The 144,179-nt window shown below is 43.6% G+C and overlaps 4 protein-coding genes across 4 annotated transcripts in view; all 4 read right to left on the bottom strand.

Annotated features, from left to right (window-relative positions):
* BRF1 (BRF1 general transcription factor IIIB subunit) overlaps window positions 1-10,833 on the bottom strand; it is a gene marked incomplete at its 3' end in the record, with an annotated part of 127,133 nt that extends 116,300 nt beyond the window's left edge. The window contains exon 1 of the mRNA XM_082000668.1: window positions 10,660-10,833. Within this exon, the coding sequence (XP_081856794.1) occupies window positions 10,660-10,753 (94 nt within the window). The 5' untranslated portion in view covers window positions 10,754-10,833. The remainder of the gene's footprint in view (window positions 1-10,659) is intronic.
* Window positions 10,834-65,788: 54,955 nt separating this feature from the next.
* PPP1R36 (protein phosphatase 1 regulatory subunit 36) lies at window positions 65,789-101,657 on the bottom strand (the record flags this gene model as incomplete). The annotated part of the gene is made up of 13 exons (XM_082000970.1): window positions 65,789-65,839; window positions 70,779-70,968; window positions 83,801-83,860; window positions 85,111-85,299; window positions 85,387-85,583; window positions 86,944-86,983; window positions 92,846-92,986; window positions 96,619-96,717; window positions 97,636-97,702; window positions 97,825-97,946; window positions 98,644-98,724; window positions 99,924-99,988; window positions 101,514-101,657. The coding sequence occupies 13 exons, from the start codon at window positions 101,655-101,657 to the stop codon at window positions 65,789-65,791; spliced, it is 1,446 nt and encodes a 481-aa protein (XP_081857096.1).
* Window positions 101,658-110,537: 8,880 nt separating this feature from the next.
* HSPA2 (heat shock protein family A (Hsp70) member 2) lies at window positions 110,538-112,908 on the bottom strand (the record flags this gene model as incomplete). Its single annotated transcript, XM_082000262.1, has 1 exon — window positions 110,538-112,908. One exon carries the CDS (start codon window positions 112,906-112,908, stop codon window positions 111,004-111,006), a length of 1,905 nt encoding a protein of 634 aa, XP_081856388.1. The 3' UTR covers window positions 110,538-111,003.
* Window positions 112,909-120,710: 7,802 nt separating this feature from the next.
* ZBTB1 (zinc finger and BTB domain containing 1) lies at window positions 120,711-133,555 on the bottom strand (the record flags this gene model as incomplete). The annotated part of the gene is made up of 2 exons (XM_082001056.1): window positions 120,711-120,747; window positions 131,664-133,555. 2 exons carry the CDS (start codon window positions 133,553-133,555, stop codon window positions 120,711-120,713), a joined length of 1,929 nt encoding a protein of 642 aa, XP_081857182.1.
* Window positions 133,556-144,179: the final 10,624 nt, after the last annotated feature.

The raw sequence follows: 144,179 nt of genomic DNA, 5'->3' as shown, positions 1-144,179 counted from the left end.
CCTCTCGAATTTTCTGCAGTCTAACTTGAAACACCAGCTCTTTGTTTGTCCTAGAATTGTGCCACACATTGCAGTACCTGAACTGACAATAACAACTTTGTTTCTCCTTGGAAACTGCAAGGCCAAAAGGCTCTCTACAAGCACACTAAAAAGTTAAAAGGACCAATTATATAAGGAAAAATACTGTAAAGCAGATAAGACGAGAAATTCTCCTGACAGTAAGGCAGAGGCAATGTTTAGAGTTCTGGTTTTTATGTAATAAAGACTTTCACATTTCATTTAGTACATGTAATGTTGCCAAATGCGTATTTTTAATGCACAGTTTTCTCTTCATATTAAAAAGATTATAGCATATTGTAAGTTGGACACAATTTTTTGTCCACACTAAAAGGATTTTTTTTCAGGCTATATATTTCCCCTCTTCCAAAATTTGCTTTCCATCACGAGCAGTTTATATATGATAACATAAAATATATTGTTCACCATTCCTCCCTGCTTAGCAATACAAAAGGAATCTGAAGAGCACTCCGATTTCTACTCCCTGTCGAGGCATAAGCTAAGACTTTATTTTTGGCAGACAAGCTGCTCCTTCATTGAAGAAACAGTTATATATCTCCATTTAAAAATACTGATTAGCCAGTCTCATAGCACTTTACCATCACATGCAGTCAAAACATCACTGAGACTACTGTGTTTCTTCCAAACTGGAAAGATGTTGAAAACTTAAATGATTCACTTACAGCTCATCTAAAGATGAGAGCTCTGCAATTTATGTTTTATTGTCAAACGTTTAAAGGATTAAATCTAAATAAAATACACAATACACAAGCTTCAAAGCACACGTTATCTTCAACATCTTATTTCCAATTAGCAAGTCAAAATAAAGAAGGCATAGGGAACATTTGATTTCAAAAGCAGAGCTCTGGAAGAAATCAAGATTTTGGTTGTTTTGGGTCTCATTTAAGGCTGCTATTTTCCCAAACTGCTGAAACGGGACAAGATGGAAAGATTATTCTCTCTCTCAAAGGGGGGAAAATAGCAGACATACCACCATGTGATTGAGTATTACGTCATTCATATTTACAACAATACTGAGCCAGTCGGGCCGTTAAACTTAAAAGCCGCCTTCTTTTGCCTTCGAGGAAGGACATGGACTTGCCATAAAGGCAGGCTAACAATGAAAAGGTTAGAAAAGGCTCAGCTCACAATTTTACTTGGCATGAGAGTACAAAATGCTAAAAATTTTTCATTGAGAAGCATTTCCAGTATGAAGTTTGTGTATGAAGACTATGTCATGCAAACAAAATCCTAGTGACAAACACCTGAAGAAATAAGACAGCTCTTGACAAGTACTTTTACCAATTTTTAAAAGGCTTATACTTTATTAGGATGGAAGAAATCATTATCAAGACCACTTTCAAGATACGAGGACAGATCAGGTCTGAGAAGGAATCCTGTTTCTTCAAAACAAATTTGAAAGGTAATATTGTTTCTCTGATATACCTTCACTTTGTTCTTATAACATCAAAAAATGCAAGACAAAAAGCTGCATAAGACATAAGACTATGATGAAAGTGGACACAGTTTTAGAAGACCTCAAGCTAAAATAGTATTTGCAGATAGCAAGCACAGAAGTGCTTATAGGTCTTAACGCACTGGCTTTTGAATTCACCCCGTTTTGAATTACTGATCTTAATGAAACTATTTAATAATATGAATTTGTCTTCTAAGGCATCATTCTTAAGGCATTAAAATGCAAATACACAATCTTCAAAATTATTTTAATGAAGGAGAGCATTTAATTTTCTAATTGACTTCTAAAGTATTAAGATGCAGAAAACATTTGTGATGGCTACAACCAGGAATATTTTTCAGTGACCAGATCAAAAACATCGATCGTAATTGATCATGTTTGCTACCAGGATTTTTTTCCCCCCTTCTTTTTCTTTTTTTTTTTTTCTTTTCTTAAGGGGGTGGATATGCAGGGAAGGAAGGGGAAGAGTCTCCTCCACATCCCACACCACATCCAGCACATCCTCTGACAAAAGCAAGAATGTGCTATACAATGACCAGCTGTACCACACTGTTTTTTATTTAGCTGGTGTTTGCAACATATTAGCTCCCATCAGGTCAAAACACCACCCAGTTAAAATGCTGGTTTTGCTGACATAAGCACAAAATTCAGATGTAGAGATAAACTTCTGAATTAAGCAGAGAGCCAAGCTAATCATTTCCTCTTTTGAACAAGCTTTAAGAAGATTGTTAAATATTTATTTTCACAAGCATGCAAGGATCGCTGAAGGTCAAAGACATCAGAGGTGTGATCCCCTTCCTTATCGTCCCTCCTTTGTATTTACTTCACTGAAAGGAGGCCTCTCTGCCATCATATTTCCCTCCCCTCATCCATCACCCAGAACTCGTCCTGCCTTCGTTCCTCTCATTAGTTCCCATGTCTCAAAGCATCACCCCATCTCAGTGCTGCTGGTATGGCAGGGCTGCCCCTCCTGTTTTTATCCTGGTATTACTGATGCCTTTGCAACTTTCCTGTTCCTTGCTTCTGTTTCATTCCTTGTTTCACCTTTACCACTGTCTCACCAGTTCAGAAACCCCAAACTGGAACCTAATTACAAAGAGGGCAGACCATGCAATTAATTTCATTAATTATTATTTTTAAGCATGCAGTAACAGACCACTATTACATGCATTAAAAATCTGGCTCAGGCGCTTCTGCTGTAAGTATTTCTGCGTTACACAAGGCCCGACACGAGCACAGAGCTGCCAAACAATAACCACTTCTTCTACCTGCCCATAATGGAATTCAAGCCCACAGCGACAGGGGCTTCAGTGGACCCAAAACAGAAGCCTACAGAGTAAATCCTGTCCCTTCCTTTCAAAGGGGGACTGTGATAACTGGTTTTGTCCCGGCACAGAAAGGTATGATGGGCAAGGGCAAAGGATCTCCAAGATTAAAACAATCTAGGTGTAACAACTCTATTGAGCGCAAACCCCAGCAGTCGTACCCATCGATGTGCTTTGAGAAAGAGCTGCCTAGAGAGTGACTTGAAACACTCTGGTCGGTAAAGCAATAGAGTATTTTTGCACTGAAATTTCAGAAGAGGATTATTTTGACCTTTACTGTTCAAAATTTCCCTTAAATGAGGAAAACAAACAACAAAGCTATCAAAACCAGCCAAAATCTGTAATCTTGATAGGCCATCTTGTGGCCCTGTCCCCCCTCTCTCTCTCTCTGCAGATACTTTATTTAATGCTGCATTATGGAAAAGTTGACAATTTGAGCCACCTGCTGGGTACCAGCATCGTGAAGGGAAAAAGGCTGGTCACTCCTCTACACAATAGCTGGTGAGAATTTCATCAGTGAATTCACTGGGGCAGGATCAAGTCCCCCCTTGCTAGCACCAGAGGTCAAATACCGTTTTATCCTGAGTTAGTAACAAGTTAATGGAAAAGCAGATTTTCAGAGTGTGCAATTCTTAAACAAAACGTTAGCCTGAACACACACACACAAAATTACAGTCCTCCTGCTTCTTTTGGATGATATATTTAGAAATCCTATTAGCTGGAGAGATCAACATTCTTATCTGAATTTCCAAGATGCTGTAACACGCAAAATTAGAGCAGCTCTCTTAAGTGGGTCAATTATCACTACTGCACTTACACAGCTGCTTTTCCCCTCCCTCCTGCAGCATCCATAATAGGCATTTAGCACAAGGATTTAAACAGTAAGACATTGAGACCCACCACAATATAAAGTTCCCATCCCCTTTTAGATTTTCAGAATCTTAAAGGAACAAAGAAAAATCACCCAAGTACAGAACCTCCCCATTAAAATTATGGTCTCCCTGCAGAAAGCTTCGATGACTTTCAGCAACATGGCACCCTGCAGGATAAGGCCAGTCAGTCGCACTCGCTATTCTCCTGCCACATCTGAGTCACGCACAAGTAAGGTTTATGACTTTCCCCCACAAGGGACAAGAGGAGAACCTGAGGGCCACTAACCATCCCCCCAGCCCTGTCCCCCAGGTGCAGGGCCATACAACCAGTTTGAAAGGCTTCAGGCTTTTTCTTCTTAAGAGGGAATTCTCTTTAAAGACACTGCACATCACCAGATACAAGTTGAATTCAAGTACCTAGCATCACTTCAAGATACTAGACAGACAGGCAGACATCTACGGGGGACTGACAGATATGACACAGGGCCTATGGAAACACAGGCTCTCCTGCAAGACAGCTGGAGGTGAGCCAAGATACCCAAGAGTGACATAGCCCCGAGTCCTCCTGCCTCGCTGCCCGTCCATGAGCACGGAAAGAGAACAGAGCCACACGACATCGACGAGCACATGAAGAGGAAAATCTGACTTTCCCACCAACGGGAAACATGAAACACCTCATTCTCTCAGTAACGTACTTGCTTTATACATCTCTCTTTATACAGCAAAAATGTGTGAGGCAGTACTGCCAGTGAAAAATCATGATTCTCCATCACTCCATGGAAAAGGAGACCGGATACGTTGGCTTCAGGTCATAAGCCCTGCTGTTGAAATTCAGCAGTCTCAATCCTGGCTGGAGGAGAGTGGGAGGGGGAGAAATTAAGGCGCAGAAATTAATTTTCTATTGCTGCCCCTGGCTGCCCCCTTCCCTACATCTCCAGCATTTTCTCCTGTGGTACCAAACAGGAGTGATCACACAAGCCAAGCGTTACCAAACAGATGAACAATTTGGAAATAGATGCAAATAACATGGGGTAACATTAGCCACACCCTATTTAAGGTGGCAATTTTTCATTAATAGATTGAAACTCTCCCAGCTAAAATCCACCCACTCAAAAGCATGCCAATTTTAAAACTTCATTTTGAAATGAAGTGGACAAGGCCTTTCCAAGACTTCAAGTCCAAGCAAATGCTTCATTAGGAAGAATTCCCTTACCAAGAGTGTGTCAGACACCAGAACAGGCTTCCTAGAGAGATGGTCGATGTCCCAAGCCTGTCAGTATCTAAGAGGCAATTGGCCAATGCCCTTAATAACATGCTTTAACTTTTGGTCAGCCCTGAAGTGGTCAGGCAGTTGGACTTGATGATTGTTGTAGGTCCCTTCCAACTGAAAATATTCTATTCTATTCTACTCTCTATGAAGTAAGATCTTGGTGTCCTTTACCACACATACCAAAAAAAAAAAAAAAACCAAACCCCCAAAAAACACACTAGTGAAATGAAGTAATTTGCTTTTGTAAATATTAGATGTATTTTTAACTGTGCAATTTAAAATCCATTTTTAATCTCTTATGTCCTTGTCACACTCAACACTTGCACAAAACACATTTAGAATGCAACTGTATTTAATCAAAAGTAAAAGGTCAGTTACTAAGAAGAAAGTCCTTAACCAAAAAGAAACTGGTTTTATTAGCTTCCCTAACTAGAGCTCTAAAATTTTGTTGATTAAAGTCTAATTTCAAAAGTTAACTTTTTAATTGGGAACACTAGGGCCTGCTGGCTCCAGGAAGTTTTAGTAGAGGTCAAAAGATTGCTGGAGATCTAATTTTTCACTTCCAATAAAAAAGGAAGTCTTGCCCTTTTCCTTGCAAAGATAGACCTTGAAGTGTTAGGAGGGAAACAAAGAAGGTATCCATCAAAGTCTCTCATGGCAAGGTTATACAAAGCTTCCCAAGACAGTATGGAAGCCGACAGAGCCTGCTAACGTTCAGGAAGAAATTAGCTGAGCTTCTCTTGCAAAGACTGACAAGGCAGAAAGGCTCAGTAGCTGGTGCCTAATCTAGGGTTAGAGAGACCAGTTCCTCACTCCATCACAGATTTTCTGGGTAACTTTGAGTCTGTCACTTAGCCTCAGTTCTGCACCTGGAAATGAAGATAAATACTCTCAACTTCCCTTACTGTGACATGAAAATAAACACATTAAACCAGGAGGCATTCAAATAGCTTGGCAATAAAGCACAAGTACTGCAGACGAATAGGAAATAACAAAGTACTGCCCCATTCGGTGAGGAGATGCCCTTTTTTTTCTAAATCCTTCTTGCCTGCTGGGATCCTGCAATGCGTTCGTGATCTTCCTTCAAACAAAAGGGAGGTTCACAGGGCAGAGGAAGCATGGAGGAAAAGTGCCTTGTGCTTCCCCACCCAGCGCAAGTTTACATGTAAAAGGCACCAAAGCACCAAACTTTCTCCTGTCAGCCTTCTGTTCCCAACACTCAAATTTAAGAGGTTATTTTTCTTAGACATTTAGCAGAAAGGTTCTTCTGCAAACAACTCGGAATAGAGGCATCACTTGGCTGCCTTGGACTGACCCCCTTCCTCTGGCTACCCACAAAGCCACTGAAGACCACCTGAATAACCTGGGCAACCTCAGTCTCAGGAGGCTGCCCCAACCCTGGGTGGTGGGAAGGGCTCGGCGAGCCCCCATGCATCAAGATTGATCAGCTTTACTGGAGGGGGAAAAAACTGCCCTAAATTTACCTCCAAAGGCAAACAGAGGGATATTTACACAAGATAGCTGGTGAGGGAACTTTGTAAGGACTCTTCTCATGTGGAAAAGCTTTTATTTACTATGCCTTAACAAAACAGGATTTGGTTTACAACTAAGGGTGCGTTTTCCAGAGAGCTTCAAAGGAAAAGAATAAATAAATAAAGTGAAAAAGGTACATGTGTGTGGGATAAAAGCCATTTACCATGTAAAATGTTGCTGTAAAAAACCCAGGTGGTAGCATTGGAAAATATTAAAAACAAATGGGGACAGTCGTACAGTTTTTCTAACAGTTGCGTACAGTAAAAAGGATTACAAACAGAATGAAACGTTCCTTGATTAACACAAACTGATATCCCACCTGGAAAATCCTGGCCAGCCTCTCATTGTTCCCGAGTGACCCTAGGGCAGCCACGGGTTACAGCCGAGCCCGTAAGTCACTCAAACACCCTGCCCAGCTCTTCCCAAGTTCTCTCTCTCAGGAACGGCATGACCGGCGAAAAAGCCCTTTGTTTCCATTCAAACATATGTAGGGGTGGAAAAGCTGTTCAAAACATTAAAGAGAAACAACTGAGGACTGTTACTATTCCAAGAAACAAATTAAGAGCCAGAGTCTCAAATGCCCGGAGCGCTGGCAGTGCCAGCTGAAGTCAGATGTCACTGGAAACACTCAGCATCGCTCAGCCCCTGGGAGGGGGACAACCAGTTCCATCAGACCTAAGGATTTAAAAAATCACTGTCTCTTTCAGATGTATTTTTTTGCATTATACCTTTACTTCTGACACTGATAATATAGACACATTTTATAAAGAGAGTAATAAATTAAAGTTTTTATAGGTAGCTCATCAAAAGGATGAAACACCTCCCAAATTCAGCTAATAGCTAGTAAGCCATCTTCCCTTTAAAACATTAAGACTGACAAGTAACATAAACAACTGAAATGAAAAGCTATGTCAAAACTGCTGCATTGTGGGGTTTTGTGTCAAACAAGCTAATAAAAACCATAAACTGATCTAAAATCAATTCAGACCACAAATACTACATTAAACTTTCTAAAGAACTATAAATAAAAGCTGCACTTTAGATAAATTACCTTTTATGTTCTCTTTAAGTTCTAGAATTATTTTTTCAGATTAAAAAAATTTGTGCTATTGGAATGTTTTGCATTTTTGCATTAAACAACGCATAAGAAGCGAGGACACTTAATGTTTTCCTATTTCAGGCTGAGGTTTATTCAGGCATAATTCAGACTACACCAGCAGACTTGGCTACAGTTTTCCTCACATTTTCGCAGAGGCTGGCTGGCGACATGTACATTATGAAAAAAGAAGAATAAGCAGATATCCATGTCAGATAAATACATTCCGCTCCCTCAAACTGAACCCAATGCAGGCACAATGAAATGCTGTTTTCCCTCTCCAAACACTTCCCACTCCTTTGGTTCTGCCACTGGAGAGGACACAACATTTCTTGCCACTTCAGCCCAACTACATCGTACTGTACCTCCCCGGGCCACGTACATACTTCATTCCTCCTACAAGAGTATTTTTAAAGAAATATGCTGTCTTCTATTTCAGACTCATCTGTTGCCAGCTAATCTCTCTTGCCTCTATGACTCCTGAGTCAATCCACTGATTCATCTGGGCCACCCAAAAACCAGGGTCCTCTCTCTGAGCTCTGACGATGCTGCTGCCTGTCGCTACTTCTTCCACGTTATCTCTTTCCTCTAAAATACATTCACCAATCTTCGGTCTTTAACTTCCTTTTCTAAATTTCTCCCAAATTTCCCAATAAGAGTTCTATAACCAACACAATGATAAGTAACGCTTTAAACTCAGGAAATGTACTTAGCAGTGTTATATAAATCTTGACATGTTACAAATACTGTATGTCCTCTGCACGGCATAGTTCTCCTCTTTGCGTGCCATCCTCTGCTGGCTTCTCCAGAAGACCAAAACCAGCTGTGAGCTTATTGCCCTGAATGTTCACCTTCGTTCTTGCTAAAGCATCTTGTCACAGGGCCATCCTCTACACCTGCTCTTGGTCTCTCTGGACCAAAGGCCCTGGGAACATACCTGCCTCCTGTAGCATATTTCTATATTGCCAGATCTAGGCTGGAAACAAATATAACATGCTGATAATGATCAACATAATTAATCTATGAAGGCTTGAATGTATTTTCATTTCAAAGGTCAGCAATATGCACCTGTGACTCTTAGGTTTTCAAGTTTCTAATGAAATGATAAGATACCAGAAAAGGAACTTACACTGCAAAGTTCACAATCCATAATTTATTTGGGGTTTGTTTTTCAAATTATGTTGGATTTTAAACACTAAAAACCAAAACAAAAACCCAAACAGCAGAACACAGGCAGAAGCTGAACTCAATCTCTCAAAGTAACACAGTTAAATTCTTAATATCAACTACAAAATTAAATTTATGTAATGGATTTAAAAAAAAATAAATTAAAAAAATCAGCATTAACAAAATTGAGCTATAGAGTCATGCACTACCACTTCTTGATTCCCAGATGGCACAGTAACCGTGCAAATGAAGATAGGATACTTTGTGATACTGATATAAAAAGACAGAGCCCATCTTTGCAGTCTTATTCATATCCTGGTCCTAGTATTTTATGTGAACTATCACACAGGATATTATCTTAATTTAGTGAAAAAATTGTGAAAATTAATTTAGGTATTTATGAAGTGTCAGCAAGACCAGTACATCTTGCACATGCTGTAATATTTTAAAGAAGGATATGTCAAACAAGCAAAGGATTTTTTTTGTTGTTTTCTAGAAAAGTTAGCCACACTTGCTGCTACATTATAATCTACCCACTTGCCTATTACTGCTCATACTGCTTCAAATGCTTTTCTATCACTGCCAGTGGGGAAAAATGGATTTGCATATTACAGCTAGGCTATCATTCAGTAGTATCAAATAACGACTGTAAATAAATTACTTTAAAAATGTGACGTGGGCATAAAAAATACTGGCAATGCTTTTAAATCAACACTGTCTTTATTGTAATGATAGGGTTATACTGTTCAAAGTTCATACCGAGATTTTATGTTAGAAGAGAGTAGTGTAATAGGCAAGCCTTCCTTTTAATTCCATTTTTCCTGCAAAACCACGTTTTTTTTAAACATGCAAATGCAATGACCACAATGCTATCAGAATGAACTAATTTTAGAACACTGAATGTAGTTTCTGAAACAAAAAAATCATGTCAATCTTAAAAGGAAAGTTAAGCTGTTAGAACTGCTAAAATATAGAATGAAAACAGCCATCTAGAAAAAGCATCAAATCGAATAGAATACTGATGACATGCACATACTGCTTTTCTTCTTAAAAAAGAACTAAAATAACACAGAAGAAATTGTTTGATACTAAACTCTGAATTCCAGCAACAGAAACACAACATAAAATAAGTAAAAATATATAAAACAAATAAACGTGGATGGCCATCAGTATTTAAAGCTTACATGAACATGAATTTTAATGAAGTTCTACAAGACGAAAATAGGGATGGCCTAGAGGCAAGGAGTTCTCACTTGCAACTCTGGCCTATGTGCAGTCTCACCTCTAGCTACTGATTTCCTGTACTATCTTGGAGCGAATTTCAGAGTTTATCAAATGCCTTTTTCCCCAAAATTAAAACGGGAGTGATACTGTCCTTCCCACAAGCATTAAAAGGAGGAAATCCAAGTACCTTATGGAAAACCCACTGGAACCCCGATACGTGCTTTAATGCTGACATTACAGGAGGCTTGGGGTTAATTTTCTTTTGTTTTAAAAAATAAAAACAAAACAAAACAACAAAAAACACACCATAAACAAGTAATCCCTAGCAAAGCACAGGAAAGGTGCAATCTTACACTAGAAGAAAATGTTGAGAAAGAAGAAATTTAGAGTTATTGATGGGAGACAATGACATTTATAGCTCCTTGTAAATACTAAGTATTGTAGACATTTAGAGAGGGAAAATTTTTACTTGAACCACAGGAAATATTCCCATTCACTTCATTATATAAAACCAACAGTGACAAAGTTAGCTCCTAAACACTTACCTTTGCCAATTTTGAAACAAAGTCTAACTGGGATAGTTGACTTGCTAAAAGGATGTCTTATTTATTTTTATTTTTTTAAATGTGAAAGGATACGAGGAGTTCCTTCTGTCCTACACACCAGGTAGAGACATGCAGCAATTACGTGGGTCATCTTTCTCCCCCGAGTTAGGTGCTTGCTTACAGCCATCTTGAAAAAATTAAAGGCAGTATCCAGACAATGCTGATTGAGTTGAAGCTGGTTTCCCAAGTGGTGAATCTGACGTTTCCCTAGAAAAATTAACAGGGGGAAAAAAAAAAAGCTTAACAACTTTGTAGTTAGCGTGCTTTTGGGTTGGGGTTTTTTTGGTGGTTTTTTTTTATAGACAAAATCGAGGGGGCAGATTTCAGATTTCATCTCTGTGCGAAATACAATAACCTCTCCAGTTTCAGGAACTATATGTCCTCAGCTCCTCAGGACAAAAAAGAAGTGCCTCATTTTGGAGCACTAGGATTGAAATACATGCAATCAGTGAGCCCTGGAAAATAAAACCGCAAACAGCAGCCCCAGAGAGGCTCCAAAACATAGCCAAGAATTCTCCGGCAAAAGATTATGCCCCCTGCTCCAAAGATCATTTAACAATTAGTACCCGGTTAAGCTGTAGTGATGAACTTCTGAAAACCAGAGGTCATGGTGTGTTTGACATTGACGTGCCAACAGAGGAGACGTTTTGCTGCAACTCTCCAGTAAGTGATGAAGTCTGCAGTTCCTCTGACCACAACTGAAGCCCACAAGGAAAGGAGCTCTGCTCCAGGCTTGCCCGTGATCGCCACCGATGGGAGGCACTTCCTTCCTCAGAACACTTTCGCACCCCAGCCTTCATTTAAGGCTTGGCTGCCAGACTGCCGAGATTAGTTTGTGGCTTCAGGAAAACAAATGTGCCTTCACCCTTAAATAAAACAATTTGAAAAAAAAGTGTGTTTCGGATGATTCATGGCAGGAAGTGGTACAGCTGCTGGGGCAGATGTGGGAAGCGAGGTCCGATCCATCCTCACAGCTCCAGCTTCGGAAGAATGTGCCAGAAAGACAGCTTAAGAAAAAGATGGGGGAAGTCATGAGGAAAACAGAGCACTGAGGTTCCTCAGCGTACAGGGTCGGACGGCACATCAAGAAAAATCCTCTAATTCAATGTGCTGGGCAGATGTTTCCAGTATGTGTTTTTACAGGAAACACTTGTCTGCTCCCTTCAGAGATGTCATGAGTAGCTTTGCTGAAGGGGGCACGATTCCTGCCATGTGCCTCAGCCACCACTGCTCACAGAAAGCGATGGTGACCACGTGGTACTTACCAGAACACCACCTGCACAACCACACATCTTAATTTTACGCAAATCCCTACACCATCATCACTAATAACACAGTAAGAATGCTTAACCTCCAAACAACCTTCTGCCAAAGACGCTGCTTCAATTCTGCTTTAATAAGAAGTGACTCCAGACACGCCGCCAGGGTCAGCAAGACTTAGGCCAAACAGGAGCTGCCGCAAAGTGACAGCTTCTCCTTCCTGCACAAGTGGCAATTAGTGCACTCACCAACAAGATGTCCTTTCAGGCACGTTGGTCAACCAGGTGTAACACATTTGGATGAAGAAGGAAAAACAGAGGAAGTTCATCACCTTCCACAGGAGGTGTGGGTACAATAAGCTACTCAAGAATAATCCAAAGCCTGTTAAGTGGATAGATTTTCCACTGCCATCAGCAGGCCCTGGACTGGTGCTCATCAGCCTCAGTCTCTCAAATACAAATGCTGCACCTTCCCAAAATTAAGATACTAACTAGCGGTCTTCCTCCCCTGAATTTTATTTCACACTCCAGAATCTGTATGCAGAAGCAGGCTCAAGGCTTTTAACGCCCCTAAGGAAGCATCAGTTTGTTCTCATCTGTTGGGGGAAATAAAAAACCAAATTTACCTACCCTTGAGTATTAAAACTCATTTTCACAGTGGAAGCAAAGCAGCTTCCCTGATTGCTCCCCTCCCTGAGCAAGTCCACCATGGAGGCCAGAGTGGATCAGTGAGGCTATGGAAAGCCACCTCATCCTATCACCTGGGCTTCCTATTTTATCTGGTTGTATTTTGCTATGCATGGCTGCTGAGATAAAGACACAAATAACTGTCATCTGTAGAGATTTTAGGCACTACATGCAGATGTACAACCATTTAAAAATAGATAAATAGACATGCTCATGCCCATGTACCTCTCCCTCAGCTCAGGGAGATCCGGACCGGAATCACTGCAGCAGCAAGTACGCAGCATTCCCTTTAAGTAAGATGGTCCGATTCAATGTCCTCAAAGTCACAAAGGCAGCTGAAAACAAGAAACAATTTCAGCAGTTTTAAGTATTGTCTGAATTTTGCTTTTAAGTAAAGCTTTTGTAAAATCATAACGAGAAGAGTGGCTCCTAAGGAAGAGCCACATGCATGCCTGGATGCTTCGTGGGCTAATGGTGGAACCAGTATGCAGGGCCCACCTGGTCCACAAGGACCAGGATGGTGCAGGCCACCAAGCAAAAAGAGGTGATGAGGAAGCTTCCCATGCCACCGCCATGGCAGCAGCTGATGTGGTCCTGAGCACAACACCAGAGAACAGCCCAAATGAGCCGGAGATGCAGAGTAAGAACAGGACAAGCAACTGACAATCAGACTTCTCCCCCAGCACTGCCCTGGCCCGTCCCCATTACGGGGTAATCCTTCTCCCAGGAACAGTGCTCTCATACAGGGCTCCACACCTCAGAGGGAATTTCAGAAATAAAGAACATACCAGAAGAGGGGAACAAAATAACATTGAGGAAGATATTTGAAATTCATTTCTTTCATAAGCTGTTTTTCCCACTGAGCTGGTCCCACCCCAAAGCTACCATTAATATTTAACCTTTTCTTAATTTCACACATTGAAATATAATTCCTCATAATCCATCCTAGGTAAACAGTATGCTTTTTTGAGTAATATATACTTTTTTAGTTAAGCTCTTCATCCAGCATCAATATTTTAAAATGCAGTTACTTTAGAGGTGACCACTCATTGTCTACTGACAAATACCAAAGAGATCCAAGAGCACAGAAAGGTAGTTGTCCACTTAGGAAATGCTATTTCATTGAATGTTTTACTCAACCTTCAGCAGACCAGTGAAGGCTTTAATTCTGTGCGCTAGTAGTCCCTCAAGCTGCTTTGTAGTATTATGTCAGTCATATAGTTTGTGGGAAAATAAGACAACAGTTACACTGATGTTGATCCCCAAAATGAACAACACAAGACAAGAAGCATCTTAGAAGTTATATGCATCTTGATGACTAACTTGGTTTTGTCCTTATCTGTTATGGAGAGAGAAAGAAGTGTACTGCTTATAGCATCATCTAAGATAAATATTTACATTCTGTAACCAGACTCCTATTTACTAAAGAAAGATCAAAAGCTTTGTTGTTCTCCCACCACCACCCCCGCCCCTTGAATTTAACGTGACAACAAAAGTCTATTTTCTGGTATCTTATGTAACACTAACCAAAAAAACAAACAAAGCTGGAAAAGTTAGCATTAGCAATTGTGCCTCTAGATTTCTTCACAGGGAACACAAGATACCTTGTACTCCTGGTTCCTTCACAGATTCAAGAAGCATCTCCATTCAAAGGGTAACTGCAGGAAGAGGCAGGTATTGGCTAAATGGCTACTGCCCCAGTACTGCAGTACAGTACCAACCTGTTGTACAGTGCCCTCATCCCAGTCAGATGACAACCAGAAGTATGTAATTTTGTGACTTCCAACCTTTTCTGCCAGTCTCACCAATTTGACATTTCCAGAGCTAAAAAGTACATCTCTGTAATATTTTAGCTATAAATACAGCGATTTTATCTGTTGGTACCTGAAGAGCAGATGTTCATACTTACAGAAATTGAGCATAAGAAAATAACTGATCAAAATAAATTCGCAATCCAATGCTCCAGTTACTGTTGACAAAAACAAACATGAACTAAGAGCAAATACGTATCCACACTGCCAGTCCTCAACCTGAAAAGTCCTCATAACTGTGCCATGGTAGCCACAAACCTTACTAAGCATTCAGACACCTTCTTACATGAGTAACTGCTGCCCCAGCAATAGGGTCAGTGCAGGGAGGAGCTGCAGAGCAGCTGCAAGCTACAGGGCTGGGAAGATGAGCAATTCCCTCCAGCAAACCTACCATACTGCATTATGTCTATCAGCCCTTGAACATACTCCCACTCCCACTGCTCCTTACTAGCTGGGTGGCATTTTATAACCTTCCATTTGCTGTTTATCTCCTGATTGTCTCTATCGTTTGTTCTAGACTACCAGCGTGGCTTCAATCAGCCCTAACGGCTGGCTAATGCCCCTTGTGCCAGTTTGACCATATGGTCCCAGTGTGCAGTGAGCTGGTCCAGCTATCTGCACGAGTGCAACAAGCCTTATGATCTCAGCCAAAACAGTGGGAATATCCAACGTTACAAGGCAATTTATTAGCAATCTGCTCAACTCCGTATTCACCAGATTACATTGCAGTGTTACAAACTCAAATGAATTGAGCTGTTCTGCTGGATGGAAAAGAACTGCCACACCTTTAAACCCTGCCATGTTCTGGGTTATAACAAAACTCAAGACAACAGCTTCCTGACTTTCTTATCCATTTTATCCAGTAGAACAGTTTTTTAAAAAGTTTGAGTGGGACACTACTCTAAAAACTTACAACTACTATCTGAGTACTATAGAGGAATATCATGCGGAACAGTCAGAAATAAGTATTGCATTTTTTTCTAAGTTGCTAGGTAAGAGTACAACAGATAAGACAAAATATAAAGGGATAAAACAAGCCTCTTAGTAGGTCCATCTTTTATTAGTAACTTGGAAGAAGAGTTGCCTCTTTTGGGCCTTAAAGGTTTTTGACAGATCCTGGGATTCTTTTTCTAAACCAAAAGAAATAGAGCCTTTAAGGTCAAAGCTTACACTTCATGCTGCCCTTGCAATTTAGTGATGGCATTAAAGTGGTGTCTAAGCATCTTTGGGAAAAGGGCAAGGAACAGTGTCTTTTTAAAAAGGCAGGACAAGCTCATCAGCAAGGTTACAAAAATCCTCCCCCTTCCCTCACCAGTAAAACAGTAAAATTATTCTCCTTTAAAAGGCAAAAGAAAAAAAGTCTAGAAACTACAGAAACTTTGCAACATACAGGACACAAACTAGGCAGTTCCCATTTATTTCTCAAAGGCTCATCATACGACTGGGGTGGAGGGAGAAGCAGGGGGAAAAAAGAGCAAGCGCGAGAGAAAAGCTTGCACTTCTGTAAGCAACACAAAAAATAAGTTCCCAGGCTACCAAGTAGTAAAGTTTATCACGCTCCTGAATCTGCATCTAAAAACAAAAGGCCCTTTTCAGTTTTTAGTTCCAAGCCTACCAAATAAAAGTGTTTCTACCCATCTACTCCCAGCATGCTGAAAGAAACACCATCATCTTCTCAACCGATGCCAACCTCAATGCTTTGAACTGGCACATAAGACCTGAACTAACAAGTTCAGATAGGACTGCTGAACGCTACTATCCTTTTATTTCAGAAATGTTCTGTTCTTTTGATAGAGGAAACAGTGGTTATTACAAAACAAAACATGCAGGCTAGAAATCGCTGTCACAAAAATAGATTTGTAGAAAATCTTGGTAATATTAAATGCTTACCCAAGAGGCAGTTGATCGCAAAACTACAGCTTAAGTTATAATAGAAGCAAAATAGAAAAAGGGGGAAAAAAATCAGACCCATTCTTTACAAGCAATTTTCTTTCTTTTATGATCTCGTTACTACAGAAACATCTTGTTCTCTTCTCCTATTCAAGGGGAATCATACCTTTTTTTGGATCCCTTAAAAGTCAGCAATGTCAAGCAGCTACAGCTATATATTACTCTCATCTGGCTGTGCCTCCTCATCTGCAACCCTCCCCTCAGACTGACAGAAACTGTAACACTGCTATTTCCAAGTAGTACTTTTCAGTACAAAGCATAAATTTCTAGGGAAATAACAGGCAGCACACAGCCAGAGTTAAATGAATTGTTATTACAATACTAAACTGCATCACCAAAATCCAGGCATACAGATTTTTCCCCCTTTTCTGCAATTTGCTCGAGGGGCCCTGGAAACTAGCACCACCTGGATCAGGCAATGGAGTCATATTAACAGCACTAATCCTTTTTTTTTTTTTTTTTCTTTTTCAAAAAGGATTGTTATGGTAACAAACACTAAATTCTACTAAAGGAAACATTTTGGATGGTTTTTGCCTGGGTATTCATTTCCAAAATTTGAATTATTTTAATGACTGAATTCTATGTGCAGATTTTGTTCTGCATTTGGGTGTTCACTCCTTTTCTTTCTTTGAAAAGGCTCCCCAAAAGAAGTCCTGAAAAAGGGAAAAAAGAGCAGTTTTTATGTGTAGGCATCCCTGCATGCTTTGTCATATCTTTGGATTTCTGCAAGTCCCAGCTCAAAGCCTGAATGAATTTCCTGCTCTTTGCTCCATGCCAGGCTTCTATGTTATTTGTATTACAAATAAAGTAAAACAAACAAACAAAGCCACAACAGGGAAAGTCCGGGAATATCAGTAGGGCTACTCTTATGAAGGCTGGTCCCAGGAGCCTAATCAAGGGTAGAGTCCCATGATCAAAGACAAGAAAACATTTAAAGCCCAAACAATGGGGGGAGGCAGGGAGGAAGCCGACGCGATGGCTGCGGCGATCACACCGAGCATGTCCAGCAACACGCACAATACCGTGAGTCAGAAGCAGCTTTATCTCTGTGAGCCTGTAATGAAAAAGGCCAATGAACAGTAAAAGCAGCAGCACAGTAGGACATTACAGCAGTGCTGACCCAGCACAATAACAACTTTAGTAGTATTAAGGATAGCTCAGAGTTATTCCTAGTAACACCTAATTGCCTATGAGGAAGTGATGACCTCATTCCCACGCTCTGCCTAACTTCAGCCTAGCCCCAAATCCCTACTTCGCCACCATCTAATTGTGGGTGCACCCCACATCCCCAGACCCATGCTCTTCCACACAAGAACTCCCCAGTTCCTCCATGGGATGCGTCAGTCCCAGGACTGAGCAACCTGGAGTCTGTGTGCTTTCGGCCCCCCTCCGACTGATGCATCCCCGTGCCTGTGTCACCCCGGCTTTGGCGACTGCCCACGGGTAGGCTCCATTCCTGTGATCTCAGCTGAGTAAAACAGTTCCTGGCCCTTTCCCTGTGATACTCCACCAGCTGCACCAGCACAACTGTTTGTGGGGATGCACTGAAAACCAAAGCAGTAAACTGATCCTTGTTAAAAATAACCTTGTGAAATAAAAAAAAGATTTAATCCAGACCTGCTTACTGAAGGATTGATGCCTCCACTTTATCTTCTTAGGGCCAGAACCAGACTATCTCAGCACAGAGACCTGTATTCAATTTCTGTGCCAGCTGACAACAATCCAACCCATCTATTTTGCCTCCCATGAGAGCACCCCAACTACCAAGTGCAGCTCCCCACCTCTCCTGGTAAAGCCCTCCCATTGCATGTCAAATGTGCATTCATTTATTCATTCAGCTAAAGAGAACTAGCACGCATCTTTAAGATTAATGGCTTAAAAATCCAGATAGTGGACACTACTCCAACCACTTCTTAAATATTTGATACTAAGCTACTTTTCTTTCACTTAGAAAATCTGCTGTTAACATCTCTTCCCAGCACTTATCTCTACTACTTCTAAGTAGTCATTCCCTCAAAACTGGCCCTTGTATTCCATTAATGCCAAAGCAGGCCTGCAAAGCGCCCACGTAACTTCCCCCAACCCCCTCCTCAAGCACTTTTTCCATTCCCAGATTATATGATGCCGCTCCCTTATGGGCAGCCTCTTTGCATATACAGCAACTGGCCATTTGAATTCATTTGCCTTACCCACTCGGAAAACTTTGGCATCGCAAATGGTTCCTCTGACCTTTTGCATTCAATTCCTGGAATTCTGCTTCCCTCGCAGGTAGCACTTCTACTGCTGCCATTTCATTCCCATTATCCACCTAAGTGCTACCCCCGCTTCAACAACACCAGGCTAGAAGCCATACGGTTTATTCACGGGCTGCACCCAACCTATTGCTAATCTTGTCCCATTATCCTTAGACAGCGGCTTGCTTGCTTCTTATCCTTGCTTAAATTTTTTTGTTAAATGCAGCTAAAGAACTTTGTGCTAATGAAGTCCTTACTGAACTTCATTTCTGGTGTCAAGAGTTGGAAAACCACAGACAATGCTGACATTAACAAAAAAAAACAGCAAAAAACCCATTCTGTTGATTCACTAGCATCTGAAGTATTGGATCATGACTGTTTTAAGTCAAGCTAAAAAGCCCAAGCTGTTGCTGCAGACAACATTCCCACCTCCAGCATGACATTTACGTGGCCACATGCTGATACAGATGAGGGAACTTGCCCTGCTGAAAATCAGCCCAAACAACAAAAAGTCAAATTTTCATTTGGACCAGTTCCCTCATGTAACTCAACAAGCAGCCTCCCAAGCCCTAACGGTGGCAGAATGTGGCTGGGGTGAGCAGAAATGCTGTCAGCAGCAGCATACACGTGGATCGACTTGAAGCAAATGTGAGACTCCAGCCTAAATGGGTCAAAGAGAAAAGTACACACTATCCCTATGCTTCCTCCTGCTTCCCTGCCGCTGCTCCCAGCCCTCGCCACTCCTCTCATACAAGTGAGCTTACACAAAAGCCTGACTTATCACAGTTTAAACAAATGCTAACATGTTCATTACTTGTTTATATATTAGAATGCTTCAAGTCTTTTAAGAGTAATTTTGGAAGCAAGCGAATACTGACTTTTTTATATCCAAAAGTTTTGTCAACTGAATTTTTTTACTCACGTAAGATTTGCAGCTGTTTCAAAGTTGAAACAGCTGGAAGGCTGCACTACTGGCAAGAACTGTGAGCACATGTATGATTAATGTAGGACAACACTTACCTATCTGACATTAAGGGAATTAGAAAGAAAAATTTAAGATACAAAAAACTTTTAGGTAGTGGTAGCTTTTGAGCATGCAAGATTTCCTTCTGAAAGCACCACCAGTAAGGCTTTGCTTTAATCTTCCTCTGTTTTGTTTGGACAGTGATTTTTTTTTTTTTTAAAGTTACATTTTAAATGACAGTTATTCTTACAGATTCTTCTATATCTATATACATGTAAAGCTTTTTCCCCACACTTATCAATTACCAATTCTTACTCTTGTCACAATAAGAAATGAAATATTTCTGCTGTCACACAGCATTACTGCTGATCCAAGCACTACCTTCAACCATCCAAAATCATTTCTACATTATTGCAAGAAAAAAAATTTGCTCATGACATAATCTGACAGTTTGTAAAAGATTACTTTTCTAAAGTTTTAAAACCCCATAATTCTAGCATTACGAGAGGGATCAGAACTTGTTTCATACCTATAACGAAAAACATTTAGCTAACAAGCAACTGCCAATCTACACAGCTAGAAAAATTCACGAATACAGCACAATATGGGAAAAAAAAATATGTTGCTTATTGGTAAAAAAGTTATCAAAATCTTTAAAACAAAACAAAAATTAAGACTAAACACAAAAGGATCCATTGCTGCAATGAAAAACCTTAGACGTGAACAGCATATAAATCAGTGCAGTGTTATCTGCTCGCTGACAGCAAGTTCTGGTGCCCTCCCTGCAGATCAGGGCTTTTGCAAGGCAAAGCAGAGTGAAAACTGACAGGAGCCATTTTTCAGTCTTGCGGACACCATGGAAGCAGACAGGAGCCCCAGGAGTCGAGGTGCTTCGCATCAACGAGGAGCACGCAGGAGCTGAAGATCCCCTGGCCAGCACTGCTACTAAGGCCAAGGGGACAAGGACAAGAGCAGAAGTAACTGAGTTACTGCAGCTGAACAATTACCACTTCTCAGCTGCACTGCAGCAACTATTAGCTAAGGTCTCGCATACCAAGATTGTTTAAATTTTTTTTTAAAAAAAAAGAATCTTCTCGTTTAATCCACTTTCCCTGGTATAAAAGCCAGTCCAGCCTTTCCCTTTTCCAGCCAAGAGGCTCTGCATCTCCCTGTGAACCTTCCCTACTTCCCTTGGTATAAAAGGTAAGTATTAAAGGTGGACAAGTCTGAGAATTTACTTGTCCTCAGACATGTGCAGAACAATTTTCCTCCCTTAGAGTTCAGCCCTGCTCCTCTGCACGCCAGTTGTTCTGTCAAAATACAACTGTTAGTGTAAGTTATTTCCACTCTCCATTGCCTGACTATGTAGGCAGGAAGGACCTTACTGACGGAGACTAATACCCACTCTGTTCTCAACCTGTACTTGACATAAGGTTGCTGCTTCTTTTTCTGCTGAAAAAGGCCTGTGAGCCCAAAGTTACTCTCAGGTTCTGGTTCTGGGGTTTTTTCCTTTCCTCCGAATTCTGTGTGCAAATCTAGCAAAGGGCACTCTCTTCCCATGCAGACCTTTACCTGATTGACAGTCAAAGATGTATGACACATTAATTCCAAAAGGAAAAATTTCATAAATATCAACTAATTGGGAAATCTCTTAAATCAACTCAAAAAATGGAAATATGGTGAGAAGCCATCACGGGAAAAACAATGCAGAGAGAAGTAGTTGAGAGGGGGTGAAGAAAAAGAAGCAGTTATTAAAGATATCAAAGGGATAAGAGATAAAACATGATCTAAAAATGGAAACAGAAAGAGAAAAGAAATGAAATCAAGCTGGGAAAGGCACAGAGACGTTACAAAAGCAAGAAAGATTGTATTAGGTTAGTACTTATTTAAGGTATTTTTATACAAAGCTGACAAGAACGGTCAAATACTACTGCTTTTATAAAGAAGGGATAAGAAACCTGGGAGCTAGCTAAGAGAGCATCAATCTTTATCAGGCTGCAGCTAAAGAATGAAATTCTGCCCTTAGTTTGTCCCTGGCAGCTGAGTCCATCAGCTACAGGTAACAAGGAGTAGGAATCTAAGGGGGCTGCTCTCCTTTACTACTACAAAAGGCCTATTCAGATCAAAGCTACAATTGCCCCTGATAATTTCACCTGTGCACTACCCATAGATGATGGAAGAAGTTATGAACAGAGCTGCAGCCTCAACTTTTGCATTTCCTTCCTTTTTAAACTAACAAAAAGTGAAGGTTGCCACAAATCTCAGCTAAATAATGTGGTGAATCAGTGAAGCTATTTATCAAGCCAGTCTCTTGTGCTATCTATTTCAGCTTGGAGATGAAAGGAGATTTATGTTTAAAGAGAGAATGCACATTTTTCAAGAACAGCCTTATATTTCTTTAAACAATAACATTTATATAAGTCAGAAGTACACTGTTCCAGTAAAGAATTAAAATTACACTGCTATCTTTGTATTTCTACAGAGCCAACATGGTCCTCTTAGAAAATATTTGGCATATTTGAATAATATCTATCTGTATGTATGTGATCTCTTCCGTCTATATGAAGGTACTCTTTACATACAGGTTGTCATCAGCAGCCTCTCTGGAAGGAGGGAATTCTCACTAGACTTTGTTCTCCTCCTCACAAACCCTAATCACCCTAGAATTAAAGATGGAAAGTGCAGGAAGGGGTGAGGGGTGGGTGTTTAAAGACCCAGAGATTGAATTTACAGCCTTCACCAAATTATCAAACATAATTTGTTAAGAGAAGAGCAGAAGATCGCTAGGTTTCTGGAAGACAATAGATGTTTAAGCCATAAGTAGGTACAAGCATGAGTTTATGCCTAAGGACTAATAACATGAAAGGAAAATGTAAGCACCATGTTAACGGGAACTTACAACAAAACTCACTGGACGTCATAACAGTTTCCCAAGGGAGCTGGTGGAAACCCCCACTCCTTGGAACATATGAATCCAGGAAGGGCAAAACACAAGAAAAATGCGTGATGTGGAGTGATCCCAGATAAGAAAAATGGGCTAAGATGATTTACTAGGTTAAAGTAGGTTCTTATGCTTTTCCAAAACTGTAAGCTTAAGAGAGGCTGCTTTGCATGACGGAATCATTCTGTATTCTGAGTGTACAGAACAGGGGGAAAAAAAACCCCACCTTTTCCTCCCCAAATAGCAGTCTCTGCTGACTCGGTACAACAGTCTTCCAGCCTGCTCACAGTTTGGCAGCAGAACAATACAGACCCAATGTCAGACAGACCAACCTGGCCTGTACAGCAAAGATCCATCTACTCAAGTTCCCACCTCTTAATTTTTTTTTTTCATAGTCACCACTCCATTCTGGTTTTCCTAACTTAAACATTATACTAACAACACATCCCGCAAAAAAAACAACTCAGCACTTGTTCATCTGAAAGTCTGAGAAGTTTTGTCCATAACCAAATCTTTAGATACTTCCTTTGCTCTTCCAGATGATCCACTTGCCTCCAGTGTGCCAGTCCTTAGTAGTTAAAGAAAACTTTGGGTAAGCATAATTACATTTTTCTCTTCTTTATGTGCTAAACCTCAAAGATCAATTACAACAGGGTTTTTTTCTGTGCAGTATAACTCCAAGATAGGACGCGAGATCATCCATTAAACATACATACCCAAGACTAGATGCATTATTAATTCATTTTCCCCTAGGTAATATGGCACGGTGAAAAATAGCTACCAGAGAACATACTGACTAAAGACTTAAACAGAAATCAGTGGATTTGTGATGATCGCTATGCAGCAACCTAACGGATCTCATTAAAGGAGACATAGATTCTTCTCCCCTGATACTGTCACTGCTCCTACAGAGTAGACACTGATGTTCAACACAAGGAAGAATATTGATTGCAACATACCCCAGAAATAATTCTTACACCAGTTGTGAGAATGATCTATCTGAATTTAATATTGTCTGAGTCTGACTACAGACAGGTCTCAACTTCATAGCATTTTTCTGATTAGTGACAGTGTTTCAAAAATCTCTTTTTTAAAATAAGTTGGCTATAAAACACAACCTGCCTCAGAGTTTCAATTAGGCTGGTGCTGTAAGCGCCAAAATGAGTTTTTACTGTTCTCCTCTTTGACTTTGTGGAGTTGTAATCACGGAAGCTGCCCTAAGAACCGCTTAACATCAGCATCATCTTGCACCTAACTAACGTATTGCTGTGGTACAGTCCGTAGAGTGAATTCTGTTTAGTGATCTCTTTCAAGATCCACAAGAATAAACAAACACTTCAATCAACTGCCTGCCTCAGACCTGTTTATGCTACAAGCAGCTCCTCATTGAATGCCTCAGAAGCTCTACTGCTACCTTAATCAACCTCAAGGACCACGCTTTTCCTCTGCAAAACAATTATAATCTGGCCCTTCCGCCTTCCTACCTTTTGTATTTTACGCTAGAGTGTTAGGAAAAGTGGATAAGCAAATGAAATTCTGCCTAGCTTTGTGCAAGATGACTTTACATCCATGGCCCTGGCAGCTACAACAGCGAGAGGAGACACTGAAGTTAACACTTTCGCATGGTCAAACGCCATCCTGCTACATTATCATATAACAAGAAGCATAGGTGACACTTTGTTTAATCCAGCTTTAATTATCATAAGCATTCAACTCCTATTGAAAGCCATGCTCCTAGATGGGAAGCTGAACTTGGCACAACCAAACCTTTCTGAGGGCCCCAAATCAATTCTGGTTTTAGCTTCTGATAACTGTGCCTCTTACGGTTTTGAAATCACAGCACTCAAACTTCAACAACATTTTGTTCCAAGTGGCTATTACTGGGTTGTCTCCTTTTTATGCTTTCCACAGACTAACCAGGAATGGGTATCTGACATAAGGATCCTTCTTCTTAGCTTAATAGCAAGCAAGTGCATCTGGAGGAGATCGAACGCCACACGCGATTCTCCATGTGGAACCACAGAGCCAGGTGGCAAGTCCTTCACTTCTGCTGCGAGATGCAGAGGAGACAAACCACTCCAAATGTACTCTTTGAATAAGATTTTTGAATTTGATTTTTGTTTCCATGTTACTGCTTACACTCCCTTATGCTCATCTTAAAACTTCAGCAGAAGGTACTTAGGAGTCTATGTGGTATTTAATATTCAGTGTCACTGTAACCCCACAACTTAAGTTTCCTGGCATGACAAATCAATGTTTCTCAGAAATCCAAAACAACCTCAAAGCTTTTTTGTGTCAAAAGACCTTGATCAACGTCAAGTTTCCTTTTCTTCTTAAAGCTAGTATCAAACACCACAATGACGTTGGAATGAAACTTCTCGTATATGTCACATCAAACAGTAAAAGACCAGAGTTGGGCAGGGGAACAAAACTACCCACATGTACGGTAGGAAAACTGTCTAGTCAATGGCAAAAAGTATGCGAGCACCACTGCAATCCTTCAAACAGAACATTATTTCTACTCCCGGTTCTCCAGGATCTGAAATAGGGTGCAAACTACCCTTGAGGAGACCATCTTCCATCAATGCATGGTAGACTCACCATGGACCGAGAATGGAAAGAGACAGAAGTATGTTCATGATCAACAGGATGTCTAACAACTTTATTTTGACCAAATCTACGGATACCCATTTGCCCTCAAGAAAGAAGCTGGCAGCAAGCAAGAGTTAATTTTTAGTATAGGGCCAGCTGGAATAACACAGACCACTCAGACAACAAACGTCACCTCACAAGCACCCTGGATTTGTTCCAAAAATCACTTGAAAAGTGGTATTCTTTCTTGACACGCTCAAGGACTGATTCAGCTTGCACCAGAAGCAGTACTTTTTTTTTTTTTTCCTAGTGCATGTTAGGAACCATACTTTCTACATCTAATTTGAGATGATTTTGAATATTCTCAAGATACATGTTTCTCCACAATATCACTAAGCAAGCTTGTAAATTATTTTCCTTATATTTAAGCTTAAAAACAAAGATTTCATGCAGCTAAAATGTCAGATTCTTTCCCTACCTCCCACCTTCCAAAAAAAAGAAGCCTTCTGATATAGAAATATTTTTTTTTAAGGTGGAAAGGGACTGTATTTGCAAAGCTTTTTACCCACATTAGTACTGCTATGAAATCACTCACAAGATTTCAGCTGACATTCAATAATTTTATTTCTAACTTTTCCCTGAGCTCACAGAGCTTTCACGGCTAGGCAAGCAAGCAAACATAACACCTGCTTGGATTTGGCAAGCTGCATGGGGCTCAGAATAATAAGGCAACCCCTCTAAAATCTCCCTTATTTACAGATGCCAATTTGCTGACGATAGGAAGATAGCTGTGCTCACCTTCGGAAATGAGGATGAATTTGGATTAGCAAATACTGAGGATCCATCTCACATTTAAAATGGAGGCTGGTAGGTAGAGAGGAGTGAATGATAAACTCAAAGCTATTACTGATTTACTGCTTTTTCATATAAAATCTGTTTTCCTCTCTTCACTCCACAGTAAACCTAGGGTAAGAAGCAGGCGAGAACACACAAAAACCTCAGCCTGAAGACTAGGTACAACTGGTGCAGCTGGGGCTGTACTTTTCAACATTTTTATTTTGTAGGAGCATTTTCCTAATCTTTTAGTGAAGAAATCTACTTTCTTCTTTTATAACAAATCAGGTAAAATATCAGAGGATGAAGTTACCAGAGACAGTTGAAAGGGGAAATCCAGCATCCCACATCCACCCCACCACCACCCATTGCACCAGCTCCCAGTGCTCTTCAGAGTTTATGCTTAGCCACTAACCAAGGAAAAGATAAAAAGCAGTCAGTTTTCTACAGACATCAGCCAAAGCAAGGAAGAGAAGCGAGACAAGCACTGGCAAGAAGTACAGCAGCAAGCCTTGAGAGCAGTTCATCAGCAGTTCAATCACTCCTCTGATTTGTCTTAAGATGCTACACAGAGTTTGGAAGCAGAAGTTTACAGCTGTCCATGTACTCCCTCAAAACATGCAGCACACATATTCTACAAGCAAAGACATCAGTCTCCTAACCCGATTCAGAAAGTGTCTTTTCCCATGTAAAAAGATTTCTATGGATCTGTATAAGCTTACATATATATGCACACATACCCAAAGGAACCAGAAATGCCTTTCTGCATCAAGTGGCTCTGAAAAACCCTGAAGTACCAGGATGACAGCTATGGATGAGCACCCGTGCTAGCCCATGAGAGTGTGGCTGGAGACTCTGCAGTGTTTATATCTCCCTTTCAGGCAAGATAATGTGATGCTTTCTAAAAAGGAAGAACATGGAAGATGGCTGTGTCCTATACATCAATTTTGCAAGGACAGGAAACAAGCAACCTTCAAGTTCAGTATGTTTTATACTGCTATCAGAAAACATCCCTCAGACCGGACCTAATGACCAGTGTCTGGAGAGCAACACATTCTCAGAAATTCATCCTAAATGGACTACAAAGCAAAGTGCAACCTACTGAACCTTATACCGCTCTCTTTGTGGCAACACTAAGTTCATGACTTCTACTGTAAAAATGCATGGAATGCTCTCCCTAAATATTGATTTATAAAAGCAATCAAATAGCATATCTAAGGTACAATGTAAATACTATTCATACACATCTCTCTAATGCATGACAATTATATAGGAAAATATGTGTGTCTAATTCTTGTACATGAACTCAGCTCTATGTATACCCCCAGAAACCAGAACAATGATCCTAAGCTGCTTTCTTAATACTATGCATTTCATAATATACTACCCAAAAGCACTATTGAGCAACTGTGTGCTTTTAAAGCACATGAAGGAAGAATAGTCAGTTTTCTTCTAAAAATCTCATTCCTAGCTGATTTTAATAACAAGTCATTTATATGCTCATTAGCGTAATATAATTTATTAGGGAGTCACACATTTGAATATAGTTAGCCACTTGTTTTGTTGCATTCAGTGCTAATGACCTTTCTTTGAAGAAAGATCTATGTTTCATTTTTTAATTGTTCAAACTTAAGAGAAGCCTCTTTGGGTTGAAAATGCAGGATTCCTCTGAACCAGCTTTAAACAGCTAAGCAACCAATTACCTTTTCATGTAATTTATGCTGTGTATGTTTGAGACGGCTTTGTTACAACAGCATGAAGGTTTTAAATCTAGGTGATTAAAGCCAGACTTCTAGGTACATATTTGGGATCCCAAACAATAATGCCAAGCAAACACAGCTCCTGCTGACATCCAGAGGTCTAAACAGCATAGCTCAAAAACAGGTGTAAGCATGGTGAACCCAACTCCTTGCCACACTGCTGGCAGTCCTTAACCACACTGGAGCCTGAGTTCAAGGGGACCATGCTGTGCTTCTGTCTCTACTTTATCAATATCATTTGCTTACAACTTCTATTAGAAAACAAAAGTTTAAAAAAAATCACTATGTAAGAAACAACACCATTCCTTTTCCAGTTGTTACATTCTCAATGTAGGAAATTATGTCTAAAAAGATAGCAATAATAATGCCTTCAACAAAGGTATGCGTTTGACAGCTCTTCCCCACTTCCACAATTACTTAAACTTCCTTCATTTCTACCTACATGCCTGACAGTACTTAGGTTTAGTCTACGCAGACTAGTACTTAGTCGTCTTTATTGTCCACAATGATTCCATTATTTGAGCACAAGGAGCGGGGGGAATCTCATCTAAAGGAACAGTTTGCAACTTTAAACTCATTATTTCCCATTCAACAGTTTATCCATAAATAGCCAGTTCTGCAAAGCCTTAGGAAAAAAGCTACTTTCTTTACAACTCTAATTACTGTACAACTGTAGAGGGAGAAAATGACTTTATTTTATCTGTATGATATAGAGTTTTTTCCTAAATAAGAGGAAGAGCATTACATTTATTGAAAACATTAAAAAGAAGCTGTGTATTAGGAGCCTAGATTTTTTTTGTAAGGAGCCTCCCTCCAGAGCAGGCTGGGGTTCTTGCCCTTCAAAACTCACAAGGTTTTAATTAAATGTCATTCAGGAAACAGGTTATGTCCAGTTTATGAGGAGACATCACTCTTCAACCTTCCACCTGTGATAAAACATGCAGTACCTGTATGTGATCCTCCCTCATGACTTAATGAGAGCCTTCATGAGCTCATTGCCCAAGAAGGAATCATGTAGGCCACAGCCCAGATATGGTCCCACACACCCAGCATCCAACCTCCTAAATTATCCCATACGCCATTTTTACATCAGAGATGGTCATAAATGTGTGGGAAATTCCACTCCAAGCAGCTAGCAGAAAAGCAAACCCCAAATTTTTGGGAAAAGCTCTATTGTACAGACATGATTAAAGAAATTCCCTTTCTCACCACTCCTCCCATGAAATGACAGTTAAATAACTCTGACAATGGCAGAATTTAAACTGAGCTTCAAAAAGTGTTTTAAGCAGTGTGTAACAGCACCACCTGGTGATCTTAGCTGCACGGTATTTTTAAGACATCCACTAAGTCAAGGCATAGTAATCAGCATAAAAGACCAGATTTTATTCCTGGCTGTATACAGTTTGGAATTTTTTCCAGTTAAAAATCCATGCAATTTGTATCAGTAAATAGTAACATTTTGTGATTCTATTAAAAAACAAATCAAACTCCTCAGAGCTAGCATCAGCCAACTTCTACTGCTAAGTAGGGAAAGCTCTTGACGTAGCAACAGCCAGTTTAGTAAAATTCAGGAATTAGTTCAAATGTTTTAACATACTAGGTTAATGAACTATTTGCTGAAAGGTTTGGTTTATAGTTCATACAGATGAAAGGCCACCTCAGAATTAGAAACACTCAAGCCTAGGTTATTAAAATCACTTGAAAATTAAACTAGATGTCATGTATGCTGTATATTCTGAATTGATTAATATATAAACAGAATTAGCATTTTGGTCCTAACGCATTAAGAATTTTACTGCTGTTCCAGTGAAATATCGCAGAACATCTAATACACGCTGCTGGAAAAATCCTTAGGGATCCTGAAATGAAAAAGTACTCCCTAAAGATGTTGTGAGCAACAAGAATCCTATTAGAGTTGAGCATTTCTTCTTCATCACTCCTTTTTAAGTTGTGACTAAATTAGCACAGCCTGCGCACTCCGGGGTGTGTGCCGGGAGGAGGGAGCGGGAGAAAACGGAAGATAGGAAGGCCTGAGGCACTTCAAGCAGAGAGCATCCATCTGCTAGCAGCAGCCAATGAACAGAACATTTCTAAAAAGCTTCCCACTCATATCAACTCAAGCCAAAAGAACAGAAAACACCTTCCTTCACTCTGACTGTGCAGGACTGAACGTAACAGGACAGTGGGTTATAAATACATGTTTTAAAAAAAAAAAAACAGAAGCTCATAACGCGGTCCTGTGTTCAGCCTCTCCTGCAAAGCTGGTTTAAGAGGCTCCTGCTCATCTCTACGGCATCCATTCCCTCCTCCACTCTGTGCTGGCATGTGGAGGAGTGAAATGATCAAAGGGAAAGAGGAAAAGAAAAAAAAAGAGGAGGAGTGATTCTTTACTTTTTTATTTTGCTTGTAAAACCCAGTTCTTTTCACTGCCCCGGTAAATAGATCCATTGCCCAAGCTAAAGCCCATCATATTTGGATGAGGGGAATGGGGAAGAGCAGCTGGGGGATGGGAAAGCAAGGGATCAAACTAGCTTTGGTGTTGGAGATGCTTATTGTGGCACTGGACTCCAGAGCTGCAGCTCTACAAAACGAAGGCCTCTGATGGCAATACCGCTCAAAGGAGCCCCCGATCCTTTACATGACACCTCGTTCCCACCTGCACACCACAGCATGTCAGCTTTATGGGCTGGCACAACTACGTACTGGGAGCACAGTAAATCCCAACGCAGCAGTCATCCAGGTGAAAAATAACTTGCATGTGTGCACACAGTTGTTCTGGTTCAGGCTGGGTCCAGGTTCGTTTTTGTGAGTTTTTTGTTATTTCTTTTATTGACATAGGTCAGTCTGCAGATGCATATGCTGGTGTGGCTGTATTGGACATAGGACCCTCTCATGAAACACACATTTCATACCTGATACAGAACACTGTAGATGCTATTCATCTGTATCTAATACCTACATTTACACTTGGGTCTTCCACCAGTGCACCATATTTGCCCAAGAAAGGCTGCTGTGGCAATGGTGTTGAGCAGGAGCCAAAGTCTTTGCCTGAGTTACCCTTGAATACTGTATGCAACAGCAGTGCTTGTCCATCTGGGAGGACACATCACACAACTGGGAAGGCAACAGGGATGACCAAAGCTACACATGCATTTCTTCACAAGGAACGAGGTTGATAATGTGGAGAAGCATCACCGCGTGCACTGCTCTCATATTGTTCCCTCGACCACCGCTGGATGTCTGTGAGATACTGTGCCAGATGTGCTTGGGCAGGTGTTGCTACAGCCCTACACAGGAATACAACATGCCCGCACATCCTTTCACAGACACACTACAGCTGATGCCACCTGTGTCCAACACCAAGGGACACATGCTGATTTCTCCAAGACCATCAGCCATGACGAGACAAAAGCAGCTTGGGATCACAGCTAACTTGTGTCCAGCTGCAAAGTGCAGGTGAAATGAGTACCAGCCTGTCTGCAAGAATGCAAGGAAATAAATCATAGTCTTCCTTATAAAAACAGTGTATACAGGCACTGCATTTTTTTCTGTTATTCGTTAATCCTATAGAGGGTCCAGAAGTTCAATGCTGTGGCCATTATATAAGAAGAGCCATCTTCCAAGAGAACTGCAATAGCTCCACTGGCAAATTACACCTGCAGACCCTCAGGTTTAAAAAATGCTTCCCTGTACTGTCACATCACCAGCTCTCCAATTTATTTCATAGAGCAAAACAAGAAGGCACTTTTCAACACATGAAAAAGGAACTAGGTGCTGTCAGAGAACACAGCAATAAAAAGAAACAACAATTCTCTTCTCTTCTCAGATTTTGAACCATAGTGCCTGTAAAGTGACACAAACACTTCAAAACTCATGTTTGAACATTTAAAAGACAGTCCTACACCATATAAGTGGCATACATATTTTCCATTATCAAAAAAAGAGAGCAGCAGCTACATGGAACTTAAACTAAAGCTATGTTACCTGAAGTATATTTTAAGCTTGTCTAAGAACCTTCCAAAGCTAAAATGGTTTAATTCACAAGCTTGTTAGAAGAGGCAGATTACTAGCACAGAATTTTATAGACATTACTAGAGGGGGAAGAAGGAGGAGAGAGGTTGTTGCCTAATCTCTGCCACACTGTACACAAAGGAAGATAGACCTATTAATATCCAAGTTCATCTCCTTGTGAATGATACTGTAAAAAGTGAATGTTTTAAAAAACATTAGCCTGCTAGGTAAACTGTCTTTAAGTAAAGGATTGCTCTCAAGAGAAATGACAGGTTCCAATTACCTACACAAGGCTGTAGGGAGATAAATCTCTGTCAGTGAATTCCAGAAACGTGATATATATTGTCCTACTCTATGTCACATAGAAATTGTCAAAGTTATCAGGGAGAAATGTTAAGACACAAGAGGCCAAAACTTTAATATCCAAGTATGAAATCTCACAAGCGTATAGAATTTTAGAAGGCATTTCTTCTTTTGTTTGTCAAAATGAAGCAGAGATTTGTGCTTCCCTGGCACAATGGTTTTCTTGCCCACAGCCAACTAATAAATTCAGAGACAGAGCAGAGGTGGGAGAGGAGATAGAGCAAAGGAATCGTGATGCCTTTAACTCTAGTCACAAACAGGCCAATTCAGAACAGCTGAACATGCAAAAATTTTTTGTTATTTAGTAAGACAACAGAAGTTAACTCATTTGTTTAAGACATCAAATTTTTTTCTTTATTTTTTTCAACTCCAAAGACAATCTTCAAAATTAAAAGAAAAAGTAACAACAGAGATCATCCCGAGTCCTCATAGAGTCTGAACCAATACCTCTAAGGAATTTTAGAAGTTCCTTTTCTAATTTTTATTTTTTCTGGCTAAGCAAACACAGGAACAGCATAAGGAAGACCAGCAAAGCTTGACTCAACTATTTAAAGCAGGTGGGTTGCTGTGCTCAAAGTTTTAAGTTGTCCATCAGCCTCAGGCAAAATTCTAACATTACATTACCTCCAGCAGATCCTCTACTCTTTACTTAGAGGATCCCAGACCCTCTTCATTAGAAATGTAAATCTCATTAAAGGAGACACAGATTCTTCTCCCCTGATACTGTCACTGTAAGGACAAGCAGCACATCAAAAGCATCTCTGAGACAGGTACTTCAAAAGCATCTCTGAGACAGGTACTTCATTCATCATTCCCTATCAAAACACAAAGATGGCCAAGGCTTAAAACAATACATTTTTTCCAATCTGAACTCAAGTAGGAACTAAGTAATCAACACGTAACCAAAAGGTTGTCCCAGGTCAGCTGGTGAACCTGACTGGTCCTTTAAGAAAGCTAACTGGAAATCATGAAGCACAGGGTCTCATCAGCCATATGAGAAAGAAGAGATTCTCCACGTGCTGGTGGAGAAGCCGCAGTACCAGAAAGCAGCCGGCTTCTTCAGATGCTTCTGAATCAAACTCCATGGGTCCCCAAGAGTAGTAGGGGAACAGGCAGGGAAACACATTCTTCTGCTGCTTTTATGCAAATTATTGGAATAGCTTATGCTGGCTAAAGAGTGTGTTTTCTGCCTCAGAGGTTTTTTGGTTTGTTTTTCTTAAATAACTGGATCATCTGTCTCTTCAAGCCTTTGCTGATTAGTGAAGTTGCCTGCAAACCCTGAAAGCTGAAGTTCTGAGAAAGGTGTGTAAGCTATTAAGATGCCCTGAAAGTCAGCCATCAGGGACTCCAGCATCTGAGCTGTGGCTTATGCTTCTGTCACCTGCATCAAAGCAGGGGACCAGGAAAGCCCATACCTGCTGACACTCAAGCAAGCCTCAGAAGCACAGAGGTCCAGCAAGCTGGAACACAAACACGACAGCCTAGTAACACCAGAAGAGTTCCCTGTTGAACTGTTATGTGATAAGTAACAGTGATCACAAATGTGAAAGGGCAAACACGTTGGGAAAATAACGTCCCTTTTAAAATTCTTTGATGAAGATGTACCAGAAATTTTTACATACCAGGTCACAGCTTTTCTGCTTTCCTGGCTCTGGACCATGTTCTGATCAGAGAGGAAGAAGAACAATGAAAGTCAAGAGACACTTGTGCAAGAAATAAATATGTGAGTGTTACGGCTAGGACACATCCATGTTTTAGCAGACAATGGCAATGATGCATCTGCAAGGCAAGAGGAGGGAAAGTTGTGACTGGTCTCAAAGGGAGGAAACTTGATCTTGTTAACGTGCCAACAGGCAGAGCAGCAATTCGACAGTTCAGTTTTGTCCATATTAAGTCTGTGTCAACAAGGAGATACACAAACGAAGATCAGAAGCATCCCCCTTATCTTCAGAGATGAGCATCTGAGCCTAGTCAACCTAGACTTCCTTTCAGTGAGTAGAGAGAAACAGACACTTCCTGAGTCATTTGACTTCCTTTCAGGTTAAATTGGTCACACCCTAAGTCTGTCTGCCTCTATGCAGAGACCCTGAAAGGAGTTCAGGATGACGAGCTCACACAGATATCTAAACTTTGCCAGCTGAATCCCACCCTAGCTAAAGCCATGACATGGGACTAGATGGAAGAGCTATGTTGAGAATAAAGAAGTTTACCAAAGCAAAAGGTTGCACTTTTCCAACAACAACAACACCACCAAAACACCAACAAAACACACACACACACAAAAATCGTCCCAAATGAAAAGGGGAAGATGCCCCTTACCCTCCTTCAGGGAGAGATGGAGAAAGTTAACACACCAAATGGAAAGATAAAGGAAATTAATGAGACAAGAGTTGTCAAGGATAATAAAGGACTCATAAGGGATGAGGCAGTAGACAGATCAAATAGGTTAAAACTGAAGCAACAGTCTGGCTGTAAGAGGAAGGCTTTCAAAGCCTGAATAAAGAAATTTAGGAGGATACAGGACAGACCCAGTAAACGAGAACTTTGAGCAATGGTTACTTTTAAGAGACAAGAGAAAACCCGATGGGGAACTAACTGAAGGTGGAAATGGGATGGTTAGGATTAGCTTCTATCCCAACAGAAATGAAAGCAAGAAAGACAAGAAAATGGCAGAGAGACTAGACTAGAAGTGTCATTACTGAAATCAAAGCCAGAGGTAGGAGTTGACACAGGAGGAAGAGTCAAAGAAAAGACTGCATCCAGCAAAGGAAACAGTCTGGAAGAATTCAAAGTCTACACACTGCTGCAAAACTAGAAATTCACTGGGGGTGACAGATACATGGTGGAACAGCTCACATGACTTGAGTCATGAGATGGATGGTTACAGGCTCCACAAAAAGTACAGAGAAGGAAGGTGACCAGGGACTCATTTTACACAAAGAAACAGCTTGAAAGTGTGAAGGTCTGCTGAAAAACAAGTGAAAGGCCAGTAAAGAGTTAATCAGTCTGGATGAGATGCGAGGCCAAAGGAAACACTGTCGTAAGCACTTGCTATAAGACTATATGTTGAAGATCAAGTGTTCTTTAGATAACCAGATGATGTCCTCGTTCTCGTGGTGAGCTGTAACCACCGCAGCATATGCTGGAATGGAATCATAGTGGGGCATAAGCAATACAGGGTACTTCTAGAATGTGTCAGGAACAGGTCAAGCAGGAGAAGCAGTGATACACTTAACCATTCTCTACAAAGGAACAAGTGGTGGAGAATGTAAAGTTCAATGGCAGGCTTGGTTACAGCAACCCTGAGATGATAAAGTTTAAGGTCCTGACAGGTGCGAGGAAGATGGGTAGCATAATGAGAACCCTAGATTTCAGAGGGCAGGCTTCCGTTTGTTCAGAGAAGTGGTAAGCAGGACCCTTTGAAGTAGTGCTGTGAAGGCCAAAAGGGCCAGGAGGATTGGTCAATCTTCAGGTACAATCTCCCCAAAGCACAAAGGCACTCCATATTGATGTGCAGGAAGTTGAGCAGGCAGGGTGTGTGGCAGCTTGGCTTTACAGCAGCTTATGAGTCTCCTTGGTCTTCTGTTGCAATGTCTGTTTCCGGGTCTAACAGGTCTCTCCACATGAGTTTGGAGGAAAGGAAGCATTACCCATAGTTAAGAAAGACTGAACAAGGGCTCACTTAAGCAAAATCTACATACACAAGTCGATTGAGCTGGATGGGCTATGTCTGAGGATGCTAAGGGAGCTGGGAAAAAGAGGCAACCTTGCCATCTTTAAAAACTTGTAAGAATCAGAAGGTTCTCTATGACTACAAGTCAGCAAGCATCAGGCTTTTCTTCCAGAGGGGCAAGTAAGACACTAGAGGCGAGTCAGCCTCCCCTCAGCCTGCTGCAAGGCTATGGGACAAATCTACCTGGAAACCATTTCCAGACACACAAAAGGTAAAAAGGGAACTGGGAACTGCCAGCACAGATTTAGTGAGGGCAGATCGTCCCTGACTGCAATAAAAGCCACACTGCGGTGAAGGTAAACAGTAACCACTGCTCTTCCCTCATCCCCTTTCATTATTCTCCCTTGGTACCCTGGTGGCCAAATTGAGGAGATACAGACTAGACAGGTGAACTGCAAGTTGGGTGAAAAACTGGCCAGGTTCAAAGGGTAGCGGTCAGCACTTTAACCATCAGACTTACGAGTGGGATTGATACTGAGGTCAACACTGTGTAACACCTTCATTAACAACATGGACAATGGGACAGGAGGCTCTCTCACAGAGAGAGGCTCTCTCACATATAACGTCATGCCCAGTACATAAACTGGAGTTAGCCAGGGGTGGGAACCGTTGCTCAGGGATGGGCTATCGATCACCAGGTGGTGAGCAATTGCTGTATTGGACATCACTTGTTCTTGTACATTCCTTTGTCGGCATTATTATTATTGTTGTTATCATTGTTGTTTCCTTCCCTCTTGCTGTCCTATTAAACTGTTTTTATCTCAACCCATGAGTTTTTCCCCGATTCTCTCCCCTGTCCCACCGAGGAGCGGGGAGCAAGTGAGCGGCTGCATGGTGCTTAGTTGCCAGCTGGGGCTAAACCACAACACTCTGTCTTCCAGCCTGAAGACAACATCACATTGGGACAGCGGTCAATACACTGATGGGCAGAGCCACTATTCAGAGGAATCTTAAGATGCTGCAGAGACGAGCTGACAGAAACCTCATGAAGTTCAGCAAGGCAAATGCAATTTTTTTTTTTTTTGCACCTGGGACAGAAGAACTGCGGGTCAACAATACAGGCTGGGGACTGTTTGGCTAGGGAGTAGCTTTGCAGAAAAGGATCTAGATTCCTCATGGACAAAACGATGAACATAACTCGGCAGCACCCAGTTGCAGTGATGAAGGCTAACTGCATCCTGGAGCTATATTACTAAGACTGTAGCCAGCAGGTCAAGGGGATTGATTATTATCCCCTGTTCAGCACTTGTGAGACTATATTTAGAGTCCTTTGTCCAGTTCAGGACTCCTCTGCACAAGAAAAGGCATTGACATATTGGAGCAAACAAGTCCAGCAGAGAGCTGCTAAGATGATTAGGAAACTGAAGCACATGGCATGAGGCTGAGAGCTGAATTTGCTCAGTCTTAAGAAGAGAAGGCTAAGCATTGGTGAAGATGCATTGGTGTCTTCAGATATTCAGTGGGAGGTTATAAAGAAGATAGAGCCAGAATCATCAGAGATGCACAGCAAAAGGACAAGAGGCAAGAGTCACATTTCATCAAAATAAGTTCTGACTAGATACAATTAAAAAAAAAAAAATCTTCACAGTGAGGATGCTCAAGCATTAGAAAACAGGTTATCCACGGAGATTGTATTATATCCTCCCTTGGGGATACCCAAAGCTCAGCTGCACTAAGCCCTGAGCAGTTTAAATGCAACTTCCAAGCCACTACTTTCACTGTGGACCTCTGAAGATGCCCTCCAATATAAATTATTATAGGGTTCTACTATCCTCTCCTCCCTTGTTGTTTTAGTCTTGTTAAATAAAGATGCGTTGGCTCTTCCTCCTCTTTGGATACTTCTGTTCTTCACATGTACAATATATTGCCCTGGTCTAATTCACACTGTAGTTCTGGCAGGAAGTAGAGCCCTCCATAATCACTTGTAATAAACAAGCTATGAAATTAGTGATGACAAGAAAGGTTCAAGAATTAAGCAAATAGTTTAAATGTAAACTGCCAAAAATGCATTAGAGAACATTTTTAGAAATGCCTTCCCATTTAGAATTAAAACACTGTTTGCTATGTTTTGGTATTTAAGAGGACCAAGGGAAAACACACATTCACTTGAAGTGATTAAAAACCCAGCACAACAGTTCAGAAATTGGATTAAGCTAGACACAGCTGCAATTTTCAAACTTAGTTTAAACCAAATTTTAATATCTGCAACTGAAGCTTTCAAGTTATAATCATGCCGTTGACCTTCCTTCCCCTCTCCCTTTCAATAGTCTTCAGTGGCCAGAAAGAAAGCATCAGAGCTCCAAGTCAAGAACAACTCCCTTGTAACTATGACTCTGACATGGATACAGTGAGAGCAGATTGCCTGCAAGGCAACCAGAATAAACCAGCTATTTAGAGAGACTATGTAATGCAGCGCAGAGCTGTAAAATGAGAATTAAAGAGGCAGAACTCTGCATTTCAGCCCTGTAAGTAACCATAAAAGTTGGGCAATACTGTAGCAACTTGAAGAGGCTCAGACAACAGAGGAAGAAGTCTTGTCAAAAGGTCCCCTCTCTGACCTAGTATTTTATTCATAGCTCGCTCTCACACAAATAGTATCTGGCTACTTTGTCAACTCCTTTAAAACAAAGCTGAAACATCTCTTCACATCATCTCACAGATGTGCAGGTTTTTACTACAAAAATGAGCTCTATAAGAACAGATACGAGACATTTTGTGGTCCTGAGCTTGTTGAACTTGTGGAGCATAGGACGCTCAATTAGCATAGTACCACACACTGAAAATCAAACATTATGAACAAATACAACAGTATTAGGCCTTTTCTGCATAAATATTTTAACAAGCACAAAGACGACTCCAGTTTTCATAAGCAGCCGATTCCCAAACGAACACCCACAAACATCAGCTGGTTCAGCAGAGAAAGGCAGACTCGGAACTGCCATGCACCACCACGAGGCAACATCCAGCAAAGGCACGTGTGCCAAGGGAGATTAGTTCTGTGTATTAGAGATTCTTACACGAATCTAGAAACTATAAAACCTTCAGCATTTGCCCATGGCTTTGCTTAGAGCATGCATACGCATATATAAACACCAATGCACAAAATAACGATTCTGTAGAAGAGTCAGAACTGTTGAGCAGTTCTTGTTGGGAGATTTTGCTTCTGCATTTCTTCACTTTAGAATGAAGGGGGGGGGGATAATTAACATTATTACCTCAGGTATTCTAATGAAAAACTGTTTTTCATCTAATTCTAAACATCCTTTAATTAAGAGCCTCAAAAAATAGCAGCATCATACATTCAGCCAACCCCAGCTGCTTAGCTAGTGATTAAATAACAGACAGTGAGCCCCGCTCACCTCCCTTTCACCGCCCCTGAACAGACAGACATTACAGCAAGGAAGAATTTGGCCCAAACTAAATGGGGGAGGGAAGGGAAAGCAGGGGGAGGTTGTTGTTTTTTAAAAAACAGCAAGTCCTTGCTCTGTTGCTGGACTTTTCCCTGCATCATGTCAAGCCTGCAGGTTGCTGGCAAGCAGACCAGGCACAGTGTGAGACCTGCCAGCGCTCTCAGACCACACACACACGCTCTCAGCTGCTCTCAAACACACTGGGGTAGACCTCCCGAGCAATCTGGGCGCCGCTGCCCATCTCTGCTTTCCAGAGAATCTGGTTCTTCCCTTCAGCAATGGCCTGTACAGAGCACCACATAGAGAAAACCTTGTGCTTACACTGCTGAAGGCAGCACGCAGCCTTGACGCAAGCCATCAGCGCGTTGCAGGAATAGGCCTCCTGAAGCGTGCTCTGCTCACAAGCTATGCTGCAGCAGCATCCCAACGGGAGCTAATTTCAGCAGTTCATTTGCAACTCAGTTAATTTTGGAAACACAAACGTAGTAGTACCAGCAAATAAATAAGTAGCTCAGCATTTTTTCCCAACAGACAGCATAGTGCTCCAAGGATAACTGTTCATTTCCAACACAGTCAACTATCAGTGCATTTCAGTTTCACCCAATGAACAACCCCATAATCTTTCTTTAAAATTATATATACACTAAGTTCATTTACTTTGCTACACTTTCAAGTTTAAACACAATGCATATTAACATAATTTCACCCCAAAAAAATGTCATGATCATGGGCACACAGTGACAGGGTGAGATTTTGTAAGTTCGCTGCCATAGCTCAATTTGCAATTAAAAACTATGCAAAGCTAAAGGTGTGATTAAATGCAGCAGACAACTAGCTCATTATACAGCAGCAGAAAGAAAAGCCTTTCAAACACCAATTGCTCTACCTGAAATATCAGCTGCTGTTGTCATGCCTGGGACTGAGCAAGAACATCACTCAGCTCATTGGAAAAAACTTTCCCAGAGACAGATTGGCAGCATGACAAATGCAGGTTGGCTACAGAAATCAAAGACCAAATACTTTTTTCTCATGTAAGTGAAAAAGCCACCAAAAAATTATATATTTACAATATATATATAAAGCCACAAAAAAAGAGAAGAAAACCCATAAAGAGCCTCAGATGGGTATAGGTAAAAAGACAAGTTATTTTCCTCTTTCAAAACTGTTTGGGAGATAATTTCATTTAAAGCAACTATAATTTCTTGTATATGATGCTAATAGACTTTAGCCAAGTCAGAATCGTTGTGTGTGATCAGGGGGGCCCCACATGCAAAAGCTGTGGGGAAGGAAGATGCTCAGATATATTCCCCAGCAAACACTCATCCAAGAAAGCCATGTTTAGATTCCAGAAAAATGCCTACACTGTCTTTAATAGCGATTACCTTTCAGCATAACCAAAAGGGCTTTTGAAGGATTCAAACACTCCAAGAAGCAACAAGATAGCATTTTCTCCCCTCCGCATTTTACTTTTCCACAATTAAAAGACAAGGAACTGGGCAGTCTTTATTCACAACAAGCCAATTTATTTTTAAAATGCCTGTGCAAAAGTTCAGTTTTGATTAAAGTGCCTTCATCCAAAGACAAACTTCACTAACTGTAAAATGTATTCTAACAGTTTTATTCCACTGCTCATACAGGTTACACTTTATACAGGCATTTTTAAAACTCATAAGATAGTAACTTGTTCACATAAAGTGCAAACTTTACTCTGCCAAACAAGCAGAGCTTGATACTGTTCAGTACAAACAGCTGAATAAAACATTCTGTATATAAAAAAATCTATATATAAATCAGCTGAATAATGCTGAGTAAAGCAATCTGACTGTATTTCAATAACACAGATCAATCTTAGCTTTTCTATACATATGTAGATATAATATCAGATCAGTCCTATCCTTTGTATACCTATGCATAGTATCAGCCCAGATCTTCTATGTTTTTGTTGCAAGTTTAAGATTGAGTAAAATACCTTTATTTAATACATCCCCCAAAATAAGCACCATATCAGTAAAAGCCATCTACATCCCTTGGTTAATTACATGTCAGCTTCTAAGTCTTTGATATGACAGTCCATCAGCTGTCATCTCCAAGAGTCATGAGACAAGAGTATTAATTAGCCAAAAAATGACAACTCCTGTCCATTGATATGAGTAACAGCAACTGAAACTGGAAGACCATTCTAGTTCTGGAATAAACATTGGTTTTATTAATTCTCTTTAAAGAGTGTAGATTACATAGATCTCAATTAAAATGTATAGCATGCAATGAGTACATTTATTTACATATTATCTGGACTCCAAGATCTTTTTTCCATTTTTCTGCTCTCTGTTCAACAGTCACGTATTAAGCACGTGATTACTATGAAGTGTGCATAAATATATGCATTATCTCACACTTACACTGCATAAAAGCAAAAGCATTTGAGCAATTATACTTGAAAATAAACACACATAAGGCATTTCAAGAACCCTAAAATCTGATAAAGTAAAAAGTCACAACAGGTTAACACATAATAAAAAGGTGCAATAGGCATGCCAACCTTGAAAAAGCCCTTTTAAACTATGACGGTATTGTCAGGTGCCATTACCCTTTGTCAGCCAGCTACCTGACCTCATAAATCAGATGTAACAACCAAATGAGAGCACAATGTAAGATCAGCATAAGGCAGACTTGTCTACTGACTAATGAGTGGCCTGACACGGTTCTAAGGTCATACTCAAAACTAAAAATTAATTGTAATCAATGATATTAATATTTAAAAAGTCATTAACCAAAAGATTAAAGCTTGCAAGTACCATTCTGTAGAGTCTGTGCTCGTGACTCCTTTCCCAAGTTGGCATGGAATCCTCCTCCTAAAGTTGGTGTTTTGCCTGCACCTATTAGGAAGAAGAAAAAAAAAAAAAAAAAAAGAAAAAAAGAGAGACAGACAGGTCAAATGCAATAACTGAATTAAAACATTAAAAAACTTACCGTGCCACTATATTCAGTGACTACAAAATTTACAGTATGCCAAATTACAGTAAGAAAGGCAACAGAAATGCTTGAAGGCCTTAAGACATCAATTGCATAAACTCTGCAATTTATTTCTTCCTTGGGATACCATAACACATGGTATTATCCCCCCAATCTCAGCTCAAAGGAAGTATAAAAATGTCACAATCCCTATTTTAGGCAGAACATGAATATAAATATTGTAAAATATTTCTCAAAGTAAGTGATGAAACAATTGCTTAGCTAATATTTTTTGTCTGAAGAATACTCAATACAGAATTTTAATAGCTGGCACTACAGAATATAAAACATGTTTTGCATTCAATAATGACTGTGTTGGCTACTACAGACGTAACGCTTTAAAGTAACTTCAGTTTAACATTAGGCACACACAGTGATGCTTAGGCTACAAAAACTGCAAGTCTGGAACTGCTACGTTTACACCCTGGAAGGCTGGAGACTAAAGTAAGTCTGAGTTGTAAATTAGCATAAACTAGAAGCTGGTTTATGCATCCGTGCTAATGCTGAGAAGCCTGAATGCAGAGTCCTCTGGGAACCAATGGAACTACTCATGCAAACCAATCTTGCAGAACAGTGAATTAAACTACCAAGGACAGAAATAGTGTCCCACTAAAGCAGGAAGTTTTTTTAAAAACAATCAGGCTACCTCAAGCAGGATATTAGAATCTATCAGCTTAGCAGGATTGAAAACAAGTAATTTGTTCGTAATTGGACTTCTACTTAATTGAAGTAGTCTGCTTTCCAGAATAGGGGAAAAAAGTCATCTTGCTCCCTATGACGCCTACAGTTTTTCCTCAGGTTCTTGTAGCTATGTTTTCTCATCTTGCACCAGTTCTCCAGAACAAACTAGAATGGCTTTGGGATAGAAGCATACAGAGGAGTGAAGTGTCACCTGAAAGCAGTTCAGGACACTTCTACACACCTGAATAAGATACTTCCATAGCAGGTACAAGTGATGAGAAACTGTGACCTAAATTATTCACTCTTACTAGACTTTCTTAGCTAATCTCCTCTCATCTGTATTTAATGTATATCATGTTGGGGGGGGGGGGAAACAGAAGAACTAATATTCCTGCAAAATTATTGTCTATAAGCCTTTGAAGCTTACTTTTCCCTACAACCTTTAAATTAGGTTTCTGGTGCTATCCACAACAGGATCTGATTTCACCTTAACTTCATTAACAGATCCTTTCAACAAACAATAATCAGAAGCTCTCACTTAAATGCCCCACAGCTTTAGCACTTCAGTTCAACATCCTAATTAGAAATGAAAAATATTCAATAGTGACCTCCTCACTGGATATAGGGGTAACCCTCCCAACTCTGTATTTGCTCCACACTATTATATGATGTCTCCTTGCCATTTTTATAGGTACAGTCTCATATTCCCACAAATGCTCTAAAACAAACCAATGATGCAAAACAGAGAGAGGTTACCAAATCACCCTAGCACACAACGTTTTTGGTGTACGTTTAGTAAGAACGGTTTACCTGGCAAAAAAATATGTCAACAGTGGCAACAGTTTTATGTTCCTTTTCTTCAGTAGCAAATCTAACTTCAGAAATTCTGCCTCCTACCCTCCTTTTTTTTGTTGTTTTAAGGTTTGCTCTACCACAGGCTACCTCACTTGTCTGATTTGCAGCAGAAGAGCACATACTGCAGCACCAGCACAGCAGAGGAGGCCATAAACTGCAGGGCAAGAGCAGGAACAAAGAGCAGGGCAGGCTGGAGGTAGCAGGCTCATCCAGCCCTCGCATCAAAGCCACCAATGCCCCCTCCCTGTGCACAAAGGCTCCATTTTTCAGTCCCTTCTATCTCTGAATACACCAAAATACTGAACTCCATTGGACTATCATTGTCAAAACAGCTACATTACTCTTTTACAGGTTTCCCTGTTACTGCTAAAAAGCTTGTGCAAAAACAATCTTACAGTGGTGATAAACAATGCTATTAACAAAATAATTTAACTTACTGAGAAGCTAAAATCCAGAAAGAATGCAAACAAAATACAATTAAGTTGAGATTTTTGTAGTTTTGTTCTTCAAGATTCTTTTTCATTAGTCATCAAGATACAACATTGTACATAAAACACATTTCTTTCTAAGCTATAGAGTCTGCAGCAGATACTAGCAGAGCTATCTGAAAGACAAATTCTGCTATCAGAATTGATGTGCCCATTTCTCAGTGAGTTAACTGGAAATACGGCAAATGTCTAATTAGCATTTGGCTTTGAAAACTGACAGAAAACTAGTCTGTTGAGCACTTGCACTCTCAGAACTGCACACTAATGTTGCCATTGACTATGAAGTCTCACCATCAGCTTTAATCTTTACAAGCAGCATGCAAACCAAACTCATTAACGCAACTGTTCAGCTGGGTAATAAAAAGATAAACTCTTAAAAAAACCCCTGCAAAATCATCAAATTCATTTAAAGACAAAAATCCCTACAAAGCTAGTCATTTAAAGAATACAAAGGAAAGAACAGCAATCACTAGGCACAACCAAATTAACATCCCAGCTTAACTGAAATTTTTACATTTTTTGACCTTTTCCATTTTTCCCTCTACAACTTTACAAGTGAATTAAACAGGCTTTTGGTTTTTCACATTCAGCTTTCAAGATATACAAAAATATATCCGAGAAGTATGTGGTGTCTGCAAGTACTGCCTTCCAAATGTTCAACATTAGCACTAACATTTCCCTAAGCCAACCCAAATACCCTCCTTCATGAGGTGGCACCTCCCAAGGTACGTTGTCATCTACTGATCATTTTTAGAAACTAACTCAGATTCTCAGCTTTGCATAACTGAAGCCTCCTTTCCCCTTCAAGTTAGCTTTGGACATTTACATGAAGTTTTGGACAACAGAGGGTGTAGAGAGACATGTTCGGCAGTTCAAAAGTACAACTTCTCAATTTTTTGGGGTCCTCTCCATGGGCTACAGTGCCCTGAGACACCAAAAGAAGAGAACTGAAGATGCAAGCAATCATACACTTGGAAACTTGATGATACCAAGGATGAGGACAAGCTTGAGGTACTTAATGTCTTCTTTGCCTCAGTCTTTAATAGCCAGACCAGGCATCTGTAGGGTATTCAGCCCCCTGAGCTGGAAGACAGGGATGGAGAGCACAATAAACTCCTCATGATCCAGCAGGAAACAGTTAAGGACTTGTTAAGTCACCTGGATACCCACAAGTCCATCGGGCCTGATGGGATCCACCCGAGAGTACTGAGAGAGCTGGCGGAAGAGCTTGCCAAGCCACTCTCCATCATTTATCAGCAGTCCTGGTTAAGAGGGCAGGTCCCAGAAGACTGGAGGCTTGCCAATGTGACATCCATCTTCAAGAAAGGCCGGAACAAGGATCCCAGGAACTACAGGCCTGTCAGCCTGACCTCCATAGCGGGGAAGATCATGGAGCGGTTCATCTTGAGGGTGCTCGCAGGCCATGTGCAGGACAGCCAAAGGATCAGGCCCAGCCAGCATGCGTTCATGAAAGGCAGGTCCTGCTTGACCAACCTGATCTCCTTCTATGACCAGGTGACCCGCCTAGTGGATGAGGGAAAGGCTGTGGATGTTGTCTACCTGGACTTTAGTAAAGCCTTTGACAGCATCTCCCACGGCATTCTCCTAGAGAAACAGGTGGCTCATGGCTTAGACAGGTGCCCTCTTCACTGAGTAAAGAACTGGCTGGATGGCCGAGCTCAGAGAGTCGTGGTGAATGGCGTTAAATCCGGCTGGTGGCCGGTCACAAGCGGTGTTCCCCAGGGCTCGGTTCTGGGGCCAGTCTTGTTCAATATCTTTACCGATGACCTGGATGAGGGGATCAAGTGCTTCCTCAGCAAGTTTGCAGATGACACCAAGTTGGGTGGGAGTGTTGATCTGCTGGAGGATAGGAGGGCTCTGCAGAGGGATCTGGGCAGGCTGGATCAACGGGTGGAGGTCAACTGTATGAGATTGAATAAGGCCAAGTGCCCGATCCTGCACTTCAGTCACAACAGTCCCATGCAACGCTACAGGCTTGGGGAGGAGTGGCTGGAGAGCTGTCCGGCGGAAAGGGACCTGGGGGTGCTGGTTGACAGCTGGCTGAACATGAGCCAGCAGTGTGCCCAGGTGGCCAAGGCGGCCAACAGCATCCTGGCCTGTATCAGAAATAGTGTGGCCAGCAGGAGTAGGGAAGTGATCGTGCCCCTGTATTTGGCACTGGTGAGGCTGCACCTCGAATGCTGTGTTCAGTTTTGGGCCCCTCACTACAAGAAGGATGTTGAGGTGCTAAAGGGTGTCCAGAGAAGGGCAACAAAGCCAGTGAGGGTGTCCTGGTTTCAGCCAGGGTAGAGTTAATTTTCTTCATAGAAGCTAGCGTGAGGCTATGTTTTGGATTTGGGATGAGAAAATGTTGATAAGGTGCTGATGTTTTGAGTTGTTGCTAAGTAGTCAAGGACAGTCCTGCTTCTCGTGCTGGCCTGCAGCGAGCAGGCTGGGGGTGCACAGGAAGCTGGGAGGGGACACAGCTGGGACAGCTGACCCAGGCTGGCCAAAGAGATATTCCATACCATATAACGTCATGCTCAGTATATAAAGCTGGGACAAAGAAGAAGGAAGGTGTGGAGGGACGTTCGGAGTTATGGCGTCTGTCTTCCCAAGAAACCATTACGCGTGACGGAGCCCTGCTTCCCTGGAGATGGATGAACACCTGCCTGCCCATGGGGAGTGGTGAACAAATTCCTTGTTTTGCTTTGCTTGCGTGCACGGCTTTTGCTTTACTTATTAAACTGTCTTTATCTCAAACCATGAGTTTCCTCACTTTTACTCTTCCGATTCTGTCCCCCGTGCCACCGTGGGGGAGTGAGCGAGCGGCTGCGTGGTGCGTAGTTGCTGGCTGGGGCTAAACCACGACAGAGGGGTCTGGAGAACAAGTCTTATGAGGAGCGGCTGAGGGAACCGGGGTTCTTCAGTCTGGACAAGAGGAGGCTGAGGGGAGACCTTATCGCTCTCTACAACTACCTGAAAGGGGATGTGGCGACGAGGGTGTTGGTCTCTTCTCCCAACTAACTAGCGACAGACAAGAGGAAATGGCCTCAAGTTGCGCCACGGGAGGTTTAGATTAAATATTAGGAAAAATTTCTTCACCGAATGGTCAAGCATTGGAACAGGCTGCCCAGGGAGGTGGTGGAGTCCCCGTCACTGGAAGTGTTCAAAAAACATGTGGATGTGGCACTTCAGGACATGGTTTAGGGGGCATTGTGGTATTGGGTTAACGGTTGGCCTTCATGATCTTGAAGGTCTTTTCCAACCTTAATGATTCTGTGATACTCAGTCAAAGCTTACACAGGTCCAGACCCAGTCCATAACCCAGCATTACTCAAGCACTGAACTACAGTGACTGTCCCTCAAGCAGCCAAAAGCAGCCATCCCCATGTCTGCTCCTTGCAGCGCAGTCTGGAGCACAGCTGCCATATGCAGGGTCAGAACCAGGCACCTTGGCTGTCTCTTGCTCCACCGACTCACTTAACGAAGGAAGTCACATCAGTCACATCACTTTGTCTTCTCTACAAAAATGTTCCGCAAGCAGTAAAAGGAGCTTGAAGCCTGCCTGTGGTAACCTTGAACGGCAACAAAAAGACGACAGATAGCAGGAACAGCACTAAATACCTCCCTCCATACAGAGGAGCCAAAGAGCAGCCACTTGGGCATCTGCAGCTTAAAGGGCACTTTTCTGAGAGTTAGCAACATGCTACGTTTCAAATTCAGCAACTGGAGAAGAAACAGATTCAGTCCCAGCATTATGGATTTTGTTTCATCTACATAAATGAGCAAGTGAAGACAGGGAATGAAGCTGCTTGCAACTTGAACTGAAGTGTATCTGCTATTTGATAGGACCAGTCCTACCAAATCCTTCCCTGTGAAATTAAAACCAAAAAACACCAGGCCTTTCTTCAGGACAAGGTAGGAGAAAAACCTTCAGTTTAAAACCCATGTATTTACAGACCCAGCATAAAATCCGGGTTTGATAAAGAATGAAGTCTGCATCACACCATCTGTGTCATAATCAGGGTAGACTAGATAATCTAATATAAAAAGTTAATGAGCTTCCTACTTAAGTCAGACTATAAAAGTCAAAAAGAGAGTAAGTAAATGTCCCACTACAATTCATGCCTACATTAGCAAAATGATGTGATTAAAGTTTTCCGACCGCACAAAACTACTAAGTCTGCAACCAAAATAATTCTTTCCTCAGCCATTTTTACAGGGAATTTAACAGATCTGCACACACCACAGCCTGCTGAAATGCTACTGCTGAATAAACTTACATAGACAAAATTTTAATCTCCTCCATCATAGCTAGCTAGCTATGGGCTTATTTTCCTAACTACCAACCAACCAGTTAAATACACTGTTGTGTCCACCACGCCCAAGTTTAGGGCTGCACAAGTCTATGAAACCAGTCTGTGTCCAAGTTACGTGCACGATTCAGCGTTTTCACAACTGACAGCAGTATACGCTGCAGTGCTTCAAGCAAGCATTGTTGCCATCAAAAGGACAGCATATAAAAGACTCGATGCGAGGGGAAAAAAAAAAACCACACACCACTGTACACTAACTCTGATGCAAGATTGCCACCTGGAGGATTTCAGAAGAGAAGCAAAAATTGGTTCAGTTCATCTCACTAACATGTATAATGGATAATAATTTTTTTGCTTGAAATAGATGCAAGTTTCCCCTCTTCCTTCCCAGCACAACATGATTAGGAATTAGTTTTGTAATGAGAAAAGCTAGCACAAAGTAAAAGAGCTAAACACTCTTCAGGATTTCCCAAAAGGTCTGCAAACCCAGGATATCCATACAAAATACATCATAACCGCTCTACATAATTTAAAATTAACTGTGAATTAGTGTCGTGTCTAGAAATCTGGACCACAAATAAGAGAAATTTTGCTGACATTAACACAGAATCTGATATAAACACAGAGTTCATTCTCTTTACCAACTAACTAGCACTTACTGTGACATTAATAGTCCATCTTAGAAAGTTCTAGAGGAAAAAAAAAGGCATAGAAGATGAATGGCTAGTAAGCTTAGCTTAAATTTTATGAAAGCTTTTTCTTCCCTGTGTCTAGTCCCTCTCTTTCCAGTTTGCTGACCATAACTTTCCATTTCCACAGATCCCAAAGGACTGAAATACTTTAACCAATGCAATGGTCAATGTAAAATAGTACACATACAAAACCTTCCAGTAAGCTTCACAGGCACACCTGAGAAATTGAACATACCATAGCTTTACCAAAGGGTAAGCTACATTAAATTTGTCAAGGGACGCTGCAGAGTAGGGTAGACATTCAGTGTTTATGGCAGTGCAAATGGGTTACTGTAGTAAGTTGCTTGTAATTTGCTTGCAACAAAAACTGTATTAGCAGGAAGAAACCTTTCCTTGATATTTTATTTGAAATAGCCTACTTACAAATGTTGTGGGGCCTCCTACACTAGAAGTTGTTGTGTGTTAACACATGTTGGTGTGTTAAGGACTACTAGTTCACAACTTTCCTTTCTCCCTATGAGCAAAAGGAAGCAGATAACCTTCCACAAGCAACATGCTTCCCACCAGCCTCAAATTAGTATCTTGCAAACTCATGTAAATTTGGAGAGAGAGAGTCATAATATATGTATGCTGTGCAAGTGCCATGAGCGCTACATGATCCTGACTCGGTGCTGAAGTTGGACTAATGCTGTCAATGCCCCTTGCAGCCTCCCATTTCTATAAATATGTCTTTATAGTCGTCACCATCCTAAAACCTCCTGGCCTAGCCTACTTGTAAGAGTAAGTTAGAAGACTTTAATTCACACCAGTTACTGTAAATCTCAAATAACAAATGTGAACCTAGCATTTAAAGAAGAGAATATGCATTAGTAATTTAGTTTATTATGTATTGTTAATGAAAAGCCACCAAAACAAATAGAAATTCCAACCAATCAACCATATCAACCAATAGTACAGCTGATTCAAGACAGTCACGCGGTTCAATCTCACAGACACACCAGTGATGTACATTCACCCGAGTTCCCAAAGGCAGGGTAAGTCCTGTGGGGCAAGAATTCCACACGGTGGCCAGCCTACGATCACTCCATAACCCTCCTCCTGAAGTAGTATCCTGTAGGTCTTATATGGAGTTCAGAAATGCCCCAAGCTCCACCAGCTTGTCTTCTCCATCCCACAGTTCTGTCGCCTCAGACTATGGAGGCTGCATTTCATCATGCTAAACTCCATTTTTTTATCCTGTTTTCCCCTGGGAAAATGGTGCACACAGCAGTGCTGTCCACCCCTCTCGTCTCTCTGCCCAGTTTCAAACAAACCTGAGAGGGGGACAGAGGTCTCAAAACTACAAAGTTTCTGTCAGTTTTGTAAAAAACAGGCAGCTGGTTGAGGAAGACATGTGCTAAGTAAGAGCTAGCTAAAAGCTTCTGAAAAATAATGCTGATCTAAATTTTTACTAGAGATGTGACCCTGAACTCTCTAACAGGCCAGGGACAGCCACAGCCCAGGGCATCAGACACCTCTGTGGATCCAGGGATGGGCGAGGCCAGGCGGGACGTCAGCCTGCACGTGGGGCTCAGGATCAGGCCCAGCAAGAGGAACCACGGTCAGACACATCCCCAGGATGGCCGGGCAGGGCCACAGGGACAGGCTGAGGCCAGGTGGGACACGGGCCTGGCTCAGCAGGGCCCATAGCTGGGCAGAGCAGGGGAGCTGGAGATAAGCCCTGCTGCAGCATCGCTGGGGCAGGGGCTGACATCCCCGGGGTCTGACATGGGGCCCAGGGCTGTGGGCAAGGTCGGAGGAGCCCCGGAGAGAAGCTGATCAGGGGCAGCAAAGGGGCAGCACTGCCTGGCAAAGCAGGCAGCTCTTCTGCCACCAGATCACACAGATAGATCCCTAACATTTCTGCAGGGCAGGTTTCCAGACTGCTTTATGGTTTGCACCCAAGAAGCTTATCAGATGCTATTTTTCTCAACTTACCACAGAGCATTTAAAGGCAATTTCTAGAACAACAGAAGCTGAGCTTCCCCAGACACAGTATGTTTCAGGATCACAAGCTCAGTACGCCTTGCAGTACCCTCTTCTCACCCTGCATTTTCTCAGCTGTCTTCCAGCTTGCCGCTGCACTGCCTGCACATCAGCTCTCTCAGGTGGGACTGGTTTCTTCTCCTTTGATTAGCATCAGATCGAAGCCCTAGACTTCCACTTTCTCACCTTCTTTAAACAAAAACCTGATGAGGGATCTGGACTATCAGTTTTTGCACCATGTTGAGCTTTCTTCCCCTCACTCTCTTCAGCTTTATACTTGTTTTTTCTTCTGTCAGCCTCAGGGAAATACTTGTGAAAACAGTTTCTCCCAACAACTACCACAAGACAAGGGACTCCCACCCAGACAGAGTGATGAGAAAATTCACTGCCTTCAAACACAGCGCATGACTCTCAACTTGCCTTTCTGCAAAAGCAGCTGCGAAAAAACAATGCAGACTTGAAAAGGGCTTGGTGGAGCTCCCTTTTCCAGGATGCAATTACAGTACAATAGAGGGGGAGAAACGTAGCTCACTCAGACCCTGTGTTGCTGTACTTCATGCTGGGATGCACTCAAATGTTATGACTAATAGAAGTCTCTTAACAACTTGGGTATGAAGAAGAAAAAACCCAACCAAGATGCATTCATTCCAATTAGCAGAATGAGGAATTTTAATTCAAATGCTCCCCAAATTTGACAAGACAACACAAAGAGCAACATCTTTTGGCTAGTTTGAGACAGTCTGAACTGGCTACCAATTATAATGTGGATAGTTACTCTTCAAAACTAGACTCAGCTAGGAAAGGCACATGCCTCAAACATTTTCTGTGCAAATAACAGAGTTCCCAGGACCTCAAATGTGCACAACAACCCTTTCCCACTAGTATCTGCAGACTTTTCCAGAGTCAAATCAGTCAAGCTCAGAAACTCAATTTCAACACACAGCCTTCACAAGCTTCAAGAGTATGTCATGTCAAGGGTTAAGCCTCAAGCTGGACTTACCTAGTTGTGACCACTTGAAAGAGAACTAGGAATTATAATTAACTGGACCAGCATGGGGCCTACCAAAGCTTTCGCTAGCTTGTGCTTTGTGAGGACCAGAAGATAGACAGAAGGATACACAGTAGCCCCTTTCTAGAAAATGAAGAAGGTATCCCCTTGCTAGTGAAAGAACTTACCAGCTCATGACCCAGCAAGCAACGGGTACCTCACAAGAAGAGATGACTTGTCAGTCCCCGAGACAGACAGCATTAATAAGAATTCTGGGATTAGGCTAAACTGCAATCATATCTTCCATTTCTATCAAGACCATGGCAATGAAGAGCACTGGTGTTATGCTGACAGACACGTCATGCCCATCTCCAAAGGGCATCTTAACAGGACTGGGATGGCCTAGCTCCCTCTGTATCTTTATATAAGCATGCTATCTCCTTTTATATGCCCCAACTACCATCAGGGAATATTCCAATGGTCCTTATTAAAAAGCACTGCATAAGCAATTTCATAAACCTTACTCTAAATAAATTGTCGCCTTGCACTCTGCATTTTTGGACATCTTATCACAGACTCTCACAACTGTAAATATCTCTACTACCAAATTCTCACAAGGAGATCAGAAGAATTTGCTAAGCATTTTCAAGAGAGAACATGCCCATATAACTTTAAAAATAGAGGAGATTTGTGCCCATCACTTCCCAAAACACAAGCTGAAAAAAAACCAGTATTAGTACCTAGGGACACCTACACTTTCTGCTGCAAAACCATAGCCTCCCAATTCTTAGTCCGGTTTTAAAAGAATGGCCAAAACCCTCAAAAGCATCTTTGTAGAGCTCAAAGAACATGATCTTCTTCTGAAGACTCAGCTTTGCCAAGTCAGACCAAAGGACTATCTAGTCCAGTATGCTACCTCTGAATAGTAAATACCATTAATATACATGCCTACAAGTGAACACAAAACACAGGAGGAAAGCTTGCTGTGATACTTCTCTCATGTAATCTTCCAGAGTCTAGAGATCTGTGGCTCAAGGATTTCCTGAGCCAGAAATACTATATTTTTTTAATGGCCATGACATATTTTTATTCTGTTTGCACAATCATTTTTTAACTCATGTAAATTTTTAAAATCCACAACTTAAGATTCACAATTTGATTAATGTTTTTTTCTTAAAAACAACAAAACAAAAAACAAAACAAAACCAAAACCTCCTAATGCTTCTGAACCTCCTACCACTACCTTTAAAATAAGCTAGCTGCTAGATTTCTTAGTGCTCTCTAGTTTTTCCATTATGTCTCATCCTTACAATGTTATTCTACTGTGTTTACAGACCTTTACTATGTCCCCATTCAATCTTTTCCAGTCCGAAGAGGCTGAGTCTATTCAGTCATCCTGACTGAGAAGCTCCTCAAGAAGCCCTCCTCTTGATCACCCCATCTTCCTCTCTATCTTTTCTAGTTCTATTAGAGATTTTCTCGAGGTGGAAGGAAAGAGAAAAACACACCAGAACAACACACAGTACTTAAGTTGCAGACAGAATCATAGAATAGTTTGGGTTGGAAGGGACCTTTAAAGGCCATCTAGTTCAACCCCTCCTGCAATGTGCAAGGACAGCGTCAACTAGGGCAGGTTGCTCAGAGCCCCGTTCAACCTGGTCTGGAATGTTTCCGGGGATGGGGCATCTACCACCTCTCTAGGCAACTTGTGCCAGTGCATCACTACCCTCATTGTACAAAATTTCTTCCTTATGTCTAGTCTAAGTCTACCCTCTTTTAGTTTAAAACTGTTACCCCTTGTCCTATTGTAACCAAGGTGGTAGAGAATTAAAATAAAATAGGGTTAGAAAATAGGTTTGTGAATTTGTAGCAAGTTGTAACTATAAGAACATTATGCACCAGCAATGCTGCTCGAGAACCCACCTAACCCTTCCCATCTTGATTTAATTATCAAGGAGTTAAGTGTAACATTGTGATCATGATATTATGTTTTGTTCTAATAACAAGTAGTCAGAAAGAAGGAACACCTTGGTCAGTTCTACGGTCCGGTGGGTAGGTAATTATTCATTCTATAGTCTTGTCTTAAAACAAAGGACTGTGGGGTGAATGATTGCATATTGGACCGATAGCCCGTGAAGATCTATTTAGTGTTGCCAAGCTTAAGTGAACTTTGTAGGAAAGGTAATTCCGGCAGGGGGAGATCGCGACTACCGACTCAGAGACCACCCACTCAAGAAACCCTCCGACTCAAAAGATTAAGGAAGTAAAATCTCAAGAAATTATAGTGAGCATGCGTGGTCATTTACATGTGAGGGCGAGGAATATTTAACCAATCATTGTATGGAAACTTGATGAATATGTATTAATCTTGCCTATAAATGTTTGATTTTTGAACTGATCAAGCGAACACGATTTAGGAGGAGCTATGCCCTGTGTTCCCGGCGCCGTGAATAAAGAATGCCTGCCTTTTAACACTACATTGGTGTTACGAGGTTTATTCCCGATTTCGGTGACACTATCACAACTGACTTTTCAGGCCCTGCTAAAAAGTCTGTTCCCGTCTTTCTTATAGGCCCCCTTTAAGTATTGAAAGGCCACAATAAGGTCTCCCCAGAGCCTTCTCTTCGCCAGGCTCAACAACCCCAACTCTTTCAGCCTGTCCTCACAGCAAAGCTGTTCCATCCCCCTGATCATTTCTGTGGCCTCCTGTGGACCTGCTCCAAGAGGTCCATGTCTTTCCTGTGCTGAGGGCTCCAGAGCTGGACACAGCACTGCAGGTGGGGTCTCACCAGAGCAGAGTAGACAGGCAGAATCACCACCCTTGCCCTGCTGGCCATGCTGCTTTGGATGCAGCCCAAGATACAGTAGACCCTGGGTGCTACAAGCGCACATTGCAGGCTCACATCCAGCTTTTCATCCACCAGTACCTGCAAGTCCTTCTCCACAGGGCTGCTCTCAATCCCTTCATCCCCCAGCCTGCACCCCCAGCCCAGGTGCAGGACCCTGCACTTGGCCTTGTTGAACCCCATGAGGTTCACATGGGCCCATTCCTTGAGCTTGTCCAGGTCCCTCTGGATGGCATCCCGGCCCTCAGGCGTGTCAACCACACCACTCAGCTTGGTATCATCTGCAAACTTGCCGAGGGTGCGCTCAATCCCACTGTCTGTGTCGTTGATGAAGATATTAAAGAGTACTGATCCCAGTACAGACCCCGGAGGGACATCACTCATCACTGATCTCCATCTGGACACTGAGCTGTTGACCACTACCCTCTGGATGCAACCATCCAACCATTTCCTCATCCACCCAACAGTCCACTCATCAAATCCATCTCTCTCCAAGTTAAGAGAGAAGGATGTTGTGGGGGACCATGCCAAAGACCTTACAGAAATCCAGACAGACAATATCCGTAGCTCCTCCCTTGTCCACTGATGTGGTCACTCCATCACAGAAGGCCACTAGGTTGGTCAGGCAGGACTTGCCCTTGGTGAAGCCATGCTGGCTTTCTTGAATCACCTCCCTGTCCTCCATGTGCCTTAGCAGAGCTTCTAGGAGGATCTGCTCCATGATCTTCCCAAGCACAGAGGTGAGGCTGATAGGTCGGTAGTTCCCAGGGTCCTCCTTTCTACCCTTTTTTAAAAATGGGTGCAATGCTTCCCTTCTTCCAGTGACCAGGGACTTCATCTGACTGCCATGACCTCTCAAATATCCTGGAGAGTGGCTTGGCAGCTACATCAGCCAATTCCCTCAGGACTCTGCGATGCATCTCATCAGGTCCCATAGACCTGTGTATGTTCAGGTTTCTCAAGTGGTCATAACCCTGATCTTCTCTTACAGTGGGAGGGACTTCACTCCTCCAGTCCCCACTCTGCAGTCTATCCCCTCGAGAGGTGTGGGAAGAGAGACTGCCAGTGAAGACTGAGGCAAGAAGTCATAGAGTACCTCAGCCTTCTCCTCATCCATTGTTACCACTCTGACAGTCTTGCTCATCAAGGGGAGACATGTTTTCTGTGACCTTCCTTTTCTGACTAACATACCTATAGAAGCCCCTCTTATTATTCTTTGCATCCCTTGCCAAGTTCAGCTCCAGCCATGCCTTGGCCCTCCTGACCCCATCCCTACACAACCGGGCAGCGTTCCTGTAGTCATCCCAGGATACGTGTCCCTGCTTCCACTGCCTGTGCATTTCCTTCTTGCCCTTTGGTTTGCCCATCAGGTCTCCACTCAGCCATGCTGGCCTCTTGTCTTCCTTTCCTGATTTCTTACAACCAGGGATTGAGAGCTTTTGCACACTGTGGAAAGCATCTTGAAAGATCTGCCAGCTCTGTTCTGCTCCCTTGTCCCCGAGGGCAATTTCCCAGGGGTTTCTATTGACTAACTCCTTGGAGAGCTGGAATTTTGCTTTCCTAAAATTGAGGGTCCGGACTTTACTCTTCACCTGCCCCATATCCCTCAGGACTGTGAACTCCACCAGTGCATGATCACTGCAGCCCAGGCTGGCTCCAATCCTGATGTCACCAATTGGCTCACATGTACTGGAGACCAACAGGTCCAGTATGGCATCCCCTCTGGTAGGGCTGTCCATTACCTGGCATAGGCAGTTATCCTCCATGCACTCCAAGAGCCTCCTGGATTGCCTACAGCTCGCTGTGCTACTTTTCCAGCAGATGTTGGGGTGGTTGGTTGAAGGATAGTGCTGTAAGTATGTAACAGCATATGTATATGCTTTCATATTCTTTTCCTGATAACTTCTAACATTCTCCTCCCCACTCTGGTTTTTTGTACTGCTGTATTGTGTTTGTGTGGCAAGGTTTTGGTAGCAGGGGGCTGCAGGGGTGGTTTCTGTGAGAAGCTGCTAGAAGCTTCCCCTGTCTCCGACAGAGCTAATGCCAGCTGGCTCCAAGAGGGACCCACTGCTGGCCAAGGCCAAGCTCATCAGTGATGGTGGCAGTGCCTCTGGGATAACGTTATTTAAGGGGGTGGGGGGGGAAACAGCAACAGCAACTGCAGCTGGAAAGAGGAGTGAGAATATGTGAGAGAAACAGCTCTGCAGACATCAAGGTCAGTGTAGAAGGAGGGGCAGGAGATGCTCTAGGCACTGGAGCAGAGATTGCCCAGCAGCCTCTGGTGAAGACCATGGTGAGGAAGGCTGTCGCCCTGCAGCCCATGGAGCTCCACAGAGGAGCAGATCTCCACCTGCAGCCTGTGGAGGTCCCCACACTGGAGCACGTGGATACCTGAAGGAGGCTTTGACCCCATGGGAAGCCCACACTGGAGCAGGCTCCTTGGAAGGACCTGTGGATAGTGGAGCCTACATTGGAGCAGATTTGCTGGCAGGATTTGTGACCCTACGGGAGACCCACACTGGAGCAGTCTGCTCCTGAAGGACGACACCCTGTGGAAGCAACAAGTGGAAAGGACCCATGCTGGAGCCATTCATGAAGAACCGCAGCTTGTGGGAAGGACTCATGTTGGAGAAGTTCATGGATGACTGTCTCCTGTGGGAGGGACCCCATGCTGGAGCAGGGGAAGAACATGAGGAATCCTCCCCCTGAGGAGGAAGGAGCGGCAGAGACAATGTGTGATGAACTGACTGCAACCCCCACTCCTTGTCCCCTGTGCCGCTCAGGGTGAGGAGGTAGAGGAAATTGAGGGTAAAGTTGAGAAGAAGGGAGAGGTGGGAGGAAGGTGTTTTAAGATTTGGTTTTTAGTTGTCATTAATTTTTTCACAATTAATTCAGAGTAGAGATAATTTAATTTGAGTCTATGTTGCCCATGATTGTAATTGGCGAGTTGTATCTCCCTGTCCTTATCTTGACCTAAAAGCTTCTCATTATACTTTCTCTCCCCTGTCCAGCTGAGTAGAGGAATTATAGAGCAGCTTTGGTGGGCACCCAGTATTTCATCAAGGTCAACCCACCACAACTGTGAATGAACATTGAGCTAAATGTTTTTCACAGAGCTATCCATTAAGTCCTAGGGCTCTCTTTCCCAAGCTATATCAGCCAGCCAGATGCTACCATCCCACACGTGGAAGAAAGGAACAATCCTAACACTCTCTGCAACTCTCGATCCCATCTGCTATCCTACCACCCAGCTACTAAGAGCAACAGGTCCTTCTACAGTCTTTACTACCCCAAATAATTTAGTGTTGCCAGCAAACCTCATTAACTCACCACTCATCTGTTTTCCAGATCATCAGCCCAGATTCTATGGAACTTCACTGGCACCTCCTTCAGGAGACTTACTATTTATTTCTAGTCTACATTTCTTATAATTTGACTAGTTACTCTGTTCTCTAAGGACTTCCCCTTACACCCATGACAGCTCAGATTCTTTAAAAGCTTCTGGTGAAGGATCTTGCTGATCTCCTTTTGCAAAACCAATAATCTGCTTCATCCACTTACTGACTTCTTCAGAAACCTCCAAAAGATCTGCAAGGCACGCCTTCACTTTGTCAAAACACATTCTTCCCCTGTATTTACCTGGACATCCTTTTTGTCCTTCACTGCTTCTGCCCTTTTGCCTGCACTGCCCCAGACCTCGCTACAGCAGCAAAGCAAGGTCTTTCAGTCATATCCAAGCACAAGCCCACCCTTTCACAGCACACTGATGCTCAGTTGTTAAAACTGTCAAAACAATGGAAAGAAAGAGACTCAAACACATGCATTGGAAAACACTGGCTATACCAAACTTCTCTTTGAAAGGCACCACTGTTGAGGCTGTGGGTTCCTACACCCAATAGCTGAATGTAAATACTGCCTGGGAAAACTTAGCTGTGAACTCATACCTTCTTCCAACCCTAAGAGACCAAAAGAAGGAATTTCCCATGTTTTATAGTGAGGTTGCTGGGCTTACTAGCAAGGGTTTGGCATGATCTAGACAGGCCACTTTGTATTAATACAGAAGTGTGGGACTCTCTTCCTCCTTCAGCAAACAAATGCAAGATTCTAAATCCTTAACATGTAGCTTGGCAAAATAAGAAGTTTTGCTGGATGTAGAAAAGTCAGTAACAGTATCTCAGTGCTTTCCATTCCCTTTTGCTTCTTTACGATTAAGATGAAAATAAATTATGAATAAAGGCATCTATAACTATTCAACATATATCAGCACACAAATTGAAGCCCTTGTGAATCTTGGAAGGTTTTGTGGAATCTTGTTGCACAACCAGAAGCTCTGAACTCTGTAGACTGCACGAGCCCAGCTTTGCAACAGAGACCCTGACAGCTCTCACACCTTGCAAAACCTAGACAGTGGTCTCCAAGTCACCCAGCCCTACTGGCCAAGGGCCAGGGTCTCAAGAACAGTAGCCCAGGCACCTTTGAGACTGCAAATGCTCCACACAGCAGGGCTGCCCATGAACACCAGACTGCAGTCTGAGGAGCCTCAGCCCAAGGCATTCCATACACAGAGGATCCCTCAGAGCCACAGACCTAAAGAGGCTACAAAGTTTTCAGGAAAAGGTGTTAAAAACTGGCAACTTCGATGGAAACCTGCTTACGTAACTAGAAAAGTCACTGAGAGCTACAGCTTACCTGAAAATGTTGCTTTCAGAAAGTATGTGTTTTCTGACTTAAAAGAAATATACATTGCAGTAGAAGTTCTCCAGCCAGCAGAACACTCAGAGTTACAAATTCTGTCTTGCTTACACAGGAAAGGACTTTTCTCCCCATTCACAAGGGCTTAAATCAGTGTCAGACAAGCATAATAAACAAGCTTACATCACGAAGACACTGTTATTGCAGCAGAAATACATCTTTTCAGATTAGCTTGTATCAGTCAGTTTAAGTCAAGCGAAAAAAATTATTCACAACAGAACCGTCTGTTTTGGAACATAAAAAATTATACCAGCATAAACCAGCCATATCAAAATTTCCTTAAAATATTTACTGCATGCAATAATGCTCCTCTTCGCAGTAACGTAGCAAATCTACAAACGGCATTGTTTTGAAAGTCCTGTTCTATTGTTTCTGCAAGGAACACTTCACCAAAATACATACATTACCACACATGGAGACTTGCTAGAGGATCACAGTATGAACACACAGTGAAGCTGACTTGTGCCAGTCAGATAAAGCCACCATAGGCGTGATAGCACGTGTTCCAATTACATTTTCACTTTTAGACACCCACCTATCCTCACAGCGCTTATCTGTCTTCATGGGTCCTAGAATTATTTTTTGGAGTAAAATATGACAAGTAACTAACTAGCTATACAAGACCAAAGAATTAATGCACTATGCATCAAAAAAAGTTAGCCAACAGCAGCATCTCAGGACTTGCACTAAAGCGAAAGGGTCCCTTAAAGGAACTTAAGAAAGTACCGTGCAATTCATCCAGAAGAAAAAAGCATCAGTATGGTGCAGTTCTCTCTTTTCCTTTTGATATTTTTTGTAGGATAAAGGCATCCCAAAATGCACTCTCGCTGGCATGCCATCTGTCCTCCATAATTTTGGGTAGGAAGGAAAAAGCAGTACAAGCCCTTAAAAATGTAGTCTCCACATCACTACAGTAAAAAGTGAAGGATACAAGAGCTGCTCATGAGCTATGAAAAAAAGCTCTGAGTTGGAAGACGGGAATGGCATTGGACAAATCCTACTCTACAGCAACCTCCCAAACTCCACCACTCCACCCTCTCCACCACAACTCCTTTTTCTTCCCCACAGCCGAACAATCCATCAGACCCCCTTGTTTCACTGCTAAGCTACTTCCTGTGCTTCCTGTTTATATTTCTTTCTCCTTATACACATTCCCCACACCCGTTTTCCTTCCCTCCCCTTCGAAACACTATGTCCACTTCACATGGACCTTTTCCAGGCACACAGGCCTGATCCTCCAGGGCATTCACACAAACACCAAACCCATCCATTTACAGAAGGAGACTCCTGACCCTTCACTTCCAGCCTCTTTCTCCTCCATCACACGGCCTCTGTGCCTCCTCGTACTCCCTCTACCCATCAAGCACCCAACTCTCCTGTCCTCTACCCCAAATAATTTCATATACTTCCCCATTTCCCATGCACCCAGTCCACCCACAGAGAGCCCCAAACCTTCTCTCATGCACCCACACCAAACCGTGCAGAGCTCCAGTCCCTCATGCACTTACTTGTCACACACAGATCATCTCTCCTGTCTTGCACAGCTTCTTCCCCATTTATCCCAGCCTCCCCCCACCCCATTTCTGTCTCGCCTTGCACAGCACCCTGTCCTCCCTCCCCACACAGTCTCCCATTTCCACTCCGTGCAGCACTAGCTCCCACATGCACCATCCCTGCCCCTGCTTTGCACAACACACCTTTCCATGGGCTGTCCCTCATGCCCCTTTGCACAGCACCCTGTCCCCCAGGCACTGTCCCTCTCTGCACAGCACCCTTTTCCCTGCGCAGTGTTCTTACCTCCAGCACCCGCTCCCCCACGCACCACCCCTGTAACCCTGCCCTCCGGCACAGCACCCGCACCCCAGCGCCCTGACCCACACTGCCCACAGCACCCCCGCGCACTGTCCCTGTCCTCCATACCCCTTACAGCACCCTCTCCCCACACACTGCCCCCCCCCAACACCCTCTCCCCCGGCCCTGCACAGCACCACACCCCCCGGCACGGCACGGCCCACGTGCGCCCCGCCCCACGGGCGCTCACCGTCCAGCGACACGAACTGCCCCACGGCGGAGGAGCCGCCGCCGCTGTTCTCCACGAACTGCACCTCGGAGACGATGATGTTGTCCTCCAGCACCGAGCCGCAGCCCGTGCACACCGCGTCCCCGCGCGCCGCGTCCACCTCGATCTCCGAGCAGCCGCAGGCGGCGCATACCCGTCCGCCCGGCATCTTGCCCAGCGCCCCGGGCCCCGGGCCGGGCCCCGGCTAGCCCGCTGCCGCCTGCCCGCCGCTACCGCTGCTCGCCCGGCCTCGGCACAGGCCTCGCTCGCCGGGACCGGCAGGGGGAGGAGCGCGGCAGCTGCCGCCCCCGCCCTCTCTCGCGAGACTTCGTCTGCCGCCCCCCCCAACTGCGGGGTGGCCCGTCCTTCACGGCCGGCGGCGGGGCGGGGCGGGGCGAGGCGCCTCGCTCGACTGCCCCGGCGCCTGCGGCTGTTAGAACGCTGCGGCGGCGCTCCGGGCTTCCTTTCCCCTCTGCGCTGCGGGGGTTCCTTTTTCCATCCCCAAATAAACGACCGCGAACCACGCCTGGCCTCCAGCGCTCCGCGTGGCCGTGACGGGGCGGGGGTAATGCAGTTAACAGGGCCAGAGCGGGGCCCGAGAGCTTGGAGCGACCGAAGGCCAGAGCGGGAGCTCCGGCCCGGTGGGCCCTCGTGTGCCCCGTGGGGCGGGACCGGCCGTTACTGAACCGCCCGCGGGGCCCGGCAGCGACGGGAAGGTGCCGGCGCCAGTCGGCGCAGCGCGGAGCGCCCTAGGCCGCGCGGAGGTGGCGGGAACGCGCTTGGCGAGTCGGAAACCAGGGGTGGCTCTGGAGGTGCTGCCTGGGGAGCAGCGGCGTTCTGTTTGCATTCCTCCATTTTCAAGTGGAACGCTGCCGGTGGTGGGCACCTCCCCGCAGCAGGCAACGCGCCTCGGTGTTGGCCCTTCTGCAAAACTGGGCCTGCGGTGTTTCGGACGAGTGATATGTCTTGTGCTTAAGGCAGAACGTGAGGATTCCCTAAAGTCTTCCCCGGGATTCGTTCATTTCACCATAGGCTTCTTACCTAACCTTATGTAAGTTGATAAATTCATGCCATGCTTTCTGTATGACAAAACTAGGGTGATAACACTTCCTTTCTGCCAATCTGTTCTCCCTCCCAATTTAGGTGGTTTGATTTGTGGGGAAAAGACTTGTCACTAGCAACTGAAATTTGCACTGCGGCCGAGTGGTATGTCATTTTTGACACCCTGTAATAACTGAAAGTTGTGTACAAATCCATGGCGTACAGTGAAAGATGCGGGACTCGTGTCCTCATCTTCCGTATGCCAATTCCTGTGTTCCCTGAAAATAAAATTGGGGCTACAACACTCATATTTGCTTTTCAAAAGTATAGTATTTGTTATGCTTCAAAATTTGATTAATTCCTCAACCATATCTAGTCAATCATTCTATAATACATAGATAAAAGTTCTGTGAGGCACAATGAATCCATTTCAGTGAAGCACTTTGAGCTTTGTGTAACAAAGGTGCAGTAACGTTAAAGTCTAGTGCTTTGTCACTCTTCCGGTTATTAATTCCTGAATCAAAGAACTCAGTTTTCATCCAAGAAAGTTATTGCTCACTTCAGCACTCAACCCACATGTAGTAAATTAGCATGGCGTGCCACAGATGGGAAGGAAACTGAGCAGAATAGATGCTGTAGCTGGATGTTTGTATAGACTTTCATCTGTCAGCTTTCGATATACACAAGTCAGTTAACGCAGAAGCAGAAACTTTCACCTTCTTACACACTCACTACTGTCAGGATCTGTCTCCCCAACGACTCGGATGCAACCAAGTGTCACATACAGATCCCTATGAACTGACCAGACAGATGGTACAAAATGACTTGCTGTAGCACATTCAGAGGCACATTGGGACACATACTAAAGCTGGTTTTGTTCCATCCAAAAAGGTAAGCATCTCATAGGTGTGAAATTATGTCATATATCTAAAAATTTGCAGGTTCTGGGCTTTTGCAAAAGGAAAACAGCAATATCATAATGGAGATTGTGCTACTGTATACACAGCTTGGCTTCTTTCTTATTGATCCTTTTTATTCTGTCCTCAGAGATGTAATTGTGAAAATAAGAACATTTGGTTTCTTCAGATTCCTTCTGCTTCTGGAGTTTGTTTCCTTCCTGAAGTTCCTCCTGCTGCTGGTGAGGTTATGAGCGCCACAGCAGCCAAGCATGATCTCACAAAATTATGCGCTGTGTAGATAAGGTCAGGGAAAAATTATATACCTGCTAGACAAATACTTTTAGCAATAATAAGAAGACAAAAACCCATGAAATAAATAATTTTCCACTCTCAACAAAGTCCCTTGAATATCAGAATATTTTAATTAACGACTGTCAAACCAGATCAGCTCATTTTTCGTACCCTGTGCCTCTGACAGAGGTCAGCATGAACAGAAGAAATCCTGCAGCAAGCAGTTTTGAAATACCTTTCCATTAAAAAGCATCTTCTTAACTCACTTAGGTAGAGACTAATGGAGTCCTGAACAATGAGGACTTAATTTTACATCCCTTTCCAAATTATTGGTGTTTTGATAGTTTAAGTGTTACCAGCCTTTCCCAGGAGTCCCAAACAAGTTTGGAGTTTTTCACTTTGAATGTGAGCAGCAGAGGGCCCTAGTGAGAATGTAATGTACAGCTGCTGTGCAAAACAGCTCATTTAATGAGATACTAAAGAAGGAAGTGTGTTTTAATTTTTATCTTCGTATAAGGTGAGGTTAGTGCTGATGAAAGAAAATGGGTTCCCAGTTCTGAATACTGAAGTCCTTTGCTTCCCACTCATGAAAGCTTTCTTACACAATACCCCTTAAATATTTCAAACGTATCTGTAGGATTCTACTGGCCAAAATGTAAGTAATTTTTCACCTCTGTAAGTTCTTTGTCCTTTCTGCTTGGAAGAGGGTTAACTACACTGTTTTTGACCAACAACATTCAGCCTGCTGAATGAATAACCCATAACTCGGTTCACTTAGGCTAACAAAGTAATAACTTTCCAGTAAATTGTCTGAAGTCTGAGAGTAAGAGCTGATAGATTAAAAATTTATATGGACAAAAACCCATTCCCTGCAATATTTTGCCCTTTTATTGAGAGGAGGAAAGGACCTGTTTTCTATTTTACCTACCCTCATATTTCATACCTCCTATTTTCACTCCTAAGTGTAACAAAAAGTGATCAGGATGTCTGTTAGCCCAGACCAACCAACTTCCTTCCTGCTGTGTCTCCAGGAACCCCAAATATAACCCACCCGTGGGTGTGCGTGTTTGACATCAGTTGTTGAGGTTTCGAGGAGAGGAACTGTTCTCATTTGCTTGAAAATTAGAATATTTTTTTTTCTACTGCTTATACAACAGTAGGAAGAATGCAAATGGGCTGTACAAATCCAGACTGGAGTGTGAGGGAATCCCACTCCACTCCTGCAAATGCTGAACAGCACAGCAGGGAAATATACTGGAGCAAGCTGATGACACGTTACCATGCTTCCACAAGAGATGGATCCTCTTCTATAAACACAATGATTTGAAGCAGATGTCTAAGTGTCATATGACAGAAAACCCAGAGACTCTCTGGCTTTTTGGTTGTAGCTCAACCTTCTGGGTACTGAGCCTCCCAACGCACCGGACTGTGTGGGAAATATTTTCAGTTAGAGGTACAAAGTTTAAGCCCTTGATTTGATCAGCTGCTGTGAGCATCCTCAGCTCTCTGGCATTTCAGCTGGAATCACTCCCCTTAAAATCAGGCCTAAGAGCGCTGATGAAGTGTCTCAAGAAGTTTGAATATGCACGTAACTTGGGAGAAAACACAAGCAGAGGAAGCCTTGTTTGGTTTTGGACTGTCCACGATAAGGCATAAACTACGCATTCAACCTGCAAATTTGCACATGGATTCTTTGGCGATGAAGTCGTAGGGACACTACATAGAGGGGGGAACAAAGGATTTCGAAATGGATTAACCTTATAAGGTGATAGCAAGTGGATACTTCTTTTTTTGTCTGCGCCAGTCCAAATGCATTTGGCTACACTAACGATGGACACGAGGGGGCACCCAAGGAAAATGAAACCATCGAGGAGCAGCGCTGCACCCGCAGACTAGGCTGATTTTCCATCTGGTTTCCTTTTTTTCCTTTTTTTTTTTTTTTTTGTCTGCGTCTTTTCTGATGATTTCCTGGCATTGTTTTCATGACGTTCATCAATAAATGGTAATTTAAAAAGCTTTGGGAAGAACAATTCTGAGGAGAAAGGTTTTTGGCATCTATTAAATCACGCGGTAAACCAGCTTAGCAAACACTTGAACTTATCTCTGTTGCAGTCACATCCCTGCTGTTTAGAGACAGCACTTTGCAGCTGAGCCTTGATCCCTGAGTTAGTGGCAGAGACTCCATGGCCTTCCCAGTTACCTTCCCAGGATCTGTGCCTGGTACGATTCCTAGCTCGTGAGGACAGCAGGAAGCACAAATACTGTGGCTTAGAAAATCCACCAAGAAATTATCGGAGGAAAAGTCCAAGGATATTGAGTACAAAGATCCAGAAGCCATGACCAGTTGAGGAAGTCTCTCATCAGCAAATCGCTGGACACTGTGGGCCGTATTGCCGCACGGCTCTTCTGTTCCGGACCTCTCCGCCTGCCAGCACGCTACTAGGAGACGCACGGCTGATCAGTGAGTGCTTTTAGGAAGGATGTAAGCAAGGTAAAACCAGATAGACCCTCCTAGTTTCTAGCAATCTGCAACTTAAGGATTTCATCAGCTGAAATCTAATACATACTAGCAGACTTTTAATCTGTTTGTTTGATCAGTTTTTGATCTGGGTATGCTTTCAGGATCCACAACATCCGGTGGTTTGGGGTGTATCACAATTTAGTTGGGTAGTTTAAAAATGGCCTAAACATTTTAGTTGGTATTCCTGAGTTCTTGTGCTATAATGAGTGGTGAATAGTTGCTCCCATCACACCTTTTTCATGTCAGAAGGGATTTTTTGATGCCTATGTTACAGCTTTTCTCAATCAGGATCATTCCACAAGAGCAGCTCGTCCTCCAGCTAAGTAGTGCAATGCTAATCAGCTGCAGCCTGAACACAAAATAATCTGTTCAGGGCAGTCATTTAAGAGGAAACCCTTTTTAATGAAGCATTGGTTATATTCTGCACTGATTAACTAAAGGCCTCCATCACTTGGGGATGTAAGCAGAGGGAAACGTTCCTGTGAAAAAACAACTCCGCTTGTCTGCAGCTCTTGTATTCTGAGACTTGTTCATTCAAACGTTAATGAATTCATCACTCATCATCAGAGAACCATTCCAGTCAGCTAATTGCCTATTTAAGCAACTGTGTACCTAGAAATTGAACTGAAGTGAGGAAATGCCTGCTTATAAGTGCCACTTTTGTGTGCACAGTTAATGAGTGGATACTTCGGTGCAAATACATTTTCTAGATAGACTGAAAATGAGGCTTTCAGTAAATGTTAATATTCATGTGCAAGGAGAAAAAAACAGGGACATTACACTGGATGGATCTGCACACTCAAATGCAGAAGAAAATCATACATCTTACTGATAGTTCCTTTTTTTTTTCCAAATTTGGAACTACAAGCCAGAAGTTCAGACCAGTGAGTGGGAAGCTGTTAGAAGCACATAAAAAAGTAAATATGAGTCTCCCTTAGTTTTGAAGAATAAGTTTGGAAAAGTAGTTTCACAATAGTGGATCATCTGCTTAGCGTCAAGGTAAATTCAATGCAGTTAAAAAATAATGCTATAAGCTATGTCTGTAAAGTACCTAAGATAGTGTTGGCCATTTACAAATTATACCTAACAAGTCATAAATTGGATTAGGAGAAAAGATAGCCTCTTTAAACAGGAGTTCGCTAGCTACATTAGAGAAGGATATTAAAAATCCTGCTGTCACCAGGTGGTATTAATGGTCTAAACTCTATTTATTGGCATTTCATAGGCAGAAGTCTGCCATAAATCAGAATGATTGTGCTAGCATCAAAGAAGAATATGCCAGTTAAATGTTATTTAAGACCATGGAACGTCTATGTGTCAACATAGAGTCGAAAGTGTATATTTAGGTATGATAATGTCATGACTCCTTTGGCCATCAGGGACCCCCTTCAGACTGAAACCTGCAGAGATACGGGAGAACACTGCTGCAGCCACACACAAGCCTCTGCTTCTGCCGGCGCGGAAGAAAGGCTGGAAGCTGGGTAAGGAACAGTGTCCTTCATACAGCCCGTTAGCACCAGGAAAAGGTACGAAGGAGCAAGCAGCTTGGATAAGTACAGGTTAGCCTCTGGGTGAGGCCAGTTCTCTTCTGTTTGGGTCATAAAAGACATCAAAGAATTATCCTTTCAATGAGCTGTGTGTCATTGCCTGCTTTTCTGCAGAGAGAGTCCCAGTACCTCAAATATGCCAAAGTTAGCCCAGTGCTAAAGAAACCATCAGTCAATACTACAAGTTGTTGTCCACTATCTAAATCCATAAGCAGGCTAAAGAAAAACATTAGATTTTAGAGAAGCCACAGTATAATCCTTTCCTGTCACTGAAGAAGTTTCAAGAATTTGGCAGATTTCCTAGTTTGAATTGGTTTAATAAATTAGATGACTAACATTTTTCAGAGGGCAGCCATAAAACATTCTTGGAGTAAATCAAACTATTTCGTACTGATAATCTGAGTAAGACTAAACAAAAAAAAAAAAATCACTTAAATCATTTACATATTTTCTTTAAATGTTAAATTATCAAAAGGGTAAAGTCTGCCACAATTTTCAAAATCAGACATTTATAATCAGTTTAAGTCTCAGTGCATCAATATTTTCTTTTCTTCTTATATTTGAAAATAGTTTAAGAGAAACATTCTAGTGCTGTGCAAGCCACATATTTCCTTCCCACTCTCACCCAAATGTAAGAAATCGCTTTTACACCTCCAGCACCAAAACAAGGTCTCTTCCCCAAAGCAGTGTGCCATTTCTTCACAAAAAAAAGGCCACAGCAGTAGTGCAAAGGGGGAATGCTGTAACGATGGCTGTGAAGATCTCTGCTTTACCCAGAAAGGTCTGGGATCATCTCTGTCCTCTGCATTTTACAGTGCACCCTCTTAGATGCGAACTGGGAGCTGTGGCACTGATGGTCTGGTTGAGGGACAGGTCTTGAAATTCGTACTACCCTGGGAGGAACAGTTGGTCCACATCTCTTAGCTCTCTGTTTCAAGGTGCTGCAGATTCAGACTACCACCATTTTTTAGTTCTTCTTCCGAATCTCATGGGGTAAACACGCATTTTTTTCAGTAAATTAAAATTGGGACTCTGATACAACAATATGCCAGTAAGATCTGGAGCCTTTGGCTTGCCCTTCCATTGTCTGTGCTTCAATCAGTCAGCTCACACCAAGATTATAAAAAACCTGACCCAGGAGTTTACAGTCTGAAGCCCAAATTGAACAGAGCAGTCAGCAGATTATGTATTCCACTGAACAATGAGGTCTTCAGTCCCTTTTTGAACCAGTTTTCATTACATGAATTATGTTTGTATCATACTGCTGATATTTACACAAAAGCAATATTTTTGAAATTAGTACAGTAAACAACGTTGTCAATAATGCATGTTGTTAGTAAAGTGAATATATTAATAACAGCATGAGAAGCATTTCAGAGAGCTGCAAGCATGTTCAATTCCACACCCATATGCTAAACTTTATTACTATATTATTTCCTTTGGAAGGGAAAGTTAGAAGAGGATGTTCCTATACATTTTTTGCCTATGATATTTTACATGTATAGAGTCCCTACCGAAAGGGACTTTATATATGATGTGAGTTGAAAGGATGTCCAAAAAAGAAAAAAATTATAGTGTTGGCATTTTTAACAAATATTCTATCTTCCCTTTGTAGTCTACCCCATGCTAAACAGTAAGAGTAGAACTTTCTTCCTAATAAAGCTTTAGAGCTACTACCATGACTTCTCACCCGTGCTACAGAAATACTATCCAGATGGCCAAAGATTTTGTAATCAAACAAGCTGCAACAAATATCCAGCTGAAACAGCAATTTAGTGGGCTCAGAGCAAAAACAAACTATTTTTGTGGCACATAAAATTATGAAGAGCCTTTCCCAATATATACTGTGACTAATAACCATCAGCCCGTACAACAATGTACAACAATGACAGTTTAGCCACTCCCTCTGTGGTCACCTTTCATTTGCAACCATCATGTCTGCTAAAAACAGGATGAGAAATTGCAGTTAAAAAGTGAGATTTTATCAGCTTTCCCAGACAGAACCAGGTTGGGAAAGATGAGAAAGGGAAAACTTCCTCTCATAGTTTAAGGACTAAATGAGCAACTAATGAACATTCTAATTTAGTAAGTGCATGTATCCTGCTAACAAATTTTCTTTTGAATAACAGAACTGAAAGGTTGTTGTGGTGTTTTGATTTTGTTTGTGTTTGGGGTTTTTTTTCCAAAGACTAAATCCCACAATTAAATTATAGGAATAATGAAAAAAAAATTGAGCAATGTCCACATAGAGAGTTTGAGCTGGGAAATCACAAGGCACATGTTCTTTTTCCAGTCCAATTTAGGTTCCCTCCACACCGTTTTTCACTCAGTTGTAACGCAACCAGCACTGGCCTGGGTTGACAATTCTCTTGGAAAGCCTCTGAACCTTGAACAGCATTGCTGAAATCCTGCATTTCTGCTACAACATGCCTGGCAGTCAGGACAGAGCTGATGTAACTGGCTTCAAATGTGTCTTATCCACATCAACAGAGCTCTTGCTTTACTTTACTGACATGGAGGGATGCTGACTTGCAGCATCCACAAGGTGAGTAAAAGGACATGGTTGGGATACCATGGTCCAGCTTACCCAAGGACCTTTGCATGTCTTCATCAGCCCAACCCAATACATCAAATCCCATGACCTGAAGGTGAGACCTTTCAGCCAAACTCCTCTGCAGACGAGTTCATAGTGCACATAGCTGTGGTACCGCACCATGGCATCTCCTTCTGCATGATCGCCCTCCTGCACCATGATCCATGGGATGGCTACCGCTGCCCTACAGGGTCTCAGAGAGAAAGCCAGGCTAGGGAGGTGCCATCTAACTCCATGCAATTCTACTGAGTAGCTCATAAATTGTTTTCAGCCTGTCATTTGCCACAGGACCATGACCCATCAGAGCTTCCCACTGTCCACAACTCTGCCTCTTTGGCCCTTCGCTGTCACATAATTCCACCTAGTTGACATTTCCTCCAGGGTGCAAGAGGCTTTGCATTATCTCTGTACTAGAGAAGGTGCCCGAGAGACCCAAAAGACAAAAACTAGCCTGTTCTGAAGGATGTCTGGAAGAGCAGCACAGCGCTCATCAGGATCTTAGCAGATATAGCACCCTTGAGCTGTGGAGTCTTCGGGGGACAAAATTCATCAGAATGGGAATCTTAATGTAAACAAATTACTTCTGGGTTCTTCCAGCCCAGCAGGCCAGAACAGGTAAATATCTACTATCTCAGCATTCCAGCAGCTATTAGAAATACCCACAGAGGTTTCAATCATGCTTAATAATTAAAAGTAGGGAAGGGAGTTTCAGGTATTTTGTTAATCAACAGGTGCTAAAGGAATATGACCTTTCTCAGAGGCAAAGTCTGGCATGACAGACAATTTTTTCCATGACACATACTAGAAAGTACAGAAACACAATCAGCAAGACGATTTCCTTGCTTCAAGATTCAATATTTTTACAAATGAGTCACTGATACATGCTTCAGATATTCCTATGCTAAAACTAGAGTATAAGTCATATGTATAAAATCCACTGTTGCCCCATAAGCTGCCTATGCTTTATCCAGATACTGACCTAGAGAATGTCTGGTATTTTTGGACTGACGTAAGAAGTCTGGATTTCATATTCATGATCCCAATTCATCAGCAGATAAATGTCATGTGAATGGGATTGTCTCAAGTGCTGATTTCAAGAATTAAGGAAAATTCAGCAACAGAAAAAACTTTGCTGAAGAAGCCAAATCTCATCAGAAGTATATGCTTCAATCGCTGTAGTAAAGGGAAAGCATGGTTTTGTCAGACTGCATCTGAGTACACAATAAAGAGTTCGTGACAGAAATTGTTAAATACGGAAGGAAAAACATTCATTAGTACATGCAAAGAGAAGTGTAGAAGAGAGCTGTTATGGGTGCTCTAAGGACTAAGATAAGGGTCTTGGAGTCAGGAAAACTGGATACAATTGCAGGCTATTACACAGACTTTCTTTCTAACCTTGGGCTACCTACCAGATATTGCTGGCTCTGAGTTATCTAGCTATAGAATGGAGATATTGATACTTAGAGCCCCTTAGTCTTTGTTCGTTTGGCTCTCTTAGATTGCTATGTAGAGACATAGGCCAAGAGAAAGATCTCTTGGACCATGCAGGAAGGGAAGGAAGAGGTGGAAGAATCCACTCCAGGATGAATATGACCTGATCCAAGAAACAAGCAAAGCACAGGTCGGGCAAGCTTGGGGGCTGAAGGAGAGGCTTCATCCACGCAGATGGCATGGTGGTGGGACAAGGAGTGCTGTGGAGCTGTCAGGAGCATTAGCGCCGTGGGGACAAAAGACCTGCCTGGGAAGAAGGCACAGGTTTTACCAGGCAAAGCCATGGGTGACAGTGTGGCCCTGCGGCAGGCACGCTGGGAATGCACAGAGGGCAGGGAGAGAAGGGGGAGGTTTTTAAAAGACCTCACATTAAAGAGATACTGATGAACAGAGAAACACACAGATCTTTCAGCAAACAGACTGAAAATGACAGTAGGGGGCATTTAAATATACAGCCAGGTCCTCAGGCCTGGCCCACGCTCAAGAGATTTGTCAGACTAGCCTTCTCCATCATGGTTGCAAAAGAATCACGCTCATAGCCATGGAAGCGAAAGCCTTGTACTGATACCGTTACCTCAGCCAAGCATCCTCTGCTGCTCTAGGAGGAGCTGGAATCAGATCTACCCCTCAAAGCACTCTCTTGTGGATATAAGCTGTGTTTCTGCTTAGGAGGGCTTGCCAAAACAGATATACTGGCAAAGCAGCTAAGGTTGTCAAAGCCAAAGTTATCTCCTTTTACTTCCAATCAGAGCTACACTGATTTGCACCAGAGAAACAGCTGGCTCGGAAACCAAAATAGCTCATTAGTCAAGGGCATATGCCAAGGCTTGAATCATCTTCAGCAAAGGAAAGGGGCTCAATGTCAGTGAGTTTGACGGGGGCACGGGAAAGGGTAACTGACCTTTACGGAGAATTTCAGCACAGGGAACCAAGGCTTAATCCTCAAAAAGCCCTGAGGTATCACTCTTGCCGGTGCCAGGAAATTTAGGTCCTTCTGAAGAGGCAGACACACTTACCAACAGAGCATGCAGGTCCAGATGCTATGTGTGCCTTGATTATTGCATAATATTATCAAATAGGATTTTTTAAGCCCCTAAAAATGCCCTGCTCAAACAAATTCAGCTTTTTCAGAGATCAGCCAAAAGAGCAGCTCATTTCTTTGATGTAAATATTAACTAATGACTAAGTTGCATCTGCTCTCTCCCTGTATCACCTCCTTCCTGAAGAGAGTAAAATGGCCTGTTGTTGGACACAATTAATTTCCCTTTTGCCAAACTAGAATACTGTCACTGGAGCATGAATTCAGTGGGTTGAGGAATTTGCTAAGCATAGGATACCTCAGGAAGTTACTATAAGAAGCACCGTGCTAACAGCTTTGCCTTGTAAGGATGAGAATCTCCTGACATTCATAGATTTCCAAGTTTCTTATAAGCCTACTGGACTCCTTGTAAAACATTTTTAATTGTCTTGGCAAAACCACTAAGCCGTTATGGGGATGACTTGCAACTTGCCTTTTTGAGCTCCATCTCCCTCTTTCTGTTCCTTTTCCAGGTGAGAGCAAGCCAAGAATTCCCGAGTTCTCCGTGATACACTGCCGTCGCCACTGGACAGTCTGCCATTGTCGGGGCTCCTGCGTTTTGCTCACTGCTACAAATGCCACTGCGTTGAGAATTATTGACGTTGTTACGGAGAGTGCGATAGTTGTGTGAGTATAAATAAACACAGTGCTAGTAAAAGACACTCAAGGATAAATAGCAAAGATACTGCATTTTGTGAGACCAAAATAACTCTGTGCTGTACACTGAAAGTACCTTCTGCTGGCTGTCGTGTACCTGCTGTTGCCAGCCAGGGTCCTTGTGTTGCCCTGAAAGGCCAAAAGCATGTCTGACTACAAAAGCCATGGGGCTCCTCTCGCCCTCCAGGACAGCGACATTGAGAAGCTGGGACCCACATGTGTGTACACTGTGAGTAACAGTGCTCACCCTTCAAAATCTGCTGACGTTCTCAGAGCTATGAAGATCTCAGGCAAAATACCAGCACCCGTATGGACTGTTCTATCTCTCTCTCCCTCTCCCTTGCAGCCATGGGGTCTCTTCAGCAGCTCCCTCTTGCAGGGCCCCATCTGGGGAAACCCCCAGACTCTGTACCCCTAGAGGAGGTTTACAGATGGCACAAATGAACTAAAACATGCAAATGGGTGACCTCATTGAGAAGCAGAAGCATGACGGAAAGATTTGGGCTGAGTTGCGTATCTCACCAATTCAGGTGAGAAGGTCCGTGGGTGCTTGGCAATGTGAGGGAAAAGAAGGATGGGACAAGTCTGAAATGCCCCTGTTTTGTTGCAGTGGGTGGCTTGAGTGAGAGCCACGGGTCTGTTCTGCAGACCGGACCAATTAAATACCAATTTGATCCTGGGCTAATGGGCACTGACAGTGCCACACTCCTGGCATGTGACTCCATTGATATTAATTCATCAGGGGACAAGCTTGGCTTGGATGATACCTCAGATGATAATGTGAAACCACAGAAAAGTATTCTGTCAAAATACAATATACAGAGAAGTTTCTGATCTTCATGTAACTGACAAAGACTCGCATCTAGAACTCATTGGAAAGGTAAAAAAATGTTTTGGCATTAATAACAGTATTTGTAAATGTCCTCTTAACACTTGAATTCTGTTCTTTTACACTACAAAGTTACTATTCTACTGCTTCCTTTTTTTTTTGCTTGTTCTGTTTTAAATTACAACATTAAGGAGAAATCCAAAACTCAGACCCAATTCATCTGTTTGTTCTCACTCAATAACTCTTTTGCTCTCTTGGGTACAGTGATGTTTATTTTTAAAGGAATCTGCCAGTGATAATTGCTTAAAAAATAAAAAATCCAGAGACAATTCCTATCCTGCAGTGCTTATTGTATTACATGTAAGCCCATTTATGCAGTAAATTACTCTTGATATTAAAGTGAGATTCCTGGATTTTTACCTGACTTCACTGCTTTGCTACCAACCTTCTGCTCAGTGTTGTACATCAGTTTTCCCTTCTTTGAAGAGAATGTCCCCTCTCGAGTCGTATTCTAGTCACAATAGTCAGGTGTTTCTGACTGTGGAGAGAAGGTCTGAAACTAAAAAAGAATATAGTTCTACTCATGCCAAGTGGACAGTAACAGAGCAGTCAAGCCCTGTTTGGAAATGAACACTTAGAATTGCACAGCAACCTATTATTTTAATGAAAGGTATGCTCTCAGCAAGGTTTCTCACACTTCCATAGTCGCACAACTTCTGCTGAAAAATAACACATGGGACTGACTTTTGGACTTTCATCTGCCAATAGTTCAGACTCAACATGAAGAAGGACTGCTGTTCAAAGAGATGATATAACTTGTCTACTTAATTGCTAATAGGCACATGCAACTTTGTCCTCTTTAAAGTTGCATCCTTACTGCAAAGTTAAGCTCAGTTCTTTTAGGGTTCTGCTCCCCAAGATTTCATGATCCACGGAGAGGCTTCAGAGACTTTCTGAGTTTTGCTCCAGGACATTCATGTAGTCAGTCATTAGGGGACAGACTGTCTCGCTTGTCGAGATACACAGTCTGCTGCTACAGGCCTGGAAAATCTGCTCATGCTTCCAACCAGAAGTCTCCAGAGGATTAAGTAGCTTCCAAGGCGGCCCTTCTGAAATAGTGTTGAAATAAAGAATGTTAACATGTCCAAAACACTGATTAAACCTAAATTAAACCTGAAGTACTTATGGTGGACTTTCTGTGGGTGTGAATCTGCTGAACCAGGAGCTGTGCAACATCTGAAGCAGCAGCCATTCAGGGACAAGGAAAAAGCATAACAAGAAAACCAAAGTCTTCTCGGGGTATGTTTGCACTGTGCATTGGAGGTGTGCATGGTGCAAGCCCCTAGGATAGGTACCAAGAGCTGTGAAGATACAGTAGCATAGGTGCAAGCCCACTTTAGCAACCTGAATATGTGCCCAGGGATCTCAGAGAGCTTTGCTGGTGACTAATCCATGACGAGACCTTCATTACACTCTACTGCTATTGTAACCTCTGCCAGCTCAGTAAAACAAGAACAGATCCGCCATCAGCTGCCACAGTTGCTCACACTGATGTTAACACAGTCTCGGAGAGGTCTCAGCCTACTGAGGGACTCCTGGAGAAAAATATGTTAGGGACTCATGCAGTCTTTGGAGAGTATGACACCAACACCTTGAGCGTTAGGAGGTTCAGGACAGGAAGTCCTGGAGTACCTACAGCACACCTAAAGGGTGACAGATTGGAGCGGAGCAGCAGAGAGCGCTGTTTAAACCCTGCTAATCTTCATGGCCAGAGGACAGAGACCTTCCTGGCAGTTGTAGTCCCTGTACCACCACTTACCCTCTCCTCTAGATTTCCGTGTCTCATGGGCCATTTGTGGCATTCAGGCCATGCTACACTCATTGTTGCACAATTCAAGGGACATTTCCAGGGGATCTTTCATTTATATTCAGATGCCTACTGAGAATCATAGAAAAAATTAAGTTGAAAAGCACTTCTGCAGGACTCTCATGCAATCTTCTGCTTAATGAAACTGAAGGTTTCTCAAGGCATCACCCAGCTGGGTTTTGAGTGCCTCCAAGAATAAAAATTGCACACACTTTCTGGGCAACTTGCTCTAATGCCTGACAACCCTCACTATGAAGAATTTTCTTCCTTATGCCTAGCTGGACTGCATCCCATCTGGTCCCATGGATTTGTATACATCCAGTTTACTTATGTGATCTCAGCACCACCCTCTTCAGCTGTGGGTGTTACATCTGTCTTCCAAACCCTGACATTAGACATGGATGCCTGGGAGCAGACTCTGCCAGTAAAGACTGAGGCAAAGAAAATGCTGAGAACCTCAGATTTCGTGTGTCCTTCATCATTAGATCATCTGCCCTATTCAGCAGTGGACCCACATTTCTTGGTCTTCCTTTTGCTACTAATGTACCTGTAGGAGGCCTTCCTGTTGCTCTTCACATCTTCACCAGTTATCAGCTCAAACTCAGCTTTGGCCTTCTTAATCCCATCCCTGTGTGCCTGTGTAGTTCTACACTGCTCCTTGATTGCCTGTCCCTGCTTCCCCCTCTTACATGTTTTCTTTTTATATTTGAGTTCAGCCCATAGTTCTCTGTACACCCAAGCTGGCCTCATGCACTGCCTGCTTAGCCTCCTGCGTAACAGTATGGACCGTTCTTGGGCTTTGAGGAGACGATCCTTGAAGATCACCCAACCCTCTGTGTCCCTTTATTCTTCACAGCAATATCCCAAGGGAAGCTGCTTGCTAGTTCCCTGAACAAGCCAAAGTCTGCTCTCCTGAACCTTGGGTCATTGTTCTGCTACTCACCTTTCTCTGTTTTCTTATGATCTTAAATTCTACCACCGCTTGATCTCTCCAAGGCTGCCATTGACCATCACAACCCCAACCACTTCTTCCATGTTTATGAGTGGCAGATCAATCAGAGCGTCTCCCTACTCAGCTTGTCCAGCACCCGTGTCAAGAGATTGTCCCTGACCCACTCCAGAAATCTGCATTGCTTGTGCTCCACTATGTTTCCTGCCCTGCAGATGTCAGCTCAGTTAGTATATCCTATAAAAGCCAGGGCTTGAAACTGTGACATTTCTTCCACTTGTCTAGAGAAGGCTTCATCTATTTTGTCTTCTTGACCAGGTGATCTGTAGCAGATGCCTACCACGATGTTACTTGTGTTGGCCTTCCCTCTGATCCTGGCCCATAAGCTCCTGACGTGCCCATGACACAGTCCACAGCAGAACTCCATGCATCTGAGCTGCTCCTCTCTGTGCAGTGCATAAACCTCTCTTACATCTCACCTTCCTCCTAAAAAGCACATATCCATCCATCACAGCACTTCAGCTGTTAGAGCTCTTATAGCTTCTAAGTACAAAGGAGAAATGGGTGGGTCAATCCCCTGCCTATCCAGGTCTGTAATACTGTGTCTCCCAGTCCAATCAATATAGAGATCTGGGCGCTGTCTTGAGATGACTTGCTCTGAACACCTAAATTAGATGGTGCACCTTCGTCTCTTGATTATTATGCTGAAAAATGCTAATAACAGCTTTAGGGCAAGTCTTTAATCCACAATCCCCACATATCCCATTATAGTCAGAAATGTCATGCATGCTCTTCCAGGTTCAGTAAAACGAATAACTATCCTTTTCTAATGTAGTAAAGACAGATGAACAATGGAAGTCCTCTCTCAAAGATCTAGTTTCCATGGCAGGACTTCACAAAGTCAGCGACTTCCCTGCTTGCCCAGACGTGGTTGTGGTTGATGTGCTTGTGATGGCTTGATACAGGAGAGAGAAAAGCAAGGGGCCACACAGAGGGGGACCCTTTTGAGGTCAGACCTTGCCAGGACCAGCAGACTTAGGAATGTGTGTCCAGAAACTACTTGTTTGTGTTTGTTTCTACTGTATTCAAGGAAAAGGGGAAAGGCTCTCTTTATCCTTCTGTAAATAAACAAGATCACAGGGAGAAATACACTACATTCATATTATGTGTCTCTTCCAAACAGAAAGGCTGTAACAGGTGACAGTATACTTACAGCCTGTTCTTCGACCTTTAAATGCTCTCTCTCACATGGAAGAAGAACTAGGGTAAGAACATCTTCACATTCTGAGAATTTCAGTTTGGTTTCTTTGCTTCAAGCTGTAAAAATCTCACTGCAAACATTCAGGATTTAGTCTAAGCCACAGGAGCTGTAGCTGGTATGTGGTGCTTCCAAGAGGAAGGCCTTAGTCCCAGCCAGAGCAGGAACACATACCACCAACACTTGCAAGCCTTGCTTAAGGAAATCCAGACTGACAACCTCTCTTCCTACTGCAAATCACTGCCTGGTCCAATTTCCAGTTTGACTTGCTGCTCTCTTTCCCCCAGGATACCTGCAGGTAAAGAGGCACCACAAGCAACACGCCCATGCCCAGGTGAAGAGCAAGTGAGGTGATGGTGCCAGCTGTCTGTACGAAGGAGCTGCTGTTGGTCCTCCTTGGCTGGAAGGTTGGTTGATTGGTGCAGCTTTGGCTTTGAGAGGGCAAGGGAGATGAGCCACAGAACAAACAGGAGCAATAAGAATCATCTTCAGAGCTCTGTCAAAGATTCATGGAGTGTTTTGTCTATCTATCTGAGAAGGGAAAGAAGATGGACCAAAAAATATTCCTCCCTGCGCCAGGCAGAAAGGGGACACTGGCAGGATCAGGAAACACGATGGCATCTTTCACCACTTGCAGCACCCACGGAGTCCTCACTTGACGAGTAGTAACAAAGAGCCACATTCTTGAATGCATACAGGGGTGTTAGTACGCTGATCTCATTGGGGCTTAACACTACTAAATTGCCTGTATGAGTCCAAGCAAAAATGGAAAAAAAACCTGTGGAAGAGATGCTGCTTTTGGCCTGTCTCTTTTGCATAGAAAAATGGGCAGGCTCAGACAGCCTCACTTTTCCCTGTATGTCAGACACTGGCCCCTAACAGGACAAGAAGAACAGGACTGAACCAGAGAGACCAGAGGCAAGGAACCTGCAAGACCTCCAGGTCCTGCCATGCCGGCTCACAGAGAATTTGCTGAACCCTGTAGCCCTGCTACTACGTGGTTGCTGCCTTCAGAGGTTACTGCTCCAAACCCCCCTGCAACATGAGTAGAATGGGCCTGAGCTTCCTTCCATACCTCAAGACACCCAACGACACAGTATGGTCACCCCACAACTAGATGGCTCCCCTTGCTACACTGCCATCTCTCTCCCAGCTGGAAAGCCTGAAACCTCCAAGGGCAGAGTTTCCTTAATTAATCATCAAGCAGATTTTTTTTCTCTGTCTCCTTTTCCATCTCTGAGTTGCGATGTTTCCTGCCAACTTTCTGCTTGGCGTGAATTTCTATAACAGAGCAATATAACTTCTGAAAATAGACACTTACAACTGGAAAGCCTGACACACCCTATATGGAGCCTATGAGTGGCAGAACCATAATCAAAAGCCAGTCAAGACACCAAGCCATGCTAACAGCATTCAATTAAGGCTCTGAGCAAAGCACCCCTCAGAGAAGAAAGTAAATGGGAACTCTATAAACCCTGTTGCACAGAACCTGCCAGGCTCTTTTCATCACAGGGAGGCATTTGAGTTTGTACTCTTTACGGTAACCCTAGCTCCGGCAAGTTATTCCAATATAGCTGGCATGTTCAGAACCCCTTTAAAAACAAAAGTTCATGGAAAAGGCCAGCCTGCCATGATTTCCTGATATGAAACTGCATGCAAAGCTTATGGGGAAAAAAAGCCAGTAGTCGTATGACACAAGTTTGAGCTCTGCCTGTCATTAACAAGGGTGGGTTTTTCTGGGTAAAATCCTCCTGGGCCAAATAACAGGAGACCGATAAATAAAGCTTGTCAACTGCCCTCTCTGACTCACTCTCTCCTGCTGGAAGGATGACTCACTGTCATGTGTGAAAGGCTGCCAGGCCTTGCTTACATGCTTAAACAAGCATGGGTTGTCTGTGTTAGACATACATTACCTCAGAAGAAGGAGACACTTAACGCTGAGAAGGTAGCCCTGGAAAGGACTCTGCTGACTAAAGGATCTGCACTTCAAGGTATTTCTCAATCCTTTCTGGAAAGTTCAAGGTTGTTGTTAGATTACCACAGAAGGCTTAGACCCAAAGCCATGGCTGAGGGCTTGGCTGACGATCACAGCGCTTTAAAACCAGAACTCACAAGGACCATCAGATTTTACACAGGTAATTCCTGCAGAGTGAGCCAGACAGCATGTTCTAGGTGCAAAGAGAAGTAACAGAGACCATACCTGGTCCAGAGCTGCCTTTTGTCCAAGGGAAATGGCGTGCCAAAAGCAGTCACTTGTTGCTCACTATTTCATTACAAGAAAGCAGCTCCATGGGGCTGCTCCCCTTAAGAAGACTGTGAGAAACCTGCCCTGAATCTGGAGAGGGCCAAACATAGCATGTTGAACATCATCTCTCGGTCTGAGTAGCTCATTGACTGCTTTTGAGCAACACTGGTAGGTGCTCAGCGCTTCCTCCTCTCTGCAGTGACACAGACCCTGTAGGGAAGTGACAGTGCACAAAAAGCTTGTTTGCATCCAGGAGCTTTGCTGCCTACGTGAGTGCGTGCTTCACCCTTTGGTCTTCTCCTGCTGTCCCGGGCCCACCACAGGCCACATGTGCAACTCTGTGAAATCTCTGCCCCAGGCACTGCTGGGACTGTTCACAAATCCCAGTTATTAGCACGTACCACAATCTACACTGCCCTGCAGGACTGACGTGGCAAAGGACACCTTTCCCTCATGCTCTTTCTAAGGCCCCATACAACGCCTCTTTGCTTGCCATGGCAAAGCAGGGTGCTTTTGCAAGGACGAGCGTACTGGGATGTCCACCCACAGATCAGAGAAGGCCTGGTGTCACAGCTAGAGAGACAAAGTTGTATCCATCATTTGGCATGTAGAGGTTTCCTAATGCAGATACTGAAAGGTTTCTCCCACGAGCAAGAGAAGGAAGCTATGCTGTAGCCTCCCTCAGCTCCAGGTATTAGCAAGCGTCTTGCTGCACCATTTGGTAGCGAAACCATGCTGCTGCAGGGCAGCGATACCAGCAATTGCCTCTTGCGTGTTTGGCCAGGTGTGCACCATACAGGAGTCACCCACGCAGCCGGGAACGGCACTTGCAGATGTTTTGGCCCAGCCAGGATCTCAGAAAACCTGCAACTAAAGCACCGTCTCAAGGTCTCGTCACCATTTTTCAGATGATATGAGCACTATCCTGCCTATGCAAAATGAATGTATAACCTATAAATGTTAATTTTGAATAAAGTGTACCATTCCACATCATGTATATAAGGAAGATATAGCAGTCTCGCACACAGTTCTAAATATATTTTTTATATTTCTTCTCCTTTGGGAGAGAATACGTGTTTTCCATCCCTCAAAATTTCTAAGAGGCTATTTTTAAATATTTTTGCTCTGTACCAGAACAGATGGCTAATGAAAAGCTTGAGAGAGAAGCTGCAGGCCACAACAGCCTTGTACAGTGGTAAAAGGACTCACCTGACACAAGGAAAAGAAGCCAAGGCCACAAAGGTACTTAGGCATTAATATAACATGTGACAGTCTAAGTGAAGAGACTAAATAATAGCTGTGAATCTGCAGTTCAAGTGTCTGTCTCAATACGGCAACGCAGGGCCATCCCACCAGTCCCTGGACTATTGGTTACTCCAGAAGAAGTCCATTTCTCATCATAATTGTGCTGCAAAATTTCATCCTTTTAAAAACTGAACCACACATTGCAAGGGAAAATTGCATTATTTTTATCCAGCATAGAGATATTTTGATGAAAACCTTCCAAACCATCACTAATGTGTCAGATTTCTCCTCTTAACAATAATGAAAATATTACCTTTCTTCTGGTTTGCTTCCACTGTTGAATCATGCATTCTTTTTTCATTGATTCTTACTGACTCTGACAAAGTCAGGATTTCATCCTAAATTTTCCTCCTGATGCTAATGATTAGCATGTTCAGATAGACTTATAGGTAAAATGATACCATTTCTTACCACGAATTCATTTTGTTTAAAGATAATGACATCCCAACAGCATATTTTAAGTTTTAACATCCAAGATCTGCTTTCCCAATCATGTAAAATCAATGATTAAAAGAAATATATATATACACATATCATCAAAAAGATAAAATTAAATGAAGACTTGGTAGATATTTTAAGTAACAGCATTCCTCTTTGCTATGCTTATTTCACAAAGAGTCATAAATTAGGCTAGCTATATCTGAGAACAAAATGAGAGATGATGGAAATAAAAAAAAAGAAGTAAACACAAGATATTAAAGATTCCAGAGTAACTTCCTTCAAAAGCAGAATTTCAGCAACTTTTAGACTGTAGTAAGTCATGTCTCCTGGTTGTTTTGCTAACCCTTTAGAAAAAGAGGGTTGACATTAAAATCAAGAATCATATTCATCTGCAGGTGTCAAAGCACTTCCCAAATGAAGTCAGTAAAATAATCTTCTTCGAAATGGTGCAACGAAGGCATTCAGATCAAGGAAAAATAGTTAGTGACAGAACCAGGAATTACAGTCCAGTCACCCAGTCCAGGCCCTTGTGTGGTAAACTACCCCACTGACAAATGAGTTAGGCTTCTGAAGCTGCAATTTCAAAGTGATTTACTTAGCAATGTGAAACCATGCCACTCAACATGAGAAGATACCACTTCTGCTAGTTACTCTGATTACAGTCGCCTTCTGCCATTGCTCTTGTGAGGACGGTGCTCCGACTGCCAAGCCTGTTCCGGTGGCTTCTCAGAGGTGGCAAACTGAGGTAATTTGTCAGGATGGAGAAAACACTTGTTATTCTTCCTTGTTCTTGTTCTTGTTCTTGTTCTTCCTTTTCCTCTTCCTCCTCCTTGTCCTCCTCCTCCTCTTTCTCCTCCTTCTCCTCCTCTTTCTCCTCTTCTTCTTCCTCCATTGGCCCATCAGGCATGGTCATAAAAGATTTCAACTCACTACAATGCGCCCCAATGATGCCCACCCTGTTAGAAAACATCATGTTAGTCTGCTTGACACAACGAAGCAAAGGAAAACAGGAGAAAGGGGGACAGATTTGTGCTGTTTCCTAGGTAAACCAGGAAGGAACCTTGCCTCCTTTACCTGGACTGTGCATAACACATTATGCAGAGACTATCGGCTCTCCCCCAGGGGAAAACAAATAACCATGCTTGTACACTCAGCACCTGCACACCACATCATGTTTCTGTCTATAGTGTGCATGCACACAACGTGAATTGCACACATCCAAGTGAAGCTCAGCTCTTCCTGGAAAGGTTGGCCCTACTGCATAGGAATTACATGACTCTATGCATAAGCTATAAAGCCAAGATGCTCAGGATGCACCCAGCTTCCAAAGCATGCACAAAACAATTACATGTGCATTTGTAGCAAATGTCACACTCTCAAGAAATACCAGACTTGCTGGTCATGTGTTGTAGATATGTCCAAAGATTTTGTAGGTACAGTGCTGTAGCATTCATTGGATTGACAGAACTCTGCAAGATCTAGACAAATTAAGGCAATTCTCAAATTCTAATTTCCAGGCCAAAAAAAGAAGATTATGCGGGAAAGTCTTACAGGGGGCCTTAGATACACTTCAACAGAGCAAAACTGATTTACGGTGGTCCTGTTTATATGAGTTATCACATTAAAAAGTACTGTAGAAATGCTTCTGTTAACCATGGCTGGATGGAGAATGGAACTCCTCTCATATGGCATACTCAGGCTTGAAAATGTTGGTTCTATTTTTATTACAATTGAAATTATATTTTAAAAGTACAATGTAGTAACAAAATTACTTTGTCAGAATAAAGTACATCAGTAATGTCTGATCAGAACACTATTAAAAAGTAACAGCCAAGAAGAAACAAGAAATCAGAGTGAATCATAAGAGGGAAAAAAATAAACATCCCATTTTGATTTTGAGAGGTTTTGATTAATTTTTGTTCAAATTTATGTTAAAGCATATTCCCTTTCCCCAGAAAACTTTTGAGTCTTAACAAAGCACTGCGATGGACAGTAGCTGCTTTGCCATCAGTTAACCAAGAGTACTACATCTGCAAGTTTCAGGCTCACCTATGCCTGTCTTGCCTATACTCCGGTCCCTTTCTAACTCCCGTGTAGACCAAGTCCTCAGTCCAATGGCCTCTCTCCTGATGAGGAAGAGCTAGCTGTCCGCTATCCTTCCTCATAGCACTACCAAATCTGTTCATGCAGAGAAATAGCCCCTTACTTGGTAGTGAACAATTCTGAGAAGTCCGGCAGTCCATCACATCTGCAGGGTTGAGGGTCTCTGCCCCGGCAGAAGTGGTTCTGGGAGCGATATTGAGCACTGTCCTTTGGTAAGGGCAGCAGCGTGCTGAGCACTGGTGAGCACTGGTGAACCATGCTGTTTATGGAATGATGCTTGGCATGGACTTTTCTTGAAAGAAAACAAATGCAGGTGTTAACTCAGTATATTCAGACAAGGCAGGTTCCCTAAGGACTCACCAATGTGTCAAATGTCTACCTCAGATATGGCAACCGCACTGTATCTGCATCAGCAGTCCGGTCTCCTGCTTTCTGCAAGTCAGCATTGCTCCTGTCTCTTAAGGCGGGATTGAACATGTTGGAGCAAAGAAGTCTGCCGATTTCTTCCCGAATCACTTGGAAGTGCTTCCGTCTGAACACAAGCCAAGCCACATAGCTGCAGAAGTTGTAGAAGCCCTAAATTGAAAACACAGGTCCCCTTTTCACTGGGAAAAGGCCCAGAGTCCCACTGCATCCCAGAGTGCAGGCTGGCATGACTCCACTAAAACGCCTGCAACCATTTGGCATCAAACTTTACCATGCATCGGTGAAGATTTGAAAGGACTGGGTTTTTAAAGGTATGCAGGCAGATGCGGCTAGAAACAAGAGTTCGCTCAGATGAATTTCATCTTGCTCAACTCTGACCAATTTGGCTTAGTCCTGCTGCTAGAAACTAAGAAGACAACCTGAGATCACCACCCAGTTTCCCTCAATAATCAATGGAAAGAGACTGATGGGATGAGTCATTCTGTGGGGGTTCCTATCACATGCATCTATCTCAAGAGGCAACAATTCACCCTCTGGCTGAGCTTCTCTTTTCTGCATTGACTGTCAAGACAGCCGAAGGGCATGGTCTGACTGGACAGCTATTGTTTGGGCAGCTGCAGGTAGACAAGAAAATTCCCACCCCGAATGACAGCATTATGATCACAGAAAATATTACTACCAAAAATGAACTCATCACATCTCACCCCCACATGTCTCATTGCTGATTAAAAAAACAAAATCTCACTTTTCACTCCTATTTAACATTTGTGATCCCTAGCACAAGCTGAATCAACTCCCAAAAAAACGAATCTCTACTAAGTCTGTTCTTTAAAAGATGGCATCGTTGGGACTGCTGTGTATCCTTGGAATTGACTCCATAGTTACCCTCTTTCAAGGAAAGGCTTCCTAGTTTATGAAGTACAAAGTGTAATTTGGGGGCAGCTGTTTTGCATTAATTTGCTGAAGCCCTGCTGCATAGTGAGTCTCATAAATAGCTGATCGAGCTGTATGTTGCAGGCCAGAAGAGCTTATTGGCATCTAGAAATGTCACCAAGGACAATGGAAATAAAAGAAGGCTGTAAAATTTCTTACCTACAGAGATGAAACTGTGAGGCCAATGATGAGGCCAAGGGCAATGGAAATAAAAGAAGGCTGTAAAATTTCTTACCTACAGAGATGAAACTGTGAGGCCAATGATGAGAAGAAACTTATAGACCAGACTTCCCAGAGGGACCTCAGGCTGTGGTGGGAACTGCCTGAGGACTGAGAGCCACAGAGGGATTGAAACTCCCCAGCTGAGGGCTCCAAGGGGAAGAGGCTTGGCTGAAGGGCAAAGAGATGATATTTTACAGGGACATCCAGGCCCTAGAGGTAAAATTTTATTTTAGGTATTCTGTCTTACAAGAAAGCTACTGGGGAAACCAAACATGAAAGGAGCATTTGGATGTGCAAGGGAGGGACATGCTCTGGGCTCAGTCACACTCTCTGTATATCTTTGTGTCTTTCTTACCTCAAAGAAGCTCCGATCTTTCTGCAATGATGTTTTTCTCCTAAGGCAGTGAACAAGAGCAAAAAATTAATAGCAGCAGTTGTCCTTTCAGTTCTCTGGAGAGAGCATTGAATATGACTCATGGGGCTATGCCAAGCTGGCATTTCACCAGGGCAATAAAGTTGTTGCTGGTAGATCCTCATTACTAGCATGCGGAGACCCACTGTCCAAGAGAAAGGCAGGAGTTCTGCATTGCCTCAGAAGGAGAAAATGCAAAATATTGTATGGCTCAGTTAATTAAATCTGACAGAGAACAAAGCTGGATGTGATGAGCGGACAAGGCTCCCCTGCTATGCTATCTAGACGGAGCTCTCTGCATGGGCCTCTCAAAAGTGGTCAGCACTGATCTAATCCAGTTCCCACTGAAGTCAATAAAAAAACTCTTCCTGATATCACTGGAAGAGCAATGAGCAGAGTTACTGGGGGCACAAAGCCAGGCCAATGCTGAAACAATAAACTTGAAAACCAGGAAGGAAACGCCTGATATATCTCCAAGAACTGTAAAATATACCCAAGAATCATAGAATCATATAATCATAAAATCATAGAATAGTTTGGGGTGGAAGAGACCTTTACAGGTCATCTAGCCCAACCCCCTGCAATGAGCAGGGACAGCTTCAACTAGAGCAGGTTGCTCAGGGCCCCGTCCAACCTGACCTTGAATGTTTCCAGCGATGAGGCATCTACCAACTCTCTGGGAAACTTGTGCCAGTGTTTAATCACCCTCGTTGTACAAAATTTCTTCATTTTATCTAGTCTAAATCTGCCCTCTTTTAGTTTAAAACCATTACCCCTTGTCCTATCACAACTGCCTTTTTAGGCCCCCCCTTCCCCATCTTTCTTCCAAGCCCCCCTTTAAGTACTGGAAGGCTGCAATAAGGTCTGCCCAGAGCCTTCTGTTCTCCAGGCTGAACAAACCCAACTTTCTCAGCCTGTCCTCAGAGGAGAGGTGTTCCATCCCTCTGATCATTGCTGTGGCCTCCTCTGGACCCACTCATCTCCCTCAACCTGCTGGCCATGCTGCTTTGAATGCAGCCCAGGGTACGGTTGGCCTTCTGGGCTGCAAACGCACATTGCCGGCTCACGTGCAGCTTTTCATCCACCAGTACCCCCAAATCTTTCTTGGCAGGGCTGCTCTCAATCCCTTCATCCCCCAGCCTGTATTGATACTATGGGTTGCCCCGACCCATGAGCAGGACCTTCCACTTGGCCTTGTTGAACCTCATGAGGTTCACACAGGTCCACTTCTTGAGCTTGTCCAGGTCCCTCTGGATGGTATCCTGTTCCTCGGGCGTGTCAACTGGCAGGTTGACAAAGGGACTTTGTTAAAGAAGCAACAATTTGCCCAGTGGAAGCCTGAGAGATGCTCTCACCACCAACTTGAACCCTGGGATTCTCACACAAAGCCAAATGACTGTCCATCATGGAAATGGCCATTAAAGCAGAGGGTGATGCACACATTCCAGCAGCCATTCAGTTCTCCTGGAGATGGCACAACTCAGTCTCATGGAAATGAAAGCAAATTTTCCCTGCTAGCCTACAGTTCCCCAGAGACCTGGCTTGGTCCTGCCAGATGCACAGGAAAGTGTCTCTGCATCAACTTACCCACTCCTGACATGTCCCTTGTCTTCCTGATAACATCAACTGTTCCATACATCTAGGGCATCCGCAGCTACCATCACCCCAGAAACATTAATGTAGAGCAGACCGTGAAGATAATACCTTTCAGTCCTATAGCTCTATTTACCATCTTCTGACTTTTATTTATTGATTTTTTGATCAAGAAGACCATGTGTCTCCCTACCTTGGTCCCACCAGCCATAATCCTGCTGACACTTTACATTTTGTGCAGGGGAAAAGAAGCTTGACTCTGCAAGCATGGCATTGCCATTTGCCAAAGCAGAACTCCCAGAACAAAGCTGATGCTTGTGATTCCTTATTAATTCTGGTAAAGCACAGTATTCTGTCTTCAGAATACCAGAGCAAAGAAACCTAAAGTGACCCCATCTTATTAAACCTAAATATGAAACCCAACTTCACCTTTTAACATTACACAGCTTACGCAGTGTCTTAGAACTAGTCCCTAGTTTAGCAGAGAAACCTAGGTAAGCAACAGAAAATAACGCTAATAATTACAGTCAAATAAGGACAGGGGTCTCCACCCTTCTTTGTCCCAGTGCCTTCTTCCCTCAGGTGAGGTATTAAGCTAAGAGACCTGCTTGAAGTAAAGTTTCCTAAAATAAGTGTTGAACTAGGAGGCACCTCCCGTGTCTAGGGCACAGTTGCTAATTACCTAGGAAAATACAGAAACGGTCAGGAAAACATCACACTTGCAACAAGATTCAGGATGGGACTTGTAAGAAATGTGAATGAGTGAGAAAAAAACATCATGCCTTCTAGAAATACAGTAATATTGATTTCTCATAGCTGTAAGGGAGACGGGATGAGTTCATGCGTAAAAGAGGACAGTACAGTCAAGGGCAGACAAGGCAGTAAGCGTGGGGTTTGGATGCAAGATGATAGTGGCTTCAGACATCTACAGGAACTACTGTTGTGCATAGAGGCACATGGGGAAGAAATGCTTCTGGTGCTCCCTCCACCACCGCTGTGACTAACTGACCATGGATCAAGCCAGCTTCAAGGATCAGTAAGGGCTGGCTCGACTGCGTTTGTGCCATTGATGCATGCAGCCTTGGGAACACTCTGTATTTTTCCCATTATGACAAATGCCCATAAGGAAACTGGCACCACAAAAAGGTTGCACAACCCCCATCAACTTAAAAGGAGAAAGCCAGACACACCTATTCCTTCCTCAGCGTTGGAGGCACAAAAGGACTAATGCTAACACAAACAAATAACAGGTCTGGAAGAACTCTCTCAAATTCCAGTCTGGGATAGTATCAAGATTGGATTTTAATGCTGTATTTTACAAATCATGTAAATTGTTAAAATGAAGATGTTCCCCACCTAAGCCTCCCTTTTTAAACTTTCAGAGGAAACCTTTACATGAAGAATAAATTATTTCATATGAACACATAAACATTTGGCGGATCTGGAAGGGAATGCAGTTTACCAACTTAATATAAGATTTCATTAAAATGTTGCTATGGTGAATTAGAGTGAAAAGCAGAAGCTTCAACACCATCATGAACCCACAGTTGGGCTATAAGAAAATATAGTAAAACTGGGGGTGGTACATTATCAATAGTTTCTCAGTTTTTTAATCTAAACATTTTTCAAGTTAAAAAAATCATCAAAAGTAACCCTTCCCACAGTTTCTATTTTGACAAAGACCTTTCCCATCCAAAAACGTGTGTGCTCAAAAAATTCCTATCCATCTTTTGTAATTAAGAGTGTTAATCAGTTCTGTCCCTTAGCTCTTGTTCTTGGCAATTCATCTAATGGTCTGGGAGGATCCAGATAACATTTAAGGCTAAACTGAGTCAGCCTGGAAAAGATTATGTTTATATAATTGCAGTATGGTATGGGAAGTGCCATATATTATAACATGCTCAGCATTAGCCTAATTCTGAAGTCAGCTGTAATCAGCTACCACCACCCTGCTATGAGTAACTCAGTGAAGTCTTTCTTCATTGGAACACCTCTCCTGTGAGGACAGGCTGAGAGAGTTGGGGTTGTTCAGCCGGAAGAAGAGAAGGCTCCGGGCACACCTTATTGCAGCCTTCCAGTACTTAAAGGGGACTTATAAGAAAGATGGGGACAGACTTTTTAGCAGGGCCTGTTGTGATAGGACAAGGGGTAATGGTTTTAAACTAAAAGAGGGTAGATTTCAACTAGATAAAAGGAAGAAATTTTGTACAATGAGGGTGAAACACTGGCCCAGGTTGCCCAGAGAGGTGGTAGATGCCCCATTCCTGGAAACATTCCAGGTCAGGCTGGACGGGGCTCTGAGCAACCTGCTCTAGTTGAAGACGTCCCTGCTCATTGCAGGAGGGCTGGACTAGATGACCTTTAAAGGTCCCTTCCAACCCAAACTATTCTATGATTCATACATCACCTTATATCATGAAGGCTTTAAGACACAGCTCTTTTCTAGCTTTTGTGTTTTCACAGCTTGGACACCAACATCCCAACCCAATGCCAGCCTCTAACCCCCACCATGATCAAAATATTAAAGAACAGAGTTTCTTGTTTCAGCTCTCTGCTCTCACTCCCATGCTGGTGTTTTTTTGCCACTAGACCTCCTGCTTGCCTCCATTCTGCACATACCCATCCACCAGACAATACGAGTGAGTGAAGAGGTAGTAGAGCTAACTAGCTGGGTATACAACAGGGTCTTTTATCCAGCTGCATCCAGTTCTTGGATTCAAGTTACTTTCTGCAATAAGTTCCTCCAACTGAGTCTCATAAGTTGCAAACATTAGGGCCACCCAACAGAAATAATGAAATAATGAAGTCATGACCCTCCCTGTCCAACCAGTGAAAAGGTTTAGAGGATGCCTCTGCTCAATGGGAATCTGGAAGCAGGGATTTGGCAGAGAAGGCAGCTTCCAGGAGTGCCTGGTGAAATGCAGATGTGCCAGGATACAGAGGGAACACATTCTTAATTCTCAGGGTCCAGCACCTTGTGGGATGGGGCACACTAAAATGAAAGCCCTGTTGGGACAGCAATTTCAGCTCCTCTTTGACTTCATCATTTCACAGGTTACCTTCTCCTCTTGATTGGAAGGAAACTCAGGTTCCCCCACCCCAGCCAGGAGCAAGGTTGCCCGGAGCTGTGTTGCAGGAAGGCAGGTGAATGTTTGTGACTCCTCTGGGGGACTGGCAGCAGTTTCATACCAACTGACTGAAAAAATTTGCCTGAAACTGCTCTGAGAAGATCCCATGGGACTGGGGAGCTTGGTGGGGACTGCCAGCTCCTTTCTACTGCCAGGGAAGGGAAACATTGTGCAGGAACATACATGGCTGAGGAAAGAGTCCCTAATACTAGCATAGTGTATGATCTCTCTGTCATTACATTCTCCTTCCACTAACCATTTTTTGTGGTGCTTAGTTGCCGGCCAGGGTGAAACCACAATGCCTTCATCACCTGTTAAAACTCCCCTTTTCTCATCCTCATCATTCCTTTGGTTTCTCTGCCTTCTAAAACACCCTCCTATCCTCTCCTACCTTCTTCAGTTTCTTTTTTAATCCCCACTAGGGGTTTCTCTCCCCTTTCAGTTCACTGCTGGGATCATCATATCTCAAGAGCAGTTGGTCTCCACCACTCTGAGAAAGCCATGCACCATCTTCCCCATTCAGAGGTAGGAGTACTACACTTTCAATGCCTCAGCAAAACTTCTTGTCTCTACTCCCTTCACCTGCTGCCCTTCAGGAACATGGCCTCCTTCACTTACTAGACTAGTCTTATGCTATCTCAGACTTGGCATAAGAGGAAATTCATGCAGGGATCAGTGGCAACCAGCAGGTACATAACAATTTGCTTTCAAGATTTAGTTAAGTGGAAGTGGCAGGGGTAAGATCCAGGGCTGGCACTGATTCTTGCCCTGCTGACTTTCATGTTGAACCCATTAAAGTTTCCTGCTCTGTATACCTAGCAACATTTCTGCATACCAGGGGGTAGAGCTTTCCAGTCTGGTATCCAGAGCTCTGCTGCTCATTGTGGCCAAATCAGTTGGCAACAGCTCACCGGAAACACTTTTGGAGTCGGTTATGAGATGAGACAGAGCTACAGGGAGATCAGGACACTTCTCTGTGTTGTGATCCCTTAGCCCTCTGTGACTCCTTGGCTAACGAGACATTTATTACTTTGGGCATTCACTTGTGTCACTCAACAGAGACCCTGTCCCTGGGCTGCTGCGGCCCTTGACATAGCAAGAGTCCCCAGAAGGGATTGGCTTACTTTCCACCAGGCATGTGGTGCTGCCATGCCATGCCTCGTTCGAGAATAAGGTTACAGTACACCTTGGCAAGGTGAATCCTGGCCACCGCTAACTTCGACAACACATCGTCCATTTCTTTCTTCTCTAAAAATATCATAGTCCTGTTCAAAACAAAAAGGGAAAAAACTTTTCAGGGAAGGTGCTCTGGACAGAAGACGCTAGAAAGAGTGACTGTTCCTGAGAAGTAAGTGTGGTTTTCAGGCCCATAAACCAATGAGTTGCATGACACCACCATCAAGGTCCCCTCTATAGCACAGCTGGGCTCAGATGCTTCCAGCAGAGCTTGGCAATGCCGGTGGGGCCAGGAGGCTTGGGGCTTGGGCCCAAACAGTCTTGCTTGCCCCACACAACATATAACCTGCATGCTCACAGCCTGTCAAGTTGCTGTCTTTGATCCTGCATAGCTTATGAACCCTTTCTGCAGACTGCATAAAAGCCCTGGAGGTGCACTTAGATATCTCCAGGCGCAGGCTCTGTCACCGGCCGACCTGGAGCAGTGGGTCTGGCTCATTCAGAGACAGCACTTACTCCTCTTCAAAAAGGCACACGAAGCGCTTCTGGGACCGCCTCTAAGCAGGAACGGCTGACACCACAAGCCTGTATTTTAGACCAATTCAGATCAAACACTAAGGAAATGCCAAACCAAAGAGCTTTCTATTTCCTCTGCTTCCCCTGTAATCCACCCGACTGTCTGCCGGTGCCTGGGAGTGCTGCCGGCCCAAAAGTTACCAGCCTCCTTTCACACTCAGGACAGTCAGTTTTATCTGTCCTATCCCTGATGGCCTCCAGCTCTAAAGCTTCCTACACAACCCACCTCTAATAAATTAGGACAATTACTCTGTGTTTCTCAATGATAATTGCTAATAAAATTCAGCAGTTTTTCCCCAAAAGACATGAAAGGGTTGGAAGCAGAAACAGACAGAAAATAAAGGGGAAAGAAAATGCAGGGCAGAAATAATAGCCCTTGTTCCATTCATGTCTCATCTACTGGTGGTGAGTTTTTGTTCTTAGAGTCACATATTTCAGAGGTGAACACTCCCAAGCTGTCCACAGTGGAGGAATGCCTCATGCCCGCTGCTCTGGAAAACTGGTTGGCTGTTTTTGAAGTTAGTTACAAGATCTTCCTGAACCTAGAAAAAGCCAGGAAAGCCTCAGGCTTGGATTTACGAAGGATCAGCACGGCACCAACAAAAGACAAAGTCACAAGTCAAAGATGTTCAGATTCATCCTGACTTTCTCTGATAGGAACCTATTCCAATACTTTCTTTTCCAAAAAAAGTTTAATGCGCAGAAGCAATAACTTCTGAAGCCAGAATGGTCTTAGATGTTCTCTTGAGGCACTGTGGACACTGATACTTCTACATGGTCTAGGTTCAAGACAGCTGAGGATCTATTCAGACCATCAGGCCTGGCTCCTTGTGGACAAAAGCAGACCCAACAGATGAGTTAGGCATCTCACATAGGCAGCCCAAATGACAGGAAACCCAAAACACACCAACTAGGAGCAGGAATAACCAGCACTGGTTTGTGTGTAACTGGGTTATCACACAGGGTCTACAAGAAGAGCAGCTTGAGGACTGCACAGCCATTGGATGTGTCTGTCATATAGGGACATTGGGCTGACAAAGGACTAGGTGGGTCATCAAGCCTTGTCTCCAAGTAATCTGTCTGTCAGTTTAACTGGGAGGAAATTATAGGTATCATTAACAAGAAGCATGAAATGGTACTGCCATGTCTTGCCTCCAGTCTGTCTCTATTTGTGGCGCATAGCCAGTACTACATAGGAAAGAAAAAAGCCTCTGAAACTAAATTATATCTAGGAGGAAGGGGGCGGGAGTTTCCTTCCTGAGCAGGCCACTAGCAACAGCCCTGAGCATGGGATTTATGTGGGATAGATATAGGAAAACAAATGGCTATGCAATCTTCTTTCACATTCTCTCAAACACATCAGCGTATCACAAACCCAAGGATTCTTATCACAAGTGTAATTTTATGTCATTATGATTCTATTATGTGGTTATAAAATCCCTTTCACAAGCTCATGGAGCTTCACCTTCAGAAAAAAAGTCATTTTCTTGCCTGCCTCCACTACTTCCTAGTGGAAGACCATTACAGAACTTTACTCCACAGAAGGTAAAAGACAGTCCTTGCTACATTTGATTTGAAATATAGCACATGAGAGGTCTTGAACAGGGTAAAAAGGTGCAATACCAGAAAGCTCTTCACACTGTGATTCATAATCTCCCTGTTCCTCCAAGTCAGCTAAGATGCTAAAACAATTAAGGATGAACTTCAACATTAAATAGGACCTAAAATTGCCTTTTGTCATTTTATTTTCCTTCCTTGTATTTATACTTCAGTAGATCAATATCCTGAATTCCTGCTTCTGCATGGTAAGTGTCTCTTCTTTAAGCTTCTCTGAAGTTAACACTGCATGCAGTTAATCCTGACAAGCAAGCCACTTCCCTTCAGGGGAGATAATGAATCTAATTAAAACAGTATTGTAGAAGTGGAGAGTCAGTACACCCATGGAGTCGCCTCCTTGTCCTTTACCAGCCAAGAGCAGGGGATCCTTTTGTAAACTGCAGCCCAGAGCACCTCAACTGAACCTACAGCCTTTGTATATGAAATGACGCTGATGGTTTTCTTTAGTCATGAATTATTCCTTGCACAATGAAAGAAAAACATGTCAATCTATGGATGTAGAACAAATCAATTCCTTAAGGCCAGTAATCCTCCAACAGTCTTTTCTTCACTCCAGATAAATCAGCCCCTCTTTATATGAAGGCTTCATGAATTGTGAAGTAAGTAATCATTAAGTGTTTTAAGAAAATGGTCAATCAATTCTCAGAGACTATTATAGACTCCAGAAAGTCATTGAAGTTTCTTACAATCATGGTTTGTAACTCTGCAATGCTTTCTCCTAAGGCATATAACCCTCCAACACAGCAGCTCCTAAACTATTCCCCTGGCATCCCCACTTCCACTCTGCAAGGTAGCAAGCGTGGTCACACACCCTTACTTGGGAACTGCTTTCCTAGCATATATTCCTCACGTTGTAACATGTTTCTAGCACGTAAGAGTCATCTGAACCTGCTTTGCAAAGTATTTAGAAATGAAGTCTTAAAGCAATGTGACCCACAGCACAAATTAACACCCAGCAGACCCAGTTGCAACTATTTGCTGCTCTGTATTGCAAGCAGAAATGACTGGATGCTAATGTTATTACTGGGAAATGGCATTAAGGGATGGTAATTCCATCCAGAGCACTCACATAGATTTAATGTTGGTGGTAATAGTAATGATTTATTAAAATTGCAGCATTACCTTGAGGAGCCAAATTATTTGGTGACCCCATTGCAGCAGGACTGGATCCAGCCACGGTTTTGAAAGGGAGACTATGGTGATGCCATGCTACATGAACAACAGTGCACAGAGCTCAGGGCAAGGCTGGGGCAAAGCAGAGTTCAAACTCTCCCAGAAAATCTATCTCTCTACATAGTCAGAGGGGCCTATGTCCTGGAGAGCACAGAGGACAAGGGGACGGGAGATGTAAGCGGTGATACCAAGGGTTTTTTCTCCCTGGTATTCTATATATAGACTGGGCCAGTACAGCAAGCAGTCCTTCCTCATACGCAGAATCCCACTGATTCTGACACGAAAGACTGCCCTGTGATCCCAGATTTTCTGGGGCAAGCTCTGTGTACCTACATCCCTGAAGTCTTGTACTTACGAAATCAAGGATCTGCATTTCTTTTCCAGAGCAATTTTTTCCAGGTAAAAAGATAGGTAGAAGAGCAGGGCCATGAGGAACTCATCTAGCTTCTCATTCCTAAACAGAAGGTAGAAAAGGTCACTGTGAAGTCTGCAGATTTGCAGATATAGACACCATCAGACCACTATGAAAAAGAACAAAGTCTCTGCTCAAGAGCCTGCATTATACCAAATACTAGCTATATGGCTGAGACCTACTCGTAGCAAGCACTCCACCCCACACTAAGACTTTGAAGGCTCTTAGAGAATCACTAACAGAGTCCAATAACACGCTGAAGAGTGGATTGAATTGGATATTACCAGACATACTTCCAAGAAGCATGTTTTCTGCACTGAACACGCTGGAAGAGTGGCATTCACATTCAAAGGAAAAGCGGGACAACTCGGACACATCTCCCCTTCTGAAAGGAGAAGTATGGCTAAGGCTCAACAAGGTCTACAGATACATTCCTAAGTCAAAGGCAATGCAGCCCGTGTATGGCCCTGATGATCTCAGGGATATGCCTCTGAGATATAATGCTCCGCCTGCTGCCACCTCGCTTCTGGCCTATTGAGAAGTAATGCTGGTATGTGACAGCAGCAAACAACGATCCCTGTAGCTCTGACGGGAACAGCAGCAGCACAGGAAGGCAGCCCGGATGCCCAGTCACGTTAGCACTCGTGGTGCATGCAGTGTTGTGGATGCGCTGGCTAACATGGAGTTTAACTTAGAGTAAAATGGATAACAACCTTCAGATATTTAGGCCCAAGTTCTTGGCTTCCTTTAGGTAACAGTGTGGAAGGCTTTCAAACAGGTGATAGGATTATTTCTCAGCACATGTTGAGGACAATATGCATTTGGTATTGTTTCCCACTGAACCTTACAGGTGAGAGATTTTAAACCTCTGATATTTCATATTCTACTTCTCATACATCCTGGTCCCTCCACTACCAGCTACACACACACAATTCTTGAAACAAACTCTAAATGACATACCTCATAACTGCGGCAAATGATAGCATGTGAAGTGACTCATTTGCTTCTTTCAAAAGCAAAGCAGCATCTGAAAACATACAGACAAAAAAAACACTATCACCTCAAAAAAATTGCTAGTGTTAGTAGCAATTGCTTTCTAACTTGTCTGGGCACTGCCTTGCTGATAACGAAATACCAGCAATTACTCACATTTTACATCATCCAACGTCACATATTCATGTTGTACCCACTTTGACAGCCTATGCAATTTTCCTTCTGTGTCAGCCAGCCTTCTTTCAGGGAGTGTTGCACTGCAATCATCTTGGAAGATGCTAGTGGTTGACCAATACATAACATTTAAGGACACAGTGTTAATTCCAGTCTGAGAACATTAAGATTATCTACCTGGTATGTGCTCTATTCATTGCTCTCAGTTTCAAAGGGACAGGCAGTGAAATGTGTTTGGCCGGTATCCTGAACTAACTTTCAACTATTATAACCACAAAACAGGCTGGGGATGTTGAGAAAAATAGGACATTTCACCTCTAAGGTTGCGTCTGGAGTTGCTCTTTTAGTTGCTAATATAATAAATTGTGACTATATTATTTAGATCAAAGACGTTTTAAGTAATGGATGAAAGTCAGCTATACCATGTTGTGGATTTATAAAATTAATAATAATAATAATACTTTAATCTTTGAAGTGCCTTACACAGATGAATTAATTACCTCACAATACTCTTTAGGGTAGATGAGAATTATTACCTCATTCTGAGCTATCTGGAAACAGCAACAAAGATGCTGAATGACTTTACCAAAGTCATACCAGGCTAGTGCCTGAGCTAGCATTGAACACCAGGCATGTCTGGCTCTGTTTTTATGTTCAGACCACTCATCCATGCTGTTGAAATGACAGCTGGCTTCCTGCTTCACGTGTTTTGTTCAGGCATGATCCTGAGACAATGGATGAAAATATTCCCACCCAAAGGATCATGTGTCTTTTTGAGCTAGGCTAGTCAAATGGAAATACCTCTTTAATGTCTTGACATGCATTTCCTGAAAGGGAGTATTTCTTCCTTCCTTAAGTTTTTCCTCAGCTGCTGGACTGGAGCTGAAATAGAGGGTATAAGCATGCAGTAGTATGAATTTAAATTACTAGCAGCAGTGCAAAGAGGTCAACATCCCATGATACAAAGGCATATCTATTTTGGCCTCTAACTGACACTAAGAAAACATCTGGGATGTGGTGAGGCCCACGTGAGACACGGCTTTCGAGAACACAGAAGCAAAGAGAAAAGGGGCTTCCCCGGGGCTTCCTGCTCTGCCTGCTGCCACCGTACGCACTGCACCGTGTAAACACTTCGAGCGATCAGTGTCACAAGTGGCTTTAAGAAGATTTTAAATGTAAACTGCTCAGTTCCAGAGCTTTTCTTTGGGACTGCTGAAGACAGGAGCTTACTCCTCTCCCTGGAGAGCTACTGGGCAGAGTCAGCAGCGTTCCCAAAGCCAGCAGAGAAGTTGGCTGGAGCTGCTGAGACAGAGACCATGAAAGGCACCTGCAGTAGCCGTGTGGCCACAGGAGAGGTGAGCAGCCTGGCTCCACCATGACAAAGGCTTGGAAAATGCCCGGCAGGGCAGGGAGGCAGCAGCAGGGAACGTGTGACTGATGCACCGCCGCCACACTCCGCCGCACTCCTTGCCCTGCACTTGTGAAGAGACCAGGAGGGATATAGTTTGGGTGTTGGGGGTTTTTTTCCCCCAATAGTTTAAATGATAAAGTGGATTAGTTCACAACTGCCACAGAAATTCAAAGCACAGCTACATGCACTTGGTCCCCTGCAAAGCTGTGGTTTCCCTAAAGGTCTGCAGTCCTCTGGTGCTCACCATTGCACAGGGTCATATGTAACAGCAGCAACAGGGAACATCAGTCTGCGGACCTCCACCTATAGACACCTGGGGTGGCATTTGGCCCTTGCGTCCAGCACTGCTGCTCCAGTGCATGATGCACAGTTCTGACACGTGGCAGGACTCACCACACGCTTTTAGCTGTCCCTCTGTGGTGGATTCAGCTTGAGAACAGTGTGGAGTACATGCATATTTCTGATTTTCTCCATTAACATGATGCGATAAATGCCACAGAGCAACAGTTAAGGAGCTCCAGTCTCAATCAAAATAAAAAGTAATTAAAAAAAAGTTGTCCTGCAGTTGGTGTTCAGGCAAAACAATATCAGAATCTGACTTTACCTTACTTGGTACTGCTGTATCAAAGCCTAAACCTGCATAATTTGAAACCAAACATCATTCTTTTACCTTGCAAATTCAAGTGTGTTAGTATCATCTTTCCAGTACCACATGCCTGGAGTTAGTTTTATCGTCTGCAAGAAAACAGCATATAGAGTACGTGTCATAAATCTATGCTCAAGTTCTCAGTCCAAAAAAGTATTTATAATGCAAGCACTGTGCATACAGGCCACTTTCTGTCTTTCTTCAGTCTGCTTTTCACTCAGCTGTCGTCTGTGAGTTATTTGAACAGTATCTGTCCTTTTTTATGTCTTTCAGGTTATGAATAAATAATTGAAAGATTGCTAAGGAACATCAGTTCTTTGATTGCCAGTGACTCAATAAAGACTGAGAAGTCAAACGGAGCCATGCATTAAACACCACATTGCTTTTATTTGGGTTTTTAAAATAATATTTATGTAATTGTAGAGACTAAGTATCAGGAAAAAGGAAGCCTTTGTTTAAAAATTGAGTATGTTATGCATTTTCCTGATACTCTGAGAACTTTAAATAAACACCAGGTACACCCTTCAGGGGACACTGGACAAAAATACCAGTAACAGCATTTTACAGTATCTATATATTTTTTAAAAACCCATAACAAAAAATCCCCTGGAAACAAATAAGTTCTACTAGTCCTTTCCTAATTAACAAGAGAGACTTAGAAATCCTTAACCATTATTTGCAGGTCACCTCTAAAGCAAAATTGCTCTTATTGCTGACATCCTTCTGCCTACAAATCTAAACCGAGTAAAACTTCAAGGCTTTCTGTGACTTTTTGTCAGGTACCATTCAGCCAGCCACTAGGCTCTCACAAATTCTTGCTCAATCTAATTTGGTAGCAGAGTGCTGGATACGGGACACGCCAGCAGCCTGTGCGACGGTTAGACCAGAGATGAGCATTAGGAAACCATGTCAAAGGATTATCTTTGACAAAAAGTGGTTATTTCAACTTGTCTGTTCTACTTCAGTTCCAGCTTTCTAATACTGGTTTACAGAAGAAAAAGGCCATGCAAATGCTCTGTCTTTGTGTTACACACAAGGGATTATGAGCCATGAAAGGAAAACAGAAAAATAGAAAAGGTGGTAGTATGGCAGAGCAAGGCCTACCAACACATCCCAGGAAGGAGAAAATACCACTCCTGTGTCTTCAAAATACATCTCAGCTGCTTCTCACTGATACGAATGGCTGAATGACTGTCCCCGGCCACCCTGCTCCTGGCTGGGGCTGTGGGACGGGTCCCTGCCCGCCCCATGGGGCCTCCCGTGGCCCCCGGGACCTGCTGCAGAGGCAAACATGAACAGCAGCAACAAGATGGAGCTGGGAAAGGTGAGGAGACTCACAGACAGCATGGCGCTGGCCTGGGGCACTGCCCGCAGCGCCGGGGATGAGGCAGGCACTGTTTGCGGCAGTATCCTGGTGACAGCCTGCTGTCCCCGAGGAACCGCAGATCCCAGCACACGAATCCCCCTCCAGCTGTGCTGTGGACTCGTGGTCTGTGTGCTCTGCTCCTTCTGCTCTGCTGAACAGCTTCCCTGGGTAACGTTTTAGTCCAATTAAAGTCAAATTTTAGTCAAATTAAGTGTTTTCCATGCAATAACATCTCCGCAGCCACTCACGTGGGCTTGCCGTGTTCTCTGGCGGTCGGGAGCCGCAGGGCTTTTCCTGGTTGCTGGCCCAGGACTGGCAGCACTGGAGGTAGCTGCACCCGGTCCCTCTGTTACGGGCACCGATGTCTGTATAGCGCTCGGACTCTTCAACATACTTTACTTTAGCTTGGGACTTTACAAGATGTAAAAGTGTATCTATCAGGTCACAAGTCTCCTGCGACGTGGCCTAGCTCCTGTGTGAGCAATCAGCTCGAGATTTGCAAGTTGCCCCTGAACAGAATTCCCATAGGTGAAGGCAGGTCACTTAAGAGCATGATTTTGAGAGAGGGGATTTGAGCTTTGGGATGTTGTGAAGCACTGTTTTTGCAAGCATAAAATCTCTCATACTAGTCATTCACAGTGGAACAGTGTCGTGTATAACTGGTACTGCTTATATCACACCCAAAATTGGTACAAGTTACATAGACAATAGCCCTTTTTGCCAATAGAAATCAAGTCCCCATGAAGGGTGAGGTTTTGCGTTACAGCTAAGCCAGTCTAATAGCTAGTTGTTGATGGAAGAGGCATTGTCGGTCCCATCATTTTCCCATCATTTATCTTTGTGTTGATTCTTTATCTTCTCTGTCCCCACAGCAAGGCAGCTCCCTAAACTGTCAAAAATAGTAATCCAGAAAAAAATAAACAAGAAGCTTTCTGTTAAGTTAGCATTTTACATCAGTTCATGGTGCAGTCAGAGACGGGCCAGCAGAGCTGCAGGTAAAGATAAGGGGACGGGGAGGACCACACCCCTCAATAGATCAGGTCAGCTATAAGGTGAAAACCAGCCACAATCTAGGAAAATTTTGCTAGTACAGCTGCACTAGGCCAGTATGTACTTTGAAGAGATGAAAATACCTGACCTAAGACTTTTAGACAGGTCAGTTCATTAAGTCAGAAGGAACATTCCCTATGCTTTCAGCTCTTAAAGATGGCATCATTCGTTTTTGCAAAAGTTTATAACTAGGGAAAATACTGAAAGCAGCACTGAGATGTTCATGACCACATGAAAGAATACATGGACAATAAAACGTGGGGAAAGAAAATTTCCATAAAACAACCTGTCCCTAACTTCCCCCCATTTCAGTAGCCTTCCAAACACTGCATCTTTCCTCCTGTAGGTACTCTGTAAAGGTTTATCCATGCAAACACAATCAGTCCATGGATAGCTAAGCAAGAATCTCACATCAGCCTGAAAATTCAGCTCTGGCTCTGTTCCCTACAGCCAACTCTTTTTTTTTTTTTTTCTTTTGGACAATCATATTGTGTACGTTGTGTTTCCAGTTGCTATTGCAGGCTGCCAAGTACATATCCATGACTTGGCAGCCAAGTTACATATTTAAGAGGATGAGAGAAGCAGGTTTGGGAATGACCTCAAATCTCACCCATGGCAGCCAGGCAGCACTATAGAAATAGGTTCCCCATCACGGGAAAGTGAGAGTTATGGAACTGATAGCTCATTGACTCATTTCTATAGGGTGGGGCTGTCGTCAGCCTCAGGAGACCATTGACCCACCTTGGCACCAGTAAAAGTTGCACCAAAAGAACTGGGAAAACTAAAGAATGTGTTGCAGATAGTCAGGGCCACCTGTGTTAGCGTGCGTGGTGCAGGGGAGACAAGCCTTCGGCTGTACTAGAGTTGGGAGCAAATAGGCACAAAAAGCCCAGATTAAAGATGGGGAGAAACTAGGAGTGAGAACCACCTACAGGGAGAAAACCTGCGAATGTAAAGACTGGGACTGACAGCTAAAGACAGAGCTGGCTAGGCAGGCAGGGGAGCCCTGGGAATCAGTGCCGCAGACAGGTAACTGGCGGAAAATGAAAAAAATCTGGAAGGGGGTTGTGGAGAGTGGGACAGAATTGGTTCTGGCCAAGCACAGGGGCCAGGACAGATAACAGTGTTAGGGGAACCCTGAGAGTGACTGAGTTACCAGAGCAGGAGACTTGGGATGCGCAGAGGCAGCACTGTACTACCCTTAACCAAGTGCTTGCTGGAGGAGATGAGTTCAGCCCAGGTATTTCATGAGCTAAGGGTGCAGAGGTAAGCAACCAAACATCCCACCCATGCTGATGGCCCAAATGGGTATCAGTCTGGAAAAAAAAATTAAAAACCTGGCATTGTGTAGCAAAGGAGATTAGTGTCTGTTGGATCCCTGCTTCAGCTGTTGCAAGAGTTGGAAGCTATAAAATGGCTGAGCCAGATTACAAGAAGTGAAATTAAGGCATAATGGCTGAAGCAGTTGAAGGCTACATGGGAAACTGATTTCCATATGAGCTTGTCACAGAATGCCAGGCAAATCATTCCAACCTGCATTTAACCCTAATGACCATTATTTGCATGCTTTTTTCTCTCTGAGCGAACGGCCTGGCTTCATGGAAGTCTGAAACGCAGGACAGGACTAGGTACCCATAACTATGACCAAAGCCAATAGGAACTCTACTTTGAACAGTCCAAGAAGTGCATAATACTAATCTGTCTGAAAAAACAGTTCCTTGGCATTTTCTGTAGAAGACCCCATAAAGACAGACAGCGTGTGGCTTCTGGTGTTTTATCACCTTCTCTCTGTGGGAATTACAGACATCTCAGGGGTGAAAACTAAATGTTTAATGTTGTGCAGCACTCTAGATGTGATGGTGACACGATCCACAGGCAACATCCTAAAGGATAATTCTTCTCCAGAGCCAGGGCTGGACAACACACAGTAAATATGGTGTATATTGAACTGGGAAATATTACCTTCTTAGAGTATATGTTGACCATTGTGTGCATTGACTGAGGCAGGTGCCCTACAGAAGAAAAAAAATTTAAAAACCTCTTACTGTATAATTAAAAACTGGGTTATGATGCATAAGCACAAAGAAAGAAGAAATAGGCTTGCTCTGATGGTCGTAGTTCTGAACAAGTGACCTTGCAGCCTTAATAGGCTTCTTTTAATATTGTTTCTTGTGGTGTTTGTGTGTCCATGTGCGTCCCAGTAGCTGAGAACACTCAACAGTATGTATATGTATCCATTCTTTAGGTATATCTAATGTTTAATTCAGATATCACACCCAGAAAATAAACACATGCATAAGCTCAACAAAAATATCACTGACTCACCATCCACCCATTCACCTTTTTTCTGCTGCTTGTTCTTTCTCGCTGTGTCAAGTCTCTGTCTTCCATACCCACCGCATTAATTTCCTCCTCTCTTCCCGGGGCAGTTAAATGTCAGCCCTGGTTTCTCTGGGAATATCAGACTCTCTGTGTGTGCACTACTGTTTGTATTAGACACGAGTGCAGAATTCAGTTTCACAGTAGCCAGTACTTAGTCCATGACTACGCCATTTACCTGCCAAGTACTTCTGCCTGCTCATTAAAAACAGAATCATGCTATATGAATGGAATAAATAATGTCCTCAGGCATAATACTATGAACACCTGTGTGGTTTTTCACTTCAGATCCACGCAAAATTGAAGCTCACAATTCTTTGTTTTCAGCAATTTGCACCGTGTTCGCATATCAACACTGCTGCATTTCAGTCCCGCTCCTTGGATCACCCAAAGCAAAGGGCTTTAGACAGCTGCTCTGTAGCTTCTGGAGAGATACTGTGTCCCCTCACGTCCTCATCTTCCTGGGACACCAGCACCAGCTCTGCCCTAGATTCAGAGCCCTGTGGCCTCGCTACCTGCCGTGTTCAGTGGCAGCTACATCCACAGAGGCAAACTGGCTAAAGCTGTTTGATAGGTAAAGGCAGAATTAGCTACTCAGTTCAGACCAACAGTCTAAGGGAAACTGGGAGGCAATTCCCTAGCACCGCTTACGGGAACGCAGGCTGCTTGGGGGAGGCCAGAAAAACCAGCTGCACATTCTTTTACTGAAACCCTCATGCAATTACTCCCTCTGCGTGGTTTTATCAGATGAGATTATTGAACATTAGCAGTTGTCAGCTATTTTCATGCAGCTAGGCATTTGCCTTGTGCTCCTAACAATCGCCCTTTTGTTATTAACATGCCTCTAACAGAAAGGAAGAAGTATTTAAATGTATCTCAAATTCAATAGGTATTTTCAAAAATATGATTTTGATTCTGTATCTGAGATGCTCAGAAATCTATGGAGCTTAACAAAACTGTCACAGTCTAGTTTCTAGTTCTTCTGTAGGATGTAATAACCATCCCCCTGCTACAGAATTAGGGGGGAAAAAGTGAAAATTTAATATAGATGTACTATAGACAAGGTCTTCTCTATTCAATTCTGTGAGCTTTGAAGGTAATTATTGCAAAGAACTTTGTTTTTAGGTTTTAGTTTATTATAAAGACTTTTTAGCTTAGAATTTTTAGTTTAGTTACCTGACACCTATAGTGCCAGGGTTAGGACTAGGGACTTGCTAGTATCAGTTGTCTTTAACCAGGCTGTGTTAGTACGTTTGCAAACATGTTGTGAATGAGGTCTGCAGCAGGAAAATAGGGAGTCTGCCAAATGAGAAATAAAGGTGGTTTTGAAAGAAACATGTTTACCTTTTTAGACACAGCCTGGCAAAAAGAAATGCTGCTTTCAGCTATGACATGTGATTGCTACACTGTCAGTTCAACCATGCAACAGCTCTTAGAGGGATTGATAGAAAATATTTCGTGATGCTTGTCAGTGAATAGCAAGGCAATCAAGACCCCTCAACCCATGGGGTTTTCTATAGGGTCTTGCTGAAATACATAGCATTAGCACTTCTGGAAGTGTTTGTGTCTCCTTAATTCTATTCAAAATAGATTTTTATCTGCAATCATTTGCAGCAGTGACATTTTGAACTGCTCCAACAGACAGGGTACAGGTCCTGCTAACTGCTATCTAAGCACAAGCAAGATGACCTCACACTTCTTGGTCCAGGATGCAACAGTGATCTGTCAACTTGTGTACAGGCCAACACACAAATACCCACTCCTGAACGGAGTATCTTCAGCAATGGAAAAGGAAGAAAAATTTCCTATGCTGCTCTTGATTTTTCTTAGAAGAAAGACTACCAAAAATGCGTTGTCTCTTAGAGGGAAATTTATCCCCTCTCTAAAATTCCTGGCTGGTGCTGTTATTGGGATGACAAGAGGAACCAGCTCATCTACGTCTCCACCCTACTGATGCAGGAGAGAGTAAAGGCAAATGGGTCATGCAAGGGTGGATCAGGGGTTTTTAATACTGCTGTTTCATATGTGGAAGTGAAATATGTTGTTGCATCTGGAAATGCTGGCCTGCCCAACTATATAATCACCACGCTGCTGCAAGCAAAATCTACTCTAAAGGCAGGTCTATGCTACAGGCTTCTGCCTGCATAAATATGAGGATGAGAATGGCGGAGCGATGTGATACCTGACCCACATAGGTGCGCTAAAGAAGCTTTACTAGCATAACTTGTTTTGCTGTGGGGTAGGGAGGGGTGATAACTTTCCTGTGATGAACAACTACAGACATAATGCAGCTGCTGTAAAAGCATCCACATGCTTTGCTGGTTTAATATCACAGGATTCCCATGCGCCAAGGTACAGTGTCCCTGACACAGGCAGAGATTAGACCACCGTGCACTTTCGAAAGGGACACTCATGCCAGGCACAGCGCAAAGAAGGAGAAATGTCGAACACCTTTTAAACAAGTAGAGCTTAAAATGTTACTACATTGCAACATGCTGACAAGACTGAAAAAAGGAACCTTAAAATTAAGTATGCATGCTGGGTGTAAGTGTATGCTTTTTAACATGATGCCTTGCATCTAATGTAAGTGCGAAGAATGGAAATGCGAATTCCCTGAATATTTTTGCCTTTTCTTCCTGTTCCTCATACGTATCTGTGGGAGTGGCTCGCAATGGGGAAGACAAAATTTATGGTGCAATCCTGAGATGCCACTTCTCCTTCAGAGTTGTCTCCCCTTGGCTGTGCCCCACAGTGCCCCAAACCTTCAAGGAGAACCTTTCAAATAAATGACAGTCCGCTGCCAAGAGAAAGGCTGCCCAGCCTGCCGGGCTCTACACAGTGTCTCCCGAGAGATAAAAGGAAGGCTGCCGGGATACATTCATTCCTGACTTTAAGATGGTATCACAAGGGATGAGCAGGGCTGCAGCCTGTCTGCTAAGTCCTCTGTGCAGAACTTCAAACAGACGCTCTGGAGGCGGCAGGGCACGGGGCTGACTCACCCGGCCGGCTGGCTGGACGCAGCCTGTCCAAGCACGTCTCGGCTTTCCAGCTCCTGAGTGGGTTGCCCTCAGACAGCTCTCTTGTCCTCAGCTCCCTCTGAGGGCTCTCACATGGCACGTTATTTTAGTAATGCTTTCGGCTTTGTCTTTTTTTGGCTCTTCCCTCTCCCCTGCAAAGCAACGGTGGGGAATGGCCGGGCAACCTGACTGCACACAGGAGTGATTGCTTTGCATCGCCACACACCTGGCTGCACGGTGAGTGAGGTGCTAAGGCGCTTAAGGGTTTTAATTTGGGTGATTAAATTCTCCAGTATTAAGGCTACAGGTGTTCCTCTGCATAGAATAATACCATCCATATAAACTCGATCAGCAAATATAAGGAGCCATCAAAAGTTAACACCATAGTTACACAAGTGCCACAAAGATATAACCACTTTGTATCCTTCCTATGCTCTTGGTCTTCCACAGAGCCCTGTTTAGGAATAAGCAAGGTTCAGAAACCCAGGCCCAGGATTTTGACAGGAGGTGGCTTTCCCTAAGTCAGGACAGTACAAAGGATGAGAGATGCCGAGCGTGGAAGCAATGAAACTGCAGATTTTAGACAAGATTATTTTGCTAGCTTTGCCAAATTCATTTGAAATGTGCAACTACTCCCCAGAACTACATGTACACACCAAATACACCTATTTGCAAATGCGGAGCAGCATTTTCCTCTCTGATTTTCCAATCATATAAATCAGCAGAAGTTTCTTGTCCTTTATGCATCCCACACACAGTCTAGGTGTGTCCATACTAAAAAATATCCCTCTCCTAGAAAAAAAAAAAAAAATACAATTACTCCAGTGTTAAGCTGTTCATGTTCTCAGCCTCTGGAGTATTTTAATGACCCAGATGGGTACTTCACTTCTGTGGTCTCTGTTACTCCCTGCTTGCCCCACTGCTGAAACAGGCACCAAGCAGCAGTGGCCGAGGGGAGGGAAAGGACAGATGACAGCACAGGCGTGTGACAAACTATCTGCTGTGCACGTTTGGCTACATTAGCTCTGCAAGACACTTAAATAGACGTTTGGGAAAAACAACAAAAATTTGTGCTTAATAACTGGGAAGCGACACTGAGGAATGCACACCAACGGCTGAAAAGTAAAGGAAACTATGCGGCAAGGGCAATTACCAGTCAGTTAATAGAAAAAATAGTTAACCTGCACTTACAAAGAACATGGGTGCTACCTAATCCTTGTTGTCGTCCCATAGTAGTGGGACCTTGGTTAGACTGGTTTGGTTAAGAGTGTCAGATACACTCTTACACAAGAGTGTATCTGACAAAGTATTACAGTTTGCAGCAACAACTTCTCACAGATAATCTACTGCTATTCATAAACATATTTATGTATCAGTTCCTAGAAAAAATAAAAATAAAAACTCATCTATCTTCTCATTCTCAGGGGTCCCATATATGTTACAGCCTGGAAATCAAGAGGCTGATTGCCAGGGAAATGCTGCATACATAAACACCAAAAGAACCCAGCCCAATTACAGCCCTCCGAGGCATTGCCAAAGCACTCAGCAGGTGCTGAACCTGCTGTAATTGACTTCTCAGGTCTCACCGTGATGGCACTGCCACTTCCCTATAAACGATTCAATAAATTTCAAGCAGTTTTGAATCACTTGTGACAACAGCTGATCAAACTAGCTTTTTAGAAGCCTCCTGGTCCCTCTGTGGAGACTGCAGCCCCTTTCTGTAGCCAGCGAAGAGAAACCTGGCAAACCAGCTGAGAGAAGTAATGTCATAAACTGGAGTCTTATGTCTCCACTGATTATTAAATACTAAACAAATTTATTTTTGTCTGCCCTCTTGTCACAAAGTATTTTTTTAACACTTTTTTATATACATCACCTGCAAGCTTAAGGAATTGGACTCCTAAAAGTTCTTTGCAGCACGAAGAAGCAGCAGGGCAGTGCCTGCCTTGTTCCCCAGCACACCAACACTCCCACTTACTAACCAGCAACCAAACAAAAACACAGGGGATGATTCCCTTCAGCTGCCCACTGCTCTGCGTTTTTTTCCCTTAAAGGACAAGGCAGTGCAAAATGTGCATGTCATCAGGCTCCTCCATTAGAGCAAATTAATTTACAGCTCCTTGGACTCTAAACACGGCGAGCTTTTTGCTTTCTGAAACAAATGAAGAGCTCTGGAGACCGTTTGTAGTAAAGCCAGACAGGTTTAACTACTACAAATTTTGACTGTTCTATCAAAGTTTGCATCTTGTCTCCTTACTCAGCACTCCCAGCTCTCAGGGTGCCCTTGGCAGCTGTGCTTTCGATCATCGGGGGCGGGGTGAGGGGACACACACGACCCCACATTCAGTAAAACATGGAAAGCTCAGCTTGCTTATTAGCAACCCAAGAATAACTCAGCAATTTTATGCAGCTGGCCACAAACTGGTCTCCACTTTATCAAGCCCAGCCGGCTGCCAAGCAGGACTATTTTTGTTGTACTTACTTCCCTGCCGTTTTATTTCAGCAACATGAACAGGGCAAGCTGCTCCGCATTTCCACCGCCGGAGCAGCTGGGCTGAATTTATGGATGAAGAGCAGGTCCTGCCCGAAAACAACACACCCGACTCAGGGAAACACTTCCCCTGCCATAGTGGTGCTGGGGGTCGCACTCACACTGGCCCCGGCGTTTGGGGTCTGCAACACCAGCACACCCCCTCCCCAAGCTGGGCTCCCTTCAGGTGAGCCACTGCCCCGACATCCATTTTCTGCACAAACTGCTGTCCCAGGGATACTGGGCACCTCAGCTCAGCAAGGAACAGTCCAGGGGGGGCACACAGAGCTCGGGGGCTGTGGACAGTGCCAGGAAGGTCTTCCCCACCCACCCCCACTGCTGCCCCTTCACAGAGAGGAGGAAAATAGGTTTATGCTTTAAATACATTTTATTTATTACCAAAATTTCCAGGAGCCGAATTTGGCAATTTTTTAATCATCTGTAAAGATTTTCATGCATAACTTGAAACTTGTCAACTGCAACAGTCAAGTGGTTACTTTAGAAGCGACACTTGAACAGAGACAAACATCCAGAGTACAAACAGCTGTATCTGAATTAACAAAACTTGTCTATTACTAACCTTATAAAGCAGGACGTGCCTTCCCTTTTATCAAGACCAAGCGGACAGATCTGCCTTTATACACACCCAACAGAATAAACTCTGTTATCGGCAAGGACGTTTTCCTTAAACGTTAGAAAAAAAAAAATACAAAGCACAGAATGGAGTGACTGTCCATAAACCAGTCTATACTTCAGTCCTCTTTAATCTACTTCTTCGATGGTCGGGCCGCCGGAGCCACCTGCCCCAGCCCCTCCAGCTCCCTGGTACAATTTTGTGACGATCGGGTTGCAGAGTTTCTCCAGCTCTTTCTGCTTGTGCTCGTACTCTTCCTTCTCAGCCATCTGGTTGCGATCGAGCCAAGAGACCACCTCCCGGCACTTGTCAAGCACTCTCTGCTTGTCCTGGTCACTGATCTTTCCCTTCAGTTTATCGTCCTCCACTGTCTGCTTCATGTTGTAAGTGTAGGACTCGAGGGAGTTCTTGGCTGCCACCCGATCTCGGTTTGCTTCATCCTCCGCTTTGTATTTCTCAGCTTCTTGCACCATACGGTCAATGTCATCCTTGCTAAGGCGACCCTTGTCATTGGTGATGGTGATCTTGTTCTCCTTACCCGTGCTCTTGTCCACGGCGCTGACATTCAGGATACCGTTGGCATCAATGTCAAAAGTGACCTCGATCTGGGGGACTCCACGGGGTGCTGGGGGGATGCCAGTTAGGTCAAATTTGCCCAGCAAGTTGTTGTCCTTCGTCATAGCCCTTTCGCCCTCATATACCTGGACCAGGACACTGCTCTGGTTGTCCGAGTAGGTGGTGAAGGTCTGAGTTTGTTTGGTGGGAATGGTCGTGTTGCGCTTGATGAGAGCAGTCATCACTCCGCCAGCTGTCTCAATGCCCAGAGACAAAGGGGTGACATCCAAGAGCAGCAGATCCTGCACGTTCTCAGATTTGTCTCCCATGAGGATAGCTGCTTGCACAGCAGCACCATAAGCAACAGCCTCATCGGGGTTGATGCTCTTATTGAGCTCTTTGCCATTGAAGAAGTCCTGTAGCAGCTTTTGGATCTTGGGGATACGAGTGGAGCCACCCACCAGCACAATCTCCTGGATCTGGCCCTTGTCTAGCTTGGCATCACGCAGAGCCTTCTCCACCGGCTCCAGGGTGCCACGGAAGAGATCAGCATTGAGCTCCTCGAAGCGGGCACGAGTAATGGAAGTGTAGAAGTCAATGCCCTCGTAGAGGGAGTCGATCTCAATGCTAGCTTGCGTGGAAGAGCTGAGAGTGCGCTTTGCTCTCTCACAAGCCGTACGCAGTCGCCTCACTGCCCGCTTGTTGCCAGCAATGTCGCGCTTGTGCTTACGCTTGAATTCTTCCACAAAATGGTTCACCATGCGGTTGTCAAAGTCCTCTCCACCCAGATGGGTGTCACCAGCTGTGGACTTCACCTCAAAAATGCCATCCTCAATGGTAAGGATGGACACATCAAAAGTGCCCCCTCCCAAGTCAAAGATGAGTACATTCTTCTCTCCAGCCCGGGTACCTTTCTTGTCCAAGCCATAGGCTATAGCAGCTGCTGTGGGCTCGTTGATAATACGCATCACATTAAGGCCAGTGATGGTGCCAGCATCTTTGGTGGCCTGGCGCTGGGAGTCATTGAAGTAAGCAGGCACTGTGATGACAGCATTCTGTACCTTGCGCCCCAGATAGGCCTCAGCAATCTCCTTCATCTTGGTGAGGACCATGGAGCTGATCTCCTCTGGGAAGAAGGTCTTCATCTCACCCTTGTACTCCACTTGCACCTTAGGCTTGCCACCCTCATTCACCACACGGAACGGCCAGTGCTTCATATCAGACTGCACCGTGGGGTCATCATACTTGCGGCCGATGAGACGCTTGGCATCAAAGATGGTGTTGGTAGGGTTCATAGCCACCTGGTTCTTGGCAGCATCGCCGATGAGGCGCTCTGTATCAGTGAAGGCCACATAGCTGGGTGTGGTGCGGTTGCCCTGGTCATTGGCGATGATCTCCACTTTGCCATGCTGGAAGACACCCACACAGGAGTACGTGGTGCCCAAGTCGATGCCGATTGCCGGCCCTTTGCCAGACATGATGACAAGTTTCTCTGCTCAGCTACTCGTTCGCGTCTCGCGTCTCCCGCCACCCGCTCTCGCTCTCGCTCCCCTCCGCGGCGCGATGTGCCGTCACCGGGCCGTCGGCTCCCACTTTATAGCCGGCTTAGCCGTCTTCTGGAACCTGCCAGAACCCTGCTGGCCAATCTAGACGCCCGCCCGCCACTACTGGCCAATCGTTTCCGTGCGTCGCCGAAGAGCTCCCGCCCCCTACCTCCTGGCCAATCAGAACCGTAGCGCCCACCCGTCAGCCCAACCCTCCCCGCTGTACGGCGGCCAGACCGTACTTCTTCCTGGTTCTTCTCGATCTGTCTCGGCTTGCAGCGTACGCTACCGCCCTCGGCCAATCACCACTTGCGCTTCGTATTCGCCCCGCCTCCGCTCCGCTCTTTTCTATGCTAGAAAGTTCCAGTGGACGTTAGACGCAAGGTTGGGGATTGACATTAGCGCTATCCAATGGAGATCGGGCAGCCGGGTGAGGGGCGGGGTGAGGGCGGCCGCAGTGGGGAGGGCTGGGCTGGGTGATCGCTATGCGACTCGCTTCGCGCTCCCAAGGGGGATCCGTCCTTCTTCCCCCCTTTCCCCCCTCCCCCCTCGCGGGCCGTGGTGGCACGTAGCCCGCGAGCGGCGGCCCGCAGGGGCGCGGGGGGTGAGGAGGGAGCGGGGCCGCCTCCCCGTGTTTGTAATTCCTGAAAGTTCAGTCCAACGCTGCGTGTCATCTCCCAGCCAGCCGCCAGCTGGTGGGGAATTTACCCTTATTTGGTCGCAAGGCGGCAGAAATTCAACCCTCCCCCGCACTCCTTCCAGCTTCCCCCCGGCTTGTCAGGCCGAAACGGCCGCCCCCTCCCGCCGCGGCGACCCCCGGCCGGGGCTGAGGTACAGCCAGCCTGAGGAAAATTCTCCACAGCGCGGCTGACTTCGCGTCCTCCCTCTATGGCAGAGGGAGAGTCCCGCGGCCGGCAAAGGCTGAGGCAGTGTTTAGCCTTATTTTGGCTGAACTTGGCAGGCTGACAGCCCTCCTTGCGCGCATCGCCTCTCGGGCGCGGCGAGGGCGGTTTCGCCCCTCGCCCGGCCGCCCTGAAGCGCGGGAGCCTGCTGTCGCCGCTGCCGAGCTGGTAGGCAGCCTGCCCCACTCCCGCAAGGCAGGGCATGGCACCTGGCTTGCCCCTCTGAAAGCAGTAGTTCGGAGAGCCCTGCTGCTGCTTGTTCCTGCGCGGTGGCCATTCCTGAAACGCCTCCAAATTTTTGTCTGTTGTGCTAATGTAAAATGTCGTCCCGCCTACATTTAGCAAAAGCTATGAAGCTATTAACTCGGAGCTAGGAAAGTGCTTTGATGAAAATCATATTAAACATGAAAATCTGCTGTGGTTCCTCCAAATTATTCCTCCTTACTTTGAGACAAACACTTCAAAATATTCCAGTTCTAGTAAGGAAAGCAAAATACCACACCGAGTGCTTTTTTTCATCGGAGGCTGAGTTGCTCGTTTCGACAGCTACTTTAAAAGGGTGGCTAAAAGTCTGTGAGCCATAGACTTTACACGTTATTTGAGAGAAGGATTAAATATGCCGTATCCTTAAATCATCTTTCATTAATTTTGTCCCCAGCCTTCAGCATTATGCTATAGCAGCCTTCATGGAAAATACGTGACAGCTTTTTCCCTGAACGATTTGTGTTCATGCAGTTATTACAGATGCTCGAACTCCCGTTCAAAGACATCTTTGTTTCAATTAGTGTGTTTTTCAAAGTCTTTTTACAAGACATGAGGATTCCCCCTCTTTTGTGTAGTATGTGTGTATGTAATTTTGAGATGGAGGAGCTTCAATTTCTGATGGAACATACTGTACATGCTTAAATAACTATTAGTCTTCCATAGATCCTGGTCTTTTTTCAGATGGCTTCTGACTTTGGAGAAATCCGAAAGAAGTCAAGGGGAAATGGAAACCGTCAGCTCTCCCTACCTCCAACAGGAGCTGCTCTGAATATACCGTATGCATGGTTCTTTGATGGGAAGGGTGTCGGTTCCTCTTGTAGTTAGACCAGTGACTGATTCATCGCTGAACTATCTCTTCCCTATAATTCACTGCTACTTCATTCAGTTGATTGTCTCATATGGAGCAGGGAGAAATGCCACAGCAATACAAAGAGACCTGGTTGATAAACTCCATTTCAGCTGAAAAGTAGTTGTTTATTATTTGTATCCCTGTGAGGATTGTCCCTTAGGAGCACTAGTAATGCATGAGAACCCTGTTTTGATAGCTGCAGTACAAACTCAGACCCTGTTACTTCAGAGTAAAAAGAGGATTCCTGCCTCAAAAACATATGCACAGCAACAAGAGGTGGTGAGAACAAATGGACTAAGAAATAACATGACAATATTGATTAGCACAATAAGCAGTCTTTGCAGCAAAATTGATTTGATACCTCATTTAAGTATAGCTGTAATCAAACAGGTTTTATCAGATTTAGAAGCGATATTTAATTCATTTGGCCCAAAGCTTTTAGCTATATGTTTTATCAGCCCAGGCACAGAATATGTACAACAGCTCCAGACAAAACTTCTTTGGGGTTTCCTTGGCCCAATAACTAGTATGGCCCTGATATGGTTGTGCTGATACCCAGATGTGCTGATAACCTGCTGAAGAGGTGTTTGCATGGGCTGGATTACTGCTTACCCTGATAGTACTCCCTCAGTCCTATTTGTTTCATCATTTGAATTGTTGTTTTGCTGTAGTAGATTTGGGGAAAAGATCTTGGAGGAATGTATGAGCATAACATTTTAATGCTAATGGTGTAAATGACACACTCATGGCCATTCTCAGGAAAAATCAAATGTCTGGAGACTCAGGCTACCAAGTATTTCATTTAGCCTGTTGCAGAAGTATTTCTTTTCCAGTTGAGCACACAGGTGCTGTTTTCTTCTTGTACAGTGATATGTATAGGTCTGTCTGAGCTGCTTTTCAAGCTTTTGTTCCTAATCAGAAGTTCACGTGATGTTCTTGCCATCATCTCTCATCTTTTACTAATGTCCTTAGAGAAAGTCCAGTCTACCTAGAGGGAGCAACCTCTAAATCCTCATTAAACTTATTCTCTCTTCTCAGCAGAGCTATTACAAGCCTGCTTTTTGTCAGCAGTTCTCTAAGACTTGCAGCACAATTTATGAACCAACTCATCTATGCAGTCATCCACTCATATGGGAAGAGCCACATGATTTTCTTTTATGTTGCTTCATATGCAGTCATGTTATAGGTGAGCCAAACAGACTGGTTCAGAAATTAAAGAGTGAGCTTTATGGTGAGGACTTCAGCACAAGTTTGATTTTCCCTTTAACAAAACATTCGCTGTTATTCCCCCATCCTGAATCTGTAAGCCATATTTTCATAGTACCTTCCAGAACAGCAAGTCAGCACCTCTGGAAGTAGCAGGCCTCTTTCTGATCCATTTATTTGTGTTTAGGATCGATAATGCACCCATGTCTCCTGTTTGGCAGCGTTACGTAACGCGCTGTAGGCTATTCTCCATTACACCATCCAGCCAGAAATGAAGATGATATTTAGATTTCTTCAGTGAAGCAAGAGCGCAGTATCAGGAGCAGAACTGAGAACTCAACCCTTATCTTTATCTCGATAAAAGGAAGATTTTCCCCCGCGTATTTCATAAGGCAATGTAGTATAAAAATAGGAGTGCACACAAATTACAGTTTGATTAGACATGAGCCACTTGGATCATTAAAATTATAAAGTTAATGCAATGCAATGGTCTATTTAGGTTTGACAATTAGAAGTTCTTAGACCTTAAATTCTGGTATCCATTTCCCTCATATCCGTTTCCCTAGTAAAACTATCCAGAAAATTGCATAAATCAGATTGTATTGGGTGAGGATAAATGAATTATTTTATAATGCAGCAATCAGTTCCGAAAAGTCTATGCAACAGCTGTTCTAAGAACGAATAATACTTTGTAAGAATACCTTTTCATCACTGAAATTCTTAATCTCATTTATATTGGTGAATATATGTCTAGTAATTGGAATTCAGACAAGAACTACCAGTGTATGAAATGGCAACAGATTCTTCTGACAAGGTGCTGTTGTGTTAAAAATCATAGTGTATGTGGGGGAACTATGTAACTTTTTTGTGTTATTTTGTTTTTATATATACCCCCCCTTTTTGCACACAGATGCTCATTTCTAATTTGAAAGGCAGCCACAATACATGATCTTTCTAAAATAAGTGTTCCTTTGTTTTTGTGAATAACAAAATAAAGTTCTGCAAATCAGTATAACATGTTTTCAGCAAATTAGGCAAATGCATGATCAGTAATATGGAAATACTCAGAACAGCAGAATATAGGGTACAGTAATTTGGTATTGCCAAACCAGAAGTTCAAAAATCATGAGTCAGATCTCCTAAAATTATAAACCTAGTTTAAAATTATGAGCTTAAAAAACACATGTGGCTTTATTCACCTTCTGGGTTTTTAATGTTCAGATTACACTTTTAGGATTTTCCATGTAATCTGCAGAGCTAATTTTTTAAAATAAAGCTGATTACACCATTTCACAACTCAAAACAGGCTGCCTCAGATTAGACTCAGTAAACTTGTGGGAGTTGTTAACACTGATTAAACTAATGCTTGATGTTTCAAGGAATAATTATTTTATAATTAAGTGGTTTTAAAGCACATTTATTTACATAGACTTCTTACAGTATGCTGAGGCATGATTAAAAGCTGAGGTTAGTATCACTAGTGCTAACTAGATAAACTGGTGTGCTGTGGATTTTAGGCAGTCGGTTCTTTACTTTCCTATAACTGCAGCTTATTTAGTCATTTAGTCTTATTTTTAATCTAACCGAAAATCTCCTTTCTTGCAATTTAAGGCAATTATTTCTATTCCTATCAATTGTGGAAATGAGAAAATGTTATTCTATATTTCTTTTCAACCAGCTTTTATATATATGAAAATCACCATGTTTCTCTTCTACCATCTCTTCTGTAAGATGACCTAAAATCATTCAGTCTGTGCTCAAAGGCAAAGTTTTCTCAGCTTCTAGACATTCTCATTGCTTTCCCCTGGATTTTCTGCAGGCAACTTAAATCTTATTTCCCAAGTGCTGTGATCAAAACTGGAGACATTACTAGCTCATGCCTTAGCAGTTCTGAAGGAGCAGATTATACTTGAGTTTAGACATTTCAGTTTTTACCTTTATTTGCAACAGCCTGATGTTGCAGACTTATTTTCAGAATTTGATCCAAAATAACACATTGCTTCTTTTTAATGGAAATTAAGCAGCTGTTCCTTTACTTGCACAGCCAATGATTCCAGCTTGCACTTGTTCCTATTAAATAACATTTTATGTTTTCAGGTCATGTCTGCACCTTGCCAGGATTATTCTGAATTCTAATCTTATCTTCTAGTATACTTGAAGTGGAACTCTGCTTGGTCTTGTTTGAAGATATTAAAAGGATATTCTACATGGTCCAGGGTGTGCATAAATGAAAACAGAGAATTTTGTCTAGAACTGCTGTCAATGGGGTTAAACAACATACCGTAATTACTGACAGTAACTGTAAAGCTGGAAAATGATAATAAGTCTTAAACAAGGGGAATGGTGTACTGTAAACACAGGCAAAGACCAATGTTTCATACTTGGAGATCAGTGTAATTTGATTGATCTCTCAGATTCACTTAAATGCTGATTGTGAAGAATTTTTATAGTAATAGAACTGTAGTGATGCTATAAATTTCTCTTATTTTCACATTCCTATGCCTATTCGATTTTTACCTATCTCATCTCAGTTTTCCCTCTTGTCGTTCTTAGCAGGTGAATGGGAAAAATGCAGAAGCAGATGAAGCAGGTAGTAACTAGTACTTCACCCTGCTGCCAGGACTGTTATTAACTCAGGTATAAGATGGAATTAAATGAGAATAATAAGCAGATTTGTAAGAATATTTTATTAAAGATACTATATCCAAGCACAGAATAAGCTTTAAAGATGATGAAAACTAATCTGGAATGTCTTCACTGATACCCTACATAGACTACAAGTAATTACTAAAGTTACAGAACAGTCACAGCCTGTTCTAGATGTCCTACGCTTAGTATACTGTTGAAGGCCTATCTTAGGTGATTCGATAAACATATTTTCCTTCTCTCCTTTGTTTTGTGGTGGTCCTACCATGAAAGTCCTTCCTGTTCTCTATGGAAAGGACATCCCATTTTGTTAGATTTCCCAGCTCTATTATGCCTTCTCCCTGTTGAGTCCCCAGTGGTATCCGGCTTTGCCCAGATACTCACTGTCTTCTCCTTTGTTCCAGCACAGCTACTGGGACAGAAGTGTTGGCATTCTGATATTGCACTGAAGGCTTTTAAAGTGCCTATATTAGTGTTTAAAATGTTATGTGTTAACAGAGCCGATGATACCTTCAGCATCCATACGCTGAAATGTTTGGGACTATGTAATTAGATTGAGCAACCACATTCAAAGATATCTGAACATCTTTTCTTGCATTTGTATAGCAACTTTATAAACTCAAAAAGAATAAAGCAAGCACAGACACATGCCCTATACAAGCTGCAATACAGACAATATTTTACACACTTCATAACAACAGCAATGAAAATGATGCCAATTATAAATAAAATTATAGACAGACTCTTCTTGAGATAACAGTTATACTGAGCAATGAAACATCCTTTTATAGTCATGAGTAAAATTAGTAAGATGCATAACTACAGCAGCATATAGATCAGCACATTTACTCTGCTTATATGTCTCAATCTGATCCACTGTTGTCTGGGGGAAGAAAAAGAAATTAGTGGTTTTTTAATCCATGCTGGCCCTAATTTGAAACATTTACTGCCTTGGTTTTTTTGGTTAGGGGTTTTTTTTCCCCATTGATTTAGCTGGAAACATTAGGATTCCTAAAATGCACAAATCTAAACATGAATGCCTGATTCTCCTCTTCAAAAGCCAGCTTTTGCAAGGCTTAGATCCAGAACAAGGTGCACCCTCTGCCCTGTGAAGATTATTTCACATTTACTCATCTCCTTGTTGGTAAAAATTTTTTGCCATTCTTGTAATAAGACCAGAGAACCATTTCTTTACTCTCCACATACAAGCACTGTGCTCCATGGAAGGTCCTCTTCAGCTTGCAAATGACGATCACAGCAGCAGGGGGAATCAGGTCAGCTGGATCTTTCTCACCATCCTGTCCTTCCTCAGGGACCCTCTGTCCTCAGTTTTCAAGATGTTTTATTTCACCTTGTACTCCAGATTAAATTTTTTTCCCCTCTTTTTAAACACTTGATAGCTTAGCATTGTAACTGTCTGAAAATACATGTTTTAGTTCACGAGTATACACTTCTAATGCTTGAACTAAAATTCTAAACAGTTTTTGACAGAAACTCTAAGAAGCCTCATTTCAGAAAAGGAGCACTCCAGCACGTGAATAGCAAATTCTGCAAACTCATTTCAGTGCAGCCCTTAACACCTGGCATCTGCCTCTTTTGGCTGTCTGCTCCATGAAAGAAGACTTCAAATTTGTTTTTAACAGGTGTAAATAATAGTCACAAGGAAGTAAGTTTTATATACAGAGAAGAGTCCAAAACAACTTTTACTGCATGTTCTAATTTGACTGCTTTGGTGCCTTTTGCGACTGCTGCAGTATGTCAAAAAAGCAAAGGTGGTGCCAATTCAGATCTGGCACACGCAGTTCTGAGTTTTTATGAGATCTTTTGCCGACCAGTTCTTCCTCATGTCTTCTTCAAACCTGGTTCTCTCAGTTGTTCAGAAGCTTAGAAGTCCCTATTTCACTACTGCCATGCAGAAAAGAAATGCAAGAAAAATATTAAAAGTCAGAAGCCCACACTCCAGTACTGTATTTGCTAGCATGACGTGGTCCCTCCCACCTCACTATGGTGTGGTTTTGCTTTAAATACCCATCCTTCAGTTATATGCAGAGCACCCACCAGAGTCGGGAACTCTGTTTAAAAGCCATGCAGTTCGTTTCCTTCAACCCCTACCCCACCAATAGCCACAACTTAACCTTAAACAATGTTTTGATCGTGTTTCAGAAACTTCTGTTGGCTTCTTTCTCCTTTGCCTTCCATTTTCAAAATAGCTTAAGAATTGCTGAAGGAAAACTTTACTTCCCAAGCCTCCCAGAAGCTATTTTTGATACTGTATGTGTTACTTTCCAGCAGTGGTTTATGGTTTGGCTTAGTGGATGCTGAAAAAATTGCACGAATACTATTTCCCCTCAGCCTGGACTTCTCATAGCTTGGAACACACCCAGCCTGGAATACTTCTTACTGCTTCATATTTGCTTCTGGTTGTTTGGTTGCTTGGTTGCTTTTTCCTTGCCTAATTCAGAGGTAACTGTTATATATTTACTTCATATCCCCCCCCAAATTCTTATTTTAGGTTAAAGGCAGATAAATTATATAAATATTTACAATTCCTGTAAGTCCCTTTGGACCAGACTAATATATGACAAATATGAGCAGCTTTGTACCCAATATGAACAGTCAAGAAATTGGAAACATGTGGTTGTAACTCTTAAAGACAATCATCAGGGTTGTTTTTCATGGGACACTGACTTATTTCTCTGGATATGTAAAACCCATTGTAGGAAGTATACGATTGTCCCACTTCTGGCTAATTTACACTCGATGTTTCTATGCACATTATGGCAGCCCTGGACCAAGTGGTTGTGTCTACCCTGCAGAGCAGGAAAGGCTTCAAGGCTGCATGTGAAGCCAGGTTTATCAGCTGTCTCCATTACTTACCTGCTAGAGCATCCTCAAGGCCAGCTCAGAGCTGAATTTCCTGGCGCACCTTTGAGAGGAAAGCCTCGAGAGTGGTGCTCCACACTCCAGTGCATAGGCATTACAGGCTGCCCCGTGTGACATGTGGCCAGGCCCTCAAAGCCAGGCCCAGAATTGTTTGTATATTATGTCTGCCCTCTGTGCCCTGTCACATATTTGATGGTGGGCAAAAAAGCAATCTGGGACAAACAGCTTTTGTTTCATGCCAGGAGGGCGATGTGAACATGGGGAAGCAGGTCTTGGGCAAACTGCTAGCTTCAAAGTACTGCTGGTTCTGGCATCAAGTCCATGTGTCTACCCAACACATTCTTCGAATCCTGGAGGGGAATTCATTGGACTGCTGCTGTTACCTCAAAGTAGCTCTCAGCTGACTAGCTTAAAGGTCAGGAAATGCCTTTTTTTGTTTGTAAACTAACAAAGGAGAAAAAATGGTATTCTCACTACAGTCTTCATGTGAACATTATTTTTCCCCAGGCAACATCAGTGTTTAACATTGCCATTTATTAAGATGCCAGCCTGCATTTTACAGTCAAAGGTCTCTGTTATTTGCCGATCATACACAGCTCATGCGGCGTGACTGAGTTTCTCTGCACCACCACCCTCAAATACACCGACTATGCTGTGTGGGACCACCTCTAAGTGTGGGAAGGTGGGCTGCCTGTGAGTATTAAATCAGATTTTTCCGATGAGACTGCAAAAATACTGTTAATCAGTGCCAACTGTGGTGGTGTGGTGTACATACAGAACTGTGAACACCAGAGAACTGCTAGCATTGGAAATAGCTTTTCACCCACAGTGAGCTAGATTAGAGGTTAAAATGTTGTGCCCTCCTCCCAGACTCTAAAATCCTCCAGCTACCCTAAAAACAGAAGTTGTTTTAGGAATGCCCAGCTGCAAGAGGATCTGCTTCACTCTTCACACAGTAAACTCTGCTCAACGGTGGAAAAGTCTGAGCTTTTTAAAGAGAAAAGTGCGTGTTTCCAGCTAGCCACCAGATGGAGCTCATAGCTCCCCGTCACACAAATGCGGGAACGTCTGCGAAGTTACAGCCTTCGGAGATGTCACAAAGGATGCAGCTTCTTCCACTTCATAAAAGTCAGAGGAAGTCTGTGATTAGCTGGATGTTTACAAATAAAAGGAGGATCTGGAGATAGATCAAAGATAACTCTCCAGATTTGGCATGATATCAGGTTCCTGTACTAATAGTATCTGTATGGGTTTGACTGTTATATTAAGTGGCTGAACTCAGCGTATCTCATCATATATTAATGATGCTTTTTTAATGCTTAGCACATTTGTTAGAAGTCTGAAGATTCAGCCAGCTAAGGACCCGAAAAAACCAAAAAGTCAACACCCCCCCAGCTAACAAGGTCTTCCAAGCTCCATTTAAAAGAGAAGCAGCCGCTGAGTTCTTCCTCACCCTGCTTTCTGCAACGTAAGGGGACTCAAGAAGCAAAGATAAGCACTGTTCCAAAATCCAAAAGATGTAGTACTTCAAGCTTAGTGAATAGGAGCAGTAGCACTCAAAGCCTGTTCACTAATGATCTAAGTAGCTTGGATGGTCCAATCACACCATAGATGCTTTTTGCTAAGAAGTCTATAGTTCGTCCAGGATCTCGGTGACTGGCACAGACCCCATGACTGGGGGGAAAAGCAGATCTGAGATAAAAGGTGGGGATGCGTGAAATACACTGAGTTAATGTATATGTGTTTTAAGGGACATCTTTGTTTTGACTCTGTGTAACAAACCAACTTAGCTTGTGAGGTCTGGAAGGCCACAGACTGTTCCTACTTTCATAGTAGTGCTCTGTTTGAAGCTAGTATTTCTATTTGGGGTCTAAGCCACACTGAACTTGATCAAATAAACACTCTCCAAAGGAAACTGCCTTTAAACTATTTAACTCTTTGTCTGCACAGCAAACTAAAGATGAAAGAACTGTAACAATTACTGTAAGATTTCTTGTGTCTTAATTAACTTCTTTTTCAGTTTTTAAGTTATTGTTCTTCAGGGACCTCTGTCTTTTCTGGCAGACCTGACCATGTTACCACCAGCCAGTAAAACCTAACCCATCTGAAACACAACCCATCTGAAAGCAGACTAGGTGGGGCTAATCCTCATTCTTCCAGGCACGCGGACTGTGCCAGTGTCGTGTTTTGCAGAGTATGTAAGTGTACACAAATTATATTTAATCTACCTGATAGCAACGCAGGTCAGAGATCCAAGATCTCTCCTGAGCTGTGGGATGTACGAAGACAATTTCTTCATCAGTTTCAAGGGATCCCTGTATTTCCTCCTTCTACAATACTACTGTATCTGTCCTTTTCCTGAAGGAGGGATATTCTAGATTTCATCTCTTAAAAATGTTTCCACCTAGTATAAATAAATAACCAATAGCTAGAAAGCAGAACCTCAGTAGTTTAGTAGCTAGGACTCTCGACCTGTAGGTACCAGTCGGAGCCCCATAGGCAGGGAGGAAACAGAGCCACCATCTTTAGCATATGACTTGTGTAAAAGGAAGGAGCTTAACCGATACCAGAAGCCTGGTGTATCTATTGCCAAAACCAAAAGTAATCTATGGTATTCAGCAAAGTCTATTTTTAGCCAGTGTATCTGCATTTCCACAAGCTTTCATGGTCTTAGGGCTTTTGCCATGGAGTGAAGGACATTATATTATTTCTCCCATTCATTTTCTGGGGAGTCAGAAGTCCCTCTGGTGACCATCCCCAATGTAGTGGGATGGTTACCTAAAAAAGGAGAGAATAGGTATTACTGAGTTGTGTAGGTTCATTGAACATGTGAGAACTAGTAAAACAGGCAAATTCTTAGCCCTAGTTGTTGCTTTAAAACAGGAAGAAAGCACATCTTCCTATTTGAAAAAAACAGAAGGCAAACAGAAGAGCCAAAAGGATGAATTTTTAAAATAGCAACCTTGTCATCAGGGGAGATGAGGAAAGACTGATTTTTGCATCTTTCATGTTGGCAACGCTGCTGCAGAGACCCTGGCAACTGCTGACACTGGTGGCACTTTGCCTGACAGACATGTTGAGAACCCAAGGATTTGCAGACAGTCTGATTTCCACTGGATTTTCCACAATCCACACAGCTTCCAGGATTTGGAGGCTGATAAGGAGTGCTGTCTTCTCATTCCCTGTCAGCAGTCTTGGGGATGTCTACAGAACCACAAGACATATTTATCTGAGATCATCTCTTATTTGCAACCACTAAAAAAAAGTAGACGTCAAAATCTCATTGATGCAAATCACAGCTGAGTTTGAGTAAAAACAATAGCTGCATGAGGACTTCATCAAAGAGGGAAATTCTTGAACAGCTCTGAAAGGGCCCATTTTTTTTCTCTCCCATAGGAAATGCTAGATGCAGAATTGTTTTTGTGGTTGTAGCTGCAGGAAGATTTACTATCATCGTTTTAGTATGCCAGAAGGCACAGGAAAGGATTAAACCTTTTCATTTTCTTGCAAGAGAATCAAAGATACTGACCACTTCTGAAATTCTAGGTTCTTGGGGTGAGGTGTGCCACGCTAGCTACACAAAACAAACAGTCAAAATCTGGCTTTGGACTATCTGCTGATTTCTCATCTCGTAATTTTGTTATGCGCCCTTGAATCCATTAATATGAAACTTTAAAATATATTTTTCAACTACTTTTAGATAGGGAGTGTGTGCAAATTACTGAAAACAGTTTCTCTAAAAGCCTGATGCACAATTGTTTTCCTATGACTTAAATAAAAAACCAAAACCAACTACAAGACATTCGAGGGCAAAAATAACCCAAAGAAAGATCCAATAGCATTTCTCTTGTAAAGTTGGCACTGGTCATCCAAGTACATGAAAAGGAACATGGACTGTTTGTTTCAGGGCTGAATATTTATAGTCATGATGAACTGACTCCTGAGTCATGAGCTCTGTTGCCCTTTAAAGAATTAAGATTTGTCTTTCGGCATGAAAAAATAAAATCACAATTAATTCCAGAATTGTAGAAGTGACTGTAAAAGTGGCAGAAGACACTTAATTTATAAAATGTGTCCTGTTTTTTGGCATCTTCCCCCTTCAAAATCTCAGCCTACTAACACTTCTCAAGAATACACTGCACAGCAGTATTTTAGGAGCTTTTTGGAAGTTGGAAAGAGCACACAGAAAACTGTGTGAGAATAGCCGAGAACTACAGAAATGTCAGCTTTTAAAAACATTTTCCTGATTTCTAGCCTTCAGCAGACTTTATATTAGTCATGCTTCATCTCGTAAAGTCTTTAAGTCTGTGACAAGCATCAAACCAACTGAGAATGAGGGAACTCAGAATATTTGATTTTTAACCCTTTCAGATTAGGAAGCACTTAGAAGCAGGCACACGGGGACAGCAACAGATAGTGCCAGCATCTCCTTAACTTAGCAAGGAATTATCCTGAGCTTTCAGCATTAGACCAAATATGAGATGACAGTCCGCCCTTATCGCGACGCCCAGCACGCTGTGAGCGGCGCAGGGCACCGGGCAGCAGGAGCGCGGGGCCCAGCGGCCGAGCGTGCGGGCAGCATCTGGGCCCGGAGCTGGAGGGCACGAAGAGCAGGGGGAGGTGGGAGCCATTCCTGGTGCTGGGCCAGACGAGGGGCCCAGTGCGTTCCTGGCCTCGGGCCAGGCCAGCCACACGAACCCAGTGGTGTGGAGCGCTACGCACTGTTTCCAGAAAGACTAAGAAAGCTCCAGAGCATATTTGAGGGGTGAGCTGAACGCAGGAAGGTTTCCAGTTCTTATAAAGAGGGCAGATAGCATAGATGTGTCTCATTTGTATGCCAGAGGCTGGGCTGCCTTTTTTCCTTATCAGGAAACGGGAGTTGAATGTAAGAGTTCAGCTTCCACGAGGGTGCTTGGGGGAGACAGAGACCGACTTAAGCTCGGCATGTGCTCCGAGTTCTGCCACAGCTCGTTTAGGCAAAGGAGCCCCCTCCCAGCCCCTCGTTTCTCCCCTCGTGCCACCCCTTCTGTTGCGCTAGCACAAGACTGGACATAGAGCGGAGAGGGAAGCACAGCGGGGAAACGACCCAGCCAAAAACCAGCCTCACAAGGAATAAAAAAAGCCCGTTGTTTGATGCGGTTCGTTGTGAAGCTACATAAATGTGTGCTTTCTGACAACGGAGAGGGTGGCACACAGGGGATGTGAGAGCTGAGACCAAGTGGGGAGGAGGAAGGGGCTGCTGGTGCTGAAGGTGGCACTGCCTGCAGAAGCAAACTCACGTCCTCAGCAACAGCCCAGATAGCTACTCTTGATGGTTCAGCACTAGTGTGTTCAAACACAGTAGTGTAGCCAAAGTATTCACGTTTATAAAAATGTATTTTTAATATATTCTCCAGGGCAGTACATTTTCTGTCTTCATCTTTGAATGAAAAATTTGCTGAACTGTATTTTCTCCATTAACAGAAAATATGAAATACAGAAGTCCCCTAATAAAAGCATAAATTCTTAACATTCTGTGATAATCTAATCTATTCAAATCAAGATTTCTCCACAGACTTGTTGGCTACAATTATCGTTATACACAAACGTAAATTCTCTTTGAATTAACAAGTTGCCAACAAGCATTTACAAGTACATATGTATTTTTTTAACATTTGAGACATCTCCTCTGAAACTGAAAAAGAAGCTCGACAGCTTTTGTGATACTTTGAAGCTCATTCCAGGTCTTCATGAATTCCCTCTTTTTAACTTCCAGTAAAATCCTGAAAGCTAAGAGCTAGGCTGGCTGTACTTATAACCACCGCCAAAATGAGGAAAACAACAGAAGAGAGAGAGGTCCTCCAAAAATAAGAATAGCAGATCACTTAAAAGTGTAAGTCAGAGCATCCAGCAAGCCTTTTTCTTTCTGGCTACGCCTTGTGGAATGCAATATTCTTACACCTCCACTCTCAAAGATCCTTAAGTGCTTTGACACTCTAACAGTCCACGTAGTGCAGTAAGGAGATGCAAAGGAACTATGATGACTGAAAAGTACAAATTTGTTAGAGGAAACAGAACTCTAAATGAAGTATTTTTGCTCCCCCTTCATCATCTTTCAAGTAACAGCAAGACTTCTTAGGATATCGTAACTGCCATTTTTTTTTTCAGATCTGCTGTCGTTCCGTCTCCACAGTAAGAAATTCTTATGAGGCAGGAGCACTGAAACACCATCATTTCAGTCTCCTGCAGATGTTGTCCCATGCTGGGGAGAACAGCCCTGTCCTCAGGAGTGACCAGCCCCAGGCTGCCTCAGCACCAACCCCTTCTCCTTGTTCACAGCAGCCGAATTCCTGCTGTCACTCCAGGCCTTTTCTTGAATAGTCCCATGCTGTTCCCCTACATGCTTTTACACGTCACCATTAACACTCTCCCCATCTACTTGCAAGCCAGGCTGTCTTGTTTATGCCATAGTACCATTGATTTGTTCTCCTCTACTCCCCTTGATCATTTTTTGGGCTACTTCAGTTATTATGGTTTTCGCTGCCTATGTACACATAGATCCGCTCTTGAGACCCCCTGCAGTGCAATTCATGCTCTTTTGGAGCTTTAGTCTGGATGTTCATACACATGAACTCCAAGGCCAGTGGGTTTTGTTTCACGAGAACAGGAAAAAACATTAATTCAAGTTCAGTTGGAAAGGTTTAACAAACTTTTCATTGAAAGACTACAACACAGCTTATAATTGAAAAACAAAGGTATTCCAGGATGTTTATAAAGTTAGGTAGTACACATAAATACCATCATTCCCAAATCCTCCATTTAACTTCTGTAGTTGGCAGGTCTACTTACACTAGGAAGTACCTTTTTTGGTGGAACGTTTTTGGGTCAAGTTCAGACCAATACATTGTGAACAAGGGCTCCTGACCCTGAGCAGGAGTCACCATAAATCGCCCTTAGCCCTTCACTGTATTCAGGAACAATCTCTTAGTTCGCAGAGGTCACCTCCTTCTTTTCAACAAGGTCTTTAATCTAGGCTTTGCTGCGCCACTGCAGTCCTTCCAGCACGGAGCCGGCTGCACTTGGTACAGAGTCCGCACTCCGAGTCTGTGCCGTAGTGAGCTCATCACCCAGGCCGGCAGCTCTCCCAGCCAAGCTGAGTCATTCTCCCTCTGGTCTCACAGGCATCTACAGGACATTTTATCCACTCCCCAGCCACCCCCTCCAAGCCACCTTTGGGATTTGCTTCCCACTGCGCAGCTCTAATCCTGCCCCCCCAGCCATCACCACTCCCTCCCACGCAGGATCTCCTCTCCCACTTGGCCTTCCCACTCCCCCAGCGCCACAAGACTCTTCTGCCAACTCCCCCAGTGCCCTCCAGCTCTCCCTCACTTCCCTTGGCTGCTCTTCCCAGTCCAGCCATAGCCGATACCGTAAGGGATAACCTGCATGTCAGAGAACTGTGTGCTGTGTATTAACCTCTCCAACGCTTCCACTACAGCACTTGACTACCTACTTCATCTCTAAGACGATCATTATCGTTACGTATTTTGTCTTTGGAAGTCTTATAATCACCTTAGCACTGATTCCAGAGCTAAAAGTGTTAAAATACCTGTCCTGCTTATTCTTTACATACTGAGCTTCAGTCCGGGTTGGAATGGGGAATGCGCAATAAATCCTAAGATGGGGGAAGCTCTGAATGAACTGAAATGTCGGAGTGCATTCATGTCCATAGTCTTGGGTTTGGCCCCAGCGTTATTCAGGACTTGGCTGGCTTCAGCATCATACAAGAAAACATCGGACTGAGCAGCTACAGCAAAACGCTAAAGGCCCGAACCGCACCCAAAGCAGGCGGTGCCCGGGGAGCCAGCCGCCGGCTCAGGACCGCGGCTAGTGGTGTGGTCCTTCTCCATCACTGCAGAAACGCACGTGTCTACCAATCAAGAGAAATTCTAATGCACATTTAAAACTGAATAAATGCAAGGCAATTCATACTAATTTAAATAGTTACAGTGGAGATTCTGAACTGTATTAATGTCTCTAAATAGCCTAACGTTAAAGCTCGGTACCCCTTGTAATCCCCAAGAAACAACAAAGGATCAAAACTCAACTCCGACAGCGAGTGAAAGCACATGAAAGCCGCGACTAGACCCTCAGCTCCTGGCTCCTATTCTCAACCCCAGCCCTGGTGCACGAGGTGACAGAATAGAGTATTTCTGTGGGAAGTGACCTACAACGATCATCTAGTCCAACTGCCTTAACTGCTGATCTAAATGGCTTTCCTCCCTCCACGGCTCAGTTGGAAATAGCATGACTAGCCTCTTCGATAAAGTGAGATCTGCTGGGAGGAAGTACTGCTAGGTTTTGGTTTTGTATAGTTTTCACCACCATTACATATTAGGATCCTTTCCTCCCCCCATTAAAAATCACGCATTTAACAAATGTTTCGACAGCTGGTGCCTAAGAGTCAAAGCCAGTCATTTTCTCAAAGGCCAAACTGCCTCACTGAATTGATGTCAGCTGGTACTTAGTAAGATTTTTAAATTCAATTAAATTAAGAGACAAGCTGCGCAGATTAGGGCTATACTAGAATCAGAAAGGAATCTTAAAAGGCATAAAATGTCTTTACATTTATTAAGCAAACTCTGCAGTCTTTTCTTGTTATATTCTTGTTAAAAAACAGAACATTCAGAAAGTAGCATGAAAACAAGAAACAAAAAAACTAACGTTCACATGAGCCACACTCCCCCTTCCCCTCCCCACCCAAACAATGGGACTATCTTCACACCCATCCCGCTTTTAACTTGCCAACACAAGCAGCAAGGCACCATTTACAGCTAGGCTGAGAAATGCAGTCTTCAACGCGCATCGCCATTCTGCATTCCTAGCAACCCGCCACAGCCACTCTTCCCTCGTGTATTAGCATAAGCAGGTTATATATACCCACGTAGGTACAGACAGAAAATGAAAGGCCAACGTCAGTTGTACAGTTGTGCTAGGACTTTGCGTCTGAAAAATGACCACCCTGCTGGGAACTCCTCGGTTATCCCAACAGTCATCAACTCCCTTTCCCTTTGCACACACCAGTCCAAGTCTGCAAGGTTTAACTGAGCCTACGTGCTCTCACCCCTGGGACGCACGTTCCAACAAAGCCAAGAAGCAGAGGACCAAGACAGCCAGCTCTGCCCTTACAGCAGAGTCAGAGAGCAAAGGACTATTTCTTGGCATTGGGTTTTTGGGTTTGTTTTTTTTTTTTTCATTTTGAAAATTAATTTGGGGATTATGAACAATTATGCTCTTGCACATTAATTGCTGTGATCTAAAATTTTCACGTGAAGAAACAAGACATGGAAATATTAAAGCACTCATCTTACGGACATGGATCCGAGAACTGTTTAATAGCAGTCAGTGAAGGGGTAACATTGTGCTTTTAATCTACAGTTTAAAAATAATGATTTGTATATCTACTTAGTAAAACAATAAAATTAAGAACAGAAACTGATATTAGGAAACAGTGAAAATGTAATAATTAAACACATGATGCTTTTCAAAGCTATATACTTAATGAGCCTAAATAGACACCTATGGTTAGGAGGGTCTTAAAAAAAAAAATAAAAAAGAGACTTTTTTTTTTTTTAAATTTTTGTCTACTATACTGTATGCCTTGCTTTGGTGTTCTCTCTGCTGCCAACTTAATGCTTTAACAGTATGTTTACGCTTATGTTCTTTTCAAATGCTTGGCATTATAGTGAGATCTCATATCTTTCCTCAAATTAAATTTTGCTCCACATACTCCACATGTATACAGATGAACATCCATGTGCTGCTCCAGTTGCTCATTATTTGGGAATATCTGAAAGCAGACCTGGCATATAGTCTCTCCAGCTGATAAGTGAGATATCATATGCCGTACATGGTCATGTTTTCGGAAGTTTCCTTGATCACAAATGGAACAGACATACCTGGCCATGCCTTTGTGCATATCATTGTGGAGCCGCAACTGGCGCTCTCTTAAGAACTGCTTCCCACATGTCTGACAAACAAACTGTTTTTCCTTGGTATGAACGGTATAGTGTTCCCGCAAGTGGCAACGCTGATAAAATCCTTTCCCACAAAGATTGCAGAAATGCTTACGTCTGTGATCCCTCTCGTTCTCTTCCATCATGGAGTTCTTGAACAGATCTTGCTCCAGGCAGTTTGACATATGTTCAACCACTAGGTTTTCAGTTTCAAAACGCTGACTGCAATTAGGGCATCGGAAAGGACAGGCAGAATGCTTGTATAACTGTTTTTTTTGAAGGCTGTTCATTTGGAAATGACTGTCCCTGAAGTCCTCTAGCATCTCTGCAAACATCATGTCCCTTATTTCTGACTGCTCCTCAGGGTTTTCTTCCAAGTCCATTTTCTCCTCGGAATTTCTGATACCATTCATGGTCAGATCCTGGGGTTCTCCACAGGTCTGCGCATGGTCCTGTAACTGCTTGCCTTTGACCAGTATTTGACCACACTTGCCACAAGCACATATATTTTCTATGTGTTTGGATAAATAATGAGAGGACAAATCTTCCTCGGTGATTGTTAGCCCACAAAGTTCACAGGGAGCATTCTCCACATCTTCCTGCACTGAAGGAGCCTTCCTGTTAAGGTGCCGTGGACTTTTCAAACACTTTCTTTCATCCTCATCCATGGATAAACGGGGTTTTAAAGTCTTCCGAGCATTTCTCTTCTCTCTGATCTCTTCCTCAACATAGTATCTGTAAAGCGGCTCTTCCTGTTCATCATCTAGGTCGTCATTGTCAGAAGACTCATTGCAGTCTTTATCTGTCACCTTAATAATATTAAAATCCTTCAGCTCGTCTGCAGGATTGTCCTCTGGTTCCATCTTGATGATAATTCTCTTCCTCTCAGAGGCTCTACTTCCTTCTTCACCTGACGTCTCGGAGGCAACCGTGCTGCTTTTTCTGCTTGTGATGTTTGACACGGGAGACGAAGAATCATCCGCAGCTTGGCTTGAGTCCCCCTTGTATTTTTCTGTTTGTGTGGAGATTATTTTAGAAGTAGTCTCCTTTTCATTAAAGTCTATTTTTTCAGCACTGTAGTACCTGGCACTTTGGTAAGAATGCCTGTTAGTACACGACAACACGTGCTCATCCAGTAGCTTTTCACAGCTAAAACTAAACCCGCAGCTGTCGCAGGTGAAGCTTCTTCCAAAACGCCGTGAGTGGGACACACGCTCTTTTGTGTGAGAGAATTTGGACGTGGTGCTTTTTTTGCAGACATCAAACAGTTGTTCGGGGAAGCTGCTGAGCTGCAAAGCTTCTTCATCAGGCTCTTTGTTATGGGATGTATTTACTGTTGAACTTGGCGGCTCCATGCCCCACCTGTTTGCTTCGCTGCCATTTCTAGCAAGCGTGTCTTCATACATTCTCACGCCAAATATCATTTTACTATTCTGGGTGCTAGAAGCCGAAGAAGAACATTTCAAACTAGATGAGTCTGTATCCTGTATATCTTCTAGACATTCAGGTACATTATATAGCTGTAAATAGTTCATGGCCACTTTAAATTGCTCAAAATTGGCAGGCGCTGTCATAATTTTTCCTAAATACATGAACTGTAAAATAAGATCAAAGCATTCAGCGCTAATCTTCATGTTGCTTAGATTCAGCTGGGCTGTAGTGTGTTGGTGGTTCATAAAAAACATCCTAAAATAGGAGCTGCACGCAGCAAGAACTGCTTTATGTGCTTGAAAATAAATATCATCGATAGCAATACAGCAGTCGCACAGAAAGCCCCACTCTCTTTGGTTGTTTAGCTGCTGAAGGACATAGTTGCTGTGGCTGGTTCTTGCCATCTTGTATTTCAATTACAGCCCTGCATAAAGAAGAAGACATCTGTTAAATCATGAGCACAAAAAGCAAAATGTACTTAAACGTAGGGAGGAACTGCCATCTTTTTCTTCTCTAGATCTTCCTATTCTCACACGGTTTGTGGTACAGCTTCCTGTCTGGAGATCCTTCCTGGTGACTACCACGAATATTGATGCCAGTGAAAACATCCATAATTCCATGTTCTCACCACTAGACTTACAAGACCAGTAAACTAATAAATGTAACCACCACACATGTCAGTCAAAGCAAGGCTGCTAGAATATAAATTAGCAAATATATCTCCAAGTCCTACAGCCAAGATTTTCAGATATGAATTCTGAATGCAGAACTTCAAAAACTTCAGCAGGGTAGATTCCTGTAAGATGGCCCCAGGACAACACCTATACAAGGTAAGCTGACTGTAAGAAACCACTCTTGAGTCTCAACTTGCCTTTTTCACCTGTCAGTCCAACGGATATATGATGCAACACATACTGGAAACCAAGCCGGGCTCAAACTGGTCTTTCCCTCCCCATTAAAGGAAACTAAGAAGAAACATGAGTGCAGCATCCACGCGCGCTACATCCACACACTTTTTGCTCTTCAGGGCAGCTCAGGGACAGTCTCAACCTTCTCTGCAAGACATCTTGCAAACCAGGAACTGCAAACTCAGATGCACTCTCAGAAGCAGAGGGCAGCCCAGCTGCGATGGCATGTCCCACACAAGCCCGCGGCAGATGGTGACCAGGCTAGCTGCGCAACAGCCACGCGGACTGCAGAGAGGCAGGAAGTGGTGCACGCTGTGCCTCCAACTGCTCTCAAAACCACGCGTTCAGAGCGCTGTAATATAACCAAAACATGTAGATGGGAGGCCAGACAAAAGAAAAACTCAGCAACGGAGAACTGCGAAAGTTAGCAAGCCAGAGGTGGAGCCACAGTGAAATGAAGCCTTGACAAAGACTACAGGGAAAGGTCTGCGAGTGCTGAAAGTTGCTGTAAGTGAAAGGACTAATTTGTCCTCAGGAGAAAAGAGGAAGACAACATAATGGTTTATGTTAACAAAAACATCCAGAAAAATGTATTATATGCAGAAGGTGTGCATTTGATTTACAGAAGATAAACTTAACGCCAAGTATGGCCAGATCCAACAGCTACTCACTACTCACTTTGGAAAACCTTTACTGCTATACGCAATCTGTACTAACGGCACAGGGAGGGGGGCGAGAAACCAAAGGGAGGTATAAAGAACACCCTAACTGAAATGAAAAATCTAAAGCAGTAACGAGCATCCTTAACATTTTGAAAGGTTACTGCAAGCGATGCAAATAACTACAGGAGATTTGTACAAATAAAGTACAGGCTAGCAAACAATATATATTAAATGGCATTTTATGACTCCATGAAATGCATGGATTGATTTGCAATCATTCTTTCAACTGTCCAAAATGTAAACAAAACACACAGAAAAATGCTCCCTATTTCTTACTCCCCTGACAGTTTACATCTCCTACAGGCTGGGAAACGGGTGGAGAAATTAAATTCCACAATTAGTGTCAAATTCACAAGTCATAGGCATTGCCTGGCTTCTCAAGTAGCAAACCTAACGTTAAGTCATCGCTCTTCTTCACTCCACAAAGGAGTGCCATGGAAGAAATGCGTTCAAGCTCTTAAGATGAGAACATGCTCACTACGCCCAGCAATACTCCCTACTGCCAATTCACACAGCAGTACTTACGGATCACCACTAGCACAAGACTTTGTCTGGCAACAGGAACCTTGAGATTTGCATTGAACTGCACAGATGATGAGCACCTGAATGGCATCTGCTCCTCTCCTCTCAACACAGTCCTCCAAACCCAAAACTCAAAGCGAGTTTGAGTTGCTAAATAGTTCTGGCCAACCAGTTTGGCCCAGTGATGTCCATTGCAGAAATAGAACTTGTTGCATGAAATTAGTTTAATGGCTTTCTTACTAACTCGCAAAAGGGTGGCTTTGAAGGTAGGAGAATCTCTGAAACAACTTCATGACTTTTCTACAGAAGATTGATTATTGTCTAAGTCACTGGATGAGTTCGGATGATCCTGTGAAAAAGAGCAAAGCTCTCAATATCAAGTAATAATAAAAGGGCACTTCATATTCTTCCAAGTGCTAACGTGTTTTGGATTTGAGGTAATTTATTAGATACTTAAATATAATTCAGTATACTGTATCAAGTATTAAGAACAGCAGCTGCATAATGGCAAAGAATTGACTTCAACTTCCACATTATGAGAGTAAAAACCAACAAGAAAGTGGAGAAGATGCAGTCTAAAGCATCACTGGCCTCTTGGTGTGAACTGCCACCAAGGCAAGAAAAAGCTGAGGACATCTGGTTTTAATCTCATCCTCATAAAGTGGCAGGTTTTAATTTTTTAATTTCAATTTTTTTTGTACATTAAAAGTACTCCATCGTATCTTCCGATAGCAGAAGACCAGTACAAGCAGCAAGCCCATACCACAAAAGAAGGTCACAAAACTACATGTATACACCCCCAGACTGGGGCATTTCCACGCAGAGGGCATGATCTGGCAGGCACCGGAGTGACAGCACGCAAACTCATTGTTTCTAAGTTTCCTTCTTCTCTGAAAAAGGTGAACTATATTTCCCCTTTTGCCATGGGGACTCTTGCAGAGCTTTCAGCACTATCCTGATACACAGTAGTGACCCACTGGCAATGTCTACCTACTACCACCACTCCAGAAAAAAACAGCCCAAGCATGAGGTCACTTGACCAGGATGGCAAGGTGCTCAGATACCTGGCCTCTATCATGGTAGTACTACACGTAGGTATTAAAATAGATTGTCTGAAGTTATTTATATTGATGAAAGTACTGGCATCCTCCCTCTGGATGCTGTATTAACCTGTTCTATGTAACTATATATTTACAGCTGCCAACACTTCCCACCATGAGAGCCTGGGCTGGGCTATTTAAAACTTTGACCCGTTTCAACCAGAAAAGGCAAAACTTTCCTTCTGAATTGTCTGCTTTGGACTGATTCTTTTTTTTTTTCCTCCACAGAAAATTTCAGCCGAAATGGTTCCAAAAATGAGGCTAAGAAAAAGCTTTCATATGTGTAGATTATTACTTTTTCTTTTAAAAATAAAAGTTTCTCTTCCAAAAGTCTTCATATGGGAGAAGGTGCTATGTCTTGGATAAATTGTCACAATATAAAAATCTGCCTCAATTTAGCCAAGCTATAAGCTTGAGGGGGAGAAGATGAGAAAAATTATCAGTTTGTTCACACTTACGACTTTTGTTAGTTACTAAAACCTCAGATTACAGCCTCACTGAGAACACTTCATCTTCTTGCAGCTCCTTTGTACACAGGGGCCTGTCTGCGCCATCCCACCTGGGGTGAAAGCCCCCTCTCACACAGAGCTCTGCCATGGTTTTAAACTACATGAAGGTAGATTCAGGCTAGATGCAAGGAAGAAATTTTTCACAACGAGGGTGGTGAAGCACTGGCAGAGGTTGCCCAGAGAGGTGGTAGATGCCCCAGCCCTGGAAACATCCCAGTCAGGTTGGACGGGGCTCTGAGCAACCTGGTGTAGTTGAAGGTGTCCCTGCTCATTGCAGGGGGGTTGGACTAGATGAGCTTTAAAGGTCCCTTCCAACCCAAACTATTCTGTGATTCGATGTGCCACCTCCACAAAGTCACGAACCAGCAGCAGGGTTTGCTGGAGATTTCTCCGCACCAGGACTCAACGCTGGGGTTTAGCCTCCCTCCTGGCAGCTGGATGGAAAAAGACGCCCGGTTCTGGCTGACGAGAACCAGACCCAGGAGCTGACTTAGTGAAAAGGCAGGGAGACTGGGAACTGTAAGGGAGGAAAAACCTCTGGAAATCGGGAGGGCAGGGAGAGGCAGCCTGAGAGTGGAGTGCTGAGCCAAGAGGAGGGGACTGGGATTGGGAAGCAGCAGTGGGAATTAAAAATGAGTGCGATGAGGGTGTAAATGGTGGAGGGAAGGTGCCTGGGCAAGGGGCTGGGAAAAGCCAAGCTGCAGGGGCTAGGGCAGGCTTTTGCTGGAGAATGGGTGAAAAACAATTATAGCATTCACCCCATCAGAGCCAGAATTGAACCCCAAATTCCCAATTCTGCCATCCCTTTGCCATCAGCAAATATCACAGGCTTGCTGACAAGCAACTCTCAGGAAATGATCATTTACCATTATTTTGTTACTTTAATTGCTAAAATGGAAGAGATCTGCGTTTATCACCCATGGGGGTGGTTCAATGCTGCAAACTATTTTTGAAGCTTGCTTTGGGAAAAAAAAAAAGGCATTAGAATAAAAATAGGTCCTTTTAACTTTGAAACCTTGGGTCTTCTGTAAAGCGTATACACAAGAAATGTCGTAATTAAATGCAGGATTAATTCAGCTGCCATATATTGTAGTACAGTCTTCCAGCCCCCCTCTTACCAAAGGCTTCCTTACTTACTCAGCACATCCTCCGGGTCTGCCCAGGGACGGAGCTGAGCAGCCACACCACAAGTTCCCTGCTCATTCGGCATAGCTTTCGGAGGATGTGAAGTGGGCGAGACCAGGGGACAAAAAGGAGAATCTCACAGCAACAAACACTGCCTCAGAGAACAGCATCCCATCGCCATCAGTGCCAGGACAGGTCGTTTCAACCTCGGTTGGGGTTTTTTTTAGTGGGTTTTTTTGGTAAGTCTGGCTTGCATTTTTCGGCTGTCCAATTTCTTCACACGGAAACACCAGCAGCAGCAACTGAGGCCAATGGGAGCTATCCTCTGTATGTATTAATCACTGAATATCTTGGAAAATGAAAGCTCTACGCAGACAAGCTTGTCAATCCTTTAAAGTATTTCTGATCCTCTCTGACACTTTTCTATTTCAAAAAGAGGAGAAATGCCAGCCACTTGCCCGATGGACTAACACACTGCCTTTGGGAAGCACCCAAATACTGTAGTCACAAATATCATAAGGAAGTCCACAAGGAAGGCAAGTAACTCCACCTTCAGCAATGATCGATTTGTGCGGTAAGCACAGCAACGGGCCACGCCATAAGCAATACGGAACGATGCAGAGGTGTTCTGAAAAAATACACTAGAAAAGCGTCGGTTATGAAAACGAAAAGTGAAGCTACTTGAATCAGGTAATTTCACTCCAGTTTGCAAACTCTAAGTCTCCATATGCATTTTATTTTCCTAGTAAATGTTTGTTTCTACACTGCCATGCTTTGATTCAAGCTGTTTGTCTGCCACCAGATTTTTTCTTTTCTTTTGAGTCACCACTCAGCTACTATTATTATTCTGGTGTTACCATGAACAAGGTAAACTGCATTAGTACACTAACCAAATACATTGTTTATAAGTCTGCTGACAAGAAGGAACAGGTATTTACTATAGCTCCATGCTTTTTGTCATTTCCTCACATTTTCTGAGATGTTTTAAAACTAAAAAAGTAAAAAAAGTCCTCAGGCAAAGAACTGGCAATGTTCTTCTGCTAACTTCTCTGTCTTTAAAAAAGACGTACCACAAGGTTCAGAATTTAGGAGCCTTTCGGCTCCTAAAATTAGTAGGTGGTTTTCAAAACCCAGCATTTCCACTGCTGAGCAGGCAAAAACAGAGCACTTACATGCTTAGTTACTGGCTGCTTTTCTTTGGAAACCAAGAGCAGGCTGGACAAAAGTATAATAAATGAGTGGAGAATTTGGTGCTAATAGAAAATGAGACTGGAAAACCTCAAGAAAACAACGCCCAGTTATCCAAAGAAACAAGCGTGTGGGCAGCAGAAAGCAAGTTCCCCATCGCAGTCTGACACCGTATCCCACCCTGTCATGTGTTCCCAAGAACTTTCCTCCCTAAAGAGTTATTTTATTTTGTCTCTGTGGGTCAAATCCACCAAAGAATCTGGATTCCTAAATGGCAGCATCTAGATGCTCAGGACAAAATCCTACACAACGTGTCTAAATTCTTTGCCTGAGAAGCTTAGGCATTTGGCTAGTGCACTGACCACGGATCTTGTCGACAGGCTACAACTTTTATCTAGACATACTCAACAGGAAGCCACTGAGATTGTTCTGGTACTGTAGAGCCCAAGAAGGTGCCTCAGTTAACACAAACACTGCAAAAACAGCAAAGAACATGGGGCCAGGTAACCACCGTCCACCTCAACAGCAGGTATGGATAAGATGCAGTTTGCATTGCAAGCGTAGCCTTGATCATAAATTAAAACAATTATGGGAATTCCACATACTGCCAGGGAAAATCTAATTAAGCTCCATTATTCAGGCTACGAAGGACTGAAGGTATAATTTATCCTCCTCCCATAGCCCTTCTAATCAGCTGCCTTCAGGCGTGCTAGTTATGGAGCCTTTTCCAATGATGTAGATACTCATCTTCAGACACATCCTGATGGCTGAATCAACTCATTTTAAACAGACCTGTGGCCAACATATAGAAACAAGTTTCAGCTGACACTTGGGCACGATCTGAACCAGGGAAAGGTAAAATCCTCCGAAGCCCCCCAACCACGAGCTGTCGGAGCCACTCGATCCCCTCCTCGGCAGGCAGTTCTCCACTGATTCAGCACCCATGTCCGCAAATGAGAAACAGCCATCAAAATTCAGCAAGTTATGATTCTCAGCTGCTAACTGAGAATTAGTTAAGATGTAATACATGTTCTTAGGTAAGAACACTCCTCAAAAGACAAGGAATAAGGTGTCAAAAAAGCATGAGTAAATAAATTAAGAAAACGGACTCTGCACAAAAGCCCCGTTTCAACGTCAAACAGCTTTAGATCAGATCAACGGAGTAAAAGTACTAGAGAGCTTATGCAGTCTTTTAAAGTAACTTGCTAGCCACAAAAGGATTACTCTAGAAAGTCATGGTTATCTTTTATCTGACACCTTTACAGTTGTAAAAAGTTGTCGGGCAACTGGTAATGATATGTTTAAAAGAAACAATTAGTGGGGAAAAAAAATTATGACACCCCATTTATGCCTTGTAGCAGAAAGATGAGCCTTTTTATCTAGGCTCTCCGAGTTACCCTAACTTTCAACTTCAAGAGGCACCTTGAGGTGGTTTAGCCATCTCTTGGGACCCTCAAATGAAGATACATGTGCCTTCCAGGAAAGCATCCTTGGCTAAATACAAGATGTACTTTGGTGTTAACAACTTGCTGGATGCACATGAATGAAGCACAGTACTTGTGACACACAGGTCAGACTGCAGATTTTGTTGGAGACTTTCTGGTCTTAAATGCTTCACATTTTACTTGCAGCACATTAAAATACAGGAAAAAAAGGCTCTTAAGGTCTCCATCCAATGACACATGTTTAATATGGGGAAAAAGGCAATAGCCAGCTAATTCTAGAGTCTTGCAGTGGCACAACATGCACAAAGAAAAAGTTACCAGACAAATTTGAGGATATAAATGGTCTTCATGCAAATTATGTCAGCTGTTGTGCCCACACACTGTGTCTGCAGCAGAACTCTTTGGGTGACGTTGTTTACCGTGCCCAAGCAGAGGCAGGGCAGGACAGCCCAACTGCTGGGAACCACTGGTCAAACCGAAAAATGCACACGAGGCTTCTCACGCTATGTGCATGTGAGGTCCGGAAGGACTCTAGTGAGAGGTCCAGCTGTAACAACTAAGAGAAGGGACACCGGGATTTTTAATCAGGGAACTTCCATTATCTCAATTCTGAGCAGCGATTTTGTTTCCATACAGCAGATTAGTAACTACTAGGGTTTTGTCCATCCTGGACTTTGAGGGCTCTCCACTGTCAGCAACAATGGAAATCTGTGAAAGAAGCAATTCACCTCACACATTTGAGTAAGAAAGCAACAAAAAACCCAAATCATCGGTTGATATGAGCACTCTCAACGTAATTGCTGCAAATTCCCATGCCAGTGACAACATGGCATGAAGAAAAGACTTGTGCAAGCAGAGCTGAAGCATCTGTTAAGCCTGTGATCTTATCCCACAGAAAACTTTCCGGCTACTAGGAAGAAGGGGTTTCTATTACTTCTCGGAGCATCCCACGCAGCACCAACCCACGTCTTCATTACCTACATCCCCCTGCAGCCACCCCTCATCCATGCAACCCCCCCGCTCCCTGCTAGTTCCCTGATATCTAAAACAGCAGCAGAGTGCAACTAATATGACCTGTTACTCCTCAGGTTTTCTGGCCAGTCATCCAAAAATCTCTCCCCAATCCTGTCAACTCGCTATGCTGCTGCCTAGGAAAATCTCCGCCAGTGCTGCAACCGTTCGTGTTTGGCCGGTTTTCCCCACAGCCATATGGTCTCAGCGCCTCTCCCCCGCTCGCCATGAAAGCTTTAAGTTGTAATTCAGTAAAAATGAGAAGCCTGCATACCCCCTGCTCACGGCTGCTGTGTGGGTTTTTCCAAGAGCTGTAATGAGGAATGTTAAACAAACACCTTTAATTAAAGGAATGTTTGTTTAATGTAATTAAATGCCTAAGGAACACCACACTGTTGCAGCCCCGGACGGTTTTGCAGTATGTGCTGTACCTTGCGATACTCTAGTGCCAGGGAAATAGTGCAAGCAAGTGACATAATCTGGCAGTAAATATCCAAATATTAAACAGCATCCATCCCATGCTATCCGTTTACCGATGCCTACGTGTCAGGAGGAACCGGCACGCGTCTACCAGCCGGCAAACAGGACAAACTTGAGAATCTGAGTTACAAAAAAATCCTGAAAACCAGATAGGAATAAAAAACACAGCCCCAAGCCCACCACGTTTTCAGACCCCTTTCCTCTACTCTTTTTACCACCTTCCTATCCGAGGAGAAAAGAGGAGTCCTTTGAGGAGCGAGACTTTCGACACCGCTCCCAGAGCAACACAGGGCTTGTTTTTGTGCGACAAAACTATTCCCCTTCCTTCCCAGCCGCCTCCGAGGCGATCCCGTGCGCTGCCAGCCCCGAGTGAAACCCAAGTCTCCTGCCTGGCAGGGCGGAGCATTCCCTCCAGCCTGCAGCTCCGCTCGGTTTTTCGCTCAACTACTGCAACTCACTCGAAGTTTGGGGTTGTTTGGTTTGGGTTTTTTTTTTAAAGAAAAAAAAAAAAAAGAAAGAGAAGGCAGCGCTCGGATCCCGCCGGCCTGCTGGCGGGGGGGGACGGGGCCGGGCGGCGATAACGGCACTAGAGATGTTTAACGTGACTCCGAGCCCTAAACAGGGCAGCGCGGTGCCCTTCCTCGCCTCACGCCTCCGCGCCTCCCTAGGCCGCGTCTCCTTCCCCCGCGCCGGCGCCGCGCAGCATCCCCGCGCCGCTTCCGCGGGGCCCAGCAGCCCGCCCGCGTCCGCCTCCCCCGCCCGCCCCGCAGGTGGGCGCGCCCGCCGCGGCCCCCGCACAGCGCCCCTCACAGCCGCGCCGCACCCGCCGCTCGGCCCCCGCGTAGCCCGGGCGGCGCCGCGCCGCGCCAGGCCGCCGGGCGCAAGGTCACCGCGGCGGCTGCTCGCCAAGGACCGGCCGCGGCTGGAAGGCCCCTACCTGGCAGCGCCTCTCCCCCCGCGCCAGTATGGCGGGCCATGCCGCGCCGGGCCATGCCGCGGCCGGCGCCGCTCGGCACTTCCCACCTCCCGCCGCCGGCGGAGCTGCGGCCGCCGCGCACCGCCTCCCGCCTCCCCCTCCCCAGCGCCCGGCGGCGGCCCCCGGGGACGGCGCGGAGGGGCGCACGGCCCCGCTTACCCGCGGCGCGGGGAGAGGCGGCGGCCGCCGAGGGGGAGCTATCCGCGCCGCTCCCGCCGCTGCTGCTGCTGCTGCCGCTGCCGCCGCGGCTGCAACAAAGGACTTCCGCCCCGCCGCGCCTGCTGCTGCCGCAGCGCCGGCTCCGCCGCGACCGCACGGAGCCGGACCCCTCCCCTCGGCGGCCGGCGGCTCCCGGCCCCGCCGCTGCCAGCGCTGCTGCGCCGCCGCCAATGCCGGGGCCCGGCGGGCGGCTCCCTGCCGCGCTCCCCTCTCCTCCCATGCCGCCGGGGAGGCGGCGGGACCGCCGCGGCGCGGCCCGGGCTGGCGCTGCCGGCGCCCCCTCCCCATGTGCCGCAAGCCCGGCCCCTCCGCCCCCCTCCCCCGCCTCCGGCAAAGCCCCCCGGCGCGCAGAGGGGCACCCATCGACCGCCGGTGGGCGCCCACGCGGGACCCTCGCTGCCGGGCTGCCCCGTCCCGCTCCCGGCCCCCACGGAGCCGGGTGGAAACCGGCCCCTTCCCCGTGCAGCACGTCTCGCCCCACAGAGCGGGGTTCCTTCTCCTCTTCCCCCCAGCCAGCCGCGACGGGTGGTGGCGGGGAAGCTGTGGGTACCCGGCTGGATGTCCAGCCTCCGAGTTTTGTACTCGCAGCCTCACGGCCTCCTGCGTGTGAGAATTTAATTGCAAGTTGCAAGAAAAACAACTGCAAGTTGCATGAGAAAGTATTTCCTTTTTGCTGCGATTTCACAGAGTTATATCACCGCCTGACCTGTTGGAGCTTTGCAATGATGCAGGGAGCCCAGGAGCTGGCAATCACCACCGTGCTTTATCACACATCCTCAGGACAGCTCTTCCTCACTTTTTTTTTTTTTTTTTTTGCTTTCTT

This window comes from Phaethon aethereus, assembly GCF_964289735.1.
Source record: "Phaethon aethereus genome assembly, chromosome: 5".
NCBI classification, from domain to species: Eukaryota; Metazoa; Chordata; class Aves; order Phaethontiformes; family Phaethontidae; genus Phaethon; species Phaethon aethereus.
The sequence above is the reverse complement of the archived record's forward strand: the minus strand, read 5'-3'. Positions and strand labels throughout refer to the sequence as shown.